General features: G+C 45.7%; 1 protein-coding gene, 1 non-coding gene and 1 pseudogene across 4 annotated transcripts; 2 read left to right on the top strand and 1 right to left on the bottom strand.

Annotated features, from left to right (window-relative positions):
• Window positions 1–30,400: 30,400 nt before the first annotated feature.
• Window positions 30,401–49,122, bottom strand: LOC148442554 (nuclear factor 7, brain-like; annotated as a pseudogene). Its single transcript, XR_015875790.1, has 10 exons — window positions 48,517–49,122; window positions 47,890–47,964; window positions 45,766–45,914; window positions 43,166–43,627; window positions 42,986–43,081; window positions 42,598–42,831; window positions 42,480–42,502; window positions 42,246–42,376; window positions 40,495–40,518; window positions 30,401–31,151 (listed from the first exon to the last, which is right to left on the bottom strand). The product of XR_015875790.1 is annotated as a nuclear factor 7, brain-like (transcript).
• A 112-nt stretch (window positions 49,123–49,234) lies between these two features.
• On the top strand, window positions 49,235–76,735 carry LOC148442555 (nuclear factor 7, brain-like). Of its 2 annotated transcripts, none has more exons than XM_088463812.1 (9): window positions 49,235–49,513; window positions 50,653–50,727; window positions 52,308–52,456; window positions 57,932–58,390; window positions 58,476–58,571; window positions 58,727–58,960; window positions 59,056–59,078; window positions 59,184–59,314; window positions 75,849–76,735. In XM_088463812.1, the coding sequence occupies exons 1-9, from the start codon at window positions 49,351–49,353 to the stop codon at window positions 76,385–76,387; spliced, it is 1,869 nt and encodes a 622-aa protein (XP_088319938.1). In that variant the 5' UTR covers window positions 49,235–49,350; the 3' UTR covers window positions 76,388–76,735. The 2 variants fall into 2 exon arrangements, with proteins under 2 accessions (XP_088319938.1, XP_088319937.1); XM_088463811.1 differs by lacking the exon at window positions 75,849–76,735 and adding an exon at window positions 74,217–75,093 and having other exon boundaries at window positions 49,236–49,513.
• On the top strand, window positions 62,100–62,216 carry LOC148442556 (U5 spliceosomal RNA). The gene has a single exon (XR_015875791.1). It is a non-coding gene; the product is annotated as a U5 spliceosomal RNA (small nuclear RNA).
• Window positions 76,736–110,239: the final 33,504 nt, after the last annotated feature.

Here is a 110,239-nt window from a genome sequence, read left to right on the forward strand (position 1 = left end):
TTTAAACAGTGGTAACAATGATCCTTGAAAAGGCTGGATGATGTCATAAATAGCAAGGGGTGAACAGATCCAGGTCACCGGACATATACCAATCAAATGATCGGCCCTCCCAATATGCGTAATGGCATGTCCGGACACCAGTCCAAGTAAATAATAACAAACATGCACAACAGGACGTCACTCTACAGACTTCTCACTCCTCACAAATGCAATATAGCCGCCATATATAAATCCAACATTTCTGGTCTTTATTACCAGTTTTTAAGGAACAACAAGTAATCCTTCTTTTAATCCAGTGGATGGGCATTTGCATTTTTGTGTAGATTAGCACTGCCCTGCAGGGCCGCCATCAGAAGGGGGGGGGACTGCCAGGCCTAAAGTCCCAAGCCCGGGTGGCTGCAGAGTGGATAAGCGCTGGCAACATATTTAAAAAGTGTGGCCGCTCCTGATTAGCTGCCGGTCCGCAAGCTTTGATTGGCTCGTGCTCCGGCAGCTAGTCAGGAGCGGCCACAGTGGCGGCTCCTGATTGGCTGCCTGCCCTCCAATTAACTTGCGGCCGGCACCAAATTAAAAAGGCTGCTGTTAGCGGGGCCCCTCTCTCTGGCCGGGCGAGTGTGTAAACGTCAGCGGCGTGCCTGGAGCAGGAGCCATAGTCCAGCAACCATCAGCAAGAAGGGAGAGGTCGGGCCAGGAAGAGAACAGTCAAGGGAGAGTGAGGAGCCGCAGCTGCGGGAGAAGCTATATACGTCTGCTGCAGCATGATGGTGAAGAGCTCAAATGGGCAGGAGAGGCTGCGGGGGGGATCCCACTTCCTATGTGGTGGAGACTGACCAGGTACAGAGATTCCTGGTCTTCACCTTCACCCTCTGCTCTCTCACCCTCACCTCTATATTACAGATTGACATGTCAGCACCCACTACAGCCAAAACTGATTTTTTTTTTTTTAAATTGGTTTATGCGCCACTTAATGCCCCACCCACGGTATCCACAGCAATGCACACCTCTGACAAACTGCCCCCCACTACCCACCCAAGAGGAGGGGGCCTTCCTATTTTGTGAGTCCCGGGCCCCACAATCTCTGATGGCAGCCCTGTTATAGATGTATATATTTTTGTATAACCATGTACCTGTTAGTCTTTTTTTATAGTTGGGGTTCTTAGTGATACTTTTGCATAGATTTCAATTTGTTTACACTTGTAACTGTCCGTTCGCAGGGCAACGAGGGCGTATCATGACGTGCGCTTCAGGTTCTCTTTCCAGAAGCGGAGCACAAGTGAAGTCTCCATTTGTGCATAACTTGGATACTGAGAGGAAAACCCCATCTAATCCGAATGTCCCGCTGGCGGAGTTATCTTTGCCGCAGGGTATTCCACAAGAGGTCCTGGTAAATCTGGATGAAGTGGCCATTGAAGTTGTCACGAACCCGGGCTGACTCGCAGATACAACAATCTGGATCAGCTGGTTGTGATGCCGGCGCACCGCGGTCACTTACCAAAATACACGGTTCTTCTGCCACCACGCAGACTGTTCTCCGGAGGTCTGCGATCTCCCAACAGATTAATGATAAATCACATTCAAATGACACACAAATATGTAGCATGGGCCTATCCAGGCACGCAAGTTCAATAAGAATCACGGAGAATATGCTAGATTAAATGTGTTTAATCCAAAAAATATTTTCAAGGCTTAGTTACAAAAATATTAATAAAATGACAAACAGATTATAATGCAAATATTCTCTTACAAAATGAAAGGGAGAAATAATTCAGAGACCCTAAGACAACTTACACTAAAGTTCTTAGCACTGCTGATGGGGTGGGGGGATCTCACCCACAGGAATATCCTGATGCACTCCCAGACCTGACTGTCTGAACCCCAAGGAGTGGACATTGAATGTTGGATGGTATTCTCTTTTTATACATCCCTAATTCTTTGTTCATACTTAACAGGGTCTCCCAATCAGGTCAGCAGGGTTTAAGATTAATAGATTTCCAATACAGGGTTACCTGGCCAAACTGACAGGGTCCCTGCTTTAAAGATAAGTGATGATATAACTCACTCTTCAACTTCCCCCTTCTAGGCCTATAGTAAATACCAGAATGCTTATCTCAGCCTCTATAATAGTCTTTTGAAGTAGGGCACTGAAGTAACTGGAGGTCTGGTTCTGGGATTATGATCTAGTACACTGACTTCAGGGGTCATAAAAAGGGAGAGTTGGTCACACATGGCCTCATACTGTGAGGGATATACATCATTTTGTTACCTGAAAGCCATTCACTTGCTAATTCCAGCCCTTTCTGACCTGCACACCAAATAGCAATGGACATACCATGTTTATACAGTCTATAGAGCTAAAGGAGACACAGTTATATAACACTCCTCAAATCACAGGACATAGGCCCTCATTCAGAGCCGTACGCTCTGAGCAGAGCGCACGCTCTGAATGAGGGCCGCCCTCCATGAAAATGGAGCGTCCTCCTGGACGCTCGTATAGCTGTGGGTCACCACCCACAGGCTATACGAACGTGCATTTTGATGGCCGCGATGGTCGTGACCATCGCGACCATCGAATCTGCGTGCCGGAGCCTGCGGTTGAGGTTTTCAACCGCAAGCTCCGGAGTGATTTTGGCTCTATCAGAGCCAAAATCACTCCCACTGACATCACTAGTGATGTCAGTGGGGCCGGCTTCTGACGGGAGGCGTTCCCGTGGGAACGCCCCCGTCAGGGAGGCACGCCCCCGGCACGCCCACCAAAGGGGGCGTGCTGTCAATCAACATCGACAGCACGCCCCCTTTGATCAGACACAACGAGCGAAGGACTTTCCTTCGCTCGTCGCGTCTGGCGCATGCGCACGACGGAGCTCCCTCCGTCGTGCGCATGCTCAGTCCAGAACATCGACCCACTTGCGAGTGGACAGCCGCTCGCGAGTGGGTCTGAATCAGGCCCATAGATCATTATCAACCCCTCTTCCTGGAATGCCTATCTTCAACAGAGGTGGGGTAATACCTCAGCCCTTCTAGGCACACACAGTTCAATGAAAGGACTTCATAGTTCACAAAATATTATTTCTGGCGATTATTCTTGCGATTGTCACACGCCCCCCTGAAGTTGGACACAGGAGAGACAGTGATCCACCTATCACATTCTCTCCTGTGACCCCCAATACCATGTTACCCCATTGTAGTACCCATCTGCCTCTTTAGTAGCAGCTGCTACATTTACCAAGGGGTCAGGTTTCTGATCATTTCCATTTAGGTGACACATGGCTATTACACAAGTTTCCATGTCATGCCAAGCTCTGAGCATATTACTGTGGTACACAGTCTCGCTCTTCCATCCCTCCCCTGCTGCCAACACATAGTTGACTTCTTGGAGATGTGGCACTGTTAGCTGGGGACTTTCCCAGGCAACCTGTAGCTTGGTCAGCTGCATAGGGCTCAGCACCAGGCCCTTGTGGCCCAACTCACAGGTGCCCTCCCTCATGCAGTCATACCAGAGCTTTTGTTTCACCTGCGCAGGGTTCAGGTCATTCTGCGCCATTCCCCTTAGGGACTGTAACTCCTCCCTGAACGTCACCATGTACGACACCACTGACATTTCAGGGGGAATCAATTTACCTTCCCACTCTTCCTTAACCAAATCTAAGGGGCCGCACACTCTGCACCCATATAGGAGTCCAGAGGGTGAGAAGCCAGAGTGTTCCTGCGGCATCTCGCTGTATGCAAAGAGGCGACGCAGCAGGAACCCCTCCTGGTCTCTTCCCTGAGACTCCATGAAAGTCCTAAGTATTTGGTTTAAGGTGATGGAGTGGGATTCAGAATGGGAGTATTCAGCAGTACCTAACATAGACACCACCTTCTCATCAACCTTAGGGGTAGACCCTGACGCTAAAGCCTCCCCCAGTTCAGGTTGTGGGTGACGGATACCTCCTTCTACCCTGTGCCTTGAGTACGGCACCTCACTCATGCCTTCTGGGCAGTCCTGGGCCTCCAGCTCATCTGACCTGGTCTGAATCACTGATGGTTCAGGTAGGGAGTACTTCCCTTTATCACTCTGCCCTGGCTCCATCTCCTTACACAGTATCTGGGAGTGATCATTGTCAATCTCTAGCTCCCTGAGACCTACAACAGGAAAGGGAACTTTTGCAAACTCCATGTCAGTCATTGGAGAGAAAGTACAATCAGACACCACATTTTTAAAAAGTTGATCACCAGCCTGCATTTCTAATTCAAGGGGTAGGATCAGCTGTGACTCTGACTCACCCTCCTCCCTCACAGGATCATCTAATGCATTGCTATCCAGCATTCCAGTCAGGTCCTCCTTATCAAACAGCTCAGTGGGGGGTTGTATGGCTCATGACTGGGTCAGTGGTGTGTGACAGGATCACAGGCTCAGCAGCAGGGAGTTTGAGGCTAAGGTTCTCTCTGTCATAGTTAGTTGGGGCTAGAATCCTTTCCTTCCCCTCATGACCTGTCTTAGCACAGAGGTACATCACATACTGGGAACTATATACTTTGGCCCTGATACCTGGACCATCAGTTGCCATACAAACATGGGTGGACTCTAACACATTACTGACCCTACCAGATTCCATCTTGAAAACTTCCTGTCTTCCTAGCTCTGCTCGGCTAACTCGTGCTCTTACAGATTCCAGGCTAGGGTCAGTGTCCTGTGCAGCTTTGATAGCATCCCTCTGGAATACTTGGTCATTGTGAGGAGTTAGGGCAGCAGCTGCCCCTCCCTTTCCCAATTCAGTGTCTGAGACTGACCTGTGTACAAGGAGGGAGGGGGGATGAGGGGGACTAACCTCTATTGAGCTGGTTTCCACACCTGCAAGGGTTAACTCACAGCCCCTCTGTGCTGCTGTGGGATGGGTCATTACTGTAAATGAAGGGGTTACATTGGACTCATTGTTGCATACAGTGTTAACCTCAAATACTGATAAGGGAACAGTTATCAAATCATTTGCTAACCCCATATCACACATATTTGCAATATAACACATTTCTGCCTGCCTAGATTCTGCACTGGGAATCTGCAAAGGGTTAGTTTCTGGGACAGACAGATCAGCAATATTTTTGGCATCACATACTGTTATACCCAAATTGCACTGGTCATCATAATTCACCTGGGTGAAAACAGGGTTATCTTGTATTATCACAGCATTATCAACATCAGCAATGACATCATCCTCACATGTCTCTGTCACTTTCCAAAATGCAAAAGGATCACTGAGCATTTCAGGTTCTTGACACAAAGTCACAACATTGCAAGATCCAGTATGAACACATACTACCTCAGATGAGTCACACGGTGCAATAGAGATAGCAGGAACACATACTACCTGAGCTGAGTCACACGGTGCAATAGAAGCAATAGAGATAGCAGGAACAACATTTGCAGGAACATATTGGGACAAGAATCGTCCAACTTCAGTGTCCACTAACACATTTGTGGGATTATTCGCAGACATTCCCACCTCTCTCATAGAAGTAGGATTCTGAACAATTATGTTCTGTGCAAAATTGGCCTCCCCCTGTAGCAAATTCTGGGCGTCCTGTGGTGGTACGCTGCTAGTACCATCAGCTTTCCTCAGCAGCGTGAACTTGGCCTCCGGACGCAATAACTCAGCAGAATACTCCACGTTGACTGTAGCTGGTGATGGCATCTTTTCCTTGCGGGCAACCTCTGTAGGCTGGGTGGCTGCTTCTCTAGCTTGTGTAATAAGCTGTTGCAGGCTGTGCCTTTCAGCATCCACCCGGCGACACTGGTCTTGCCAAAATGGGGTATGGAGTTTCCCCCAAAACCATACTTCTTCGAAAGCGGATTCAAAACACTCCTCCAGGAAGTCCAGCAGTTCCTCAAAACTCATCTTATAAGTCGGATCCAGAATCGCATGGCGATACATGCTGAAGGCATTGAACTCATCGACCTGTGTGTTAGTTAGCTGCTCGATTATATCACGACGAATATTGTTGTGGCAGGGGACAACTTGCAGCTGACATTCTTCAATCAGCTCTACCATACTCATCGTGGGCAATGGATCATCTGGATCTGGTACAACATGCTCACTCTGATCCTGTGGTGCTGACGGGGTTCTCAGCTCAGGTTCCAACTAAAGGAAATTCTCTGAGTGAGTGACATGTAAGTCTCTAGCTGCAGGCTGATACTGTAACCCAGCCTGGTCCAGCTGGTATAAGCGCTCTGCTTGGCATTCTGCAGCTTCACGTTCTGCAACCTCCCGGGCAGCTTCCTTGTCTGCCTCACGTTCCGCTGCTTCTCGTTCTGCAACCTCCCGGGCAGCTTCCCTAGCAGCAGCAGCACGTTCCGCTGCTTCCCTGGCTTGGGACTGATGCATTAGCTGCATTTGCTGCAGGAGCAACGCAAAGTCCTTTTCCCCAAAAACTTTGCGGGCGTTTTCCAAGAACTTGTAAAAGGCCATATCGTCACTGGAACTAGCAAAGGTATCCGACCTTTCCCTAATATCGGTGGTAATGTCCAGTGTCAGAGGATTTCTCCCAACAAAGTTTGCCTCAGCGTTATCCTTTCCAGCATCCTGGCCCTTATCTGCCTCTAGGAGTGCTTGGATCAGCTGATCTTTGCTTCAGGGTCATAAAAAGGGAGATTTGGTCACACATGGCCTCACACTGTGAGGGATATACATCATTTGGTTACCTGAAAGCCATTCACTTGCTAATTCCAGCCCTTTCTGACCTGCACACCAAATAGCAATGGACATACCATGTTTATACAGTCTATAGAGCTAAAGGACACACAGTTATAGAACACTCCTCAAATCACAGGACATAGATCATTATCAACCCCTCTTCCTGGAATGCCTATCTTCAACAGAGGTGGGGTAATACCTCAACCCTTCTAGACACACACAGTTCAATTAAAGGACTTCATAGTTCACAAAATATTATTTCTGGCAATTATTCTTGCGATTAATTGTCACAGAAGTCATTAGCTGTGGCCTGGAAAGCTTTCTTAAAAACATCCTCTCTAACCGGTCAGGCTCTGGTTCAACTGGTAGCCCACAAAATTCCTGCAGCCCTAAATTTGTCAGAGGATTCCATTTTGCCCCACGTAGAGAGGGTTCATAGAATAGGTCCAGAAAGACCAGCGCCTAATTCACGATCCAGACCGGTGATTGCAAAGTATCTAGACTTTCGAATGAAGGAAAGGATACTTGCTGAATATAGGAAGACACCCACGCTAATGGTAGATGGTTTTAAGGTGCTCATATTCCAGGATTTTTCAGCAGCGGTAACACAGAAAAGACGGGAATTTTCAGATGTGTGCAAATTACTGTATGAGCGTAACACTAGATTTGCTTTATTATACCCTGCCAGACTAAGAGTGGAGGATGGGGGTCAAACATTATATTTTTCAGACCCTAAGATTGCTAAACGTCATTTTGGCGTGGGTATAGACAGGGAGCGCTCACCGCAACAATCACCAAACAGATGATTGGATAACTGATATAACACTAAGTTAGGGTTTGGCTCTAATTTCTAAATAACCACGATCATCCCTGAGAGTAGATTATGCACTTATATTCGCTATTATTTTGTTAAATGTGACACTAATGTTGAATACCATAACGTCTAATTGACATGAAGGAGCATTCCTCGTTTTGGTGAAGATTTTCTACTGTACTGATACACGTTTTGTTTGCTACTTTATAAGTGATATTGAGTAGTTCAGGTGTGAATCACAGGTTGCAAGTGATGAACACCACATTGAAATGTTGGAGAGAAAATAAAGGAAAAGGGTGTAAGAGACATTGCGCAGAAGTGTATAGTGCATCTATTTTTTTATGCTTTGTTTTTCATTTTTATTATTTTTATTTACATTTTTTATTTTGTTGGCTCTCTCTCGTTTTCTCTCTCCCCCCCTGGGGGACTCCGGGGCCAGAAGGCTCGCATTCTTCAAAAATGGTGGTCTCCACTTGCTGGGACGGAGTGCCACGTTTTAACTTAATTTTGTTCTTAGACTGTTTTGTCCCACGGCAAGGTATTGGATAAGACATGTCTAACAATATGAGTACCGGTAACACTGGGTCACAGGTTGATAAGTTAAAATTTTTATCCTGGAACATTGGGGGTTTGAACTCTACTATTAAACGCAAAAGAGTAGTAACTCATTTAAAAAAATTTAAGTCTGACGTAATGTTCTTGCAGGAAACGCACTGGGCAGAGGGAGATATTTCCACATTGAGGGCCCCATGGATAGGGGAGTGTGTTAAGGCTAGCTGTAATAGAAAGATCAGGGGGGTGGCCATTATATTTCAAAGGAATCTGCAATATTCTATTATAAATACCATTGCGGATCCCAATGGAAGATTTTTGATTATTGACGTAGAGATTCAGGGAACCTGTTATACTCTGGTAAACTTGTATGCACCGAATGTTTCACCTCAAGAATTCATAGGAAGGGTGATGGACATCTTGGCGAAACGTACTAACTACGCATTGATAGTGGCGGGAGATTTCAATTCAGTGGAGGATCCCTCATTAGACAGACAACCCACTCCCCAATCATCTAATATGGCAATATGGAGACAATTCCAATCTTTTAAAGCAAATCATCAACTTACAGATGTTTGGAGACTATTGAACCCTACAGATAAATCATACACCTTTTACTCTGCAGTCCATAGATCTTGGTCGCGAATCGATTTGTTTCTGGTCTCAGATAACTTGGTATCTTGCATACAGGATTCCAGATTGCATTCAATACTAATATCTGATCATGCGCCCATTACAATTTCTTTGAGTTTAACGCAGTCATCAAGGGGCTTGAAACATTGGAGGTTTCCGTCCTACATGTACAAATCCACTAAATTTAAAGATCACCTACTAGTACAGTGGATGAATTATCAAGACAATAATATAGAAGCATGGGATACATCAGCCATCTTTTGGGGTGCATCGAAGGCTGTAATGCGGGGACAGATCATAGCTTTTGTCTCTTTCCAACGGAAGGCAGAAGCTGCTGTGTATAAATCAATGTCAGAGGCCCTAACTTTAGCATTACAAAATTATATAGCAGACCCTACTGATGTTTCTAGGGAAACGTATGTTCAGGCAAAACAACTCTTAGAATCGCACCTTTTATCCCAAGCTAAAAAGGATGTACTGTTCACTAAGCATAAATTTTATAGATGGGGGAACAAAGCTGGAAAGTTGCTTGCTAACATGTCTAAGCCCTGGCGTAGAAAAACGTATATCACAGCCATTAAAGATCCGCATACTAATGCTTTACTCACAACGAATAATGAAATTATAAATAAGTTTGAAGAGTACTATAAGGACTTGTATAGAGATCTTCCTTTTGATCAGTCTCGATATGAAGCTTTGATCCCTGATGACTTGTTGCCTTTATTAACTATAGAACAACAGGAGGCACTTTCTGGGAAAATAACACCAGATGAAGTGCTGTTGGCTATTTCACAGTAACAACTCGGGAAATCACCGGGCCCAGATGGTTATTCAAACGAATATTATAAATTATTGCGGCACCAGGTAGCACCGATTTTAGTGGATTTGTTTAATGACATGATAGACAACAATTCTCCATTCCCATATTTTACAAATACAACTACAATATTGATCCCTAAACCTCAAAAGGATGTACAAAAATTAGAATCGTACCGACCTATCAGTTTGTTAAATACAGACGCGAAGTTGTTAGCTAAAATTATGGCAAGTCGTTTACAAACTATTTTGCCAGAATTACTAACTCCTCATCAATTGGGTTTTGTAAAAGGGCGTCATTCAGTTCGAGGAGTTAGAGCAGCTATTGCTGCAGTGGCAGTGTCAGCTGGGGCATCTTCAATTTCTACTAACACTCTATTAAGTTTAGATACGACAAAGGCTTTTGACACAGTGTTATGGCCCCATCTATTTAATGTATTACAAATGCGTGGGTTCAACTCTTCATTTATCGGATTGATTAAATATCTTTACTTATCCCCAACGACGTCCCTAATGATAAATGGTTGTACTAGTGCACCTATAGAGATGTTCAGAGGTACTAGACAAGGGTGTCCTCTTTCACCCCTCTTATTTGATCTAGCTATAGATCCGCTGATTAGAATACTGGAGAAGGACGATCATTTTAAGGGAATAAAGATTGGTTCTAAAACAATAAAATTAACAGCATTTGCAGATGATATAATGCTTTACATTGCAAACCCTCATGACTGCCTAACGCATATACTGGGGCTTTTGAAAAGTTTTGAAGAAATATCAGGGTTCGCGGTGAACATAGGTAAATCAGAGGCACTTTATTTGGGTTCGCGCAGTTCATTGCCACGCCTGCCTAGTGATGTTCCACTTAAATGGGCCAAAGACAGGATTACATACTTAGGTATTGTGCTTCCTAGCAATTTGGAAAATTTATATCCTTTTAATTATAGACCCATTATAAAAAAAATTTTGGACGAATTGGATGGCTGGAGGAATATCACTCTGTCATATATGGGTCGCGCGAGCTTAATCAAAATGATTTCATTTCCAAGATTAATGTACACGCTCCAAATCCTACCTTTGCTCATTACAGTTAAGGATCTGAGTCTTTTAAATAAAATATTTAGGTCCTTTATATGGAATGGTAAGCGGTCTAAGATTAGTTTGTTAAAATTGCAACAAACCAAATTGAATGGTGGAATAAGCTTTCCAGATATCAGATTATATAATAAAGCAGCTATGATCCGTTATTTGTCGGATTGGATAAATGGATCAGAGAATTATGCTAATACCTCACTTGAGCGAGAATTTTTAGACCAGGGCGATTTGATTATGTTTCTTCACTCCCGTGACCAGGAGATACCAATCGCAATTAAAAATAATCATTTATTGTGGAATACAAAACGAGTATGGCACTTGATAAGACAAGAGGCGGGCCTTAACTCACACAGATCATTATTTCTTCCTCTAGTAAAAAATCCACATTTTCAATCGGGGCAGGCGACATATCCATCCACAATATGGCGTGTGGGTGGCATTCAGAGAATAGGCTGTTTGGTAGATAAAGAAGCATGTCGGGTTTTATCTTTTAGCGAAGCGGCAGAACAGTATAATGCTTTGTTGGGGTTCCCCATGGCCTTCCTGCAGGCACAGCATTATATCAACTCAGTAATCCAGGTGTTTGTGGCGGAAGATTGGAATAATCCAGTAGATGACATTCTTTCCAGGCCTCCAATACTCAAGAAAGCAATTTCGAATTATTATCAGTATTTTAAAATATCTTTGGATCACGCGTCCAATGCTAGGGGACTTTCGCAGTGGGTTCAAAAATTTCCTCTGTATACACCGGAAGAGTTATTGACTGCCCTTAATTATTCCTGTAAAACTTTAACATCAACAATATATGTGGAGATGTTTCTAAACATTTTTGACAGAGCTTATTTGTCTCCGCATAGAAGTTTTTTAATGGGACGTTCGGCTTCTCATTCCTGTTATAGGTGCAGAGAAGATAATGCAGACTTATATCATTGTTTTTGGTCGTGCCCAATAGTCCGAGGATTTTGGTTACGGATCAAACGTTATGTGGAGTCAGCTTTACTCAATTATGTCCCTTTCATTCTAGAGTGGGCTATTTTTGGCATTATACCTACAGATATGAGAGCTAGCAAAGGAAGCAGAAAACTGTTATTGGCAATTAGCGCGGCTGCTCGTAAAACATTATTGCAGGAGTGGATTTCGACCACCTCCCCATCTTTTGCGTTATTTAAGACAAAGTTATATAACATATTTCGAATGGATTGGGTAGAGGTAGTCTTAGAGAAGGAAAAGAAAGTGGAGAAATTTTTTGATATGTGGGAATCATATATATCTACATTATCCCTCGACGTGAGACGCCAAATATATTATAGTGTGAAGGATACATCTTGGTTTCTACTCCAGACTGTTGGAAATAATACACCAATAGACATCAACTCTGCCACGACCTAATGTGTTTTCATCAGATACAGATGATTATGGATCCTTTGGGGGTGGGGGGGGAGGATTGGGAGAGAGCTTTTTTTTTTTTTTTTGTATTATTTATTTGTTTTTGGTTGTATTAGTTAGATGTTGAAAGTTTTAAATATTATCTGATATACATTATGTTCTGATAACTGGGACATATGCAGTGTTTATATGGTGGAGTACTGCTATCATGAGCTATATATATGTCTATGTGATTTTTGACTTTTTTTTTCTTATTTATTTTATTTTTTTTGGGGGGGGGGTTTATTTTCTTCTTTGGTAGACACACTGTTACTATATTATGTTCACAACAATTATGATCTGTATGTCTACTGTACTCTATGTATATTTATACTTTGCATGATTGTTATTTTGATGTATCTGATTGTGCTTATGTGCGGTGTCTCAATAAAAGAAATTGTTTAAAAAAAAAAAAACATCCTCTCTTTGACGGTGAAGTAGTGAAGACAGCAAATGACATCACGTGGCCTTTCCGGCGGTATGCCCCTGGGGCGCAAGGCCCTGTGTGCCCAGTCACAGTGGATTAGAGAAACATGGTCAGCATTCAAAAATTCACTAAAGATCTTAGTGAGTGTGTCCTCAGCGCCATGATGTGGGACATCTTATGGTACCCCCCATATTCTTAAATTGTTCCTGGAACCCCAATTATCAATATCATCCAATCGCCATTCAGTCTCGATCATCAGGAGAGACTGACGGGAGAGTAGGGCCTGAAGGTCATTGAGTTTAGTGTCCTCGATCTCCCTATGATCCTCCAATGACACCACACTCTCAGCCACCTGCATTACGTCAGTTAGTAAGAGGCAGCCTAGTTCTGGACAGTTTCTTGAATCTTCTTTTCTAGCATTTGAAGGTCTTGTTGTATATTTTGTCTAGTCGGCAGGGGTCGCAGTTGGTGCAAAATTTCGCACATATCAGACGGAGGGTCTGAGGACAACAGACTTCTTAGCAGTACTCTATCTCCCTATGAGGCAATCCATCAGAGATATCCCATATATTAATCAGGTAGAAGGATAGCAGGCATTGCGTGGGAGAGGTGTCACAAATCAGCTTCCCCTCAGTATGGTAAGAATTAAAAGATGGCAGCCGGGTTCAGGGCATAGGGCTAAATGTTGAACGTCCAACCACAAGCACTGCGAGCAGTTCATACGCCTTTCGATGTACTCGATAAATCTAATAAATAGCGGAGATGACGTATGATGCGAGCGGCCAGGGGGCGTTTTTTCCAAAATAGTGAGCGCATGTTTCGTTCGCTCGTTCAGACATAGAGGCGTCAACAGACCGCAAAGAGCGAGCGCCTAATTTAAATAGCCGGCCCCTTTTTCTGAACGAGCGGCCTGTGAACCGATTAGATCCACGCTCCGGCGTTGTGTCCAGGCTCATGCTCTGTGCGCCTGTGACACAGAAGATATCACTGTGGTGTGCGGATCAGCTTCTCAGTCTAGCCTGGCACTAGACAGAATAACTCTGAAACACAGAAGACTGAGGAAAAAAGGGGGCCCCCACTTTATCGTGAGTACTCACAGTTCCTCCACTTTATGGACGGTCCAGGTCCACGAGTCTTTGGTGGAGACTTGATTTGACTAGCTGCACGAACTGTATTTAATTTACATTTGCCTACAATACACTCACCACTTTGCCTTGAGGGGCTATATTCACCGCAAAGAGAACTATTTCTACTTTTGATTAGCGGTGGAAGTGTTAATAGGCGCAGTTGAAAACACATGCTTCTGAATATACTAACAGGAGCCGGCATTTCACTATGATTTAATCCACAGAGACTGCTTTATCTAAAGATGAAAAAACATATATGAATGATTTTGGACAGATTGTCTGATTTTCACAATACTTCTTTCATCATCAAGATTTTGTGGATTATTTAGCTAAATTCTATCTGCTGCAGCATTTGCTCACAGGAGCATGAAGTCACTTTGTATCAAAGTTTAACATAAGGCTGCTTATGACAAACGTTTCTCTATCATTTGCAATAAGGAGCACAGTGTTCAGTCACACCAACAATTGGTATATACATATGTTCAACTATGTGTTTATTGTTTGTATTTTTTGAATGGTATTTTTTGTCATTGTCTAGATAATTGTTTTTATGTGCCAGTATTGGCTAATGAGTATGTTTATTTTATATACATCTCATTGCTAAGTATTCATCTATTGTATACACCTTCATTATATATTATATTTTTTATCGAGTTCACTGGAGTGTAGGCGCTGAGTTCTTGTTTTTTTCTATAAGTCACATACAATGCAGAGTATAAAATATACCTGCAATGGGCACTAAAATCAACTCCACAGACCGCAGTGGCTGGTTGTTACAAGTCGCGGTCGCGACTTAACACTTTCTGACAGTATGCCCAGACAGGAAAGGGTTACTCCAGTTCTTCCTGTTGCTAGGAGTGTTTTCCACAAGTGCAAACCTGATTGGGACTTCAGCCTATTTATACTCACTGATCTATTATACCTGTGCCGACTATAGAGTGTCTGTGAGTTCCCTCCGCCTGGCTGCAGAGTCAGGTTGTTCCTGTTCTCCAGTTCACTGAACTCCCACATGGCTTCCTAACCACTCCAAGTAGCTTCTGTGCTACCACCTATCTCCAAACGGCTTCCTGTCCACATCCAGCAGCTCCCGTGCTGCCATCGTTCACCATATGGCTTCCTAGCCGCTCCAAGTAGCTTCCGTGCTACTACCTATCTCCAAACGGCTTCCTAGCCGTATCCAGCAGCTCCCGTGCTGCCATCGTTCACCATACGGCTTCCTAGCCGCTCCAAGTAGCTTCTGTGCTACCACCTATCTCCAAACGACTTCCTGGTCGCATCTAGCAGCTCCCGTGCTGCCATCGTTCACCATACGGCTTCCTAGCCGCTCCAAGTAGCTTCTGTGCTACCACCTATCTCCAAACGACTTCCTGGTCGCATCTAGCAGCTCCCGTGCTGCCATCGTTCACCATACGGCTTCCTAGCCGCTCCAAGTAGCTTCTGTGCTACCACCTATCTCCAAACGATTTCCTGGTCGCATCCAGCAGCTCCCGTGCTGCCATCGTTCACCATATGGCTTCCTAGCCGCTCCAAGTAGCTTCTGTGCTACCACCTATCTCCAAACGACTTCCTGGTCACATCTAGCAGCTCCCGTGCAGCCATCGTTCACCATACGGCTTCCTAGCCGCTCCAAGTAGCTTCCGTGCTACCACCTATCTCCAAACGGCTTCCTAGCCGTATCCAGCAGCTCCCGTGCTGCCATCGTTCACCATACGGCTTCCAGACCGCTCCAAGTAGCTTCCGTGCTACCACCTATCTCCAAATGGCTTCCTAGCCGTATCCAGCAGCTCCCGTGCTGCCATCGTTCACCACACGGCTTCCAGACCGCTCCAAGTAGCTTCAGTGCTACCACCTATCTCCAAACGACTTCCTGGTCACATCTAGCAGCTCCCGTGCTGCCATCATTCACCATATGGCTTCCTAGCCGCTCCAAGTAGCTTCCGTGCTACCACCTATCTCCAAACGGCTTCCTAGCCGTATCCAGCAGCTCCCATGCTGCCAACGTTCATCCCACGGCAATTGCCCCAACATCAGCACCATCACTGCCAACATCGGCACACTTGCCGCACCATCGGCTCTCAAAGCCATCATCAAACCATAGACTGCTTATCCACAGCAATTGCCCCAACATCAGCACCATTGCTGCCAACATCGGCCACTTGCCGCACCTTCGGCTCTCAAAGCCATCATCAAACCGTAGACTGTTTATCCACGGCAATTGCCCCAACATCGGCACTATTGCTGAAACATCGGCACACCTGCCACACCATCGGCTCTCAAAGCCATTATTAAACCATAGACTGCTTGTCTACGGCAACTGCCTCAACATCGGCACCATCACTGCAACATCGGCACACTTGCCCTCAAAGCCATTTTCAAACCATAAACTGCTTATCTACGGCAACTGCCCCAACAGCGGCACCATCGCTGCAACATCGGCACAGTTGCTGCACCATCGGCTCTCAGAGCCATTTACTAACCCTAGACTGTTTTTCTACGGCTATTGCCGCACCATCCGCACAATCGCCGCACCATCGGCAGAATTGCAGCACCATCGGTAGCATTGCCGCACCATCGGCACCATTGCCGCACCATCGGCTTCACGGCTGCACTATGGGTACCATTGCCACACCATCAGCACCATTGCTGCACCATCGGCTTCACAGCCGCACCATCGGCACAGCTGCCACACCATCGACTCCCAAGCTATTGCCCCCAAAAAACAAACTGTACTCTCACAACATCTGTACCATTGATATCCTTAAAATCATCAACTATGTCAGTCCTAACTGTACATTCTTTACCTGTTGAATTCCCCTGTATCTCCATGTGAGCCGCTACTACCTCGAGCATCAGTCCAGGCGGCCGCCTAAGTACCGGTGAATGTATCCTAGTTCTAAGGGAACATCGGGCAGTTGTTATTGGCAGAAGATCTCGTAAGCCGGGTTCTAGGGGTCTCACATGGAGCAGGCAGTAGGATTCGTAACACTGGTAGGCTATAGCCCTACATAATGTGGCTCCTAGGAGAGGTATGTGAGGAGACTAGACCCAGTGTTTCCGGAGAGAGCTGTGGCTACCGTTTAGAAAATGGCCGCCGGAGGTCTCTGAGGTGGGGGGGGGGAAGGATAGCTCAGAGGCGGCAAGACCGCAGTGGAATGGTGCTCTGAGCTGGGGGAGGGGCAGCAGAAAAAGAGAGCTGACCTCTCCTAAGCTGACATTAGCCAACGGTTCCCTGGCCTCTTACGCCAGTAACGTTAGCCCTGGTGGTCTAGTGGAGTCCCGGATGGACCGGTGTCCACATCAGCACCTCCGGCCTCTCCCCAGAGACTGGAGGTATGACTGCGCTAGACACGGATTCCCACCTTACCTGTCCCCCCGGTTGCAGTCTGGGTCACGCTAGCAAGGCCCCCATGGTGCCCTGCCGCAATGACCAGGCCGAGGGCTGGAGTAGTGCCCCACTGTTCTAATGTTAATGCCGCTCCTGCTGTCGATGTTGGGAAACAGCATGCCCCTTTTGGTGGGCGGGCCAGGGGCGTGTCTGGCCAGACGGAGGCGTTCCCATCACAAGTGATGTCAGCGGGAGAGCTTTCGGCTCTGATAGAGCCAAAAGCACTCTTGGGCTTGCGGCAACGAGACCCTACCGCAAGGGTCTTGTCGCAAGCCCGATGGTCGCGATGGTCATGAACGCTCGCATAAGCTGTGGGTGGTAACTCACAGCTATGCGAGCGGCCAAGAGGCCGCAACATTAACAAAAAAAAAACGCCCTGATTCAGAGCAGGCGCTCGTTCAGAGCGTCCGGCACTAAATCAGGCCCAGTAATTCCTCACGCTGTTTCAGCTCACAAACCGCTGGGATATGGGAAACGTTCAGGTAATACAGATGGCTGCCAGAGTGATTAGATTGGTACCGCGCAGCACTGGGGACACAACCAAAGGGGGCTTTGTGGACCCACGCACCCTCCAAATACATACATGTAGGTTAACTGGATTGTGACAATTGACCTTTGTGTGGAAGAGACTCATGTTGGGTACACACCAAGATGACAAATCGGTCAACAGACTGCTCCATCAGAGGGGCCAATTTGTTACCTATTCACTTACCCAGACGTTCTCCAACCCGGTCCTCAGGACCCCACACGGATCACATTTCCCAGGTCACCCAGCAGGATCACAAAGGTGTACTAGTTACTCACCAACGCATTTTTAAAAGCTCCACAGGTAGAGTTAAATATTTAGCTTGTGATTCTGTGAGACCAGGAAAACATGCACTTTTTGGGGTTCCGAGGACAGAGTTTGAGAACCTGTGCACTTACCTATCGGCCACTCAATGTGTCACCACAACTTGAAGGACATTTACATTTGCCCAACAGCTGTGATGTCAGTGGCGGTGGTCCCTGTAACCGTTGTCGAAGCCGGATAATTGGCTGAGACAGGATCGGTTTAAAATTAAATATGCGCGACGCCATTTTGCGAATGGCAATGAGACGCCATTTTGCGACTGGCCGCCCAGCACCATTTTAGTGAATCTCGCCCATTATAAGTACATAAGGTGATGCTATTATTTAGCGTTGTGCGATTCCCACGCAATAGAAAGAAGTTAAAAGTCCTCATCATATAAATACAGTCAATAAAACATATAAAATGATTAACCCTGCAAAACACGTACCATGGTGTACTCCACAAACACGTAGTCGCACAACGCTAACTAGCGTCTTTTCCCAAATCTCCAATACTTACACACTGCACACTTACATAAAAGGTTCCCTAGCATTAAAGTGTAATATTCAAGGTTTATTCAGTATTATTAATGTTGCGAAATAAATGTAATTTGATATCTAAGGTTTAGTACATGGTAAGCAGACCGTGTTTGGTGTTGTACTGATCCACTGTGTCTTTGCAGATTTCCGGTGCCATCGGTATCTGCAAACTATGGACTATAGAGAGTTAAACATTAAAATGTACTCTGTAATGTAACCAGCTTAGATTTACTATGCAACGGGAAAAAGGACACAAAGGGCTGTTGGAGGCTGGTTTGTGTCCATTCAAATTGACCTAAGAACTATACTGTAACAGAAGAACCAGGAAGAACCGATGGAATCATGCCAAACTGTTCTATTGTAATGCCTATCCCTGTAAGAGTACATATGTGGGCTCTCTAAACTTGGATGCCAGTCTTCTTGCCTTGCTGATGACGGAGGTTTCTATATTGATGCTGGTATCTGGGTCCAGAGCGCGTGCGTATATAACAACTGTACCTTTGGTCTGTATAATTTATTTGCGCTAATTGTATTTAGATCACAGCATGTAACCTTCTGTTTTTATATTGAATAATAACTTTTTGTGCTTTGGAACCACACTCAAAGTCTGAAAGCATTTATTTCTTGTACGACTCATTATGCTAAATAGCGACAATTTAAGAAGGTATAGGTAGGTAGGAATCGATAGGTAGGAATCCATAGTTGGGGCCTCGCAGTGTGAATCACGCTACCGGTCACTTAGTAACACTTGGTCAGCGAACTCTCAGCAAAAGGGTGGAGGCGCCATAGCAGGAGAACGCATTGTGCCTTCGAAAATCTGCTACCACTTTGTTGCTGAGAGTCCGCTACCCGTTATTGTGGTTTAAGGGGCGCTGATTAAGAATCCAGGGACAAGGAAGGAAAAAGTTTGTTTTCCTTCATTGATAAGATTTTTATGTTTAAAAAGGGGAAGTCGCACAATAGCGTAAGGGTAATAATACATTTTGTGTAGTAGTCGCATTATTGTGTATGCGACTAGTCGCACAATAGCGTATATGTATTTCCTGTATTGCTGCCGTGTGTTTTAAACAAAGCCGTTGAGAGTGCACGGTGATGTTGATAGATAGCATTGTTGTAAATACATTGATCAGTGTTGCCATTGTCTGGGAAAACGTGTATATTTCTGCGCAGGTAATGGGTGTGTAACAGTGAATATTTGTTGGTAGGGGTAACATGTTCCCTAGTTAAGGGTATCGTAGGACCCTTAAGTGCTAGGTGCCTGGTGTCGGCCTAGTGGCTCGGTAGTAGATACCGCAGTCTATACACATAAGCAGGTGTAGTTGTCTTTGTTGTAGTTTCGGCTCTCAGTGTGATTACAGTCTTCAGTGATCAGTTGGGGTTATTTGAGCATTGTAATTGAACCGCACAGTTTTGGCTAAATTGTGATTGTGAACTGAATAGAGGGTGGATGAAAGGGTAAGTGTTATTGGAATACCTACATGCTAGCAGTTGAAAGGTAGTCAAAAAGGGATTAGGTGCGTGGAAGCAGCCTGGTTATTCTTCCATAGGTGTGTGGGCGCATCCTGTTAATATCGTCCGCAGGTAAGTGAAAGTATCTTGACTGTCTTTCACCAGTCTAAATCTCTATTGAAAGCTTAGGGTTCTCCCAGAATGGGAGCCAAGCAAATGGTAGAGATGTTAGATGTGCTGCTGTTAGAAGCGCCGCTTGGGTCGGCACGCCATATTATGCATACTAAGTACGGTGCTTATGCGATTAAGTACTGTGATGTATGGTTTAAAATGACGATGAAGAGTGTTAGACCGTTCCCCAGAATTGGCAGCTTTGATAAGGAGGTATTGAACAATGTCTGAGATAGCATCTATATGGTGCGCTCTCGAATGAAAGAGGTAAAATATAACGAGTGTTTAAAATTGTGGCAGCGTGAGGGGGATGCGTGGCTTAAAGGCGTGCACGCGATGCAAACTAGCGTTGCGAGCACGTCACAGGAGAGTGCACGCGCAGCGCTAAACTGCGGTGCAGCAAGGTAGCATTGCGGAAGGTATTGCCAGTGGTTCACGTGCACCACCACCGCCTTATGCGGATGGGGGTGCAGGTACCGTTGTTGTAAAAACCCTTAAAAATTTAACAAGTAACTTGTACCCTCTCTTGAGTAATCACAAAGAAAATGTTTATGATGTGGATTATGAACCTGTTGTTATGTCTGCCATTTCCCATACTGTACACATGTTAGATGCTCCACCACAACAAGCACAAGTGGTGCCGCCATCTTCATCAGTGATTGTACAGGAAGTGTTAACATCCACTGCACCCGTAGAGGAATTTGTTAACCCTATACGTAGCAGTAATAGACTAAATCTCCAGTCAGGTAACAAGGTCAAAGGTAGCAGTGCAGCCGGTCTGCATCCCATCCGGACAATAACTGTTCCAAGTGGGAATGCGGATGCGAATGGTGTAATGCCCACAAGGGAGGTAGCAATGCATTGTCCTTGGACAAGAGCGGAGCTAAATTCCATAATGAATGATTTCCCTGATCCTAAAAAGGAATTAGCCAAATGCCAAAAATTTTTGAAAAATTTGGGTAGTGCTCACGAGCCAACCATTAAGATTGGCGAGTGGTGTTAAGGGCTTGTCTTCCACACAATACCGACGTGAAAAAGTCTATCACGGATTGCGTATTGGATGGAGATGGTCACGTAACAGACCAAGTAAACCAAGGTAACATTTCCCACATTGTAACTCAATCGGGTATATATTTTCCAGTAGTAGTTAACTGGAGTAAAATTTTCACCATAAAACAAAAAGAGAGTGAATCTGCAGAAGATTATTGTAACCGAGCTCTGCAGGCTATCACCCAGTACACTGGAATAGAGGATATTAAATATAGCACTCATCACAGGGGAATGATCATCACTGTACTTATGGATGGTCTGAAAGAGAACCTAAAGACCAGAGTTCAGACCTTACTAACTGGCTGGAGAGGAGTTACTGTAGACACGCTCATAGAATCTGCTATTGAACAGGATAAAAACATCCTCAAAAAGAGAGAGACCCAGAGCGAGAAGCTAATGGCTGTTAGTATTCAAGCTCTAGAAGGAATGACTGTAACATCACCAGACACACATGCACCTGCACAGCTACACGTTCTCACCAATCCTGCACCACCACAAACACAGCCCTACCCCACTTATCACACACAGCCTCAAAACCCATACTACCCACAACCACCATATTACCCTCAACATCCTTATCCACACCCACAATCTTTCCCTACCGCTCAACCCACACAGCAACCCTTTCACCCACCCCACTCATGAAGGTGCTATAACTGCAACCGTCGGACATGTAAATAGGAACTGTAAGGTGAAGAAGGTAGGACCCCCTAACCAGGGAGTACCTAGATATCCCCATAAGGGATATACACAGAGTACAGGAAATCCACAACAGTCACCAGCTCCAATTGTGGCCTTAAATGCTGTATGGAGAGTTAGAGTCATCGCTAGGGGTCAGGTCATACCTGTAGTCTACAGACAGTCAGGTTAACGGGAAGTACTAGGGAAGAACCAGTGATGATGGTTGATGTAGCTGGTACTAAATATCCTTTTCTTGTAGACACAGGGGTGACCAGATCAGTGATAAAATCTCCACCTAATTTACAGGTGACCAGCGAGACAGTACCAGCAATGGGTGTAACAGGTAAAGTGCAACATTATCCTTTAACCAAATCCACAGAGGTCACTATCGGGCCATTGCATACCAGGCACTCTTTCCTCCTGGCAGCAGCGGCTCCTACTAACCTACTGGGAAGGGATTTGCTATTTAAGATGGGATGTGTCATATATTGTACCCCTGATGGTATATTTCTAGATATCCCAGAGAGAGTTGCGCACAAGGTGAGAGATATGTTGCACACTCCCCAAAGGATAATGTATCACTCTACCGGTTCAGGTAAAAATCCATCTCAGGTAGATCAAATGTTATCCCAAATTCCAGATTCACTTTGGACCAACGATGGACAGGACACTGGATTAATGGCAAACGTAGCTCCCGTAATAGTAAATCTAAAGAGCGGTAGGCAAGCCCCCAAAAATCCCCAGTACCCATTAAAACAGGAGGTAGAATTAGGGGTTTATCCCATAATTGAGCGATTATTACAGCAGGGAATTTTAGTCCGTACAGCAAGCGTAGCCAACAGTCCCATCTTTCCTGTGAAGAAGAGTGGTGGGAGGGGTGATAGGCTGGTACAAGACCTTAGAGGGGTTAATAAGATAGTAGAGAGCCAATTTCCCGTAGTGCCAAATCCAGCTGTCATTCTTATGCAGATCCCAACAAATGCAACCCATTTCACGGTCAATGACCTCTGTTCTGCTTTCTTCTCTGTACCTCTTCATCCTGACTGTCAGTACCAATTTGCTTTTACATACAGGGGAGTACAATATCCATGGACACGATTTCCCCAGGGTTTCATAGATAGCCCCAGTATCTTCTCCCAGGCCTTACACGACTGTTTACAATCTTTTCAACCTGCCAATGGATCTGTTCTAATACAATAACCCGGCCCGGACACGGAAAGGATTGACAGATCGATAGCTCTTTTTATGTTATGTTCTGATTCGTTTAGGTCATGTTTAAATGATACTAAACTTTTATTGCTTCATCTCTCGCAAACAGGACACAAGGTTGCTAAGGACAAACTACAGCCATGCCAGTCCAGGGTTAAATACTTGGGACATTGTCTAACCCAGGGGTTACGACATCTGACAAATGACAGAATCCAAGCCATACAGAACAAGGCACTGCCGCAGAATCAACAGCAAATTCGTACCTTCTTGGGAATGTGTGGATACTGCAGAATGTGGATCCCAGGTTTTTCTATTTTGGCCTTGCCATTACAGGACTTTGGACCTCATACAGAGGCGGTCGCAAGAAGTGATCGCTCTCTCTGAATGAGGGCAGGCGCTTTTTTTTTTTTTGGTGCGGCCTCCTGGTCGCAAGCTAAGCTGTGGGTTACCACCCACAGCTTAGCTAGCGACCATCGAGGCATGCAACCAGACCCTAAGGTAGGATCTGGGCACACGCAAGCCCCAGGGAGCTTTCTGCTCTGATGAAGCAGGAAGCTCCCCACTGACATCACTGATGATGTCAGTGCGGCCGCCCACAAAACGGTAGGCGTTCCTTTAGGAACACCTCCGTTTTGGAAACCACCCCCCCGGCCCGCATACAAAAAGGGGCGAGCTTTCAATCAACATCGACAGCCACCCCTTTTGTAGCGAGCTCTGGAGCGAGAGAGAAACGGGGCTTGCGCACGTGCAGTGCGGCCGTTGAGCATGCGCAGGGCTACCCATCGACCCGGTTGCGAGCACATCGGTGCTTGCGACCGGGTCTGAATGACCCCCTTAGTCTCTTCCTCAAAGCCCGATCGTGTCATACACACAGAGGAATCAGAGCAGGCTTTCCTTAATCTTAAGGATAGTCTGACAAAAGCACCTGCATTGGGAATACCTGATTATGAAAAACCTTTTGATTTGTATTGTACGGAAGCTGATGGTTGTGCAGCAGGTGTCCTCACAAAAACATGGTGATGCCAGTAGGCCCGTAGCATACTACAGTGCACAATTGGACACTGTGGCAAGATCACTACCAACGTGTTTAAGAAGTGTAGCAGCAACTGCTTTATTGGTCAGTAAGAGTGAGGATGTGGTACTAGGCCATGATATGATTGTCTATACTCCACATTTTGTATCTGCTTTGCTAAACTCTGCCCAAACCAGACATGTCTCCTCAGCTAGATTCACAAATGGGAACTAGCCTTAATAGCACCTGCAAACATCACCATCAAATGGTGCAGTACGTTAAACCCAGCTACGTATTTACCATATGTGCAACATGATGCAAAAAGGGTGGAGAGAGGTGAATCGCTGGCGAAAGGTGAGTTCTGCAGGTATATTGATGCACATGATTGTATGGAATATCTGAATCAAACCTTTACTGCAAGACCTGACATACGGGACACACCTTTAGAAAATGTAGATGTGACATATTACATGGATGGGAGTTGTCATAGACAAACTGACACTGGAGAGTTATGTACAGGTTATGCTGTGGTAAATGACAAGGTCGTTATAGAGGCCGAACCTTTAGGTCCACCACACTTGGCCCAAGTGGCGAAACTGGTGGCACTAAAGAGGGCGTGTGAATTAGTGGAAGGTAAATCTGCTAAAATCTACACTGACTCTAGGTACACCTTTGGGGTAGTACACGATTTTGGCGCTCTATGGCGTCTGAGAAATTTTATGACAGCAGCAGGCACACCAATTGCACATTCCAGACATATAAAGGGACTATTGACAGCAATCCAATTGCCTAAGACAGTGGCGGTAATTAAGTGTAAAGCCCATACATGTGAGTATGATCCAGTGTCACTGGGCAACAACAGGGCAGACGAAGCTGCAAAATGGGCAGCAGGGTTAAAAATTAATGTACCAACTGAACAAATGATGACTTTTCAAACAATTGACATGCTGAAATGAATTGAGATGCAAAATTTATGTTCCATTCAGGAAAAGGCAGTCTGGAAGTCCAAGGGATGTGGGCAAGAGTCTTCTGGACTCTGGAGAGATGGACAAGGTAAGCCAGTGGCACCCAAGGTGTACTACCCAAGCCTGGCTGAGGCAGCGCACGGTGTGACTCATTTGGGAAAGCAAGGTATGTGCAAATTGGTGAGAGTGTACTGGTGCGCACCGGGTTTTTCTTCTCAAGCGGAAAAGAGAGCAATGTCCTGTCTGACCTGCTTGAGGAAAAACATTGGGAAAACGATCCCTACCGAACCATCCCACATTCCTCCGACTGACGGACCTTTTCAGGTAATACAAATTGATTTCATCCAATTACCACCCTGCAGGAATCTCAGGTATGTATTAGTGTGCACTGATGTGTTTTCTAATTGGGTTGAGGCATATTCAGCTGCCACTAATACTGCTGCGTTCACTGCCAAGAAAATTGTTCAGGAGTTTGTACGCAGATACGGTATCCCTAAAATTATTGAGTGATAGGGGTACTCCATTTACAGGTGGTGTTTTCCAAAATATGTGTAAGCTGATGGGTACTAATAGTCGACTTCATACCCCCTACCGACCGCAAGCCAGTGCCAAGGTGGAGAGGATGAACGGGACTATTAAAAACAAAATCATGTCGGAAACTGAACTAGGTTGGCCAGACGCACTACCACTTGTCCTTCATAGTATCAGGACAACTCCTATGCCTCCTCTTAATCTGTCCCTCTTTGAAATACTGTTTGGTAGACAACCTCATTTGATTATAAGTCCGCAGGAAGATTTGAAAGGTAACTGTAAGGTATCTTATAACAATGAGTAAACAGTTAAAACAGCAACAGCAGAAACTGAAATTGTTGTCACATGATATGCCTGAAACAAACTGTCATGATGTTGAACCTGGAGAATTTGTTATGATCAGAAATTTCTTGCGATCAGGTTGACTGATCGGTGGGAAGGCCCATATCAGGTGTTGCTGACAAGTACAACCTCATTGAAGATGACGGAGAGAGATACCTGGGTCCATTCCACTCACTGTAAGAAGGTCAACCAACCGGTGGGGATACAAGGCGGAGACGAGGCAGATAACGTGGACCTGTCGATCGTGAGCTTGTTCCGGTAGGGTTAAAAGGTTGCAGTGAGATATCTGAACTAAAGAAATTTGTAGGTCCTTGCTATGGCAATGGACTGGTCTGCTGTGTTCATTTTTGTATTATCTTCCAGAGTTTCCATCATCCTGGTTTGTTCGGGGATTTCTGGTTTCTGTGACGGGGGACCGATAGAGGAGATGGGAGCTAATGGCAGTATTGATGGAGTGGAGTCGAGAGGAGGAGTGCTATGCCAATGAGGGGAGTGTCTGACCAATCTTAGTACAGTAATTGTTAAGAGATCTGCTATTTTGGATACTCGGAGACAGTGTGAAGATCTATCGTCTGAGGATTATTGTATGTGTGTGTGAGTTCTGTGGGTCCGTAATTGATGAGAGATGCATCCAACGGTGTCAACCTAAGTATAACCAGTTTTGGGGTTTGTATCCTTTAGAGGATTATCACACCATGATGGGCAAAATTTTAAACCAAACAGACTGTTGGGTGTGCTTTCACATGACCCAAAGACAGCATAATGTAGGATTAGTGCCATTCCTATTAAACGTCTCTGAGGTTTTAGAGTTACAAAAAGGGAAGACACTGGATGGAAAATTTCTTAATACCAAACCACCTCATTTTAAACTCCACCAGTACCAGGCAGATAAAACACTTATGTTTAAACATCACAAACTCCAATGAACCAGGAAGTTGGGAGGTGACTGGGAATAACCAGACGATTACCTTCTCACAAAAGGCTGACCGTGAGCCTATGAATTATGAACTGTTACGCACAATTAGGTCAGGTGGAAGACACTTCTGGTATAAATATACACTAAGTAACACCAAGGAAATGGTTGGCAGAATACCAGAAGGGTACTGTGCTAGGGTTATACAACCAGAAACATGTATAAGCCAGATGGGAGAACCTGAGATAGGATTATTTGTGAGGGAAATGTGTTGGATGATCATGATGCATTATATTCCTTATGTTCTCCCTGATGATGTATATTTTATATGTGGAAGGAAAGCGTATAAGTGGCTCTCTCCGAGTTCCGAAAGGTTTGTGTTATCTGGGAAGAGTAGTTCCAGAAGTTATGACCCTCACACATGGTGAAATGCTGGGTATTCATAAAAACACACCATCACCATATCATCACACAGAGTATGAACACAGAGACAAAAGAAATATGATACCTGGTGACGTGCATAAAGCCACACAGTTAATTAGTGAGACAACTGACTTTCAGGTTTTGGCAGCATTGGATCCCACCAGGATCAGTCGGGGTACAATAATTTTTAGATATATCCAAGATCTTGCTAAATTAATAGATATCACCAAGATGTATGATGACACATTCAGGTATACAGGTAGGGAGTTGCAAGCTTACAAGATAGAACTTGTGCAACATAGATTAGTGTTAAATTATTTAACAGCTGTCACTGGAGGGTATTGTGTAACTTTGGCCACCCAATTTGGTGTAAAATGTTGCACTTACATTACAAACGATACCAGCGATACCAAGGAGGTGATAGACAGGAAGATGTTGTTTGCTATCAAAGGGTGGACTGTCGAAGTCGGATAATTGGCTGCGCAACGCCATTTTGCGAATGGCAATGAGATGCCATTTTGCGACTGGCCGCCCAGCGCCATTTTAGTGAATCTCGCCCATTAAAAGTACATACGGCGATGCTATTATTTAGCGTTGTGCGATTCCCAAGCAATAGAAAGTAGTTAAAAGTCCTCATCATATAAACAGTCACTAAAACATATAAAATGATTAACCCTGCAAAACACGCACCATGGTATACTCCACAAACACGTAGTCGCACAACGCTAACTAGCGTCTTTTCCCAAATCCCCAATACTTGCACACTTGCATAAAAGGTTCCCTAGCATTAAAGTGTAATATTCAAGGTTTATTCAGTATTATTAATGTTGTGAAATAAATGTAATTTGATATCTAAGGTTTAGTGCATGGTAAGCAGACAGTGTTTGGTGTTGTACTGATCCACTGTGTCTTTGCAGATTTCCGGTACCATCGTTGAGAAGATCACAACATGTGTCTGCAAACTATGGACTATAGAGAGTTAAACATTACAATGTACTCTGTAATGTAACCAGCTTAGATTTAGTTTGCTGCGGGGAAAAATGACACAAAGGGCTGTTGGAGGCTGGTTTGTGTCCATTCGAATTGACCTAAGAACTATACTGTAACAGAAGAACCAATGGAATCATGCCAAACTGTTCTATTGTATTGCCTATCCCTGTAAGAGTATATATGTCGGCTCTCTAAACTTGGATGCCAGTCTTCTTGCCTTGCTGATGACGGAGGTTTCTATATTGATGCTGGTATCTGGGTCCAGAGCACGTGCGTATATAACAACTGTACCTTGGGTCTGTATGATTTATTTGCGCTAATTGTATTTTGATCACAGCATGTAACCTTCTGTTTTTATATTGAATAATAACTTTTTGTGCTTTGGAACCACACTCAAAGTCTGAAAGCATTTATTTCTTGTACGACTCATTACGCTAAATAGCGACAATTTAAGAAGGTATAGGTAGGTAGCAATCGACAGGTAGGAATCCATACCGGTGTACCGATGGTTAGCAGGTCACCCATAGGCACAGCCGAAGCGTAACTGTGCCGCAGGCCCAACCTGAAATATCTAAACGATGTTATTCACAGACATATCAGGTGTACAGATTCGCTGTATATCGCCAGCCGATGGAACAAGCAATATATCGCAGTGTCTGTACCCAGCAAGAAGAGTGTAAGCTCCACTGTTGTGAAGGATTAAATATCCTCTCTACAATGCTGCATAATATGGTGCTGTATAAATAACCAGTAATAAAACATTAGTGTCACTGTGGGACTAATCACATCTACATACTAAGCTAACGGAGTTAACAAAAGGTAGTAACTAAGGTTTCTAAGGACTGTTTTCAGCTATTACTATTTGTCACTGGATGTTGTGAGATCTTTAGAGAAAGCACTTCGGTGAAAGGTGACTTATGCTGGTTACACACTGGCAGATATATTGGCCGTTCAATTTATCGGCAAATATATCTTGTGTGCGACGGCCAGTGTGTACAAGCGATATGTCTGTGAACGATGTCGATCACAGACATATCGCATGAGCTGTGCTGCACAGCCGATGCCCAATCTGCATGTATAATGGGGGCATCGTGCTGTGTGCATGGGCGGGTCAGCCGACTGACCGTGCACTTGCTGCAGAGGCCGTAGGGAGAAGGCTCCGCTAGTGACGTCATGAGCACTGACCTTAGGGGAAATAACACTGTAAACGTTATGGTTTTATTCTTTTCAGATGTCCCGAGACTACAGGAGGACCTTACACTGTAGCACTAGAGCAGAGGTTCTCAAACTGTGTCCTCAGGACCCCCACACAGGTCATGTTTTCCAGGTCACCCAGCAGGTGCACAGGTGTGTTCATTGCTCATTGACACATTTCAAAAGTGTCACTGGTGGAGATAATTATTTCACTTGCAATTTTGTAAGGAGACCTGGAAAACATGCACTGTTCGAAGGTCCAGAGGACAGAGGGCCTGATTCAGACCCACTCGCGAGCGCTCGCAAGCGGGTCGATGTTGCCCAAGTGCGCATGCGCACGACGGAGGCTGCTCCGTCGTGCGCATGCGCGAGACCCGAATAACAACGGGGAAGCCGTCGTTATGGGTCTTGCACCAAAGGGGGCGTGCTGTCGATAGTGAGTGACAGCACGCCCCCTTTGGTGGGCGTGCCAGGGGCGTGGCTGCCCAGACGGAGGCGTTCCCATGCGAACGTTTACCGTCTGGGTCCGGCTCCACTGACATCACTAGTGATGTCGGTGGGAGTGTTTTTGGCTCTGATAGAGCCAAAATCACTCCAGGGCTTGCGGCAGATGAGACCCTACCGCAAGGGTCTCGTCGCAAGCCCGATGGTCGCGACGGTCTTGACCATCGAGACCATCTTTTTGGCAGTTCACATAAGCTGTGGGTGGTCGCCCACAGCTATGCGAGCGGAGGCCGCTCCAATTTTAGGTAGGACGGCCCTGATTCAGAGCGAGCGCTCTTGTCAGAGCGTCCGGCTCTGAATCAGGCCCAGAGTTTGAGAACCTGTGCACTAGAGAAAATGTCAGGTCTGAAAATACATTCAGCAACTTCTACCCAAATAGAAGTACCACTAGTGCCAATAGCACCAAGGGCTCTGCCCACACACGATGCCCCATGTGTGCTGGACACAAGACAATCTTAGGAGCGGTTATAGAAAACGTTACATTGACTCATTAAAACAATTTCTCTATAGACCACTATAGTAAATGAGCAGAGCATTTTGTACACAATAGCTGTGCATTAATTAGACCCACTTTAGTAAATGACCAGAGGGTGCTGTGCAAACATTTCTAAATGAGGCCAAATCCACACCAAGTACAAGGGCACACACTTATGGCAGTTACTTAAGTTTTATTTAAAACATTGAAAAAAAAACAAAAAACCAACACAACTTAATATACAACAGATAAAAAAAAACTGCAGCGCAACATTCACATATCTTGGGGGAAACCGTAACAGAACACACTACAAGGGTGACCCAACAAATCGCTTCAGTCTGGCAATAAAATAGGTGCGAAAAAAAACTACGCCTCTCCTACCCCATGTAACAGACTAGAGATCAACTATGTACAAGTCTCAGGGCCTCCGCATTACGGCCGGAATTGTGCAGGAATGGAGACAGGTAGGGATACAGCTTCTCAGTGAAGGTCGCATTGAAAGTGTAGATGGCGGACAGGTCATCCGCATTGTAGAAAGATATTTGACCACCATCATAATCCACATAGACGCCAATTTTCTGAGGTTTGGAATTCAGGACAAGGGTCTTGGAAGGAGACTCGAGGGCCTTGTACGCATTGCCATTCCTCAGCCATATTGCCCAGTACCCATTCTTGGGGTTCAGCTTGATCTTACCCTTACGGTTTGCTGGACTCGCTGACCATGCCAACATCCCAAGCGGTTTTATCTCCCACATCTGCCTCCCAGTAATGGCGGCCTGACCCGAAACCCTCAGATCCCAGCACAAGGATGCACTGGCTGAAACGTTTGGGATTATCGGGGAGAGGGAGTTTGGCGTCCCCATATTTAACACGGATAGCGAAATGGTCAAACATAAGAATGTAGTTTCGTAGGGAGAGTATGTGAGCACTGAAGCCTGAGTTAAGAATTTGGGGTGTCGGCAAGGAGAAGCGCTTTGGCGCTAAATTATTTTTTTGATTCATATGGCCATACGGTGAAGCAAGAGGGTCAGTTGTGAGGGGAGAACAGCACAAAAATGAAGGTAATATAACAAATCTATCACTACAAGGAGAGACCCTATAGGCAAGCATTGGTTTGGTGTACTATTACTGAAGGGGTCACTGTTGACTCATGAAGGAGCCGGGGTGCTGTGCGATATCTATAGACCATATTGGCACCTGTCGTGACCCAGCAGGTAAGGATACTCCACTTTTTCCTATAGGTTGGCTGCCCTGTAACTCAATTAAATCCTTATCTGCCCCAAGCCCGACCCCCTCACCCTTCTAATGCAGACTAGCCAGGTCCCTTTGAATAAAAAACCTGGGCGCTTAACTAGCTTCACTTAAAATAAGTATTCGGCCACTTTAAGTCGCCCAGTGGTTATTATCTCAATGACCTTAGCTTATCACTAACAATTATATAAATAATGACATGGACAATTGAATGTCTATTAAAGAGGTCACAGCTGAAATTATCGATCAAATTAGAAGGTGATTAAATGGGCGAGAAGAAAAGCAGTGCCAACCTCAGCACCAGCCCCATCTTGATATTTAATTAAATGGGATGGAAAAATTTTGTTAAGCGGTCCCACTTCCCCATTCTTGGCATAGCACTGAACTCTCCCCTGAGATGGAGACCAGGTCCTCCCCTAAAGGTGCCTACACACATAGCGATGTGCTCACAATCCCACGATGTCTACAATTTCCCCTGAACTCTCCCCAGAACTCTCCCTGGCAGTCGTGAGCACGATTAGGTAAAAAAAGCTGCCAGTTTGACACGATTCCACGGTTTATCATGCAAAGTGTCGAGGACCAAATCGTGAGATCTTGCCCGATAGATCGTGAGTTTACTAAACAACACACAAGGATCCTCACGATTGGTGGGAAATTTAAATAATGGGCTGGGCTATCTAGGGGGTATAAAAAGTGAGGCTAGGTGTATATCTGCTGAACCCTGTACATTGCTACTGTGCTCTGCTTTGTATTTGGCTTACCTTTTACAAAGTGTCTATCTGCAAGTGTGTGCTACCTGCATTGTATCCTGTTGCTGAATTCTGTGCTGATGCATCCCTATCAGTATAAAGTGTTGGTCGCCCAAGCTGGGGTCAAGGTGATCCAGGAGAGGGCCCAGCGAAGGAGGAGGAGAGCATGCTTTTATTAATAGCTCATACACGAGCCTGTTTTCTTTTCTTAGTTGGGTCATCCATTTTTCTCATTCTACTGTTAATATGCGCTGTGAAATAGTCGATGTCATCCAGTGGTTTCTTAAGGATGCGTTCCGCTTGTTGCAGAAATAGGTTAGGTCCTCCTGTTCTGAGTACTGTTGCTTTTTCCCGTTTTTTTTTTTTTTTCTCGTTGGGGAGGTGCGGAACATGATGTGGGGGAAGGGAGGGTTGAATCCTTGTTGGCATGGGAAAGAAGTTTCCACCTCGCTGTCCGCGATCAAACTTAGGTCCGGCGTGGAGGACATAAAAAAAAAAAAAAAAAAAAAAAAAAAAAAAATGGAGAAACAATATTATAGTCATGTTTTAACCCATTTTTTTTTTTTTTTTACTATTTTTCTAGTTTCCAAACACCTTGGATGAGTGGAAGAGCATCGCTGAAGCGTTTGAACAACGTTGGAATTTCCCTAACTGCGGAGGAGCCTTCGATGGAAAACACATCCGCATCAACCCACCTGCCAACACCGGATCATATTACTACAACTACAAAGGATTCTTCAGCATTGTTCTCATGGCAGTGGTGAATGCCAACTACAAATTTTTGTTTGTGGATGTTGGCAAGAATGGCCGTGCTTCGGATGGTGGGTCCTTCAAACAGACGGCATTCTACCAGAGACTCACCAACAAAACCCTCAACTTGCAGTCACTGGACGAGACAAAGCACGGCCCAAATTATGTTTTCATTGCAGATGAGGCTTTTGCTTTACATGAACATGTGATGACGCCATTTGCACCGAGAGGCCTGACCAGACAGAAGAGGATCTACAACTACTGTCTATCAGTGCATGGCGCATTGTGGAATATGAGTTTGGAATACTCAGCAACCGGTTCCGCATTTTCCACACCACCATAAATCTACATGTGGACAAGATAGACTGGGTCGTAATGGCGTGCTGTGTGCTGCATAACTTTCTACGAAGGAAAACTACCCAACGAGGACCAGCCACAGCTAGACCAGAAGATGTAGGACATTCGGAGGAGATTGACCAGGTTACATCAGTGTCTGCACCACCAATTTCAACAACATCAACCGCACGTGCCAAAGAAGTGAGGGAGGAGTATATGGCCTATTTCAACGGACCAGGTGGACTGTCTGTGAACTAACTGACTACAGTGGACATTGGGATTATTCTAAAAAAAAATAAAAATAATATTTTGGTTTATGAACTGTGTTGCAACTTACCAAAATCTCCTCAGACGGTCCACTCACTTCTGCCGCCTCCTCTTCTCCCTCTCGCTCGGCCATCATGACGACAGACTGGCGTTGTGGCTCCTGATCGCTGATGAAGCTCATCAAATTATAGTACCACAACCTTGGATGATACACATAGTCGGTGCCTGCTCCAGACCTTTTTGAATCATCCACTTTCTTTTTCTCCTTGATGTAGACCGTACGCAGGTTCTGTATTTTCTGGCGGACTGTTTTCAGGTCAGCATCCGCAATTAACTTTTTAGTGTAGTCCAACAACGCCTCTAAAGCTGCCAATTTGTGAGACTTATTATGGTGTTGTCTACAGCTTATCCGCCATAAACATTCTTTTGACTGTAGGATCTCGAGGAATCCAGTCAAACTCGCGCTCACTATCCATTGACATTCCTAGGAAGAATAAAAAATAAGGACATACAAATATTTAAGTATTATTGTAAATAGTTTTGTGATTTTTAATGTTGTTAATGTTAACTGTTTTAATATGCTTTTTTTTTTTTTTTTTTACAGGATTTTAATATCTTTTTATGGTATTGTAATATGTTTTTCTTTTACAGGAATGTAATTTGTTTTTTTTGTTTTTTACAGGTTTTTAATATATTTCTGTTTATGTAATAGATTTGTTTATGTTGTTGCAATACACTTGTTTATGATGTTATATTACAACATCATAAACAAATATATCACAGCAACATAACAAAGGTAATATGTTTGATTATGCTGTTGAAATATATTTTATGTTGTAATAGAATTGTTTATGTTGTTGTAATTTATTTGTTTATCTTGTTGCAATATATTTGTTTTTGAAATTGTAATATATTTGGAGTGTTTTCTACTTTATTTATTAGGTAGCCCGTGACATTGGTGGCTAGTGAGTGGGTAGGTGGGTGGTGCACATCGGTGTGCATGGTAGGTTGATGCATGACCCAGCCACCGCCCGCCTCATTCCGGCGTGCGGTGGCTGGGTCATGCATTTATAGGTGGGTGGCACACATTGGTGGGCAGTGGGGTTGCATTAATACAGTACCAATACTCACCAAAGTGCTGAAATCCAGACTTCAGGTGTGCAGGCTCCCAAACGTGCTTCCTTCTCCTTCTATCCACGATGCTGCACAAGATGGCGGATGGGCGTGTATAGGGTCCTGTCTGTCAAATTCCGCGACGTACGATGAATCGTGAGATACATCGTGAATAAAAAGTACTCACGATCAGCACCCTATCGTGTCCCAGTTTGGCAAATCTGCCTTACAGCACGCCAGATCTGAAGATGCGATGTACGACGAGCGGGGACGCGCATTGGCATCGTGAGTGGGCACCTTTAGGTAGAGACAATCTAGCCACTCTTTCTATGGGGAATGCCAACCAACCACAATTGCGCATATTAGAGGCCTGCCGAGGAGCACTGCTTCCCCCCACCTCCTGGTTCCACGAACCAAGGTCCTCTACCCACCTGTAGGCCCCTACATCCTTCTAAAGAAAAGAACAGATGTCCTCTATGAAAATTTCCATAAGATCTACATAGGTTTATTACCGCCAAACCTTTAACAACCTTGATTAGCTTACTTAACTTAACTACAAATAAAGACACAGACACCATAGTTTGGCTAAAAAAGGTCACAGCTTTTTATTTATAATTGAATTAATCAACCTAACCAGGGTGGCAAAGAGACGCTGCAGACTCAGTTCTAGCTTTTACCTTGCTCAATTACTCGAGGGACGACTAACACGTCCCCCCCTTCTAGACGCTCTAACGCTGCGAGGGTCCCACTTCCCTCCTGGGCCAATCCGAGGCGCTTCGCACAAAAGCGCCCGGGTCCCCTCGCACGGAGCACGACAAATTCGCCATGGACATCGACGGCAAGTGCCCCCATAGTTACCTTGCGCCTCAAAGCCACTGAGCTGCAGTGTACACCCGCCAAAGCCAGGCCCTAACAGAGACTGGCCCGCCACCCAAATGAAACTATCCAAGAAAAGAAAACAAATCCTGCACAAACAGACGCATACCCAGATCATTCAAATGCACACCGTCAGGATGAAAGAAACGTACCATATCACCCACCAAAAAGCCATGACTCACGACCAAGCCACCAATAGACGCGACATGCTTAGTCACTGCTACGTTCACCTTCTTCCGTGCTCTATCCAAAGCACCAAATTTTCTCGCCCACATCCACGTCAAACGGGGCGTCATCTCTGACCACACAATCTGCACAGTCGGCCAACGCACGCGAACCGTATTAAACACCTCACGCAAACACACCATCAATTCCACCCCTTTCAAATGACCGATGTCATACGCACCAACGTGTAATACCAACCAGTCGGGCATTCCCCATTTAGCCACAGAGGAAACAATCAGCGCCAACACAGCTTCCACACGTAAACCTCTCACCCCAATCCAACGCACCTCCCGACCACCAAGTGACAAACTCCGACCTGAGACATACTGTTCAGCCAATAAAACATAAGAGTGGCCCACTATCCACACCTGCCCGTCTTCCTTCGCCAAAACTGTGGAAAGAAGAAACACTGGCCATGAGAAACCGCACCAAACCTGAATCGAAACACCACAACGTATGAATAACACAAAGAAACTAACTAGCAGGGATGTAAAAAAATGGGGGAAAACAGGAACCAGAGTGAAGAATAAAAACTAAAAAAAAAAAAACCTACCCGTGAACCAAATTGGGCCAGATCATGGCTCCCGGGAGGAAGAAATAAAAAAATTCCTTCACACCCCCAATTGTTGAACGCTAGCCGTTCAACGATTGGCAGGTAAGCAACGTTTTCTGGTTGTAGCAGGGTGCGCACCTACAACTTATGGCAGCGAACATATTTCTTTATAAGTCGCTGACTTCCAACGCCCCACCTTCTGAATGGCCGCAGGAGAAGCCCCTGCAAGCGCTGCGCAAGTATCTGCCCCTATTCGAAACGAATGGGTGCCGTAAACTGAAGGATCCATACCAAACTCTGCTAATCCTCGCAGCGAACTGAAACTTCGTATGCACCAACCACTGAGACCCCCCAACTGGGCGTAAACTCATATACTGAGAAGCTAAACAAACTGGACAAATATTCCCATCCTGACGCTGGGCAAGAGTAGCCCATCTGCCCTTACCTGTCTGGCCGGTTTTAGAGAAGCGAAGTTTGCAAAGCACCGCCGAAACTCTAAACGCGATGTCCTTAAACAACAGCCCAGAGGACACAGATTTACTGACTGCCACTAATTCGCTAACCCTAAAAGCTCCAAAAAATGCTGCTGAAAAAGCCGAACGAAAAAGAGAGGCCTCAAACACGTCAGAAGCCACCTTCTCCATAACCGCAAGCAATGCTGCCAAAAGCTGGGTGTCAACAGGTCGACGGGAATCGGAGCGAGCAGGAGCCTCCTTCGCCCCAACCCTTCAAAGCCTTAACCAGAATAAAAGATTTGGTTGGGTCGTGTAGACCTTTTAGCCCGCAAAAGAAGGAGACTCCCGCCAGTGCCGACCCCATGTATGCCCTGGACCTCCCTTGCTGATACCTCTCCCAAACAAAGGAGGAAAGCAACTCTCTTGGAGACTTACCCTCCAAATCTGGGCGCGCGCAGTGAGCGCTGCATTCCCGCCATGCTGCCGAGTACTTGCGGAGAGTTGATGGAGCGAGCGATTGCAGCGCAAAAACCTCTAAGCCGGCCTGATGATCTGCCACACAAACGGGGGGCACATTAAACCAACAGCAGAAGCCGACGGTGCAAGAGCCCGAAAACGCTCAAATTGAAAATGAGACAACGCATCTGCGATCTCGCTAACACCTGGAACATGGCAAGCTCGAAATCGAATATTGGCTTCTAAACATCGCAAAATTAATTAAGTAATCGCAAGACTAACGGAGAGAACGATCGCTGGTTGTTGATGGCGTGAACCACCCCCAGATTGTCGCACCAAAATATCACATGCCAGTTACTCAGTCGCACGGAGCAGAGTTCCAACAGCAACAACAATCGGGAAGAGTTCCAACAGCAACAAACGACGCATCCTCCCTGTGACGATATAACTCCAACCAGCGAGCCAGCGCAGCTAGACAAATAGGCGAATTAGCCTTAAGCAGCTCCTTCTGACCCTTCACTACGATCCTGGGCCACTCCAGCAGACCCTCGACGGCAATCCTTGGCCAGATGCTCTCCTCCACAGAGACAACAGGAGTGGAGAAAACGACAGGACGACTCCCGCGTACACCGGGAGTCGTTAAAGGCAAAATATTTGCCCCTCTCCACCCCTTGTCTACTAGCAGGATAACCCTTGCGAAGAGGCATCGAATCCAAGGGGGGCCGCCGCTGCTGCGACAACTCTGACCACACCTCCACATCTTTTGCTCCAAAAGGAATAACCAGACTACCATCATGCTTCCTTCTAAATTGCACATCATATTCGCGCCATGCCAAGGCCCGCAAACGGACAAACATGTCAAGGACCAAAAAGATATATTTCACTATGTTCACATGTTCATCCGCCCGCGTCTCCAATTAGCACGCCGCGAATATCAGAATGCCCTTCAACCAACTGGTGAAACTATAGAAAGCCTCCTCACCAATACCTCCTGCCTTCTTAGCTTGACTAAAAGCCTTTTTCATATCATCGGTGAGTGAAAAGAAGTCGACAAATTTTCCTTTGCGATTTCTCCCCCTCACATTTTTGCACAAACCGCGAAGTACTGCGGTGTTTGCACAATGAACTGAATCAGCACCTGACACTACTGTTACCTGCTCAGCAATCGCACCCTGTGTATTCGCACTACCCGACTTCTTGGCTAAAAGCCTCGCAACCATTCTAGCTATCTTACGCGGGCGCGCAGGGGAACCAGAAGAATGAGAAGAGGAGGAAGAATCAGAAGATGAAGAAGACAAATCATGCTCACCAGCACTAGAAGGACCCGGAACCGCTTCCTCAACTTGTTCACTCGTAGTAGCTGAAGGTTCGCCTGCCGGGACCGGCTCCACGCGCATGGGATCAGTAGACGCACAAAACAACGGATCACTTGAAGGAACATCTTCCGCCATCCCATGACCTGCAACTGGAGCGAACTGGTGAGCCACAGAGCTAGAAGGCACTACAACTGGAGCGGGGGGGACGGGAGGAAGGGGTGGGGGCGTGATTAACAGATGAGCTGGCGGAACCAGCCCGTCCGGATGTCGGGGGCACACTGGTGGGTGTTTGACTTAACATAACAGGCAGCGGGGGACGTAGTGGAGGCATACCGGTAATAAAATTGTGGATGATACCCCGGTTGAGGGTAGGACCCAAAAGTGGGTGCAGCATAGGTAGGATAAAAGGGGGCGGATGATACCACTGAGGTGGAGGGATAAACAGGGGGCGTAACTCCAGAGCTCTAGGAAGCCTAGTCCCAGGAAGGGCCGGCAATTGAAAAAGGCTGTGTATTGTAAATGGAGGAAGGGGCGCTGGTAACTGGGAACCAGGGGGACTGATAAGGGTTAGGGTGCAGGGCACCCCATAGTCCCTGCAAAATTTTGTCCTGGCAGCCAAGGTGTAGGGGATATATGTGTGACCATAGGGCTGTGTGATTGCATACTTGTCTCCGGGGGAAAACTGCCCAAAATAGCCGCCGGGCCCGCCGCACTGACCAGGCTGCTGGGACCACCCGCTGCTCCCCGGGGACTTGGTACGCCGGAGCCGCGTCAACAGGATGTCGGGTCGGGGGAGAGGAGCAGCTGACAGGTGGCTCCCCCAGGGAAGCAGCCCCCTTCGTCATCACAGAACCCGCAAGAGGCGCCGGGGAGGCAGGGTAGGCCGCAGCAGGGGGGAGGTGCACCTGCCGGAGCTGCGGCTGTTGCAAACAGCGTAAGTGTCTGGCCTGGAGAAGGTACAGGGGGAGAAGGTGGATGTGGGGAGAGGACAAAAGGGGGGGGGGGGGAAGGGGGGTGGGCGGACGTGCTGGGGGGAGAGCTGAGGGGGTCCTGGCTGGCGGGAGGGCGAGGCATGTTAGAGTACATATACTCTAAAGTGCTAAAGAAAAAAAAAAGGGATAAAAGATACTCAGCCTGATCCTAGGTTACGAGAGAGGATGATCCCATGCTAAACGCTCCCATATATACCCTGATCTAACCACTCCCCCAAACTATATTATTGGCCCCTGGAACCAGCTGACCGCACTCACGACTGATAGTAACTTACCCAGCAACAAGGCTGCCATTAACCAAAACAGCCAGTCAGTAAAAACCAGTAATCTTACATATTCTCAATCCCATTCATATTTCGTCTACCAAAGCCTCATCTGTCAATTGGATCCCACCAGGCCCATAAAAGCCTTTGCGCTCAAACCTCAAGCGTGGATGCTTGACAACCTTACCGCCCCCAAGTCTCCACCGAGTGGGATACAGCTGCGTTCACCTTCCTACTCACTCGCTCTAAAGCAGCGCCCACTTGAGCGCAACTCCCAAACCTCCTGGGAACGATGTCTGACCACACAATTACTACCTGCGGCCAATGTTTAAAAAGCACCTGCAGGTCCGCTTTCATGGATTTGATGAGCTCAACACCCTTACAGGTGCCTAATTCGTTACTGCCTAGGCGTACCACCAACCAGTCCGGGGTCTCCCAAGTCTCCTCAGCCTTGGTTAGACATTCCTGCAAATCATTCCACCCCATATCTCTGGAAACCAACCACCTCACTTGCCCCCAACATCTCTGCAACTCTACCAGCTGCCTGATGCCTGCTGGCCAAGAACATGTAAGAGTGTCCCACAAGCCACACCCGACATGACTTCGTGAGTAAACCTGTAAGGAAAAGGTTCGAGTGAAATGAACAGCCTATAACAGTCACAATACTTACAGAAACAGCCCATCAGGATGGGAACAAGTGCTTTTGGGCGACCCATATGAAGAGGAAAATATCAAAACCTCTTTTTGAGGGCAAAATTGGAAAGAACTTCATTTCCCCAAAGTGGTGGGCTGCATAAGGCCTTGGCAGTGTTCTCCCCAGGCTGTTTTCCGTGGGCGCATCGCCCGGCAGAAACAGCCTACCACCCGGCACTTTCCCCCGCCGACCCCTGCTGTGGAACGCTGGCCTCTGAAGTGACTGGAGGCTAAAGAAGCCTCCGAACGCTTCAGAGGCAAGAGTTTCCAGTGGTGCAGTGCGCGGGTGATGTCATGACATCAGCCGCGACGTGAGGAGCTTGCCCCGCGCGCCTGCTGGATATAGTTAGATCTAGTCAGAGCGAGGCAGTGGGAGCGCGAGCAAGTTAAGGTAAGTTCTGGGCTGGAACCAGTCTGGGGCACTGCCTAAGGGGCACTATTTAAGCCTAGGGCCACCGCATAAGGGACCAGCCTGGGGGCACCGCATAAGGGACACTATTTAAGCTTGGGGACGCTGTATAAGAGGCTAGTCTGGGGGCACTACTTCAGCCTGGGGGCACTGCATAAGGGCAAAGCAATACTACAGGGGGCAATGCATAAAGGGGAAAACTACAGGGGGCACTGTATAAAGGGCACAAATACAGGGGGCACTGCATATGGGGATAACTACAGGGGGATGGAATGGTAAGGGAGATGCCCCTTTTCCCGGCGTGCGCATAATTGCCAAGGCCCCCACCCGGCTACTTCTTGATGCCACCCGGCTGGAAAAAATTTCTGGGGAGAACACTGCCTTGGGTTTCCCAGAAGATGCGTAGGAAGCACACTTTACAAGGCAATTTATCCCCCGCCAAAAATAAAAATACTATAAGATCAGACTTCCAACCACCTAACTTTTTATTAGTGTCGATGGAAGATCCAGCAACAGCAGGGCAAGCAGCTCCCCCAATTCTGAGTGCCATAATCAGCCTCAGCCAAATGTAGGACTCTTAAACATTTTTTTTTTTTTTTTAAACACACTATAAAAAACGTGAATTTAGCCAAAAGGGGGACCGTTCACATGTAATAGACATTTGAACTTTTTGTTATACAGGCGCAACTGAGCAAAATAAGAGTATGGGCCTGCAGAAGGGACAGACACCAGATGTCACCTACCCAGCTGGTTCGTCTTTGATCTATGAATCTTACAGAGCAAAACTTAGCATTAAACAATTTATCTAACAAAAGACCCAAATCAATTAATTGTTATAATAGTTAGGTGGGCAGTTCCCAGAGGGATCTAGATCTTACTAACTGGTTATCCAGTCATCCGAGACTTGGTTATGGCTTCGTACAGGGGTGAAACAGGCAATAACAGATATGGGAGTCCCATGATCTATGGGAGACTGTCATTGCTGGAAGCAGGGGCAGACCAAAATAACTGAGGGAGTTTGGGTCGCTGAGCAATGTGCATTTGTGAAAGTGTATGAATTGCTAATTGCTAGTAGCAGGGGGAAACTGAACTCCACAGCTTTATTATGTTCCTGACCCTGCACAATTGCGATGCAGTGTTTGGGGACATGTGGCCTTCTAGAAGTGTCTTCAATATGTAGTGGGTGTTCCTGGACGGTGACAGGGAGGTGGTCTTTCCTGTAAGGGGAGCGTATATTCCTGAATAAGAAGGATCCAGCACCCCAGCAATAAATGTTACACCTGCAGGGACAGCAGGCCTAGAGCACTGTTCAGAGCAGGACTTACATGGAGTGACAAAGGACTTCATCTCCTTCCACACTGTGTACTGAATGGGTCCCTTGAATGTTCCCTGGCACAGATCCTTGGATATAAGGGTGTTCCCGGAGGAAATCGCCTCTTTCTGCTGCTCCTGGCACCTGGACGACAGGATAGAGATGGACATTACATAACATGTAACAGACACGGACAGGAAGCTCATCAGACTCCACTTATTAGGTAACAAATGTATGGGAAACTTACTTCTCAGTGAAGGATTTGATGTCCTGCAGGAATAGAATTAGAAGAAAGGTTATTTACATCCATTGAGGGAAACTAGAGAAAGAGTAGTAAGTATAACCGGGCATGTAGCACCACTTACTGTGAGGAAAGAGATTGAGTCTTTGTCGTTCACCCTCTCGTTGGCCACAGATATGGTCTGCTTAATGTTGTCCCTGTTCTCCTGCATCTTGATCATGTTGGACTCCATCTCTTTCAGCAGACTGTCCCCCTGCTCATTAAGCTGATCCAGAAGTTTCTCCTCGCGTTGCTTCAGGAAAGATTGCAGCTTCTCAAACTCCGACACAATGTGCTGCTTGTATTCAGACACGTTCGTCTGAGGGTACAGAGAGGGGAGAGAATGAGACAGATGGCCTGGTTTCCTGCTAGAGATCCCTGGGTGTGTCCCCAAGTGGCTACATGTGGAAATACAATTTGATGGGTACAAGCAGTGACTTTTACACCCCACTTCACTGTATGAGATCACTCACTCTGTGCTGTTCAACCTTCTCACTCTGCTGATTGGTCAACTGCTCAGTCACCTTCAAGGCTTCTTCTAGTGGAGCCACCATGGCAGACAGCTCTGACTGAAGGAGAGGCAATGTTAACAAGGTAAATAAAAATCAAAGATGAGAATCAGTCTGAAACTCTTTGGTTAACCAACAACTTACCCTGTACACCTCCACTGCATCCAGGATGGGTAGGAACTTGTGACTTGCGTGTTTCAGAGAGTCCCGGCAGATGAGGCAGCTCAGAGTCCCATCGTTTTTACAGTACAGCTTCAGCCTCTCATCGTGCTCAGGGCAGTTCTCTGTGGGCTTGGCCTTCTCTACAGGCTTCACTGGGGTCTTGACAGCGGTGGCACCAACAGTCTTCTTCACCAGGTTAGCAAGGGCTCGGTTGGTGGCATATTTCTTCTCAGATATGACATCCTTACAGTCAGGGCATGTGAATGAATCCTGACCTTCCCAGGCCTTGTCGATGCAGTTGCGGCAGAAGTTGTGGCCACATTCAACCATGACGGGATCCTTGAAGAGCTCATTGCACAAGAGGCACGTCAGTTCCTCCGCAAAATCCCCAGAGGCCATCACCAAATTATGTGCTGGAGCATCTTCTGCTTCCACCTTGGCTTTCTAGAGGAACAGAGAGATACGTTGAAAGGTGTCATACCTAGGTATTAATGAGAAAACTTCATTTATTTAGGTGAAAACTAAAGGAGACATGTATCTTGTGTTTAAAAGACAATATATGCATTTAAAAAGTGTGTAGATAAAAATTTTAATGAGACCACGACTGTTTAATTTTCTGTCAAACATCGAAGGCACTTGGTAGATACAACACATCCAGACATAACTGTAAAGGCCGCCAGTTACTATCATTGGGCAATGCGAAGCACTGTTCCGTCACGTAACCCACGTAAAATGACGAAAGTTTGTGTGTTCTCAAACATGGCGTTTGCTATGAGGCCAGAACTCAGCATAGTTTACAGACGCGTTCCAAAATATGGTCAACTGGAGAAGGTCACAGCAACAAAAATGGATAAATATCCTAGAAACAAGCAGCTTAGGATCCCAAAAGGATAAACGCATGCGCCGCGCAGGTTATGCAAATTCTTTCTGATATTAATATTCCCACTGTAATAAGGGTTTTAGATCACTTTTGGTAAACTGATTGATATTGGGCTTTTCAGAGCGGATGGACAGCAGCCATGATGGTGACAGACAGTTTGGCGCATTATTTTGAAGTAGTGAGAAGTGGTTACCTTTCAATTTACGCAGTGTTAAAGAAACACGTTCCAGGGTGACCTGCAGATTACTACGTAGCTCTAAAACAGGGGTCAGGAAACTTTTTTACATTTTACCTGAAAATATATTTAGATACGCCGACGTTACCCCCTTGATTTGAAAAGAAGGAAATCATATAGTAGTGACCCCATATAATGCCCCTGTAGTAGTGCCCCAATAGTTATGCCCCTGTAGTAGTGCCCCCATATAGTGAACCCTGTAGTAGTGCCCCCATATAGTGAACCCTGTAGTTGTGCCCCTGTAATAGTGCCCCCATAGTTATGCCCCTGTAGTGCCCCAATATAATGCCCCTGTAGTAGTGCCCCCATATAATGCCCCTGTAGTCCCCCATATAGTGAACCCTGTAGTGCCCCCATATAATGCCCTTGTAGTTATGCCCCCGTAGTTGTGCCCCCGTAGTAGTGCCCCTGTAATAGAGCCCCCATATAATGCCCCTGTAGCAGTCCCCCCATAGTTATGCCCCCATAGTTATGCCCCTGTAGTAGTGCCCCCATAGTTATGCCCCTGTAATAGAGCCCCCATATAATGCCCCTGTAATAGAGCCCCCACATAATGCCCCTGTAGTGCCACTTGGAGAAAAAAAATAAAAACACTTCCCTTAATCCCCGCTCCTGCATCCGCCGCCGTCCTGTCCGCCTGGCTGATCCTCGGAACTATGGGAGAGACGTCATGACGTCTCTCCCATAGTGCACATGGAGAGAGGCGGAAGCTGGAGTTCAGAAGAGAACTCCAGCCTCCGGCTAACACGGCGCTGCAGGGAAGGAGCCGGGCGCCTGCTTATAATAACATCGCAGCGGGCATCCAGCTCAGAGCCTCCCTGCGTCACAGCCGGGCATGCATAGGAATCATTCTATATTATATAATGATTCATATCTATGCCCGTCTGTCCATCCATTATCCCCAGGAATTTAATTTTTACCCCATGTGGGGTAATTTACCCCTGTTCCCCGACTACTGCTCTAAAAGGTCCCTGACGTTTCCTGAGGTTTTGTAGAACTTTAGTACAAAGTGACAGGTACAGGAATCCTACTCCACCTGCGGATACATCACTTTACACAGAGCAATCAAGCTCAAAGGATGCGCCAGGCAGCTGCTAATAGGCGCAGCCACAGGACACTAACAGGACAGCAAGGACGGAGGGAAAAGATACAGAAAATAACTCGCTGCATGGAAGATTTGCTTAACTACAAATTTACTGATCTCAGAAACACCATCCAAACACACACACTAAACAGACAAACATATGTAAGGTGATGGCAGAACACGTGAGGCCATTGGCTCAGCACAGAAAGCATCCAAGTTCAGACCATAAAGAAAAACACAAAATAATCCAAACATAAAAGCAAGAAGAGAAACAGAACCTGGTGGCTTCTAAAGCAGCACGGAGACACTACTACGGTCCCTCCAGTGCAGGCGGCGCAACGAGAGCGGATAGAGTAGACTGACAGGATTGAACCTCGCGTTACCTTCGGTTCAGGTCCGGTCTCCTCGTATTTCCGTTTCTGAGGTGTTTTCCCATCTTCGGTCACCTCCTGGTCTGTACCGTTTACATCCTTCTCCAGTTTGGCCAGCACCAAGCGCGTTTTGTCAACCCACTCATTTTGGCGGCGATTCACTGTGGAAACAAGCGAGCTTACAGCAAATAGTTTCATAACACAAAAAGACGGGAAGAGAAGTAGGTCATTCAGCTCAAACACGTGGCTCTCACTTACTATGTTAGGCTCCTCGGACTGACAGAATGACCCATAACTAAATGTTGTTATGTCAATAAGTTACACAAAGCAGATTATAGATTCTTATCGCAGGTTGGGGCAAACAGGGAAAAAAAAAAAACACCCAAAAACTAAATACTAGTTATTTAAATAAAAAATGTTGGGACATAAATATCCAAACAAAGAAAAGAAAAAAAACAAACCAGGAATAACCGCAACTCCAAGTCCCTGAGCAGATACTGAGCTCGCTGCACAATGACCGTAACAGGAGGAAAACGTCAGAGCACACAGCACAGGCTGACGTCACGCCTAATGCTCATTCTGGGCAATTCTCCTGACATGCTGCTTGTGTCTGCAAGGTAATCATTACTTGCCGTAATTATGGCGCAGCACCAGCTGTTACCTACTCAGCCCTGGCACCCATGGTACAGCACCAGCTGTTAACTACTCAGCCCTGTCACCCATGGTACAGACAGATCACTGCTCAGTCTTCCAGGAATACACATTACACAGGCAGATATAGGAAACAAGGGTCTATAAAAGGCTTGTGTAGCGTGCTCGTTTTATTGGTTACTCTAAAACAGTGGTGGGCGACAAGAGCTGCAGGTAAGAACGTGAGACGCTATGGGGAGGGGGAACTACCCATACCAGCCTTAGGGTCTCTTCCCAATGGCTGACAACCTGCCAGTATGGTACAGTCACAGAAGCAGGAGGGGACACGTACAACTGGATGGTGTAACGGTTCCGTCTTCTCTCTCAATGATCGGACAGAAGAGCCATCACCCCCTACATATCCACCGTCAGTATAGATGCAAAGGACACTTATGTAGCCAATAGTCCCTGCAAGTGCAGTTTCCTTACGGAACCAGATACCACACACAAAGCCAATAGGGTGCATCTAGTAGCCCAACACTGCTCTAGAGACAAAAACGGTTGTTTGCGCCTCTGGAGATTGGTACATAGTCTCCGAGACGGTGACACGGATCCACCCTGCAGTACAGGTCATGTAGCATTACAGACCCATGTGCGGAATAAGGAGAGGGTAAGGCACACGCCTGTTTCTGGTGCTGGAAGCTTCTTGCAAGTTTCATCTCCATAACGTCACGTACTCAGGAGCATCAGCTGTGTAACACAATGCTCACAGGAGCGCAGAAGTGGGGAAAGGTCCCTCTGATTTATTATACAATCACGTTTTTCATCCTGTTTTCATGCAGGTAAAAGATACAGAAGTACAATGCCCATACACTGTAAGGGACAGACTCAGCTAGCAGTGAGGTTCCGTCATAACTGTGTGTGCTGCTATACCGCCGGCTTATGTGGGCAGGATACACTCGCTCGGTTCTGCCTGCACCACATACATGTGCCATCAAAAATGAGAGGTTCCCGTCCAGTAACTACGTTCAATACACGCAAACGCACATCACGCTAGTTTCCATTGGAACCTGGCGCTTGATGAAATCTGCCCCTTACTCCATCATTTGTAGTAACAAGAAAATAAAAGGTTTTCGCTAATATTTTTGCCAAATATTGGACAGTCACCTTTTTATTTCAAGAAATAAACAGCAAGTGTGAGATTTGTACAGGACAATCTTGGTTATGAGAATAAAGAGACTTCAGAAGGACACTCTGGGGGAATTCAGTTACTGGCGATGTACTGCCAAACATCATATCTATGCCCAGCTGCGCACACATCAGATAGTAACGATACCGACATCGCAAGTTTCCCTTTGTACCTCTATGGGGTGTAAGGCAAAGCTCACATTGTGGATGGATGGAATGCGATGTGTCATTCCGGAACAGCACATTGTGAATATCTTGTTGAATTAAAACCATCACCGCCATGAGGCACTATTGCTGAGGACGCAGGTTATTACTTACAGCCGACGTAATGTACGTAGAACTCCTCCCTGCCCGCCTGTTTATTCATCCTGGTTTTCACAATCTCAGCATCATCTGCAGAGAGAGAGAAGAGGGTTACATGCTGGAAACGTACAATATACAACTGTACTATGATTCCAAGGGTGCGATTCAATTGTTTATTGCTCCTGTCTAAAGTGATGGGAACTATTTGCACAACTAGCCCCGTGCTGGTCGCGACAGCCGCATTTTTGTGCCCAAATGCATGGGATTAGCCACGTTAAGCTAAGCATCTGGCACCAAAGCCTACTTTTATCAGATTTCTGCTTGCACTCAAAGGGGTACATGCAAAAATCCACAATAAGTGCAGCCTCTGGACCGGTCGCTCAAAACGATTGAATTAGCCCATTTATGCCCAGTCTAGTGATGTGGGGAGAAGTGTAAGGGAACACAGAGCACTTCAGTCAGGTCACAGTAAAGTGGGATTTACATATATACATCTATATAGACCAAATGAGATAGATATATAATACAGTATATGAGCTATGTATGGGGGGGGGGGGGGACTCACGGAAGGGGATAGAGATAATGCAGTATATATAATGCAGTATATGACGGAGAGACACAGGGGGAAGGAGAGAGACTCACGGAAGGTGCCGTCCGCCCGTTTGCACGAGTAGGTGGCCCCGATCTGTACGATCACCTCTTCCTCCACATCCTCGGCTCCATCCTCGTCGTTCTCATCCTCCTCCTCATCCATCGGCTCCTCGGGGTTGCTGTCCGCCTCCTCCCCAGCAAGGGTCTCTTTCTCCTCGGGCTCGGTGGTGGAGGCGGCGGGCTGTGCGACGGTGGCCATGGGCTGCACAGACGGTGTAATGGCTAGCATCACTGCCTCACAGCCCTGAGGTCATAGGTTTGATTCCTACCTGTGTGGAGTTTATATATTCTCCCTGTGCTTGCGTGGGATTCCTCCCACTCCCCAAAAATATACTGGTAGGTTAATTGGCTCCCACCAAAAATTAACCCTCGTGTGTATGTGTGTGAGCATGTGATAGGGAATATAGAGTGTAAGCCACACTGGGGCAGGGGCGGATGTCAGTGTCCAAATATAAATGACTGTGTGCGGCGGTGGGAGTGATACCGGGAACGGGAGAGCTGGAAGGTCCCTGGCCGGTAAGGGGTATGGAAGCGGAGAGATCCCGCGAGGGGACAACTTTATTTTTTTTTTTTGTGGTAGGCTGTATGGGCAGGAAACGGCATATCCGCCCTCATAACATGTCACTTCCGCCCTCATAACATGTCACTTCCGCCCTCATTCTACGGCACTTCCGCCCTCAATCTATGTCACTTCCGCCCTCATTCAATGTCACTTCCGCCCTCATTTACGTCACTTCGGGGAACAAAATCTGAAGGGGGATCTATACCCTGCCGGGCACGGATCTCCCGCTCTCAGTTACACCGCCGCCGCCGCCGCACACAGTCATGGCCGCCGTCTCCTCCACCACTGAGACCGAGAAGAAAGAGGACAGCAACCCCGAGGAGCCGATGGATGATGAGGATGGAGCCGAGGAGGAGGATGTGGAGGAAGAGGTGATCGTGCAGATCGGGGCCACCTACTCGTGCAAGCGGGCGGACGGCACTTTCCGTGAGTCTCTCCCCTTCCCCCTGTGTCTCTCCCCTTCCCCCAGTGTCTCCCCCTCATACTGTATTATCTCTATTACCTCTGTGAGTCTCTCTCATCCACCCCCCTGTATCTCCCCCTCATGTACTGTGTGTGTGTGTATATATAGATGGTCTATATAGATGTATATATGTAAATCCCACTTTACTGTGTAGGAGCACTATAGAAATATGCCAGTGACACCCTTATACCCTCCCCTGTGGCTATATCATGTATAATGTATACATTAAGCTGTGTCTTATCCTTGTCTGGTAATGTGAGATTCCCTGCACTGTATTATATACATTATCCCCCCTCATACAGATGGCCAGGATAGTTAGGCATTGGGGAAGGGGGGGATTAGAGTTAGGCACCCCTAAGGGAGGGTTAGGGGGGTGACTGGGTTAGTTATTACTTACCTCTCTGCGATCAGGATTTTCACTGGTGTCGGGATGCCGCTGTCGGTATTTCAGTCATGCTGGAACCCTATCCCTCCCTGTGTACAGCACGTCCCAGGCTGTATATACTGCAGCCATGCTACACTAGCCAGGGCAGCCGGTCACTAGTTAGGACCCAGAAAATGAACCGTTTATGGAATGGGGCTGTATATAGTAATGATTGCTGCAAATACTAAATTCTACTGTTCACACAACCAGCATAATACATCCAGGCTCGTCCAAGCACATTATATAATGGTTACTATAGTGTTCCGGCTATACTGCGGGCAGGGCATTGAGGATGCCGACAGGGAGTCTCTGCGCATGCGCCCTCCCAAAAGAGGGTGTGACTGACCTGGCGGGCATCTATTCACCCGGTGGAGATCAATGAGTCACTGCAACTTTTTCCCACCTGCGGGACACTGCCGCTCACAGGTGGGGAAGGCACACGGCAGGCTGTTTTAGCGGGGTGCACCTAAAAGGACAGGGCACGTTTTGCTCCTTTAATATCGGGCGTGGCGCCCCACTAAACAGCCTGCAGGAATACTAGTTCCTAGATGTGACCTGACTGAGGTGCTCTGTGTTCCCTCACACTTCTCCCCACATCACTAGACTGGGCATAATCATAGTACAGTTGCATATTGTATGTTTCCAGCATGTAACCCTCTTCTCTCTCTCTCTCTGCAGATGACGCTGAGATTGTGAAAACCAGGATGAATAAACAGGCGGGCAGGGAGGAGTTCTATGTACATTACGTCGGCTGTAAGTAATAACCTGCGTCCTCAGCAATAGTGCCTCGTGGGGGTGATGGTTCCAATTCAGCAAGATAAACACAATGTGCTGTTCCGGAACGACACATCGCATTCCATCCATCCACAATGTGAGCTTTGCCTTACACCCCATAGAGGTACAAAGGGAAACTTGCGATGTCGGTATCGTTACTATCTGATGTGTGCGCAGCTGGGAACCTCTCATATTTGATGGCACATGTATGTGGTGCCGGCAGAACTGAGCGAGTGTATCCTGCCCACATAAGCCGGCGGTATAGCAGCACACACAGTAATGACGGAACCTCACTGCTAGCTGAGTCTGTCCCTAACAGGATGAAAAACGTGATTGTATAATAAATCAGAGGGACCTTTCCCCACTTCTGCGCTCCTGTGAGCATTGTGTTACACAGCTGATGCTCCTGAGTACGTGACGTTATGGAGATGAAACTTGCAAGAGGCTTCCAGCACCAGAAACAGGCGTGTGCCTTATCCTCTCCATATCCCGCACATGGGTCTGTAACGCTACATGACCTGTACTGCAGGGTGGATCCGTGTCACCGTCTCGGAGACTATGTACCAATCTCCAGAGGCGCAAACAACCGTTTTTATTAGTCTCTAGAGCAGTGTTGGGCTACTAGATGCACCCTATTGGCTTTGTATGTGGTATCCGGTTCTGTAATGAAACTGCACTTGCAGGGACTATTGGCTACATAAGTGTCCTTTGCATCTATACTGACGGTGGATATGTAGGGGGTGATGGCTCTTCTGTCCGATCATTGAGAGAGAAGACATAACCGTTACACCATCCAGTTGTACGTGTCCCCTCCTGCTTCTGTGACTGTACCATACTGGCAGGTTGTCAGCCATTGGAAAGAGACCCTAAGGCTGGAATGGGTAGTTCCCCCTCCCCATAGCGTCTCACGTTCCTACCCACTCCTCTTGTCTCCCACCACTGTTTTAGAGTAACCAATAAAACGAGCACGCTACACAAGCCTTTTATAGACCTTTGTTTCCTATATCTGGCTGTGTAATGTGTATTCCTGGAAGACTGAGCAGTGGTCTGTCTGTACCATGGGTGCCAGGGCTGAGTAGGTAACAGCTGGTGCTGCGCCATAATTACAGCAAGTAACGATTACCTTACAGACACAAGCAGCATGTCAGGAGAATTGCCCAGAATGAGCATTAGGCGTGACGTCAGCCTGTGCTGTGTGCTCTGACGTTTTCCTCCTGTTACGGTCATTGTGCAGCGAGCCCAGTATCTGCTCAGGGACTTGGAGTTGGGGTTATTCCTGTTTTTTTTGTTTGGATTTTTATGTCCCAACATTTTGTATTTAAATAACTAGTTTTTAGTTTTGTTTTGTTTTTTTTTTCTCCATTTATCCCAACTTGCGATAAGAATCTACAATCTGCTTTGTGTAATCATTAACGTAACATTTAGTTATGGGTCATTCTGTCAGTCCGAGGAGCCTACCATGGTAAGTGAGAGCCGCTTGTTTGAGCTGAATGACCTACTTCTCTTCCCGTCTTGTTGTATTATGAAACTATTTGCAGTAAGCCCGCTTGTTTCCACAGTGAATCGCCGCCAAAATGAGTGGGTTGACAAAACGCGCTTGGTGCTGGCCAAACTGGAGAAGGATGTAAACGGTACAGACCAGGAGGTGACCGAAGATGGGAAAACACCTCAGAAACGGAAAAACGAGGAGGCCGGACCTGAACCGAAGGTAACGCGAGGTTCAATCCTCTCCGTCTACTATATCCGCTCTCGTTGCGCCGCCTGCACTGGAGGGACCGTAGTAGTGTCCGTAGTAGTGTCTCCGTGCTGCCAGCTCCGGCTTTTAGAAGCCGCCAGGTTCTGTTTTCTTGCTTTTATGTTTGGAATTTTTTTTTTTTATTATTTTTTTTATTATAGATTGAACTTGGATGCTCTCTGTGCTGAGCCAATGGCCTCACGTGTTCTGCCATCACCTTACATATGTTTGTCTGTTTAGTGTGTGTGTTTAGATAGTGTTTCTGAGATCAGTAAATTTGTAGTTAAGCAAATCTTCCATGCAGCGAGTTATTTTCTGTATCTTTCCCCTCCGTCCTTGCTGTCCTGTCGGTGTCCTGTGGCTGCGCCTATTAGTAGCTGACTGGCGCATCCTTTGAGCTTGATTGCTCTGTGTAAAGTGATGTATCCGCAGGTGGAATAGGATTCCTGTACCTGTCACTTTGTACTAAAGTTCTACAAAACCTCAGGAAACGTCAGGGACCTTTTACCTCTAAGACTGGGCGGTGTCCCTGGTAGCTGGGTCATTTGTGCTGGTTACCGAATTGTCTTTGTTCTGTATCTATATGGTGGTGTTCTTTTATTCTGGTATAGAGAATCCTTCGACTTAATCATTGATGCTTTGCAGTTTCCTCATTTCCCGTTGGGCAAGTCATCGGTACCCTGCACCGTCCTGTGTGTATATGTGTGTGTGTGTGTATATATATATATATATATATATATATATATATATATATATATATATATATATATATATATATATATACAAATTTATATTATACAAAAAACTGCGGCACTCCATGTCTGATATACGTAGAAAAGTCTTGTATTAAATCATCCAACAATGAATAGCCAACGTTTCAAAGCCCTCAGGCTTTTTTATCAAGGCATACATCAAAAAAGCATTAACAAACACATATACGCGTCTTACCTTAAGTAAGTGCTGTACCACAATGTTCTGCTGCAGACCAGGGAGAGGGGGCGTCACAAACTCCAGGACGTCCCATGTAGATGACGTCACGGCAATGACGGGTTGTCATGGCAACCCGAGTAGTTGCCGGAAAACCTGTCTCCCCGGTCTGCAAAAGCAGAACGGAGACAATGTTAAAAACAATCAATTTAAATGAATAAATAAATTGTGCTCTGTGTGCTGCATATCCAAAGCACGAACAACACTAGCATTGGTAGTTGTAACGCATGGAAGCAAATTCCGAAATAGTTCTTTTGAATCAAAAACATCTAGTTAATATCGAATATATGGGAAATACTAATCACACTCAAAGAATATAACAATAGCAAAAAGTGGCCTACATCTAGTGAAAAATCGGAAGGTTGGCTGAATGCACTCAGACCCTGTAGATACACGAGGAAAACTATAAACATGAAAGTACACATGAAAAATGAACATAATAATAATAAACTTGACAATTCACAGATAAAACTGTGTGTAAACAAGCGGTCATGGGCTTATGGTCTCAACATGTTCCAATTGATCTTTTCATTAAGTCCTGCTGGGGCAATAGTGCCCAGTTGGTGGATCCATTTAGTCTCTAAACGAAGCAATTTGCCTGCTCTATCGCCGCCACGAAGTGCTATAGGAACTTGATCAATAATCATGTGACGTAGGGAAGCAACTGAATGGTTTAGTTGTAAAAAATGTCTCGCTACCGGCTGGTCAGACGATTTTTAATCAATGCTGCTTTAATCGAAGATCGGTGAACTGCCATTCTTTCTCTCACGGTACGTGTAGTTTGTCCCACGTAATATATACGTCGCACCGACTTACGCAAATATATATATGTTCCAGGAGGAACAAAAGTTGTTTTTTTCCAATACATCGATATCTAATCATATTCTGCTTTATTCACGATACATCGACGACCTGTTTGTCCTATGGACAGGGGGTGAGGAGGCTCTATTGCAATTAATGACACAGGTGAATGCAATAGACTCAACGATTAAATTTACGTTTCAATACGACCGATCCACGCTGAATTATCTCGATGTACAAGTGTCGATTGTCAATGGTAATATTGTTACGGGGGTTTTTTTTACAAACCCACAGACAAAAAAACTTTGCTTCTTGCCAGTAGCCACCATCACAAACCCCTTATAGGTGGATTGCCTAAATCTCAGATGATGCGGGTAGCCCGTATCTCCAGTGATCCGAGTCAATCTGCATTCGAAATCGATCATATCATTGATAAATTTGTAGCAAGGAGTTATAACTTACAGTCCTTATATAGAGCTAAAAATGAGGTCTTACAAATTCCACGCGATCAACTATTATGTCCAGTGGTTAAAGACAAAAAGAACATGATTCCATTGAAGATGGAGTTTCAGACGACAAGCCCAGTGGTCCAGCGAGCCACTAAGGCTCTGTGGCCAATTATAAAGACAGACAAAGATCTCCCGTGCTTCAAAGATAAAGTACCCATGCCTTGTTATACGAGAGGCCGTAGTATACGCGACATGGTAGTCCGTACTGATATCACTAATCTGACTCAAGTCACCGATCTTCGATTAAAGCAGCATTGATTAAAAAATCGTCTGACCAGCCGGTAGCGAGACATTTTTTACAACTAAACCATTCAGTTGCTTCCCTACGTCACATGATTATTGATCAAGTTCCTATATCACTTCGTGGCGGCGATAGAGCAGGCAAATTGCTTCGTTTAGAGACTAAATGGATCCACCAACTGGGCACTATTGCCCCAGCAGGACTTAATGAAAAGATCAATTGGAACATGTAGAGACCATAAGCCCATGACCGCTTGTTTACACACAGTTTTATCTGTGAATTGTCAAGTTTATTATTATTATGTTCATTTTTCATGTGTACTTTCATGTTTATAGTTTTCCTCGTGTATCTACAGGGTCTGAGTGCATTCAGCCAACCTTCCGATTTTTCACTAGATGTAGGCCACTTTTTGCTATTGTTATATTCTTTGAGTGTGATTAGTATTCCCCATATATTCGATATTAACTAGATGTTTTTGATTCAAAAGAACTATTTCGGAATTTGCTTCCATGCGTTACAACTACCAATGCTAGTGTTGTTCGTGCTTTGGATATGCAGCACACAGAGCACAATTTATTTATTCATTTAAATTGATTGTTTTTAACATTGTCTCCGTTCTGCTTTTGCAGACCGGGGAGACAGGTTTTCCGGCAACTACTCGGGTTGCCATGACAACCCGTCATTGCCGTGACGTCATCTACATGGGACGTCCTGGAGTTTGTGACGCCCCCTCTCCCTGGTCTGCAGCAGAACATTGTGGTACAGCACTTACTTAAGGTAAGACGCGTATATGTGTTTGTTAATGCTTTTTTGATGTATGCCTTGATAAAAAAGCCTGAGGGCTTTGAAACGTTGGCTATTCATTGTTGGATGATTTAATACCAGACTTTTCTACGTATATCAGACTTGGAGTGCCGCAGTTTTTTGTCCATGTAACTATTTTCTTACTGAAGGCAACCAAGCAGCTGTACAATTTATTTTGAAGTGCCGGTCCAGATTTTGTTTGTGTGTATATATATGTGTATATATATATATATATATATATATATATATATATATATATATATATATATATATCTATCTCATTATGGTTGCGCGAGCCCTATGCTCATCCGTTCCTCCACCATTCAGGCGACTCTACATGGCCTTCAGATAGCTTGACGTGTGTGGCGTTATATCAGCTGAGCTCTTATTGTTTTTTACCCTACAAATAATCATGGAAAGTCTGTTTATGAGCAATCTCTGGGTGTAGAGTCCATTCTCGGCATTCAGTGATTTGCTTTGTATTACGTTGTAGACCACCGTCAGCATATATGAGCATGGAGAGGCTGGTCTGCAGGCTATACAGATATAATATACATGCAAAGTTAAGCATGCTCTGTCAGGCCCACATGTCCAGTAGGTATGGTGCATGTTAATACATAGAGCAGGAGATAACATGCATTAACATACATCCCTTCCGGGATGCCGATGGTCTAAATGCCGACCGTCAGCATCCCGACTGTTTAATCCCGGGAGGTGTCTAATGACCGGCGTCAAGATCCCAACACCGGTCATTAGACCTACGCGGGAGCCCAACATCCTGGGGTTTCAAGAGGGAGTTAGGTTTAGGCACTTGGGGGGGAGGTTAGGGTTGGGGGGGGGGATAAGGGATAAAATTAGGTTAGGAAATACCTTGGACGATCGGGATTTTCACCCCTGTCGGGCTCACGCTGCCGGCAGTAAATCGTATGTATTCCATCTCTTCCTACCTCATCTCATTTGGACTAGTCTGCATTACTTCCTGTCACTCACTATTGCCTCCATTCATTCATACTATATTACTGGTACGAATGGTGAAGTTTCTGGAACCAGGGCTTTGGGGTCATGGAACCGTCTCTCATCAGGCTTTTACAAATTCCCCACATGCACCAAAACCATTCCCAGATTAAAAGTACAATCAGCCTGTTTTTTTGCAGCACCAACTAGAGCTACGTAGTAATCTGCAGGTCACCCTGGAACGTGTTTCTTTAACCCTGCGCAAATTGAAAGGTAACCACTTCTCACTACTTCAACGTAATACGCCAAACTGTCTGGCACCATCATGGCTGCTGTCCATCCGCTCCCAACAGCCCAATATCAATCAGTTTGCCAAAAGTGATCTAAAACCCTTATTACAGTGGGAATATTAATATCGGGAAGCATTTGCATACTCTGCGCTGCGCATGCGTTTATCCTTTGGGATCCTAAGCTGCTCGTTTGTAGGATTCTTATCCATGCTTGTCGCTGTGACCTTCTCCACCACTTTTACTGCCTTAACTGTGTTTTTGGTGGAATACATGATGGGTATCTAAAGAAAGTTGACAGTTTTCTTGGAAAGCGTCTGACTAGGACGCCGCATAGTTTACCATCTGCTTTCGGTTATAGGCATGACGTAATAACGTTATATGGAGTGTCTGTATAGTGTGTAATGGATGCTGTAGAACATGCTTACTGGCTGCACTGAGTATTGGTAATCTGGAAACTAGTCTGTCTTCCCCCCCTCAGCTGCTAAACCTGTACCAAGTGTGAGAAGATATTGGGTTACTTGTACTCCTGCTGCTAAACCTGATTTGTAGAGGTTTTTAAGGTTTAATTTTGTGACTTCCGGCCTCATAGCAAACTCCATACTTGAGAACACACAACCCAAGTAAAAAAGCAGAAAGTTTGTGTGCATTGCCCAGTGTGTGATCTACCTTGAGGTTTGATGGTAAATTAAACAGTTGTGGTCCCATTGTAATTTTTAACTACACACTTGTTAAATGCATATTTTCTCTTTAAACACAAGATACACATCTCCTTTTAGAATATTCACTAGTTTTGATCTAAATAAAGTTTTCTCATTCGTACCTAGGTATTACACCTTTCAGACTTCTCTCTCTGTTCCTCTAGAAAGCCAAGGTGGAAAAAAATGCTCCAGCAAATAATTCGGTGATGGTCTCTGGGGATTTTGCGGAGGAACTGACGTGCCTCTTGTGCAATGAACTCTTCAAGGATCCCGTCATGGTTGAATGTGGCCACAACTTCTGCCGCAACTGCTTTGACAAGGCCTGGGAAGGTCAGGATTCCTTCACATGCCCTGACTGTAAGGATGTCCTAACTGAGAGGAAATGTACCACCAACCGAGCACTTGCTAACCTGGTGAAGAAGACTGTTGGTGTCACCGCTGTCAAGACCCCAGTGAAGCCTGTAGAGAAGGCCAGGCCCACAGAGAACTGCCCTGAGCACGATGAGAGGCTGAAGCTGTACTGTAAAAACGATGGGACTCTGAGCTGCCTCATCTGCCGAGACTCTCTGAAACACTCCTGTCACAAGTTCCTACCCATCCTGGATGCAGTGGAGGTGTACAAGGTAAGTTGGTGGGTTAACCAGAGAGTTTCAGACGGATTCTCATCTTTGATTTTTATTTACCTTGTTAACATTGTCTCCCCTCCAGTCACAGCTGTCTGCCATAGTGGCTCCACTAGAAGAAGCCTTGAAGGTGACTGAGCAGTTGACCAATCAGCAGAATGAGAAGGTTGAACAGCACAGAGTGAGTGATCTCATACAGAGAATTGGGGTGTAAAAGTCACTGCTTGTACCCATCAAAATGTAATTCCACATGTAGCCACTTGGGGACACACCCAGGGATCTCTTGCAGAAAAACCAGGTCGTCTGTCTTATTCTCTCCCCTCTCTGTACCCTCAGACGAACGTGTCTGAATACAAGCAGCACATTGTGTCGGAGTTTGAGAAGCTGCAATCTTTCCTGAAGCAACGTGAGGAGAAACTTCTGGATCAGCTTAATGAGCAAGGGGATAGTCTGCTGAAAGAGATGGAGTCCAACATGATCAAGATGCAGGAGAACAGGGACAACATTAAGCAGACCATATCTGTGGCCAACGAGAGGGTGAACGATAAAGACTCAATCTCTTTCCTCACAGTAAGTGGTGCTACATGCCCGGTTATACTTACTACTTTAGCTCTAGTTTCCCTCAATGGATGTAAATAACCTTTCTTCTAATTCTATTCCTGCAGGACATCAAATCCTTCACTGAGAAGTAAGTTTCCCGTACACTTCTATTATCTAGTAATTGGAGTCTGATGAGCTTCCTGTCCGTGTCTGTTACATGTTATGTAATGTCCATCTCTATCCTGCCGTCCAGGTGCCAGGAGCAGCAGAAAGAGGCGATTTCCTCCGGGAACACCCTGCTATCCAAGGATCTGTGCCAGGGAACTTTCAAGGGACCCATTCAGTACATAGTGTGGAAGGAGATGAAGTCCTTTGTCGCTCCATGTAAGTCCTGCTCTGCTCAGTGCTCTAGGCCTGCTGTCCCTGCAGGTGTAACATTTATTGCTGGGGTGCTGGATCCTTCTGATTCAGGAATATACTCTCCCCTTACAGGAAAGACAACCTCCCTGTCACCGTCCAGGAACACCCACTACATATTAAAAATACTTCTAGAAGGCCACATGTCCCCAAACACTGCATCGCAATTGTGCAGGGTCAGGAACATAATAAAGCCGTGGAGTTCAGCTTCCCCCCTGCTACTAGCAATTCATACACTTTCACAAATGGTCATTGCTCAGCGACCCAAACTCCCTCAGTTATTTTGGTCTGCTTCCAGCAATGACCGTCTCCCATAGATCAAGGGACTCCCATATCTGTTATTGCCTGTTTCACCCCTGTACGAAGCCATAACCAAGTCTCGGATGACTGGATAACCAGTTAGTAAGATGTAGATCCCTCCAGGAACTGCCCACCTAACTATTCTGTAAGTTCATATAATGGTATAATGTAAGCTACCCGGTTAATGGTATTTCTTTTTCATCCACTAGGGGACACTGGAGGTGCTTACGCTGGGGTATAGAGGCGTGGATAGCTGGAGCTGGCACTTTAATTAATTTAGAAGTGTGAAGCTCCTCCCCCTCTATTCTCCGCCAGCCCTCAGTTTAGAAAATGTGCCTTTGGAGCTGGTCACAATCTGCTGTGCTCCAGGAATACACTTGATTTTTATTTTTTTTATTACATCTTTTACACTATATTAGGTACCCTTTGCCACCTCTCTAAAGGTGGGGTCCGGGTACCTGGCAAACTGTTCTTAGTAGAGCAGGAAGGAGTGCACAGCACTTATCCTAAAAGCAACTGACAGCTCCTTCTCGCTACAGCACTTTTCTACACGGTGACAAGGTCACAAGAAGAAAGAAGTGCTGAGCAACGAGAGAAGAGACCTCTGACGGAGCGCAGTGAGAGTATACTCAGCTGCGCATCCCCCATCTCCCGCCCTGCTTCCCGACGCTGCTTTAGCGCTGCTCTCTATCTAATAAGTCTCCCAGCTAGTTTAGAACGTCGCGGGCTGTCGAGTGGCCGACAGGTGCCGCAGCCAGCATTACACAGGCTCCCCTTCCCCCGCTAGTAGAGCGGCAAGCGGCTATTACACAGTAGCGGGGCAGTCAGAGGGGGAAGTTAATATATGGCCAGCGTTAAGCAGCCATATTGCATGCCTCAGGAGGAAGAAGGGGGCGGAGTCTAATGAGCGGGTTCTCTATATGCGGCAAGCGGCTGTTACACAGTAGCGGGGCAGTCAGAGGGGGAAGTTAATATATGGCCAGCGTTGAGCAGCCCTATTGCATGCCTCAGGAGGAGGAAGGGGGCGGAGTCTAATGAGCGGGTTCTCTATAAGTGGCTGTTACACAGTAGCGGGGCAGTCAGAGGGGGAAGTTCATATATGGCCAGCGTTAAGCAGCCCTATTGCATGCCTCAGGAGGAGGAAGGGGGCGGAGTCTAATGAGCGGGTTCTCTATATGCGGCAAGCGGCTGTTGCAACAGCGTGGCTGCCGTTTCTAACACACTACCCGCATCTCTCCTCATTACAGGAGAGTGCAGAAGCCACACAGTGAGGGCAGAAGGACTGATCTCCTGGCACACATCCCTTATACGGGATCCTTTCCAAAAGGGGTCTGTGAAGATAACACTGGGGTGTACAAAGTGCAGGGAATCTCAATTATTGGGAGGGCGTGGTGTGAGCTGCCTCCTGTTTCCCACTAGCCTTCTGTCTCTGTTTAATCATAGAGTCTGACTCTGTGTGAGTGAGTGGCTGTGTGTGTGTGTGTGTATACCAATGACAAGACTATGGCTTATCAGAAAATGTTTGTTCCAAATGTAAGAACAAACTAAGCCAAATGCTGCTGGCACCACGCTATGCGATGCTTGTTTAGTAACCGAAGGGGCAGCGCAGATGGTGTAATGGTTAGCATTGCTGCCTCACAGCGCTGAGGTTGTGGGCTCGGTTCTCACTACGCCCTAGGGTGTGGAGTTTGTATGTTCTCACTGTGCTTGCGTGGGTTTACTCCGGGTTCCGGTTTCCTCCCACTATAGATACCATTATAAACCCCTGTGGTTATTACTGTCTCACCTACTCCTCCATGGGCCGTTGACAGGGCAATTAGGAGGGTTATCCAAATATCTGGACTGGTACAGATTGTGTGTACCGCTTCTACATTGTCCTCCACTACCTACCATAAGCCTGCACTAAGCGTCCTCTGCCGACTGTCCTCCAGTCGGATGAGGAACCCCTCGCAGCTCGGCGCCGCAGGATTTAGAATCTGCCTCTCAGAGGGTGGAGCCTTTTAATTCTAGCGGTCAGACAGATCCTGAATCTATGTGAGGAAGTAGTTCCTGCAGCTCAGCTATAGATTATAGACAAGCTCTCTGTGGCCTGGAAACAACTGGATAAGCTGTTCCAAATCCACGTAGTTTCCCTTCCGGCTATCCATTTCATCATCCATGATGGAACAGTGGGAAACACCTCCTCCAGTAGATGCGTTTTTTTTTTTTTTTTTTTAAGGAAACTCTTCCTTTGTCGGGTGCTACGTTACTTACGGACTCTTCTGCTAGCAAGTTGGAATCAACACTGCAATTCAATTTACACTGCAGCAGGAGCCTAATTTAGGCTTACGCTTGTTAGCGCTTGGGTTAACTATGCTGCAATTTGCTGGGTGAATCAGTTGATTACGGGCTTGGATACTTCCAGAGCACAGTTACGTTTACTAGCAGAACTCTCAGTGAGTCGGCAGTTTACATTCTCTGGTTTTTTCTTTAGAACGCACAAATCGTTTGCCTTTTACTAAAGATTTCCGTGTAGAGGAGCAAAACTGAGTTTTGTCTCAATTTTTGCATGTCCCAGCTTAATGGGGTTTAAAATGACCAGGGTTTCCAGAGATACAGATCACTGCTCGTATGTCCGCTTCTGCTAATTCTGCCCGCAGAGTTCTCTGCTTGCGCTCTTGGCAGGCGGATGCAGAATCCAAACGGGCTGAGGGTCTACGGTTCACAGGTGATATGCTTTTTAGTCCAGAACTGGACAAAGGGATATCCCAAGACACTGGGGGTAAATGTTCTCTCCTCCCTTTGAATGCTTCGTCACCCAGGAGGACTTACAGACCCCTCATTTCATTCCTTTAGTGCACATCCCTTTTCGTTAAAGGGCCAGAGGTACCCCCTCGCACATTAGGGCTGGCAGAGGTAGAGGTCGCCCACATGCAGTCACACATCGACAGGATCAAAGACCAGTTGGCCAACGGGTGGCTGACTGTCACCCATCCCACCTGGGATCTCCTGCGATGGGACCTTGCTTACAGACTTTTCAACAAGCTTGCAACCAGACCTCTTTAGATCCATGGATTTCCAAGCTGCTTACCTTGCGGTTCCGAATAGATTTCAAAGTTTCCACTCCACATCGGTTCTTCTCTACGAGTCTGCCGGTGTCCACGGACAAGGCCCCTATTAAACCTAAAGTCTTCAAACCAGTATCTGAAGCTGTATCGTTTCACTATGGAGTCGCTTCAGTCTGTCATTGCAAGCTTGTAACCGGCAGAGTTCCTCATTTCTCTGTATATAAAGGATGCGCATCACCATGTCCCAAATTGGGAACCGCATCAGGCTTTACTGCATTTTGCGATTTTGCAAACTCCTGATCTGTTTCGGGCGTTGCCGTTCGGGTTATCCTCGGCTCCCCGTGTTTTCACTAAAATTATGTCTGTAATGACGACCAGTTAATCAAGGCTCCATCGCAATCACTTGTCTTGGACCATGCCTCACTGACATCAATTTCTAGTAACCCAATCTGAGTCCGTCCCAAAGACTCCAGTTCTGGGGAAGGTCCTATATACGCCATTACAGAGGATTTTCCTTCCGGAAGACAAGGCCCGGAATATCCAGTTGCTCTTTCAGCTAGCCCTCAGGTTAAAGAGGGTGTCCTTGCTTCTTGCTCTTCATCTCTTGGGGAAGATGGTAGCTGCTTTCAAGGCACTACAATTCGGACGATTCCACTCCCGAGTATTCCAGCTGGCCCTGCTAACACAGGGGTCAGGGTCTCGCCTGCATCTAAATCAACTGATCCATTTGGCCCCGGCAACCAGGGTGGCACTCCTCGGGTGGATACAACAGACGCCAGCCTCCGCGGATGGGGAGCTGTGGTCCTCGACTATCACTTTCATCGGTGGTCCCTACAGAAAAGACGGTGGCCCATAAATGTTGGAACTCGGAGCAGTTTTCCATGCTCTGCTAGAAGCAGCACAGTTTCTAAGGTACAAGTTCTGTCAGTCAACGCGACGGCCGTCGCTTACATCTATCGCCGGACCGGCACTCGTAGTCGCATGGCCATGCGAGAAGTATCTCAGATTCTCTAGTGGGCCGAGAGTCAGTCAGTAATCTTGTCAGCAGTATTCATCCTGGGAGTGGACAACTGGAAAGCAGATTACCTAAATCACCAGGATATCCATACCGGGGAATGGAAGCTTCACCCACACGTGTTTCACACACGGGGGTCGTCTTTAGGCGGACCTCATTGTGTTTCGATTAAACATCAGTGACCAAGATACGTGTCAAGAACTCTGGATCCGCAGGCAGAGGCTGTCGACACCCTAACAGTTCCATGGACCTATGACATAGTTTACCTGTTTCCTCCGATTCCACTAATTCCTCGTCTACTAAAACGAATAAAACACGAGTCGGCCTTAGTCATTCTCATGGCACCAAACTGGCCTCGGAAGAGTTGGTTCTTCGGTCCTTCTTGGCAGTCGATCCGGGCCACTTCCTCTTCGTCCGGACTTTCTGCAGCAGGGTCCTTTAGTCCACCCCAACTTAGCGCAACTGCGTGTAACGGGGTGGTTCTTTAATCCGATATCTTAAGACGGAAGGGCATCCCAGACTCTGTTATTCCCACCTTGCTTCGCGCCAGGAAACCGGTTTCGGCTGCACATTATCATTGCATCTGGCGCTCTTCTATAGTATGGTGTTACAGTTGGGGCCTTCTGTCAGGGGTGTTTCGTTATCCCGTTTTTACTTCTCTCCGAACGGAATTAGATTCTAGTCTTCGCCTAGGATCATTAAAACAAAGTGCAGATTCCTGCTCTTTCTATTTTCTTTCAACGCAGGTTGGGCCTCCTACTGGCGATGCAGACATTCTTCAGGGGGTGTTGCAAGTGCAGCCACCTTTTGTACCACCTATGGCTCCCTGAGTCTTGATACTTTTGTTTCTTCAGTCTTCCATGTGTGAACCTCCCAAGAGGTTGATATTAAGTATTTGTCTTGGAAGACTGTCCTCCTCCAGGCTTTGGCTACGGATCGTAGGGGTTTGAATTGGGGGCTCTCTCTTATAAGCCTTGTGTTTCATGATGATAGGGCGGAACTCAGGACACAAGCTGCTTTCCTTCCAATGGTTGTCTGGTTTCCACATAAAGCAGCCTATTGTGGTACCTTCTTTGGTAGGGGACTCCGGTGTTTCTTCTACCATAGATGTGATTAGAGCTCTCCACCGACTATGTTGCTTGGACAGCATCCTTACGCGAGTCTGAGTTGTTTTTTTGTCCTATTTATAAGGCTGTTCGGAAGGGTTGGCCAGCATCCAAACAGGCTTGGCACGTTGGCTTAGACTGAGAATTTGTCAAGCTCTTCTCAGCAATGATCGTCAGCCTCCTATGTCCGTGTCGGCTCATTCCACACGTTCTGTGGGTACGTCGTGGGAGGCACGTAGGGGTGCCTCAACTTTACTATTGTGCCGTGCGACCACTTGGTCATCGGTGCTCACTTTTGTGAAGTTTTATAGATTTAACACATTTGCGGCTTCAGCATCATGTTTTGCCGCCTTGTACTGCAGGTTCCTCAGAGCCCTCCCGCTCGGGGGGAAAACTTTGGGACGTCCCCAGCGTAAGCACCTCCAGAATCCCGTAGTGGATGAAAGAGATTTTGGTACTTACCGGTAAATTCTTTTCTCTGATTCCACAGTGGACACTGGACGCCCACCTCAGCGCTTTTCGCCTGTCTGTTCAGTTTGTTCCATATGTTGGATGGTTTTGTTGTTGTGATATTCTCTTCCTTTCACTCCGGTTGTTCTCCATCTCCTCTCTGCCTTCATTTTCTAAACTGAGGGCTGGTGGGGAATAGAGGGGGAGGAGCTTCACACTTCTAAATTAATTAAAGTGCCAGCTCCTGCTATCCACGCCTCTATACCTCAGCGTAAGCACCTCCAGTGTCCCCTGTGGAATCAGAGAAAAGGATTTACCGGTAAGTACCAAAATCCCATTTTTAAGCTCCCAGTGTAATAACTACATAAAATATGGTGTGTATACATTAATCTCCCTCCTTTAAACTATAATAGGAGTCCAAACATGACTGCAAGGTGATGTGGTATTGGTTAGATACCTAATTTATCCAATTGAGCTTTTTTGCTGGCTTTGGATCTTATAGGATAGGGAAATTTGGTTGCAGTTAATAAAATATTAATTGTTTTAAATAGAAAGTTTTGCTCTGTAAAATTCATAGATCAAAGACAAACCAGCTGGGTAGGTGACATTTGGTGTCTGTCCTTTCTGCAGGCCCAGAGTAAGAGGAGAAAGACTGTCCTCTCCTTTGTGGGGCACTAAACCAACACATGAAATCAGTAAAATCTATATATGCTAAAACTTACCTTTTAATGAAATATATCAAAGATGAAAAGAAAGCGCTCCCATATATTACAATAGAACACCACACAAACAAATAGTGGCACAAATCAGTGGTATATCGTTAAGAATTTTTTGGTCCCATAATTGTTGAAATAATACGTGCATGGCTTAGACTCATCAGATATATACCTCAAATAACCACAGATTTATGTGTAGGATAAGAATCATTAAATCCAATCGGGAACAGTTGGCAAACATTTATATAGCCAATCAAGGTTTAGGCAAAAATAATAATTTTCTTTAGAAATAATGCAATACTAGCGTTCCCGCTAGGCTGTTTTAGCGGGACGCTGCGCCCTGCCCTCCTCCTGGAGGGCAAAAAACTCCCTGCCCTCACCACGCAGCGCCCCGCTAAGACAGCCTGCGGGTGTCGTCTTCACCCGCGGGTGGGGAAATGTGCGGTGACCCGGTGAATAGACGCTGGGTGCATGCGCCCGGCAGCTATTCTACCTGTCAGCAGCGCTTGGGGGCTGCCCGGCGTGTCCGTAAGTGCCGGGCATGCCCCCAAGAGTGACTAACAGGGACGGGTCTTCTAGATCCACCCCCTTTTCGTGATTTATACAGGATTATGGTTGCTCTATACTGCCTTAATTGTGTTTGTATACTAAAATTGTTCCTAGAGTTACATACATGATATATTGCACTATGAAGATGACAATTCTCTTTTTTGAAGACCATGGGAATTAATGAGCTGCTATTTATGTTTGGTGTTGCCGTGGTGACTGCTGCTTACTTTCATTAAGGAATTTTTTTCCTTTGGAATATGATATAACTGTATCCTATATATTTTCGCCAGGGGATAGTATCGCATTATTTCTAAAGAAATTTTTTATTTTTTTTGCATACACCTTGATTGACTATATAAATGTTTGCCAACTGTTCCCAATTGGATTTAATGATTCTTATCATACGCATAAATCTGTGGTTATTTAAAGTATAGCGGAGCCAGAGAGGGCACCTTTGTGCACGTGCGCCAGAGAGGGGGCGTGGTCATTGAAAAGGGGGCGTGGCTATAAGACTCGTCCCCTTTTCATCACTCTTGGGGGCGTGCCCGGCACTTACGGACACGCCGGGCAGCCCCCAAGCGCTGCAGACAGGGAGAATAGATGCCGGGCGCATGCGCCCGGCGTCTATTCTCCAGCGGTGACCGGGTCACCGCACATTTCTCCACCCGCGGGACACTGCGACCCGCGGGTGAAGACGGCACCCACAGGCTATGAGGGAAGGGTGCTTTTTGCCCTCCAGAAGGAGGGCAGGGCACCGCGCCCCGCTAAAACAGCCTAGCGGGAACACTAAAGTATACATCTGAGGAGTCTGAACCATATATATGTATTATTTCAAAAATTATGGGACCAAAAAATGCCACATATTTGTGCCATTATTTGTTTGTGGTGTTGTTGTTCTATTGTAATATATGTGAACTCTTTCTTTTTTTTTTTATCTTTGATATATTTAATTAAACATTAAGTTTTAGCACATATGGATCTTTACTGATTTGATGTGATGATAGATTAGTGCCTCACAAAGGAGAGGACCATCTTTCTCCTTACTCTGTATACTCTATTTTACTCTCATGGGAGCACCTCTGTGTACTAATTTCAAACTAATATTGGGTTAATATTTTTTTTATCACAGTAGCCTATCCACCACTACTATCTCTGCACATATCTTTTACTAATTAAGAGGTTTCATACCAGTGCTCAGGTCTTCTCCCCATTCGCCTTTCCCATCATACTCCTTCTACAGGCCCATAAACTTATTTTGCCCAGTCGCGCCTGTAGAGAAAAAGTTTAAGTGTCTAATACATGTTAACTGTCCCTCTTTTGGCTAAATTCACGTTTTATAGTGTGTTTTAAAAAAACGTTTGAGTTGTACATTTGCCTGTGGCCGATTATAGCACTCATTCGTTGAGAATTGGGGCAGCTGCTTGCCCTGCTGTTGCTGGCTCTTCCATCGACACTATTAAAAAGTTAGGTCGTTGGAAGCCTGGATCTTATAGAATTAATTTTTTTTTTTTTTTTTTAGGGGGGGATAAATTGCCTTGTAGAATGTGCTACCTACGTGTATTTTGGGAAACCCAAGGCCTTATGCTGCCCACCACTTTGGGGGAGTGAAGTTCTTTCCAATGTTGCCCTCCAAAAAGAGGTTTTGCGATTCCTTTTTCATCCATCTGGGGGATACCTTACATCGGAGGTTATGCATAGTGAAGGGTGGAGTCAGACACTAGTTAGTTGAAACTGGCTCCCACCTCTTATATAAACCCTCCCCTTCCATCGTATGCTCAGTCTTGTTTTTAGTGCCTTGTAGTAAGGCACTGGCTAGGTCCTAGCTTTTAGTTAGGTTTTATTACTTTATTTTGATGTTTTGTTTTGGTGGTTTGTTCCTGGTGACTGGCACTAACAGAGTGGGAGATATATAGGTTAGAGGTCTGCGTGAACCCTGTATCCCACTCTAAAGATGGCCCCTGAGAGAGTCACCAAACTACAGAGTCCATGGGTCTTTCTCCAAGCCAGACACACATCTGATTTAAAAAATGTAAAATCTTATTGCCGTTTTGTACTGCTTCCCAGCTCACTGCTTTTGAGCAGGTTGGCCGGGCTAGTTATTACTCACATGCACTGTAGAGCCGGCTTGTCTCACACCTCCCTGGGGCTTCCACAGCATCACGCTGCTCTCAGTCCCTGGTGGTTTCTTTGTTGGGCTGCCAGAGGGGTTACAGAGCAGAATCATGCTGCTGGCTTTGAGGAGAGAGGGGGCTTGCTGCGTTCTAGGATGCGATGCAGCTGCACGTGTAGTCGCGCAGCAGGTGAGGTCATCGGGCCAGGCCACGGTTCGTCTCCGGAGAACGCCTGAGGCTGTGGTTACACAGGTGTCCTGAGTGAGCAGGATGCCGCGGCTGGCCACGCCTCCCTCGAGTATTATCAGTAGTTCAAGCTGCTGCTGCAAAGCCGGGCATGAGTACAGCTGACGTTTTTGTGGAGGAGCTCACAGCAGGTACTGGGGGATAGAGGCTGACAAGTTAAGCAGCGTCTCTGGGCTTATAGATATATAAGCATCTTTTACTGCACTGTTTTCTCAAATTTAGGCAGTAACATAGAGGGGAATGCGAGATTTATTTACCTTTTAAATTCTTTGCAATAAAAAAAAAAAAGTCTTTTAAGAGTCCAGGTTTTTCGTTTGCATTAAACAGATGGATGAATAGTCTTAATTAGCCTCCTCCTTCTTTTTTTTTTTTTTTTTTTTATATTCAATCAGTGCTACACTCTTTCCATGGGAATTTATGTAGCTATCTGTTTCGACTAGACTTGTCATTCTTTTTCAGTATGGATAAACCAGACAAGGATTCTAAAAAAGACAGGGATCAGTCACTGTTTATACTTGTATGAAATGTGAGAAAAAATTGCCAAGCAGTACGGACCCAGGGTCGCTCTGTGCTGGTTGTTCATAGGGGTTTTCGTTATCTGAAGCCGGTGATGCCTGATTGGGCCAGATCTATGGCTGATGCTATAGGTGAATTACGTCACTTTCAGGAAAATTTATATGCTCAAGCTCCTCCTTTGTTTGATCCCTCGATAGAACCCAGATGGACCTAGAATATGGAACAATGTCTTGCTCAGAACATCTGCAGGGGCCACAGCCGTTAAGACGTTCAGGCCATTCCTCAGTAGATTTCCCTGGAGAAGAGGCTTTTTAGCTACCTCTTCCCAGGAAGACGGGGAATTGGATTATGACTGAGAAGGTACCTCAAACTGGGAGGCTGACTCCCATTCTGATTCAGGGGTTTCTATGTTGATAGATGCGGTCAGGGAGACTTTGCAGCTATGCCAGAGACTAGTTCAGTTTCTTTAACTGTAAGAAGAAACTGATCAGGTTTTTCACAAATTTTTACATTTTGAGGAAATATTAAAAGCAGATTGGTTAAAACTGGATTTTAAATTTTGAATTCCGACAAAAATGTAAGTGTCTTTATACTTCTTTTTTTTAAGAAGAAGATACCAAACTTTGGGAAATTCCAGCCATGCTCCTATTGCTAGGTTGGTCAGGAATACTGTTCTTCCCACAACTCAGTCTGTAACTCCTAAAGATCCTATGGATAGAAAGAATGAGGTTGTACTTGAATCTTTATTCACTTTGTCAGGAGTATCGCTGCAACCAATTCTGGCCAGCGCCTAGGTGATAAAGGCTATCAATCCCTGGCTGAACCAGATGATTACTGGTTTTCAATCAGGGGAGGTGTCTGAAGCTAACCCCTTAGCTGATCAGATTTCGTAAGCTCTAAACCAGGGGTTCCCAACCACGGTCCTCAAGGCACACTAACAATCCAGGTTTTGAGGCTAGCCATACTGGAGCACAGGTGACTTAATTAGTACCTCAGTTATTTTGTTTAACCATCTGTGCTCAAGCCTGGATATCACCAAAACCAGGACTGTTAGTGGGCCTTGAGGACCGAGGTTGGGAATCACTGCTCTAAACTATATAGGTTACGCTTTAATAGATACTATTCAGGTACAGTGTCCTATTTCAGCCTTGGCTGTTGCTGCTAGACTTTCGCTATGGCTTAAAACATGGAAGGCAGACATAGAATCCAAGCATGCTTTAGAGGCATTGCCTTTTGAAGGAGGTTCCTTGTTTGGTTCAGACTTATTTCTCAGGTTACAGGAGGAAGTCCTTACCTTCCTGTAACTACACATAAACCAAACTCTCCTAGGTTTCATTCATTTCATACTCAAGGCAGAGGAAGCTTTCATGCTTTCTGAGGTGTGCCTAGGGGTCCCCGAAGAGCGTCCTTTAGGGGACGAGGTGTCCCCGGCACCAGTCGTCCTCTTGCTAAGCCAGCAGGTCAATCCACATGACTGTCATGGAACTGGGACTCGTCCTTTGGTGTGAGGCCGCTTAATAAGATTCTGGGAAACCTGGATTCAATACAAACCGCATTTTTGGGTGTGTCCGATTGTAACCAGGGGTTACATTTTGGATTTGGAGGGTCCTGTTACAAAAAGATTCTTTTCCACTCCTCTCCCTGTGAATGGTTGCAGAAAGGCAGCTCTCATACAGGCAATTTCTGCGCTTTCCGACTCCGGAGTAATTGTTCTGGTACTACAGCAAGGCCTGGGGTTCTACTCCATATGGTTTGTCTGCCAATAAAAAACTGGGTCTTTTCATCCCATTCTCAACCTCAGGGGGTTAAATGATTTATCTCCATTTAGGAAAATTTCAAGATGGAGTCAATAAGGTCAGTCATTTGTTCCATAGAAGAAAATTAATTTCTGGCTTCCATAGATATTAAGCATGCCTACCTCCATATTCCTAAATGGAGGGGTCATCGGCATATTCTGCGGTTTGCAGTGGGACATCAGCATGTTCCGTTTCAGGCTCTGCCATTCGGTTTGGCCACCACCCCCAGAGTATTTACAAAGGTTATGGCTCACATGATCTCCCCACTCAGGAGTGGGGGGATAAATGTGTTGGCTTATCTGGATGATTTGTTGCTAAGGGCAGCCTCCATAGCCCTATTGCAAGGATATCTTCAGATTACCTTAGGTATGCTCCAGGATTACGGCTGGATCATCACTTTCCCCAAATCAATTTTAGTTCCATCTCCAAGGATGGTATTTTTGGGTTGTCTCTTAGTCACCCAGTGTCGCTGTTTCTTCCTCAGACAAAGATTCAGGATCTTCAATCCAGAATAAGGACCATTTTACAGATGTCTCATATCTGTTCTCAGGACTATGCAAATACTGGGGAAAATGGTGGCTTCATTAGAAGCCGTTCCTTTCACCAGGTTTCATGCCCGTCCACTACAAAACCAATTGCTTCATCGATGGGTGAAGCCAAACTTTTGATTAAACAGGCAGATGTTCAGATTATCGCTGCAGACACGGCAGTCTCTCTGGTGGTGGTTACAGGATGCTAATCTGAACATTGGTTGCCAATTGTCAGTAGTAGATTGGACCATTGTCACCACAGATGCCAGCCTAACAGGCTGGGGGGACGGTGGTTCTAGAAAGACACCTTACCTGATCTTTGTTCTGTCCAGAAAGCCTCTCTTTCCATCAATATACTGGAATTAAGGGCAGTTTGATATGCATTGATTCAGGCTCAATGCCATCTAAGGAATTTACCAGTGTGCATCCAATCAGACAATGCCACGCCAGTTGTTTACATAAACTAGCAGGGTGGCACACACAGCTGGAAAGAAATATGGAAGGTTTCTCACATCCTTCATTGGGCAGAAAATTGGGTTCCAGTTATTTCAGCAATTTACATTCCGGGAGCGGACAACTGGGAGGCGGACTTCTTAAGTCGCCACAGTGTGCATCCAGGGGAATGGGAATTACACCAGGTGATGTTTGCAGAAATCGTTTCCAGATGGGGGATCTCCAGACATAGATCTAATTGCTTCTCGTCTCAACAAAAAGCTTCCAAGGTACGGATCTCTGTCCAATGATCCTCAGGCATCTCTGGTGGATGCCATGACACACCTTGGGTGTTCCAGCTGGATACATCTTTCCTCCTCTGGTAATGTTACCAAAGGTAATTCAGCGGATTTGATCAGTGGCACGGCCGGTCATTCTGGTGGCTCCATCATTGGTACGCAATTCTTTGGACCATGTTGGCAAACCTGTTGCTTCAGGATCCATGCTGTCACCCCAGTTTGCCTCGTTTGGCTTTGACGGCATTGTTCTTGAATCCAATATTTTAAGGGCCAAAGGGTTTTCAGAATCTGTGGTGAAAACCATGATACAGGCTGGCAAACCAGTTACTTCCCAGACTTATCGGATATGGAAGATATAGATTTCTTGGTGTGAACTACATAAGTTCAAACCTGAGAGATTCCGAGTATCTTGTCTTTTCTGCAGCATGGGTTGGTTAGGGGTCTTAGATTGTCCTCTCTTAAGGGACAAATTTCGGCCCTATCGATCCTTTCAGAGAAAATTGGCCTCCATTCCTGAAGTTCCTGAACCTCCTTGCAGGGTGTTTTTCGCATACAGCCTCCGTATGTCCCGCCAGTTCCTCCTTGGGACTTGAATTTAGTTTTGGAGGCTCTTCATAAGGCACAGTTTGAACCTTTTGGAAACTGTAGTATTGCGATATCTTACTTTGAAGGCTGTTTTCCTTTTGGCCATGGCCTCGGCCAGAAGGGTATCTGAGTTAGCGGCTCTTTTAAATCTCCACTTCTCATTTTCCATGAGGATAGGGTAGTGTTATGCACTAAACCATCCTTTTTTCCAAAGGTGGTATCGGCTTTCCTCATTAACCAGGATATTGTCCTTCCAGCTTTTTGCCAGGATTCAGTAACAAATGAAGATTCTTCCTTAGCACTGTTGGATGTGGTACGTGAGTTACGCATTTACTTGGACCGTACTGTGTCTTTGAGGCATACGGATTCCCTGTTGGTGTTGATTGATGCACCAAAAAGAGGCTGGCCTGGCTTGAATGGATCCATCGCTAGATCTTTCACTTCTGTCATTCAGCAGGCATATTTGTCCTTGAATGTGACTGTTCCGGCCACAATTGGGACCAAGTCGACTCGTGCGGTCGGGGCTTCTTAGGCTTTGTCATGGTGCCTCAGTTGAACAGCTGTGCAAAGTAGCTACCTGGTCATCCGTACACACTTTTACAAAATGTAACCGCTACCATACATGTGGCGCAAGGGATGCCAGAGTTGGACAGGTAATTCTTAGAGCGGTCGGTTGCGACGCTCAGCCCCCCCCCCCCCTTAATTGGCTTGCATTGGTATATCTCAGATATAAGGCATCCTCCAGAAGGATGAAAAAGGAAATGCAATTTTTACTCACCATAAAAATCTCTTCCTTGGAGTCCATCTGGGGGATGCCAAGGTCTCTCTTTTGTTTGGTTTCATACTAGATGGTGGTCTCTGGTTTCTCACTTCTTCAGTGGGTCTTTCTCAGGCTTTGTTAAACAGTAGACTGAGCTTATGGTGGAAGGGGAGGGGTTATATAGGGGGTGGGAGGAGCTAGTTTCAACTAGCTAGTGTCGGACTCCATCCTTCACACTGCATAACCCAGATGGACTCCTCCCGAGGAAGGGATTTTACGGTGAGTAAAAATCGTATTTTTCGTCTTCATATGGGTCACCCAAAAGCACTTGTTCCCCATCCTGATGGGCTGTTTCTGTAAGTATTGTGACTGTTATAGGCTGTTAATTTCATGTGAACCTTCTCCTTACAGGTTTACTCACGAAGTCATGTCGGGTGTGGCTTGTGGGAGACACTTGCATATACTGGGCCAGCAGACATCAGGCAGCTGGTAGAGTTGCAGAGATGTTGGGGGCAAGTGAGGTGAGGTGGTTGGTTTCCAGAGATATGAGTTCGAATGATTTGATAGAATGTCTAACCAAGGCTGAGAAGACGTGGAAGATCCCAGACTGGTTGGTGGTACACCTAGGCGGTAACGACTTAGGCACCTGTAAGGGTGTTGAGCTAATCAAATCCCTGAAAGCAAATCTTCAGACGATTTTTACACATTGGCCGCAGGTAGGAATTGTGTGGTCAGACATCGTTCCCAGGAGGTTTCGGAGGGATCCTAAACAGGGCCGTGGTGTAAATAAAGTGATTAAAAAGGTGAACGCGGCCATAGCCCACTGGGTGGGGAGTTGGGGTGGTACGGTCATCAAGCACCCACGCTTGAGTTATGAGAACGAAGCCTTTTATGGGCCTGATGGGGTCCTTTTGACGGACGAGGCTTTGGAAATTTTCATAGAGGACATCTGTTCTTTTTTAGAGGAGGGGGTAGGGGCACACAGGTGGGTAGACGACCTTTGAAGCAGCGCTCCTTGGCAGGCCTCTAATATGTGCAATAGCGGTTGGCTGGCGTTCCCCCTAGAAAGATTGGCTAGATTGTCTCTACCTTAGAGGAGGACCTGGTCTCCATCTCAGGGAGGGGTCAGCGCTATGCCAAGAATGAGGGAGTGGGGCCGCTGAACTATTTTTCTATCCCATTTAATTTAAATATCAAGATGGTGCTGAGGTAGGCGCTGTTGTTCTCGTCACCCATTTAATCATGTTCTAATTTGATCAATAAATTCAGCTGTGAACGCTTTAATAGATTTTCAATTGTCCATGTTGTTATTTATATAATTGTTAGTGCTAAGGTCATTGAAATAATAACCGCTGGGCGACTTAAAGTGGCCGAATACTTATTTAAATGAAGCTAGATAAGCGTTCAGGTTTTTTATTCGAGGGACCGGGCTAGTCTGTGTTAGAAGGGTGAGGGGTCGGGCTTGGGGCAGATAAGGATTTAATTGAGTTTAAGGGCAGCCAGCCTATAGGAGAAAGTGGAGTATCCTTACCTGCTGGCTATTGACAGGTGCACCCCGGCTCCTTCATGAGTTAACAGTGGACCCCTTCAGTAATAGTACACCAAACCAATGCCTGCCTATAGGGACTCTCCATGTAGTGATAGACTTGTTATATTACCTTCATTTTTTTTTTTGGTCTGTTCACGCATTCTGGAATTCTGTTGTGGTATAATACAATGTATTGTACTGATGTTCTAGCTGTAAAGATCATTTGGTGCTATAGGGAGGGTTCACTTAACTGCCAGGATTATCTTGATCTTTATAGAAAAAAATTGACATCCCCTTTTCCTAAAATTTCCAACGCTGCTTCCAAAGTGTAGTTTCTCCTCACAACTGACCCTCTTGCTTCAACATATGGCCATATGAATGAAATAATTTAACGCCAATGTGATTTTCCTTGCTGACACCCCAAAGTCTGAACTCCGGCTTCAGTGCTCACATAACTCAGCCTACTAAACGCCATTCTTATGTTTGACCATTTCGCTATTCATTCTGTTCCTCAGATCTGCCTCCAATGTTGTTGGACCCCAGTACAGCGCACCCCAACTTGATACTGTCTGATGGGCTGACCAGTGTCAAATATGGGGCCGCCAAACTCCCTCTCCCCGATAATCCCAAATGTTTCAGCCAGTGCAACCTTGTGCTGGGATCTAAGGGTTTCGGGTCAGGCCGACATTACTGGGAGGTAGATGTGGGAGATAAAACCGCTTGGGATGTTGGCATGGCCAGCGAGTCCAGCAACCGTAAGGGTAAGATCAAGCTGAACCCCAAGAATGGGTACTGGGCAATATGGCTGAGGAATGGCAACGCGTACATGGCCCTCGAGTCTCCTTCCAAGACCCTTGTCCTGAATTCCAAACCTAAGAAAATCGGCGTCTATGTGGATTATGATGGTGGTCAAATATCTTTCTACAATGCGGATGACATGTCCGCCATCTACACGTTCAATGCGACCTTCACTGAGAAGCTGTATCCCTACCTGTCTCCATTCCTGCACGATTCCGGCCGTAATGCGGAGGCCCTGCGGTTTGTACATAGTTGATCTCTAGTCGGTTACATGGGGTAGGAGAGGCGTAATTCACATTCCATCAGGCTACTCAGTAGTTCTTTTTTTTTTTTGGGGTGGTGGGAATCTATTCTAGTTTATTGCCCGACTGAAGCGATTTGTTTTTGGTCACCCTTGTAGTGTATTCTATTACGGTTTACCCCAAGGGGATGCAATCGGGAAACCGGCTGACGTAATCCTGACAGCCAGCTTCCCGACTGCTTTATCCGGGGGGGAGAAAGAAAAAGAGAGTTAGGTTTGTGGCACCCAGGGGGGGACTTAGGGTTAGGCACCCCCCTGGGAGGGTTATTGTTACGCACCCCTGGCGGGTACTTGGGGTCAGGCAGCGGGGAAGGGGGGGTTAGGGTTAGGCACCCCTAAGGAGGGTTGGGGGGGGTTTGGTTAGTTACTACTTACCTGGGGACGATCGGGATTTCCAGCGCTGTCGGGCTTCCGCTGCTGGGATCTGTTGAGCTGTCGGGCTGCCGCTGCCGGGAATCGAACTGCCAGCCATGCGGCCGGCGGTGTTTCATACCGATTACCCCCCAAGATATGTGAATGTTATCCTGCAATTTTTTTACCTGTTGTATATTAATTTTTTTATTTTTCTTAACTTGTGAAATAAAACTTACCTGCTGTAAGTGTGTGCCTATGTTCTTGGTGTGAATTTGGAAATGTTTGCATAGCACCCTCTGCTCATTTACTAAAGTGGTCTATGGAGAAATTTTGTTTTAATGAGTCAATGTAACGTTTTGTATAACCACTACTAAGATTGTCTTGCGTCGGGCACACGGGGCATCGTATGTGGGAAGAGCCTCAGCGCTATTGGCACTAGTGGTAGATCTCTTTGGGTAGAAGTTGCTGAATGCATTATTTTCAGACCTGACATTGTCTCTAGCGCTACCGTGTAACTGTCCTGGAAGTCTCAGGAGATCTGTAAAGAATAAAACAAAGTTTGCAGGGTTATTTCCCCTAAGGCCAGTGCTCATGACTCCACAATCATCTGACCACCCGTCTGCAGGTATATCGGGCATTGGCTGTGCAGCCCAGCCGCTGCGGTATGTCTGAATAACATCGTTCAGACATATCGGGTCGGCACAGCTGAGCTCTGGCTGTGTGTACAGTAACGGTCAGTACAGCGGCTACAGGACCACCGCATCACAACTGGGGGGCAAATTTATATGTCCGTCTAGGTGTGTTATTAGCCCAGACGCATTGAGTGGCCGATTGGTAAGTGCATAGGTAACAAATGAGCCCCTCTGACGGAGCAGTCTGCTGACCGATCTGTCATCTTAGTGTGTAACCAGCACGAGTCTCTTCCACACACAGGTCAATGGTCACAATCCAATTAAACTACATCTATGTGTATTGAGGGTGTGGGGGTAGGGGGAAGCCATGTGAACCGTGAGCATACAAAGCCCCCTTTGGTTGTGTCCCCAGTGCTGCGAGGTACCAATCTAATCACTCTGGCAACAACCATCTGTATTACCTGAACGTTTCCTGTATACAAGCGGTTTGTGAGCTGAAACATCATGAGGAGTCGCTGTCTGCTGTACAAAAAAATATAAAACAAGCAACCGGTCCCTGCACCTGGGCGCTGTTTGAATATATCAAAACACCTTTCAGCACCTGCTGCATGTAATAATGGTCGTGTTCAGACCGCAAAAGAAAAACCTCACAAACAAATTGATTACTGCGCTAGGTGGTAGATAGATTACATTAATAAAATACCTTGGTAATAAATCCGCTCTCTATTAATGAATATGAGGCCCGTTTTAAAAACACCATAATAGGTTTTATTTAGACTTGCAATGCTAAAAAGTATTAAGCAGCATATATCCACATACACAAAAATACAAATACACAGTAAACAAATTATTAAAAGTTAGAAATTAAAAATCATATATAAATGAATTGAGCTGAAATAGCACCGAGAATTAGAGCCGTGCTCTTTTAAGGGATCTAAGCCACAGTTGATATAAATGCAGGCTCGTTATCATATGTAACTTAAATTTGTAGCCAAGTCCAAAGTCTTACGGAATCGTAACTATGTAGCAGTTCTTATTGTAAATAGACACACTTTCTACTTCAGGGTCCATAGGGGGTCCACTGGGTTGACCTTGGGGTATAGCTGGATCTGGATCCACGGGCACCACGCAGTTAAAGCTTTGCTGCTCCCAGGATGCACTTGGGTCCGTCCTCCTCTATACCCCGCCCCGGCCACAGGCACCTCAGTTTTAGTTGGTGCCCGGCCGGAGTCGGGTCACCCTGTCGCAGTGGGGCTGCAGGAGCAGCCCCTAAGCTTTATTTTAAAAGTGAAATTTTTTTATTTTTTTTTACACTTTTAGAGCGGCAGCATCAGACTGTCCTTTAGGACGTCCACGCTGCCGCTCCTCCCCGCTGGCGCCGCGAAGCCAGTACAGCTCTGGGGATCGCGGAGGGAACCCCAAAGCCTGTACTAGCCGGGCTCTGGGGACTCCCTTGACTGCTGCCGGACGCGACGGGGATCAGGTAAGCCGCGGGTCGCCACGTGCGGCGGCCCGCGGATACTTCAATGCAGTCAGGAGCCTCCGGTCTCTGGGGACAGACCGGAGGCGCTAGCAGCGGCGGCGGGCTCCCCCTCAATTGAGGAATACCCCGCGTGTCCGCTAGACCACCAGGGTATCAGGCTGGTAGCGGGACTGGCAACCCGGGGGTTAATTGCTAGCCAGGGGAGGCAGCCTTCCCTGTCTAGCGGCTCCTCAGCTCAGCGCGCCTTTCAACTAGGAGTCTGGCGTCGCTGAGCTGCTCTTATCTCTCGGCCACTCCTCCTCTGAGGTCTCCGGCGGCCATCTTTACTGGCACATCGCAGACTCCCAGGCGGTATCAAGTGGACCGGTCCCCCTGTGTACCTCTCCCCTGCTAAAGGACAGTGTACACAGCGCTATAGCCCTCCCAGACACTGAATCTGGGCGGTTGATTGTAGCGGAAGGTGCAGTGAGTACTAACTTTTCTGCATTGTATGTGACTATTGCTAGTGCTGCCTGTCTGTGACTTATTCTTGCTGTCAGCTTATAACTATCCCTTTCCTTCTCTTACGGCCCGCAGGTGTGTGGGGGAAGGGCGTTTTTCTGAGACCCTCACTTATATAAAACACGTATTTGTGGGGTCAGTCACATACTGTTGTGTGCTACACAGTACCATATCTGGGCTGTTGTGTCGCATACTGGTGAGTGCGCGGGTGTTAAAACCGTAATTCCTCTGGTGATACCTATTTCTTGTGATTTACGGTATCATGTCTGATGAGGAGACTGAGCGCTCTGTGGTTCCTGTGTTATTTTCCTGCAGACGCTGTGCTGCTGGACTTGATGGGGAGGACTTATCTCAGGATGGTCTGTGCGGGCCCCTCCAACCCCCCTGTATCACAGGACCCTCCTTGGGCGATGTTTTCACAGGTGCTGGCGTCTATTGCGGACCGGTTATCGGTCCCTTCTAGGGCGTTGCCGCAGCCCACCATCCCCCATTCCCCGGGGGTTCCACAAATGTTGCGGTCTCCCCCCGGGGCCCAGACTGTGGGTACTTACTCGGGACTGCCTGTGTATGTGCAGTCTTCCCCAGGGACGCGTCAGTCTGTAGTGCCTTTGCAGAGTTTTGCTCCGACGGCTCCTCCGCCTTGGGTGGATGTTCTATCCAGCTCCGTACAGAGTCTGGCGGCTTCATCCTCGGCGTTTCAGTCCATGTTGCAAGGTGATGTGCCACCAAGGGTGTCTAAACGTCCGGTTGTGAGTTCACTAGCTGCGCAGTTGTCGGACTCGGAAGTGTCCTCAGATGATGGAGAAATCCATGAGGACTCTGACTCTGATGTCATGGGGCAGGAGGTGGAAGCTAAGTCCTCCATTAATGTTCCAGCCTTAGTTAGGGCGGTGCGGGCTATCCTACATGTTGAGGATGATGCGCCGGCTCCTAGGTCGAAGTTTCCTAATTTTAAAAAGGCCAAGGTGACTTCAACTGTGTTCCCCCTGTCTGATCAATTATCGGATCACATGGCGGCGGCCTGGCAATTACCTAGTAAGAGGTTCCATCCACAGAAGAGGTTGGCGGCGAACTATCCTTTTCCTGAAGCTCATTGCAGGAAATGGGAAACTCCGCCGGCGGTGGTTTCCCACGTTACCCGCTTGATCAAAAGCGCGACGCTGCCGTTGCCGTCTATCTCCTCTTTGAAGGATCCCACGGACAGGAAGGTGGAGACTTGTTTAAAGTCCATTTATTCTCTTTCCGGGGCGGTGGCTCGCCCGTCCATGGCTATCTCCTGGGTGGCTAAAGCCATTGAGGCATGGGCCAATGCCTTGGAGGATACCTTTCCGGATGAGGCTCCGGATATCCAGAGAGCGTTAGTGGGACAGATGCGGGATGCAGCTTCCTATATTGGGGAAGCGTCTTTGGATGCCAGCCTGCTCACTTCTAGGGTGCCGGCTGCAGCGGTGTCTGCTCGGCGCTCCCTGTGGCTGAGGTCCTGGAGGGCTGATGCAGATTCAAAAAAGGGTCTGGAGGCCTTGCCTTTTAATGGTGATTTACTATTTGGTCCGGATTTGGACAAAATAGTGGATACTTTGGCTAAGTCCAAGTCGGCTTTTCTCCCTTCGGCCTCTGCGCCGGCTAAAGTGAGGAGCTCTGCCTTTCGGTCCTTTCGGGTTCAGGGTAAGGCCAAGGGCCAGTCCTTCCCGAGACATTCGGCGACCAAGGCCGCACCCAAGCCCAAGAAGCAGGCATGGAGTGCTCGGCGCCCTTCTTCCAAGCAGGAGGATAAGCCTGCTGCCTGATGGGACGGGCCTCTCTCTGGGGGACCCCAGAGTGGGAGGCCGACTTCTCCAATTCGCCCAGTGTTGGCACAATACCACCACGGATGCCTGGGTTCGAGAAGTAGTCTCTCAGGGGTACGCCCTGTCTTTTTGGTTCAGGCCGCCCCACCAGTTTTTCTGTACGAGTCCTTCTCTGGACAAGACCAAAGCTGGTCAGATTCAGGTAGCTATAGAATCCTTGCTACAAGCAGGGGTCATTGTTCCCGTTCCGCAGTCTCAGCGCGGGACGGGGTACTATTCTACTCTGTTTCTGGTACAGAAACCCAATGGTTCTCATCGCCCTATCCTGAATTTGAAGTCTCTGAACAGATACCTCAGAGTTCCCAGGTTCAGGATGGAAACGTTACGTTCCATCATTCTGGCGATGGAACCCGGGGATTATATGGTCTCCCTCGATATCCAGGACGCCTATCTCCATGTGCCCATAGCACCGGCACATCAGCGGTATCTGAGGTTTGCTATCCTGAACCATCACTACCAATTTCGGGCGTTGCCTTTTGGCCTTTCCACGGCTCCGAGGGTGTTCACCGAGGTGATGGCGGTTATGGCTGCCCACCTTCGGGGTCAGGGTCTACGTCTGTTGCCGTACCTGGACGATCTTCTGCTGCTGGCGAGCTCCCCGGAGGTGCTTCTTCGACATCTCCACCTGACCATTGCTTGTCTTCAAGCACACGGGTGGTTGATAAACTGGAAGAAGTCCTCCCTGATTCCATCACAGCGGATGGTTCATTTGGGAGCCCTGCTGGATTATCGTCGGCAACGGATTTTCCTGACTCCAGAGAAGGTCTCCTCCCTGCAGCTGCGGATACACAGTTGCCTGAGCAGTTGCCGCCTGTCGGTCCATTCAGCTATGAGAGTTCTGGGGTCCATGGTGTCGACATTCGACATGGTGGAATTTGCCCAGTTCCATTCCCGGCCCCTGCAGGGGCTGATTCTATCGGAATGGAACGGGTTACCTCACCGTATCCGCTCTCAGATGCTGGTGTTGTCCCCGGAGGTTCGGCAGTCTTTGGCTTGGTGGCTTCAGACGGCGCATCTGGTCGAGGGGCGCCCCTTTTGGATCCCGGACTGGGTCCTGCTCACGACGGATGCCAGTCTTCGGGGTTGGGGGGCAGTGACCGGCTCATTATCGCTTCAGGGTCGTTGGTCCGCGGAAGAAGCACTTCTCCCCATCAACGTCCTGGAACTGCGGGCTGTGTACAGGGCCCTGCAGTCGTCCGGCCCCGCTCTTCACGGAAGGGCGGTTCAGGTGCAGTCCGACAACGCCACCACGGTGGCGTACATCAACCACCAAGGGGGAACTCGCAGTCGGGCAGCAATGTCGGAGGTGTCTCGCATTCTTGCTTGGGCGGAGTGTCACGTTCCAGCGATCTCGGCAGTCTTCATTCCCGGAGTCCTCAATTGGGAGGCGGACTTCCTCAGCCGTCACGACGTGCATCCCGGGGAATGGTCGCTTCACCCAGAGGTGTTTCAGCTACTCATGGACAGGTGGGGGCTGCCGGAGCTGGACTTGATGGCCTCCCGTCACAATCACAAGTTGCCCGTTTACGGGTCAAGGACAAGAGATGCAGGCGCCTGTCTGGTAGACGCTCTGTCGGTGAAATGGACGTTTCACCTGGCGTATCTGTTTCCTCCGATATCCTTACTTCCTCGGTTTCTGCGGAAATTCAAGCATGACGGCGGCATGCTCGTGCTGGTGGCTCCGGCGTGGCCCAGACATCCTTGGTACTCCGATCTGAGGTGCCTCTCCATCGATGCTACGTACCTTCTTCCTCAGCGTCGGGACCTGTTGTCTCAAGGGCCCTGCCTTTACCCGGATCTGGGTTGGCTGTCTTTGACGGCGTGGCTCTTGAGACAGCCGTCTTGAGGTCTAGGGGTTTCTCCAGTTCGGTGATTGGTACCATGCTTAGGGCACGCAAGCCTGCTTCCGCGCGGATTTACCACAGGGTGTGGCGCACTTATTTTCAGTGGTGTGAATCCAGAAACTATGATCCGCAGGTGTTTCGGGTTTCCAGAATCTTGGAATTTCTTCAATCTGGTTTGGACCTCGGCTTACGCCTGGCCTCTCTGAAGGTTCATGTGTCTGCTTTGTCCGTGTGGTTTCAGCGACGGATTGCTACACTGCCAGGCATTCACACCTTTTTCCAGGGTGTTCTCAGGATCCAGCCTCCCTTCGTGCCTCCGGTGGCTCCGTGGGACTTGGCAGTGGTGCTGCGGGTCTTGCAGGGTCCTCCTTTTGAGTCGGTGGAGCTCAAGTGGCTGACATTTAAGACCATTTTTCTTCTGGCAATTGCTTCTGCCAGGAGGGTTTCAGAATTGGGGGGGCGCTTTCCTGTCGCTCCCCTTTTCTGATTTTTCACCAGGACAGGGCGGTGCTCCGCACTCGTCCTGAGTTTTTGCCCAAAGTGGTCTCAAAGTTCCACATTAATCAGGAACTTGTTGTGCCAGCTTTTCAGTCACCTGATCTTTCCGCTGGTGAGGCTTCCTTAGATGTGGTCCGGGCACTTAGAATCTACGTGGACCGGACTGCTTCGGTTAGGAAGTCGGATTCTTTGTTTGTTCTCTTCGGGTTTCACAAGAGGGGTTGGCCTGCCAACAAGCAAACGTTAGCCCGTTGGCTTCGTTCAGTTATTTGTGAGGCTTATGCACAGGAGGGTTTACCTGTACCAGCCTCTGTTAAGGCTCATTCCACTCGTTCTGTGGGTCCCTCTTGGGCTGCTAGACGTGGCGCCTCCGCTGTTCAGCTGTGTAAGGCGGCTACTTGGTCTTCAATTCAGACGTTTTTGAGGTTCTATGCGTTTGACACCTTCGCCTCTCAGGATGCATCCTTTGGGCGCCGGGTACTCCTTTCAGTACAGGAGCGTCCCCGCCCTTAGTTGAACTGCTTTGGGACATCCCCAAGGTCAACCCTGTGGACCCCCTATGGACCCTGAAGTAGAAAACAAGAGATATGGTAAGAACTTACCTTTGTTATCTCTGTTTCTACGAAGTCCATAGGGTCCACAGGGCGCCCGCCCTGACGCACCTGGCTTCAAAGGGGCTGTGTGGCTGGTCACCGGTTTTCCGTCTCCCATTTCTGTGAGTATGGTTTCTTGTGTGTTCCAGTCTTCCTTCTCTCTGTTTAGTCTCCTCCTCCGGCCTTAGCTGCTTACCAACTGAGGTGCCTGTGGCCGGGGCGGGGTATAGAGGAGGACGGACCCAAGTGCATCCTGGGAGCAGCAGAGCTTTAACTGCGTGGTGCCCGTGGATCCAGATCCAGCTATACCTCAAGGTCAACCCTGTGGACCCTATGGACTTCGTAGAAACAGAGATAACAAAGGTAAGTTCTTACCATATCTCTTGTTTTCCGTATGAGGTTGTAAATAAGAATATCCGTGTGTACAGGCGTCCCAGTGTACACTGTGATGTAATTATCTCAGTCCCAACCAACTGCTGCTCAGCTGGTCTCCGTTCACCCAGTCTGATGTCCGCTGGCTGGCGTGATTTAACTGGTGTTTCTCTCCAACACGTCCTGCGGGGAAAGACTGGAAGATATTTGCTGGAATAGCGGCTTTACCCACAGCAGACAGATTGTGTCCTAACGGGGATGTTTGGAGCGTGATCGCGGAATCAGCGGCTTTAAACTCAACAGTGCGGTGATGTCGTAATACAGCAAGTGGTCCTTTCGGAACAGCTTCCCAAATGAAGCATGCAGCAATGTCCGCTGATTTGATATGAGCAGTGGCTCGATTCAATCCCGGCTAGAGTAAAGGTCAACGCGTTTCGTCCCTATTTCCTGTCTGGTACTTTCTCAAGTAATCTACCACCTAGCGCAGTAATCAATTTGTTACTGACTGTCTGCTGTATAGCATTTCTTAAGCCGGGTACACGCTAGACGATATGTCGCCTGATCCGGCAGATTGGACGACTTATCGTCCATATTGGGCAGTGTGTACCTGCTATGTCCCCGACCATACGCACTCCCGCGCGTCATCAGCAACATCGCCCCACGGGTGCTATCGTCAGCAGGGGCCATGCTGCCGAATGCAGAACGCTGTCACTCCCGGCATCAGGAAGTTGTACGTACTTGCCATGTTGGCACCCCGCTGGAGCCAGCTGCATGAGACATCGCACTGGGCACACATAGTTTAGTGTGCACCCAGCATTACACATGTAGGAGATGGCAGGATGCACCCTGGTCCCAAACAGCCGAGGTAAGCCTTTCATTTAGGGGTGTACTTAGTATGGCGCACTAATGTCCGGATAGTTAGACTAGGGACAAGATTCTTTTATAGACCTCCTAGAACATGGTGGAGAGAAGGGATAGTAGATTGCAGTACAGTAACATTTCGGCAGTGTGAGATGGAAGTCATTCTGCTCAAAAATATTTTCTTGTATTCTGACAACAATTACATTCCTCAAACAGGAGTCAACCTGCAGAATAATGTACAGGAATAAATGCATTGAGACACGCTGTCACTAAAGAAGGGTTTTGTTAAACATTCAGCTAAAACAGGGATGGGGAACCTCTGGCCCGCCGGCCATATGCGGCCCGTAAGACCATTTTATCAGGCCCGGCCAGCTGTGGCTTTATTTGCTCTCTTTGTTTTTTGACAGGCAGCGCTGAGCACTCGGCTAAGACACTGCCCGTCCCTGTGGTGTGATATCAGAAGTCACGCAGCGCCGTGCAGCCTGTCCTCCTTCAGCCCGCCCACAGACATCTTAAGCGGAGGAGGACGGAGAGGTGCAGCGGGGTGGGACGCGGAGGCGGGCAGCCCTTATGCTGTTTTCAATTGATAAAAAATACAGTACTGCTGAATCTGAGGAATGGAAGGAGGAGGAGGGAGTCCGGCTGGTGCACCCCCAAACCCAGTGACTGATGACTAAGGCCCCCATTTACTAACGAGTTTTATGACCAAAACGAATGATAAATGTGACTGTGTATGATAAATGTCACTCCAGCCAATCAGCTCCCAAATGTCATTTTTCAAATAGTTGACAGTTGGGAGCTGATTGTCTGGAGCCCCATTTATCATACACAGTGACATTTATCCATCGTTTTGGTGATAAAACTCGTTACTAAATGAAGCCCTGAGTGAGACAGCGGGTGCCTGAGAGGAGACTGGACTGGAGCCGTACAATACTGGCCTGGGTGAGTCTTTTTTCATTTTCCTGTGGGACTGGGCTCTATATAGCAGGCACATTTTTAAGTTGATAATTTTGTATGGCACGCAAATGATTTTTTAAATATTCAAATTGCCCTTGGCCTGAGCTAAAATAACAATGGGCCGTATTCAATTAGAGGCGAAAAGCCGTAATCGGCGAAAAAGTTTTGCCTATTGACGCTTTTCGCTTGGTCGGAACTTATCTCCAAATTCAATTCCAGACGGATTTTGCCCACGCGGAAACTCTATGCAATGTAATAGGCAAAAAAGAATAGCAGGTGAAAAGAAGGGCAAAATCTTTATTTTGGGGTGCAAACATCTCTTCTGAAGATCTGGTTTTAGGGTTTACTCCGCACATGGGAGATGCTGTATTTTTAAGGTAAGGTTTCAAGCATGGTTTTCCAATTACAGATGAGGTTCAATCGGGTAGGAGGTGATCCCTTGGCTGGAGGAGTGGCATGCACAGGGTTTGACTGCGAATCTGCATCTCTTGGAGCCTTTTCCTATTGTGGTCGATCTTGGGCTTTGGTCTGATCGACTGAGGAACAAATCTATTGTTTTTTGGTGCAATAATCTTGGAGTGGTGTAGGTGGTCAACAAGCAACGGGCTTCTGCTTTGCCGGTACTTTGGTTATAGGCTTACGTTGTCCTGCGCTGTTTTTTTCAGTTCAATATTGAATTTAAAGCTAAGCATGTGCTGGGGGTAGACCACTCAATTGCTTATGCCTTGTGTTTTGGCTGGCCAGGATTTCGAGCCTTGGCCCCAGAAGCAAGCGCGTCTGGTGAATTATGACCTTCTTATGTCTGGCAGGTTAACAGCCGGATTGGAGGGATTAGCCCTGAAATCATTGGCCCCTGTAACCGTGGGTGCTTACCGGGCAGCACTGGTCGAGTGGGACAGTTTTGTGGGTCTGGAATCTATTGAAGGTATGAGCAAACGTTCCTTATGTCATTTATGTGGCGCTGTTATCAGGTGGGCAAGTCGCAGGTTTTTGTTTGCAAGTTCTTGGCTGGCCTATCTTCTTGTTTGCGCTTGCATGGGGAATAGGATTTTAAAAAATCCTTATTGATATCGGGGGCATTGAAGGGTTGGTCCAGGGTGCATCCTTCTTTACCAGATATGCCCAGGCCAATTGATGGTTGTTCTCTTCCAAATAAGCAAGAAGCACCTTGGTGAGAACAACTTGAGTACTTCTGTCTGGTGACACAGGGTGAGAATAGTGGGGCCCCCTTGTTCATCTTTGGTGTATCCCAAACTGTTTTTTTGTAAAATCGGTACTGATATGGTTTACTCCTATTAATGGCAGCTGAATTTTATTGTAATTATTTTTGTATTTGAAATCACTCCTTGGAGATGATAGTCTCAATAAATAACCAATAACACTTTTTTTGGATTTCGAGTATTTTTTGGAGGTTGTTTCTGGATCGGTGCTAAAGAAACCATTATGGGAATTTGCAGTGCTTGATTAATGTAAGCATTCAAGTGAGTTGTGTACCTATGTGTAAATGACAAAGGTGTTTTAAATGGTACCTGTAAAGACGACACGGGGATAAAGAAACCTTTATACAAACGGAGTGGCATATTATATGTAAGCATCAAAGTGAGCATCACATCCGTCTGATATTAATCACGTGTGAGTGATTTTCCTGTTCAGAATTGGACACATAAAGCACCTGCTATAATACCGGGACTCCTTTTATCTATATTTTTAAAGAATTTATTATTTTGAACCTACTACACTATAAGACTTTTGTTTGTGTACTTTTATTTGCATATTCGGGAAAGGAAATCCCCCTCCCATCAGAAAATTCAAGAATCAAAGAAGAATTTCTTGAAACAAAGAAGGAGGGTAATATTGTAATTTTTAAAGATTTCATTGTATATCCTTTCATTGGAGCACGAAATTTCTGTTTATATTTGTTTGTATTCTATGTATCCAGTTTGATAACGCTGGAAGAAAATTTTCTGGCTGCTCCTGTCTTTGCGCTAAGGTTTGACAAAATTTGTGTGTTTACATTATCATAAGAGTCTCTTTTGTGCATGATTCTGCATTCCATGACTGATCAGTTGGGCAGGGCTAGTTGGGTTTCCCTACATCAATCTCAGAGAAGGGACGTGTGCCCAGACTGGCTAGCGCAGAAATATAGTATTCGAAGACCTAATATGAGCGGATCTTGGTTGATATACCAGGACGGGTCTTCGGTTACCAAGTATCAGTTCAGCTGCATCTTGAAACGCTGCATCCTGGGTTTGGGGTTATCTCCTGCAGAATTTGTCTCGCATTAATTTGGTATCGGTGCGTCATCTTCGGCCCCTGCAGCGGGTTACTTGGACGCGGAGATTCGTGCCCTGGACAGGTGGATGTCTAGGACCCCCCCTCCTCTTGCTATCCACATTCGCTTTCATTTCGGAGTGGTGTAACCTGGTATTATAGTTGCAAGTTAAGTGTTTTATGTGTATAAATGGCATGTATTGTTATTACATGTTAACTTGTTTTCACTTTTTTCAATTGCCAGATTACCGCCTGGATTCGATGCCTATCTGGTTCCTGGGACACTCGTATGTTTATTGGGCGTCCCAGAGTGTCGACGGTCGGTCCTTTTCTAATTGACCGGAGCTACATTTTGTCCGGTGGATTGGTCAGATGGGTCTCCTCTGGGAGAACACATTAAAGTTATTCTGGGACACTGTGGTTAGTTTTGGCTGCCCCCTGTGTATTATATTCCACGCAGGGGGCAATGATATTACTACCAGGTCTTGCCTTGACATGTGGTGCTCCATTGGCAGGGAAATCCTGGAGATTAAGAAAAGGCTACCTTTCATTAGAGTGGGGTGGTCTGACAGTGCAACGGCCTTTTTGGCAGGGGGCTGTCCACACCCCTGCCATCGAGTTGGTTCGTCGCCGAATCAACTCCGTAGTGAGTAAAGCCATACTGTTGGGTGGTGGTTTTGTCATTAGGCATCCTCGACTATGTGTGAAGGAATCCAAATTGTACAAAGAGGATGGAGTACACTTATCTGAGAGGGGGATGGCCATCTTCATCTCTGATCTGGTTTGTGGGCTAAGGACCCTATAACAAAAACTGAGGGTTTATGTGGTCTAGCCTGACATAATATTATATTTGTATTATATATATATATATATATATACACACACAGTCAGGTGCATCAATTTTGGGACATTGACAGAATTTTCATATTTTGGCCTCTATTCACCACCACAATGGCTTTGAAATGAAACAAACAAGATGTGCTTTAACTGCAGACTTTCAGATTTAATTTGAGGGTAATTATATCCAAATCAGGTGAACGGTGTAGGAATTACAACGGTTTCTATATGTGCCTCCCACTTTATAAGGGGCCAAAAGTAATGGGACTATCAACTCAAAAGCTATTTCATGGACAGGTGTGGGCTATTCCCTCGTTATTTCATTATCAATTAAGCAGGTAAAAGGTCTGGAGTTGATTCTAGGTGTGACATTTACATTTGGAATCAGTTGCTGTCGACTCTCAATATGAGATCCAAAGAGCTGTCACTATCAGTGAAGCAAGCCATCATTAGGCTGAAAAATCAAAACAAACCCATCAGAGAGATAGCAAAAACAGATGTGGCCAAATCAACTGTTTAGAACATTCTTAAAAAGAAAGAACGCACTGGAGAGCTCAGCAACACCAAAAGACCTGAAAGACCACGGAAAACAACTGTGGTGGATGACAGAAGAATTATTTCCCTGGTGAAGAAAAACCCCTTCACAACAGTTGGCCAAATCAAGAACACTCTCCAGGAGGTAGGTGTATATGTGTCAAAGTCAACAATCAAGAGAAGACTTCACAAGAGTGAATATAGACGGTTCACCACAAGATGTAAACCATTGGTGAGCCACAAAAACAGGAAGACCAGATTAGAGTTTGCCAAACAACATCTAAAAAATCCATTACAGTTCTGGAATAACATCCTATGGACAGATGAGACAAAGATCAACTTGTACCAGAGTGATGGGAAGAGAAGAGTATGGAGAAGGAAAGCAACTGCTCATGATCCAAAATCTACCACGTCATCAGTGAACCATGGTGGTGGTAGTGTCATGGCATGGGCATGTATGGCTGCCAATGGAACTGGTTCCCTTGTATTTATTGATTATGTGACTGCTGACAAAAGCAGCAGAATGAATTCTGAAGTGTTTCGGGCAATATTATATGCTCATATTCAGTCAAATGCTTCAGAACTCATTGGACGGCGCTACACAGTGCAGATGGGCAATGACCCGAAGCATACTGCAAAAGCAACCAAAGAGTTTTTTAAGGCTAAAAAGTGGAATGTTATGAAATGGCCAAGTCAATCCCCTGACCTGAATCCGATTGAGCATGCATTTCACTTGATGAAGACAAAACTGAAGGGAAAATGCCCCAAGAACAAGCAGGAACTGAAGACATTTGCAGTAGAGGCCTGGCAGAGCATCACCAGCGATGAAACCCAGTGTCTGGTAATGTCTATGCATTCCAGACTTCAGGCTGTAATTGCCTGCAAAGGATTTGCAACAAAGTATTAAAAAGTGAAAGTTAGATTTAGGATTGTTTAGTTTGTCCCATTACTTTTGGCCCCTTAAAAAGTGGGAGGCACATATAGAAACCGTTATAATTCATACACCGTTCACCTGATTTGGATGTAATTATCCTCAAATTAAATCTGAAAGTCTGCAGTTAAAGCACATCTTCTTTGTTTCATTTCAAAGCCATTGTGGTGGTGAATAGAGGCCAAAATATGAAAATTCTGTCAATGTCCCAATATTTATGCACCTGACTATATATAATATATGAAACCAACATTTATATATACTGAGTTTATTATTAGTTGGAGAGTATAGGTCTTTAATTATAGGTTAGAACTTTTTGTAGGTTTAGAAAGTATGGTGGCAGGGTTCTTAGAACCTTGGCTGCTGGGACAGCCTGGTTGGTGTGTGGTCGGTGTGTAAGTACCCTGAGGTGTTAGGGGGTCTGTCAACTAGAGTGTGGGTGATTGGGGCATCACCAGTCCAGGGGGGCTCCTTGATCTCACAGGGTGATAGGGCACCTGAAGTTGGGGATGGGTGGGCAGTGGGCCACCATCCTTCCCGGATTTAGCCCTGAGAAGGAGTAGCAGTTGGCTGTCTCCGCCCCACCCCCCCTCGAGTTGGGTGAGGATGGGATGGATCTTGGGTCCATCATCTTATGTTGAGTATCAGCTTGTATTTACCACACAGACTGACTCTTCACCTAGGCCGTCCCTCCTTTGCCACCATTCTGCTGTTATGATAATATTAATAAAAGTTGACAAATATAATTGGCAGTCTGGTTGTCTGTGTCTTTTTTCATTATGTTTAGGTGCGATAGTCAATGCAGACCCTAGGACGATAGAGGTTTTATGGCAAGCGTAGTCTTCAGACAAATGCTATTGAGTTGGGATGCACAAGACAGAAGGTTGAAAGCAAAGTAACCTACAAGTGCAGCACATTTGTGGGAACTTGAGTAACAGTGCTGGGAAGAACATCCCGAACACTCTTTTTAATTTCCATTGTAGAAAAAAATGCCACAGTTGTGCTTCACTGTTATACAGGTTGAGTCTCCCATATCCAAATATTCCGAAATACGGATTTTTTTTTTTTTTTAGCATGACTTAGATAGTGAAACCTTTTGCTTTTTGATGGTTCAATGTACACAAACTTTGTTTAAGGAATTTATTAAAAAATATTGTAGATAATTACCTTTAGGCTCTGTGTATAAGGTGTATATAAAACAAATTAATTTCATGTATGTTCACAAACTTTGAGCTACAAAATTATTGAAAATATTGTATAAAATTCCCTGCAGGCTATGTGTATAAGGTTTAAATGAAGCATAAATGCATTCTGAGTTTAGATTTTGGTCCCATTTCCAAGAAATTTCATAAGACAGGTTGAGTCTCACATATCCAAATATTGAGAAATACGGAATTATTTTGGCATAACTGAGATAATGAAACCTTTTGATTTTTGATGGTTCAATGTACACACACTTTGTCTAAGGCACAAATTATTAAAAATATTGTATAAAATTACCTTCAGGCTGTGTTTTATAAGGTGTATATGAAACAAATTAATTTAATTTCTGTACACAACCTTTGTTTGAGCCACAAAATTATTGAAAATATTGTATAAAATTACCTGCAGGCTGTCTATATAAGGTGTATATAACACATAAATGCATTCTGTGTGTATATTTTGGTCCTATACCCAAGATATTTCATTATGGTATGCAATTATTCCAAAATACCCCTGGTCCCAAGCATTTTGGATATGGGAGACTCAACCTGTAGTATGCAAATATTCCAAAATACGAAATATTCCGATATCCAAAATATCCCTGGTCCCAAGCATTTTGGAAATGGGAGACTCAACCTGTATCTGCAAAAGGCGGACACTTTGAGTCATAAATTTCTTTAACAATTTGTAAAATAACAATTATTTGTTCTGTGCTTAGTTTCAGAGTGCATTGAGGAATTAAACTGCATACATCTCAATTAAAACTGGAAAAATAGGCCCTTGAGGCTAGGATTATTGTTATTCCCAAAGAAGGTAAAGACCACTCCAATTGTGCCCATTACAGACCCATCTCGCTGTTGAACACGGATGTCAAGTTTTATGCAAAGATACTTGCCAACCGCCTGAATTCAGTGCTGCCTGACTTGGTCCATAACGATCAGGTTTTCTTTATACCGGGGAGGCAAGCCAGGGACAATACCAGGCGAGTTGTTAGTCTCATTCACTCCATCAATTCTACTCGAACCCCAGCTCTGGTGCTCTCCCAGGACGTTGAGAAGGCCTTTGACCGGATCTGCTGGCCCTTCATGTTTCAAACTTTGAGGGCCTTCGGCTTTGGTGGTAATTTTCTCCAGGACATCCAGGCCCTATATTCTACTCCTTCAGCTAAGGTCTCCGTCAATGGTCTTCTCTCGTCCCTTTTCCTTATAACTAATGGACCTAGACAGGGGTGCCCTTTGTCACCTCTGATCTTTGCTCTTGTCGTTGAACCCCTTGCAGCACAAATACGCCTTGACTCGGATATTAGGGGTACGTCACTTGGAAAGACTGAATATAAAGTATCTTTTCGCTGATTACGTACTCCTAACCCTAACTTCTCCTTTTCATCTCTCCTGAAACTTTTTCAAGTTTTGACTGACTACGGCTCACTTTCGGGCTATAAGGTCAACTTTTCTAAAACTGAGTCTCTCGCGCTCAATATATCACCTAAGGTCTTAGATCTCCTGCGTCACAATTATAATTTGGCCTGGCGCCCCTCTAAAATTAAATATTTAGGAGTCTATATAACAAACAGATATGACACCTTATACTCTGCAAATTTCCCCTCTTTGCTTAAAAAAATTAAACTGGACCTTCTTCAATGGTGAGATCTAATAATTTCCTGGTTAGGCAGGATAGTAGCAGTTAAAATGAACCTTATGCCTAGATTACTCTACCTCTTCCAGACCCTTCCTGTTGCTGTCCCCAAATCAACTTTATTGCAAATACACAAGTGGTTTGTCCAATTTGTATGGGAATCTAAACCTCCCCGCATTAGTTTTCTGACTCTTCGTCGTCCCACCACTAATGGGGAAAATGGGTTTCCTGATGTTAACCTTTATTACTATGCTAGAAAACAATAGGTAGGAACCTGCGCTTCAATATTACGGATGCTGCACTTCAATCCACTGAGGTGGTCATACAACACCTCACAACATGGCATAAACAATAAAAAATGGGAAAAAAGGCGCAACCTTCTAGAATATAATAAACAATGAATATAAATAATCCCAATACAAGTCCACAAAATCGCTAAAGAAGTGAAAGAAAATGTCCTCCTTCAATTTTCAGAGTTGGGTAATTCCGACAAATGAGATCCTCGTGGTAGACATGCAAAAAAAAGGAGAAAATCGCAATATAGCGTAATATATTGATTTTAATCACATAAAAATTGACACAAGACGTATATCCAACATTTAAAATCCTCCACCAATATCAACGCAGTGTACCAGAGATGGCGGTGTATAATGCACACCCATTCACGTATAAGCCAAACAATCCAAAGTCTCCCGGGTACAACCTGGAATGGCAACTCCTGGATGTGCACTCTTCCCTTAGATGTTAAAAATCCACTGGTGCTGTGTTCCTTTCACCAACGCGTTTCAACTCCTATCTGGAGTCTTTTTCAAGGTGTATGTGGTTGGTGGCTTAGTCAGTACCTTAAATATCCCCTGCTACCCTCTGATAGGTTTAATCTTGGAAGGAGGAGTCCAATAGTAAAATCCATTTTTTCAAATATACCAATAAAATAGTCATAATACCTTAATAAGTATAAACATAACTAAAAACAATTCTATAGATCTACAATAAAAATAAATAATATAAATGGAAATAGCATTTTCATTCCAAAAATACATCGTTCAGTGGGGACGCGTCACTTCCTGTTTATACAATACCCGGAAGTGTGCCGCTGATTCCCCCGGCTTAAACCAACCTCGTGGCCTCAACAAGGACCGCGTAGCCTCGACGTCCTTCCGGCAAAACAATCCCCTCCGCAGCGTCACAGCCAGACGCTTCGTCAGCGCATCCCCGTCGGTACACGGGAACAAGCCTGTCCCACGTGCCGGAAGTCGGGGGCCGCAAGGCTTCCGGCGGACAGATAATACATATGTCACATCCGGAAAAAACATTGCAGCGTGCTGTATGTAAACAATACATCACTTCCGATGTAAACAGACCCACTCTTATACATAATATAAATACATAAACAAGAAAACAATACTTGTAATAAAACTAAAAAAATGGTTCTAGAGGAACCATTTAAGTTCAAAATCGACATTTAGTCCGTTAGGTACTAAAGTGCCAATTTCATAAATGGATTTCATCTCTGTTCTAGCCAAAGAAGTTTCCACATCTCTTTTTCTCCAATGGCCTTCTATTTGTTGGATTCCTATCACCAATTTCAAATATTTGATGGAGCATTGGTGAACTTCTTTAAAATGTTTAGAGAGTGAGTGGTTTTCATATCACTTTTTAATGTTCCTAATGTGCTCGGCCCATCTAACTCTTAAAGGCCTAGAAGTTCGGCCAATATACTGAAGGCCGCAGCTACACTCAATTAAATATACACAATTCTTATTGTTACAAGTGATAAAATCACGAATCTCATATTGTACATTTTTTGAATTGGCACAATATTTTTCTATTTTACTTGACTGATTCTGATGATTTTTGCACATAATACACACACCACATCTGTAAAATCCTTTGCTTTTGACTCTCCCTTCTCTTTTCTTAAAAATTGCTCCTTTCACTAATTTATTCTTCAAATTGGGAGCTCTTCTATAAATAAATTTTGGGTTCTTAGGGACAATGGATTTGAGTATGGGATCTTCTTCCAAGAGATGCCAGTGTTTTTTTATGATTTTTTCAACCTCCTTATGTTGTCCATTAAAAGTGGTTATAAAGGGGAGAGAAATCTCTTTTTTAACTTTATCCTTAGTAATGAGCAACTCTTCCCTGTCAATATTTATCATTTGTTCTATTACGGGATCAATGTCAGTAGTGGTGTATCCTTTAGATAAAAATTTTGATTTAAAATCTTTTGCTTGTTCTTTAAAAACTTGGACATCAGTGCAATTCCGCCTTATCCGTCTAATTTGTCCCTTGGGGATATTATTCAACCATAAAGGGTGGTGGTTACTCTCAGTACTTATATAGGAGTTACTGTCAGTCGGCTTGCAATAATTCCTAGTATGTAAAGTGCTATCTTGTATGTATAGGACTAAATCTAAAAAACAAATTTCCTCAATACTAGAATTGAAAGATAAATCAATATTAAAAGAGTTACAATTAAGTCCAGAACAAAACATATTAAGACTGTCAAGATCCCCCTCCCATATAAATAAAATATCATCAATAAAACGATACCATTTAAAAATATTATGAATAAAATGGTTATTGGTGATGTATTGTTTACATACAGCACGCTGCAATGTTTTTTCCGGATGTGACATATGTATTATCTGTCCGCCGGAAGCCTTGCGGCCCCCGACTTCCGGCACGTGGGACAGGCTTGTTCCCGTGTACCGACGGGATGCGCTGACGAAACGTCTGGCTGTGACGCTGCGGAGGGGATTGTTTTGCCGGAAGGACGTCGAGGCTACGCGGTCCTTGTTGAGGCCACGAGGTTGGTTTAAGCCGGGGGAATCAGCGGCACACTTCCGGGTATTGTATAAACAGGAAGTGACGCGTCCCCACTGAACGATGTATTTTTGGAATGAAAATGCTATTTCCATTTATATTATTTATTTTTATTGTAGATCTATAGAATTGTTTTTAGTTATGTTTATACTTATTAAGGTATTATGACTATTTTATTGGTATATTTGAAAAAATGGATTTTACTATTGGACTCCTCCTTCCAAGATTAAACCTATCAGAGGGTAGCAGGGGATATTTAAGGTACTGACTAAGCCACCAACCACATACACCTTGAAAAAGACTCCAGATAGGAGTTGAAACGCGTTGGTGAAAGGAACACAGCACCAGTGGATTTTTAACATCTAAGGGAAGAGTGCACATCCAGGAGTTGCCATTCCAGGTTGTACCCGGGAGACTTTGTATTGTTTGGCTTATACGTGAATGGGTGTGCATTATACACCGCCATCTCTGGTACACTGCGTTGATATTGGTGGAGGATTTTAAATGTTGGATATACGTCTTGTGTCAATTTTTATGTGATTAAAATCAATATATTACGCTATATTGCGATTTTCTCCTTTTTTTTGCATGTCTACCACAAGGATCTCATTTGTCGGAATTACCCAACTCTGAAAATTGAAGGAGGACATTTTCTTTCACTTCTTTAGCGATTTTGTGGACTTGTATTGGGATTATTTATATTCATTGTTTATTATATTCTAGAAGGTTGCGCCTTTATTACTATGCTACCCATTTAAGTCAGGCCTAGTTTACATTATTTCAAACACCCCGGTGGGTGGAAATTGAAACTAAGATGTGTAATGTCTCCTCCATATCTACAATAATAGGCTTGGCTACACCTGATAGACCTCAATCTGCTCTCTCACACCCGGTTATCTCCTTTACATGCTCTATATGCGATCACTGAAAATCCCATTTTAACATCACCTTCTATCCATCCCCCATTACCCCTATATGGTCGAACCCAGCATTTACCCCAGGTTTCAACCTTTCCCGCTTTTCTGCATAGATTAAGGGTGGGGTTAGAGTGGTATCTGATGTTTTTGAGTCGGGTGGATGCGCCCCTTTGGATTCATTACAGAATAAATTTAATATACCTTCTGTCAAAACTTTTGCTTATATTCAAATACGTCACTTTATTAACTCTTTTCCTATTAATTCAATTGATAGATCTTTAACACCCTATGAGTCTTTGTGTCTCCGCAATCCTCTCATGAAAGGTATCATATCTGTCATATATAATCTTTTACTGTATGTTAATCTACCAGATACACCTGGCCATGAACTTCAGTGGGAAGAGGATCTGGAGAGCCCACCGGATGAGGGCACATGGTCTATGGTGAGGGAGAGGGTATCCAAATCTTCTATTTCCACCTTAATAAAGGAAAATGCCTACAAGATATATTATAGATGGTACCTGCCCGCCTGCTCAGAATGTATCATCTAGCCTCTGACCGTTGCTGGAGAGGTTGCGACGAGACGGGCACCTACATATATGGTGGTCATGTCCTAAAATAGCCATATTCTGACTAAATCTCCCTGGTCTTTTCTCCTTGGCTGTCCACTCAAGGGCCTTAACCCACATGCTGATAAGCTTTCCTCACATATTCTAAATGCAGCTCAATGTTTAGTTGCAAGGCACTGGAAAGACATCAAGCCTCCTGACCAACAACTCATAAATAAAATCTGTCATGTGGCGGCCATGGAGAAAATATCAGCTTATCTCCACAACACCTCCCACAAGTTTCTTATAGTTTGGGGTGACTGGTTTCTTTATAATAACACCACACCACATGGAACCCTACCCTCAGGCTTTTTGAACCTACTACTTTAATGACCACAATTCACCTATTATTTATATAAATCTGGACTCGGTCTCATCCTTATCTCCCATGTCCCCCCCAACATACTTTCCCCCTTCTTTTTCCTCTTTATTTTTCTTTTTTCTCTCTCTACCCCCCTAAGTAGTTCTGCTTTCCATGAATATTTTCTTCATATTTTGTATTCTATACGATTTATTCTAAGTAGAATGGATTGTTGATATATGTGTTAATATGATATCATGCTATTCTGTTGGTCTGAATATTTCATATACCTCTTTACTTGATTATGCATGTATAGTTGTATTATTTTTACTTCTGTAAAATCTAAAAATAAACTTGTTAAAAAAAAAAAAACTGGAAAAATAGGAATATTTTAAGCCAGAAGTTCCCAAACGCCGTTGTTACAGTCCAGGTTTTAAGGATATTGATTCTTGAGTCCAGATGGTTAAATAAAATTGACTCTGGTGCTAATTAAGTCACCTGTGTTCAAGAATGGATATCCTTAAAACCTGGACTGTAATGGCAGAGTTTGGGAACCTCCTGTTTTAAGCAGTTCTTCAAGGTCCATAGGGATCCACAGGGATACCATAGGGGATATTATGGTTGGAGAGAACCAGGCACCAAACAGTTAAAGCTTCAGCTCCCAGGATGCTTCCGGTCCTCCATATCTACCCTAGCCACAGGCCTTCAGTTGTTCGTTTGGTGCGACAGGATAAAGACACCTTTGTAACAGGACTGCTCAGGCAGTTCTAAACTTATCTTTTTTAATTTTTTTTTATGTTTTTTGGGTTGGCAATACCAAGCGTCTGTATTAAGATGCATGTACTGCGACTCAAACTACTTCCACCGGGCTGCAACACCAGTAACTGGGCTGGTGATTTCGGCGTGTCGCAGCTGAGCTTGCTAGCAGCAATGCTGTGACCTGGTCTGCAACCGGATGCACGGGGATGGCATGTAAGGCGATTCCTCGCTTACGAAGAATCGTGTGGGGCAGTTCTTGCTTCTGGTGTCAGAGACGCAACAGAAGCCGCTGCAATCGGCCTGGGATTGTCCGTGTCCTCATTAAATCACAGGGGCCTCTTTGGATGGGGTGTCCACAGCATGCTATGTTTGCACCTCCTATGCATCCTTCCTGGAAAGATGTTTATAGGCATTCTAGTCAGAGTATGGCACCATCTAATGTTGAAAGCAGACTGGTAGTCACCAATGCGCCTAAGTGCAAGTTATCTTTTTATCAGTCTGCTCAACATATGGATTCAGACACATCATCAGGGGAATCGGATGATGCGCAGGGTTCCTCTCCAGGTTCTAGCTCGGGGGAGATGACCATCCATCCACAGTGAATGTTCCTCCTTTGGTGAGGGCGGTTAAATCAATCCTAGATATTCAGGAGGATGAACCAGCTCATAATAAGAAGGCTCCAATGTTTAATCACCACCGGAAGGTGGTCAAGACGGAGTTTCCTGTATCTGAACAGCTCATTGAGCTTATGGATGATGCATGGGGTACCCCGGAAAAATGTTTTTATGTGAATAAAAGAATAATATCGTTGTACCTTTTCCAAGCTTCTGTATGTACTAAGCGGGAGTACCTCCTACTGTGGATGCTCATGTAGCGCATTTAATCAGGATTGCTACATTGCCTATTCCGTCAGCATCTTCTCTGAGGGATTCCACAGATAAGAAAATTGAATCCTGTCTTAAGGCAATATTTTTATCATCTGGAGCGGTTACTCATCCAGCTATAGCTGGAGCCTGGGTAGCCAAAGCTGTTGAAGAACGGATGGGGGCATTGGAAGACTACCACATGCTACCAGAGAACAGAGGATGTGTATATGGGAAGCGGCTTCCTATCTGGGAGGAGCTGCAGCAGATGCTGGAATTTTAGCTTCTAAAGCATCAGCATCTTCAATAGTGGCACGCAGGACCCTTTGGTTAAGATCCTAGAAAGCTGATACAGGATCAAAGAGGGCGCTGGAAGTTTTTTTTTTTTTTTTTAAATATTCTTTTTATTTAGCAAACCACAATAAAATAGAACAAACAGATATTCAAAAATAAATTACAGCACAAAATATGTTTATGGAATATAAGTTGTAGCAATATAAAACAATAATGTAGTGATTACATTTTTAATTATAAAGAAACAGATAAATGCAAGAAAAATATCTCACAGCAACGGTGTGGCAAACCGTCAAGAGATAATAAAGAAAAAGAGGAGAGAAACCATAAAGAAAACAAAATTAGATAAAGGGAGGTAAGGGTGGGAGAACTCTAAACAGGAAAACATTCCTTCAATCTAAATACAATAAAAAGGTTAAATATTGAATGGAGAGGGAATATTTTGGAGTGTCAAGCATGGGCCCACACATTTTATTAAAAGATTTTGATGTGTTAAGTAAAATAGCAGTCATATATTCCATCTTGTAGCTGTACCAAACCCGTGATAATATTACCTGCATAGGAGAAGGATCAGGGTTTTTCCAATCTGCTGCTATCTGGCAGGTCATAGCGAACACTATACGTCTGAATAACTTATTCTAATATCGTGATAAGGAGGGCAGATATAAGGGAAGAAGAAAATGCTGAGGATCGGAGGGAATAGTGGTCTCAAAGAGGCGCGAGAGAAGATCAACAATCTCCTGCCATATTCTAGTGAGTTTGGGACAAGTCCACCAGATATGCAAAAAAGTGCCCTCGCCACTACAACCCCTCCAGCACCTATCCGAAGCCTCGGGAAACATTACTTGCAGGCACGAAGGCACATAATACCATCGATATAGCAATTTATAAATATTTTCCTTAATTCTGACGCAGATAGAACTGGCAGCGGCATTGTCCCAAATTTCCGTCCAATCAGCATATATAAGGTGCCCCAAATCACGCTCCCACGCTAATTCATGAGAGTCCCGATCAGGACTGACCTCCTCCCTCAATAAAGAATAAATAGTACAGATAAGACCCCTAGTGGAAGGTCATCTCCAACATATAGACTCAAGAGAGGTCAAAGGTCTACTAATCAAAATTGAACTAATTTTAGAATGGAAATGTCTAATTTGTAAATAACGAAGAAAAATCTGGGTGGAATTGCTGCTCTATCTTGAATTTCAGAAAATTGTGGAAAATTATTATCTATAGTGATATCATTTAAATAGTAAATATCACCCAATAACCAAGAGGTGAAGGACGATTTGCGTAAGCCTGGAGGGAAAATGGGATTGTGGAGTAATGGTATCAAAGGGGATGGGCTTGGAGCTAACTTAAACCATCTGTTGACTAGGTCCCAAATTGCTAAAGAACGGGAAATTACAGAGTTACACCACTGAGCACAATGAGAGTGCTGCGCAGCATAATAATATTTTTTCAAATCAGGAATACCCAAACCCCCACCCCTGGAGGGACGCTGAAGCAGCTTTAGTCTGATCCGCGGACGTTTCTGGTTCCATATGAAATATGAAGTCTGATACTGAAGGAATTTGAAAACGTAGGGGGGGAATATAAATCGGGAGGGTCTGAAATAAATACAAGAGCAGAGGGAGAACGCTCATCTTAACAGAATGAATTCTACCTATCCAAGAGATAAAGTAGTTGGACCAGTCATGCAAATCAGACTTAATACTATCTAGTAGACGAGGAAAGTTTGCCTGAAATAGCTGATGATGATGATGGGTTAAGAAAACACCAAGGAATTTGATCTTTTTTTTATGCCATGTACAAGGGAGCGTGGCTTCAAGGGTTTGTTTTAGGGTAGCTGGGATATAGAAATCAAGAACTTCAGTCTTGGAAACATTAATTTTATAACCCAAGTGTTGAGAATATATATTTTATTTCCTCTAGAAGTGAATTTAGGGATTGGGCCGGGTCAGTGAGAGAAACTAAGACATCATCGGCATATAATGCAATTTTATATTCAGAGGGGCCTGTGGATATTCCAGAAATAAAGTTATTACAACGGATCCTTTCTGCTAATGGTTCCATAACAAGTGCAAACATTAAGGGAGAGAGGGGGCAACCCTGCCGAGTACTGTTAGTGATCCCGAAACTAGAAGAGTAAACACCATTAACCGAGACCCGTGCCGTGGGGGAACGGTAGAGCGCCGAGGCATCATCTAAAAATTTGCCAGAGAAGCCCATTCTGTCTAGGACAGCAAATATAAAGGGCCAAGAAATGCGGTCGAAGGCCTTCTCCGCGTCTAGAGCTAAAATCAAGGAGGGGAGTTTCCTCTTATGAATAGAGTGTATCGATAGCCCGTCTAGCGTTATCTCATGCCTGACGTCCAGGAGGGCGCTGGAAGTCTTACCTTTCTATGGAGACATACTTTTTGGAACAGAGTTGGATAAAATTATAATTAAAAAGTCTAGGCAGGTCCTTCCGTCCTCAGGGACGAGCAAGGGAACAGTCTTCCTCTAGGATGACTAGTTTTCGCAAGGCAACAAACCAGGAGGTCTGGCCCAGGAAGATTAGATTGGTATCTCACAGCACTGGGGCCACAACCAAAAGGGCCACTGTGGACTGTATGATCCATATCCCTGTAGGACTAACCACATCAACTAGGAATTTTTTTTATTTTTAAACTCCGAGCTTAGTGTATGGTGGAGCAATTCTAACCAATGTTTGACTGAACTGGTCTGTTGTATTAGTCACTGGATGTTGTCAGACCTTTAGAGAAAGCACTTTAGTAAAAGGCGACTAAGGGAACATTTTGTTTACACTTATTCTATGTATTTCATTCCTGCAATCCAACATGTTTAAATGTAATTGTCCCTATACACGGAATACATATGTGCCCACATAGATCTTTGCTGCTGACGTGCCAAACAGGCCATCTCTGGAGCTCCACGACTCATGAGCCGGCTAGTGCTGGGTGTTTTTTCACCGAAAAAGTGGGAAAGTGATGAGACTAGGAAGCATCAGTAACTGTGCTGATTAATTTGATATGTAACACTTGTATATCTCTGTGCGACCAAGTGCCACAATCCACATACGAAATGCTACAATACTGCAAAGTCAACGCAACTTCTGTTTACAGACTCCGTGCACACAGATGTACAAGTGTCGCATATCAAAGCAGCAGTGTCCCCTGGTACGTCCTAGCCACATCACAACTTAGATGCAGTATCAGAAAAAAAGATGGCAAATGCTAGCAGTTGCACGGACCTGGTGGCTCACTTACACCAAGCCTGCCGCACCATGTGGCGTATTGAGGACAGATGTAGGACACATCTGTACCTGGTTGCTCCACTTTCATTGCAGACACCTCCGGTAACTCAGGAAAAGTCTTATACAGACATCACTGAAGGACATGCAGCCCAGTCTACCCCAGCAGTATATATTGCTGTGTGAGTATGAACTGCATGTAGGTCTTGTCACAGCACCTCTATTAGGTATATTTGGACTTTGACAAGGCAGCTCCAAGAGCTGTAATTGCTTTTGTGGTTTGGATTTTCTTCTCTTTCTGAATTTTCTACAAGAAAATTAAATTATGGAGAGTCAGGCAGGTATTGAGGCAGCAAAGCATCCCCAACACAATCACACTGCAGGGCATCTCATCATGGTGGCAGTGTTTCACACTAGACATAATTGGGCCTGTGTCTACTAAAAAAGGTTCTACTGTGGCTGTATCTGCTCATAGTATTCTCCAACATCAATTATAGACCCATCTAGGTTTATGGGCAAGTGAGAGCCATTCATCTATCTTCTTGGTTATCAGTGGCTTCTGCCTCTGCTCTCCCATGAAAGCCATTTATTCCAGGCTCTGACTGGAGTCATGAGCTCTGCACTTAGGGGAAATAGGCCCGAAAACTTTGTTTTATTCTTTTCAGATCTCCTGAGACTTCCAGGAGGACCGTAATACACTGTAGCACTAGAGAAAATGTCCGGTCTGAAAAAAATGCATTCAGCAACTTCTACCCGAAAAGAACTACCACTAGTGCCAATAGCGCTAAAGCCATGTATCCATTAGGCGATTTTAATGAGCGATTGAGACATCATAATAGTTCATTAATCCTGCACTATGTGGGAAACGACCAGCGATGTGCGCTCTCGCTGGTCGTTTCCAACATCAATCATTGCCTGAACATGTCGGTCAATCTGCCGATAATGACAGATTGGCCATGTTCAGGGATGAGGAAGGGTGCCTACACTGAATGACATATCGTTCAGTGTAGGCACTACAGGGGATCAGGAACAACTGTACGATTAGAAAGTCGTAATCGTACTGTCTTTCCATAGTCGGCAAGTGGATACGCAGCTTAAGGCTCTTACCACACATAATGCCCAATGTGTGCTGGACACATGACAATCTTAGGAGCAGTTATAGAAAACGTTACATTGACTCATTAAAACAATTTCTCTATAGACCACTTTAGTAAATGAGCAGAGCATTTTGTACACAATAGCTGTGCATTAATTAGACCCACTTTATTAAAATGACCAGAGAGTGATGTGCAAACATTCCTAAATGAGGCCAAATCCACACCAAGTACAAGGGCACATGCTTATGGCAGTTACTTAAATTTTATTTAAAAAATTTAAAAAAAACACACAAAAAAAAAAAAAAACACACAACTTAATATACAACAGGTAAAAAAAACTGCAGAACAACATTCACATATCTTGGGGGAAACCGTGTCACGACCCTGTCTAGTTTTCACCTTTTGCCCGTAGACTTACCCCTGCCAACTGTCTCCATGGATCTATATGTGTAATTTGCCTGGAGGACCTGCTCTGATCATGCTGGCTGCAGCACTTCTCTGTATGCATTCCCTTCCACACTGATTGTTCACCTGGGCTCTCCTCTGTCTGTGAGCATTGCTAGTCTTGATTGGAATCGCAGGTGTGGTTCTGATTCTCAGTGCTGCAGAGATGAGTACTCCCTCTGCATGTTGTGCCTTCCACCACTGAGAATGCTACTGCCAGACCACCTGTCCATATCCACCAATTGCAGCCAGACCCAGGGGATCTCAAGTCCCATTCCCCAGAAGGGGATCTCAAGTCTGGCGCCCCAGGAGGGGGTCTCAAGCTTCGCACCCCAGGAGGGAGTCTCAAATCTCGTACCCAAAGAGGGGGTTTCAAGTTCCTATTAACAGTGAGAAGTGTCTTTTACTACAAAATCTGATCATGGTTCCTGTTCAGCGTCTCCTGCAAATATCGTTCCAGAAGATGACAATCTCTGTAGTCTGTTCTCAGCTTTGATTGCTGATGCTACTGTCTCTAGCTACCCAGGACTCATTCCAGTTCCATCAATTGGTCCGAATTCCGAACACCTGTCAGCTTCAGTTATTTCGACTCCTCATCAATCGGAGTATCCTCAAGTTTCGTCCAGCCCTGCATCTGAAAGTGCTTCGCAATCCTCGAACACACAGGATTTGTCGGATACTCCAGCATGTATTTATTTTGATGGGGACTACTATGCTTTATTGAAATAATTCTTCGCTATGATGAATTCTTCTTTGCCATGTGGAGTCAAGCCTACTAATATTGTAGAGTTTATTATCCCATCTTTTCAAGGTAAAGCTTGGGACTGGGTTGCCCCTATTTACAACGCCAATGATCCCATGCTTCTAAATATAAAGACTTTCAGTGAAGCTGTTGTCAAAGAATTTGGCCCTTATCCTGTAAACCAATATTCTAGCGAAGTTCCCAGTTCCAAAATATTGTCCAAGCAGTCCGTTTTTGCCACCAAGAATTTGTCCTCCACTCCTCTGAAATCCGAACAAGGTCAAGTTTTCAAGGGCCAGTGTGCTGAATTCCAGGCATCCCAAGGAAGCAGCACTATAGAATCTGTATCCCTAACATGAGATGTGCGCCCACCTCCTTGTCCTCTTCATACTGCGGTACCTCCCAAAACACCATCAAAATTGGTCATGTTTCGCTTAGTTCCTCCCAGGAGTCCTATAAATGTTCAAGTCCTACTAAACCTTCCATTTCACCTTTAGATACTGACTCGGAATCTAAATTAGATCATGCACACGATAAAACTCTATTCCCTGAAGACCATCTGTTGTTTGACCCTGTCCTTCCCAGTCACGTATTTCCTCAGGATTTGCCCGAGAGAGCTACGGCTTTCCGGGGGAGACTATCATCTTCCCACCAAGGATACCAGCAAAATAATGCTGGTTCTACATCTTCTCATGCCAAATCTTTGTGTACTACATTTCCAGAAGAGTGTCCTCAGTTTGGGATTACTAAAGATTTCCTAGGTGATGAAGGTTCCACCTGTAGTGAGGAAGAATGGTCTACTTACTCTGAGGATGAAGATGTCTGAAGAGATGTTTTCAGAGTTATGGTGTCCCTGTGTTTGAAGCCCCTGGAATGTCATGTTTGGAAGTTTTGTTTTTTCTCGGTGTCCGGAGTCCACCCATAAAGTGGGGGTACTGTCACAACCCTGTCTAGTTTTCACCTTTTGCCTGTAGACTTACCCCTGCCAACTGTCTCCATGGATCTATATGTGTAAATTGCCTGGAGGACCTGCTCTGATCATGCTGGCTGCAGCACTTCTGTATGCATTCCCTTCCACACTGATTGTTCACCTGGGCTCTCCTCTGTCTGTGAGCATTGCTAGTCTTGATTGGAATTGCAGGTGTGGTTCTGATTCTCACTGCTGCAACGATGAGTACTCCCTCTGCATGTTGTGCCTTCCACCACTCACAATGCTACTGCCAGACCACCTGTCCATATCCACCAATTGCAGCCAGACCCAGGGTATATATATCCTCCCCTGATAGCATTCTGGGCCTGAACATCTCGTTACTTCCCGTGGTGTATGGTTCGTGCTGCCTCTGTGTACAAGTGTATCCCTGGCTCCTACTGACAGCAACCCCTGGTGCATTCAGAAAACCTGCTGGTTCTCAGACCAGTTCATCTCCCCTGGTGCATCCAGAAAACCTGCTACAGCAATACCTGGCAATCCAGAGAACCTGCTACAGCAATACCTGGCAATCCAGAGATCCTGCTAGTTTCCAGGCCAGTGCAACTCATGTGTTTCAGCATCAGCTATAAGTGAATTCCTGTGCTCCTGACCTTAGGCCTGTGCTCTGCTGCTAGCCCTACTCCTGGTTGTTCCCTGGCACCCTGCAAACCTGCATCGTGTTACCCTGCCTTGCTTCCTGCTGTGGATCAACTCCTGCTCCTTCTACCTACCCACTCCCTCCCTGAACCTAAACTCCCAGACCTACCCATTCCTTCCTGAACCTGTTAGTCCCAATTACCCAATCCAGCCTGCACCTGAGTTCCAGCCTTTGTCACAACATTTCAGGATTACCCTGTTTAGCCCTAGTCTCAGCATTACCTGATTTCTCTTCAGTTCAATCCACGTTATTCCAGTCCAGAGTCAAGCTCCAAGTTCATCAGTTCAATCCACGTGTGGAAGAGCATCGCTGAAGAGTTTGAACAACGTTGGAATTTCCCTAACTGCGGAGGAGCCATCGATAGAAAACACATCCGCATCAACCCACCTGCCAACACCGGATCATATTACTACAACTACAAAGGCTTCTTCAGCATCGTTCTCATGGCAGTGGTGAATGCCAACAATGAATTTTTGTTTGTGGATGTTGGCAAGAATGGACGTGCTTCGGATGGTGGGTCCTTCAAACAGACGGCATTCTAGCAGAGACTCACCAACAAAACCCTCAACTTGCCGTCACTGGACAAGACACAGCACGGGCTAAATTATGTTTTCGTCGCAGACGAGGCTTTTGCTTTACATGAACATGTGATGAAGCCATTTGCTCAGAGGGGCCTGACCAGACAGAAGAGGATCTACAACTACCGTCTATCAGTGCATGGCGCATTGTGGAATATGCCTTTGGAATACTCAGCAACCGGTTCCGCATTTTCCACACCACCATAAACCTACGTGTGGACAAGATAGACTGGGTCGTGATGGCGTGCTGTGTGCTGCATAACTTTCTACGAAGGAAAACTACCCAACGAGGACCAGTCCCAGCTAGACCAGAAGATGTAGGACATCCGGAGGAGTTTGCCCAGTTTACATCAGTGTGTGCACCACCAATTTCAACAAAATCAACCGCATGTGCCAAAGAAGTGAGGGAGGAGTATATGACCTATTTCAACGGTGGACTGTCTGTGAACTAACTGACTACAGTGGACATTTGGGATTATTCTAAAAAAAAAATTATAATATTTTGGTTAATGAACTGTGTTGCAACTTACCAAAATCTCCTCAGACGGTCCACTCACTTCTGCCGCCTCCTCTTCTCCCTCTCGCTCGGCCATCATGACGACAGACTGGCGTTGTGGCTGATCGCTGAGTGACACGGGAACCAGAGATGGCAGGGGTATGCGTCTCCTGGCTATACAGTTCGGTAACAGTGCACTGCACACTCCTGGCTACACCGGACTGTGTAGCCAGGAGACGCATACCGCTGCCATCTCCAGTTCCTGTGTCATTCACCCCAAGAAGACCGGGCACCGCCAGTCACACGTATTCAGGAACTTCACACTGACTAGCGGGACGCCGCAGTCAGCACCTTTACCCACCAGTTGACTAAGATATTATGCTCCAGCATCTCCTGGTCACCTACCCATCGATATTATTTTTTGCATGACCAGTATCTTGCACCTGCGAGTCACCCTTTTATATTGCATGTACTTTGACTTCCATCCTACTGTATTCTCCCATTATCACATTCAGTATGAATTATCATATATTTTGAGCTCTACCTTAGGGCCATCATTGACATTTGCTTGTGTGGAATTGTACTGCACATTTTATCGAGTTCTATGTGTCATTAGTAAATACTTGTGGGAACACATTACTGTCACTGATTTATTATTCATTCAACACTAAGGGGGTTTCAGAGCGCATTTACCATCTCCAAACCATTTTATATGCGGAAGGTCAGACACCCTTCTTTGTAAGTGCAGCGTGCAGCCACCCCCACTCAATATGTACTGTCCAGTGCGCAATCCTACTCCGTTTTTATACCTGTATTAAGCTGTCTATATACCATTTTGCTGCAAGCACTACAGTACACATCTATAGATGGGACCTTTGATAAATAGAGACACCAGGGACCATAAAGCAGCCACTCTTTTTTTCCCAATTAAATAGTCAAGGCACACTTACAAATAACAGATTATTTCTTTACAACATTTTACAACATTCACCAAATTAGAAAAAACTGTAGCACAAGAAAACAAACTGTGGTGGGACACAGACTCTTAGGTGGCATCAGAGCAACCGACTAATACCCAAAGGACTTAAAATAAAAAAAAAACACCATCTAGTTACATTAATAACACGGAGGTTGTGGAAAAATGGGACACCGTTATACAAGAGTGTTCACATAAATGAATTCAATTACTCATCGAGACACACACACACAAACACACACACACACACACACACAGCGGTTATCCAATTTAAATGAAGAAATACAACATTTAAATACACTTCTGGCACCGCATGAGAACGATGCAGAATTCCATAAACTTATAGAGTTAACTTTAGACAAACTAATCAAGGGAGAAGACAGAATCATCTCAATAAAAAAGAAAAAAATACTTAGAGATAAATATGGGCCAATTAAGAAAACAACCAAGCGCAGATCCACTAGAATTAATCCCATACCAGACAAGGGCACGTCCATTAGTGTTATCAAACAAAAGGAACATATCCCTAAACGTACCATACATATAATAAAGACAACTCCCATTTACAAAAGGTTAAATTTAACCAATCAAGAGTATCAGACCAAACTTCATGATAAAGACAAACACCACACCAGCAGATCTAACAGTACCATATATAATACACCAACA

This window comes from Taudactylus pleione, unplaced genomic scaffold, assembly GCF_031769625.1.
Source record: "Taudactylus pleione unplaced genomic scaffold, aTauple2 ptg001463l, whole genome shotgun sequence".
Lineage (NCBI taxonomy): Eukaryota > Metazoa > Chordata > Amphibia > Anura > Myobatrachidae > Taudactylus > Taudactylus pleione.

Bases quoted from the DNA above. Each gene is read 5' to 3' on its own strand.
- LOC148442555 (XM_088463811.1), top strand. From the start codon at position 49,351: ATGGCCGCCGTCTCCTCCACCACTGAGACCGAGAAGAAAGAGGACAGC. The intron at 58,391-58,475 runs GTAAGTTGGTGG...TCTCCCCTCCAG, and splicing joins ATGCAGTGGAGGTGTACAAG to TCACAGCTGTCTGCCATAGT. The intron at 59,315-74,216 runs GTAAGTCCTGCT...TTCTCCTTACAG, and splicing joins GAAGTCCTTTGTCGCTCCAT to GTTTACTCACGAAGTCATGT.